The sequence below is a fragment of the Nelumbo nucifera genome, chromosome 6, assembly GCF_055504915.1.
Source record: "Nelumbo nucifera cultivar China Antique chromosome 6, China Antique-T2T, whole genome shotgun sequence".
NCBI lineage: Eukaryota > Viridiplantae > Streptophyta > Magnoliopsida > Proteales > Nelumbonaceae > Nelumbo > Nelumbo nucifera.
The window spans coordinates 30770339-30914517 of NC_142654.1; the positions used below are offsets into that span (position 1 = coordinate 30770339).

Sequence of the window (144179 nt, forward strand, 5' to 3'; positions counted from 1 at the left end):
AAGGTTGGAGCTTAAGGTAAACGAAGTCACCCACCTGAAATTCTAATGGGCGGTGGTGAGTGTCATAACAGGCCTTCATTCGCTGTTGGGCTTTTGTCAAGTTGGCCTTAAGCAATCTAAGAATCTCGTCTCTCGCAAGTAGACGGGTCTCTGCCACCTTGGACTACCCATATTCATAAGGTAATATGGGAGGAGGTTTTCTGCCATATAGAGCTTTGAAGGGTGTCATTCCAACAGCCGACTGATAAGTCAAATTGTACCAGTATTCTGCCCACGAAAGCCAGTGAGCCCACTGTCGAGGCTTTTCCCCTATGGAACATCTAAGGTAGGCTTCCAAGCAATGATTAAGAACTTCAGTATGCCCATCAGTCTGCGGGTGATAACTCGTGGAGGGGTGCAGTTGGGTTCCTTGCAACCGAAAATATTCCTTCCAGAATGAACTCAGGAAAGCAGGGTCCCGATCTGAGACAATGGATCTTGGGGTTCCATGCAGCTTGGCGACGTCCCGGATGAAGACGTCAGCCACCATTGCTGCAGTGTAAGGGTGAGGTAATGCAGAGAAATGGTTGTACTTGGTGAGACGGTCAACCACTACCATGATAACCTCCTTTCCTGTAGAACGAGGAAGACCCGCGATGAAGTCCATGGAAAGGTCTTCCCACACTTGATCTGGAATCTTGAGGGGTTGTAGAAGGCCAGCAGGAGACTGTGACGAGTATTTCTGTTGTTGGCAGGTTTGGCATTCGGATACATAGTGCAATACATCCTTACTCATTCCTACCCAATGATAGTGGCTACTGAGCCTCTTTAGGGTCCGTAGCACCCCTGAGTGCCCTCCCAAGGCGGAGTCATGAAACAACCTTAGCAGTTCAGCTTTGTGGCCAAATTCTGGGCAACAACAAACTGACCCCTAAAGAAAAGATCAGGCCCCACAACTTGGTAACCAGCAACTTGTGAAGGGTCTCACCTCCACACATCTCTAATGACCTGTAACTGTGGATCAGACCTGGCTTCTTGCCGTATAGCTTCGAACAAAGGGAAGTTGGGATGAGAGCAGGTCAGATAGGCTAACTCTTCTACTCGCAACAAGGCATCAGCTACTCTATTTGCGGGCCCCGGCTTATATTCTATGAGGTAGTCAAAGCCCATCAGTTTACTAAGCCATTTTTGCTGCTCCGGGGTGTGCACCCTTTGCTCTGCTATGTACTTCAAACTTCGTTGGTCTGTCCTAATAACAAATTGGCGTCCCAATAGGTATGCACGCCACTTTTGCACTGCCATTACCACAACCATCATTTCTTTGACATAAGTGGACGAAATTTGGTGAGCTGTTGAGAGAGCCTTGCTGAAATAAGCAATGGGCTGCCCCTTCTGCATCAAGACGGCCCCTACTCCTACACCCGACGCATCACATTCTATTTCAAAGGGCTGAGAAAAGTCTAGAAGAGTGAGGACTGAAGGGCTAGAAACTGTTGTCTTCAAGTCTTCAAAAGCCCGTTGGGCTTTATCAGTCCAACTGAAGGAATCCTTCTTTAATAGACACGTTAGAGGGGTGGCCATAAGCCCATACCCCTTAATGAAGCGCTTATAATATCCGGTAAGCCCAAGAAAGCCCCGCAAAGCCTTTACAGTAGTGGGCTTGGGCCACTTGACCTGCTGCAACCACATGGCCTAAGTATTGAATTTGTCCTTGTCCAAAGGAACACTTTGTCATTTTGGCATGTAACTGGTGCCCCCTTAGAGTTGTGAGGGTGAGTTTCAGATGTTCCATATGTGTGTCCCAATCCCTGCTGTACACCAGAATATCATCGAAAAACACCAGAATAAATCGCCTTAGGAATGGCCTGAAGATGTCATTCATGAGGGCCTGAAAGGTGGAGGGAGCGTTGGTGAGTCCAAAAGGCATAACCAAAAACTCATAATGGCCATCGTGGGTCCTAAAGGTCGTCTTGTGGATGTCAGCCTAGTGGACCCGAATCTTATGATACCCGGACCGCAGGTCTAATTTGGAGAACGCTCATGCCTCTCCTAACTCATCCAGTAGTTCATCAATGAGGGGTATAGAAAACTTGTCCTTCACGATAATTTGATTCAAGGCCCAGTAATCTATGCAAAAGCACCAACTACCATCCTTCTTCTTCACTAAGAGTACAGAGATGAAAAAGGGTTGATGCTGGTCTGTATATGCCCTTTTTCCAATAGTTCTCTCATTGCCTTCTCAATTTCCAGCTTCTGAAAGTAAGGGTATCTATATGGCCTCACATTGGCCGGTTTAGAACCGGGTAAGAGAGGTATTTGATGATCATGAGCCCGGGGTAGAGGTAATTGGTTTGGCTCCTTGAATACATCGCCAAACTGATCGAGTATCGATCGTAAGGCCTCGTGTTGGGCTTCTGTGGGGTGAACACAGCCCTGGTTGTCCAAAATTGGGATTGTGGGTTGAATGCCTAAGTGCATAAATATGGGTTGGCTAGCATCCTTGGAGGCTAAAGTGTCACCTTGTGGACTAGGGGGCCACACCCCATGTAAATGACAAGTCTGGCCATCCTGGTGAAAATCCATTGTCATTTTGGCCCAATCACATAGAGCAGGGCCCAGGCCACGCAACCAATGAATCCCCAAAATAATATCAGCCCCCGAGAAATCCAATGGGTGGAGATCCACTACAAAATTATGGCCCTATATAAGGATTTTTTCCTTCTTACATACACCATTACACGACATCTGACTACCATTAGCCACATGGATTGAAAAGAGAGGAGTGGGTTGTATGGTCATACCTAGCTGCTTAGCCAAACTGCAAGTGATGAAATTCAGGGTAGAGCCACTGTCAATCAAAATCATCACGGTCCGGCCCACCAATCTTCCTTCTACGCGCATGGACTAAAGAGAGTTAAGGCCCATGAGGGCGTGTAAGGAGATCTCGGCCCCGTCAGGTTCCGGTCCGTCTGGAATCAATTCACAGTCATTTAAGTGCTCTAGGTCTGTCTCTTCTGGCTCTTCCTCTGTCTGTAGGAGAAACACCTGCTGGACCCGGCATTTATGGCCCGGTCCAAACTTATCATCACAATTATAACAAAGGCCTTTCTCATGTCTGGCTTGCATCTCAGCCCATGAGAAACGTTTGAAGGGCATAGTGGGCCGGGGCAATATGGGCTTCTGATGATCCCCAGCCGGTTTCATGGGCTGTTGATCGACCCGTGGAGGAGTCCTCAAATTCGGGTAGGTCGGTTTGCTAGCTCTATGAAGGTTGTTGATTCTTTCTTCTTGTAGGTGAGCCAATCCCACCGCAACCATGATAGTCGTCGGACGAAGAGCCCTCACCTCCAGACGGATATCCTCTCTGAGACCTCCCACAAAACATCCTACTAAGGCTTTCTCCGGCTAGCCGTGTACCCTGGTCGTCATCCGCTCGGGCTCGAGCTGGTACTCTGCTACCGTTCCAATCTGCTTCAACCGAGTGATAAGCTCGTCGTAGTCCACAAACACCGTCGGCCCAAAGCGGATGCACAAAGCTTCGGTGAACTCCACCCAAGTTACCTGGGGATGATTCTAGCGATACCACTGGAGCCATAGAATCGCGTCTCCTTCTAGATGAATGGAGGCGATGGAGACATGTTGGTGTGTGGGAGTTTCGTAGTATTCAAAATATCTTTCTGCTTGAAAGATCCAAGGAATGGGATCTCCACCGAAATAGTTGGGAAAGTTGATCTTAGTGACTTTTCCGGTGGGGTAATACCCTGTTCTTTGGGTGACTGGTCTCGCCGAACTATTGCTGAGAGGCAAAGCTGGAGACGACCACTTTGAGTTCCTTGAGTTCGTTCAACACCTGGTGGAATCCAACCTCAAGCTGGTCAACCTTATCATCCACGGTAGTGGAACATGTCTATGGCATCGTGAAGCCTGGGATTTGGATAACCTGGCTCTGATACCAATCTGATGAGTTACCGCTCACCTCGGAAGCCCCTTCGCGGATGGCTTAACCTCCTAAAACAGAAGATGGGGGGAAAGAGAGGGGAAAGGTAGGAAGAAAATGACTCAGAGAGAGATGAAAGGGTTATTCATTCACGCCACTTATTACATGATCAGGGCCTTATATAGCTGGCCTACATGTATGCATCATGGAGAGAATATTTTCTGGTGGCAGTGTAACTAACTCTGGGAGGCTCTGCCGCATGTCATGCTAGCCTCTCTGTCTTCTAGTGAAATGCTGTCCGGTGGTGGCCTGCTCCACTCCTATAGTTGGGTTCGAAGGGAGTGTTTAGGTCCCAACAGTTTATTAAACTTAACTTTGATGGGAGCAGTGTGGTTAATCCAGGCCCCCCAGGCATTGGAGGTGTTTTCAGAAATGAAGAAGGCAAAGTTCTTGCAATTTATTCAGGTCCAATTGGTTTAGGTGATTCATTAAGGGCTGGGATTTTGGAAGTTCTGGAAGGTGTACAAAGGACAAGGGATATGAGTATTAGAAAGTTGATTATTGAAGGTGATTCCATATTGGCAGTGGGCTGGTTGCAAAAGGAGGAAAACAGTTTCTAATTTTCTGAAGATAGAGGAATGTAAGAAGGAAGTTCAAGAAATTAACACTAGGCATTGAAGTAAGGCTGCATTGAGCTAATAGGACTGCTAATTCCTTTTGCTGATGTTCTAGCAAAACAGGGCGGTAGAGAAAACCTTTTTTGGGTTCAGTTGTAAGTTGTAATATGTAAAGAGAGTTTATCTCCCTTTTTTTGATTGCTTATACTCCTTATTGATTCTTAATGAAATTTCAAAGTTATTGATCAAAAAAAAAAGTCACCCTTCCATAACTTTTTCCTATTTTCTAATATCCTACCCAGCTGTCCAATACCACAAACCAAAACAGACCAGAAACGAATAGAGGCAAGGAATGGGGATATGTTACTATGTCTAAACCTTGTTAGTTGTTGTAGCATAGGTAATGGTTGAATATTTATGTTCCATAGTAATATGTTTTTCCATTTATCTTGGGTTGCTTTTGGGTAAAGGTAATTCCTCTAAACATGATTATGGATGAAGTATTAATAGCAACTAAAAGCAATCGATGTTCCACATTATTCTTTCAGTAAATAAAAGGTACATCAAAAATTCACTGGGGAAGGCTGAAAAATAGTAGCTTGAATCAATACCCTACCTCCAAATCACATTTTGGAATTCACCTGGTCTAGCTTCAGGAAGCATTGCAGCATCATATGCAACCACATTCCCATAGAATATCTTCTCCAAATCCTTCATCCATCTGGTCAACAATAAGTTAACCTGCATTTCAAAGAAACAAGGAAAAATGCAACAAAAAGTTACAGGTCAAGCAATCCCAAAAAAGACTATACACTTGTACCATTACCATTAACCAAAAAAGATGCTTGTTCTGAGCCATATATGCAAAGTTAGTATAAGTGATTTACATCACAAATGTTCCACGAAATTACCAGTAGAAACTGTAAGAGGAACAAATGGAGCTCCAGTGATCAATGAGAATAAGTCAACAGTTTGCATTAAATATAAATACGGGCAATACATATAATTAGATGAGGTAGATAGCACATAAGAGATGTGATGCCAAAATCGAATTAGTAAATCTTTTTAATGTTGGCATAACTATTTTGACTGTACATAAGAGAAAGATTGAATTCTATTCAGGCATTTGGTCTAGTCAATGTTAGTACATGAGATCTACGTGTCTGGCATTCAAATGAAAGGTTCTACTATTCATGTGTACCATCTTAACTTTACATAAATATGCCATTCCAATGGGCACCAGCTACCTTAGTTGCTTCTCATAGTAGGAATGATGACCAAGTCATGCATGTACGTTTTTTTTATGAATAAGTCATGCATGTACTTTCAAGATGCTAATTTAAATTTAACAGTCCTTAGTGTACAGAGTAAGAGGTTAGGGACTGTGTTCTAGATTGTTTTGTACAGTACTATTGTCCATCAGAATCAGATGAACTATATCATAATTTTAATTCTCTATACACTATACCCAGAAGGATATTGATATAAACTTACAGAACTCTAATATAAAGTATCGATTTTCTCTTGGACCAGTTGACTAGACAGGCTGCCCTTTCCAATCATGACTTGGTTTCTCTATTTCTTGAAGTTATGCACATGAATGATACATGTGACATGGAATCAGATGGAAGAATGGCATGATTTAATAATTACTTACTACTACTAGTAAGAGGATAATGTTCACTAAAATGATAAGGCTCAGCTATATTAAGGCTGACATTTGGTTAGCTTCAAGGGAAAAAATCATCCTGAGGCAACAAAGCTTGCTTAAACATTTCCAATAAATAGGCCACTCTTTTTTTTTAATAAGTTTAGGTCACTCTTTGTTTCATCATTGTCACTGTCACCATCTAGGCCTTATCCCAGATATATGCAAGAATCATGTTTCAACTTTCAACATTCCATTCTGTTTTGTGCCACATCAATTGTTAAATTATTAGTGCTTAAATCATTTCTTAAGTCACTCCTAGTTTCTTAGAAATTATTGGCATGCATTCAACTCTGTGCCAGCTTCCAAAAATGTGAGACAATTGTTAGAAAGCAGTTTTTCACCTGCTCCTTCTGACACTTGCATGAATAAGAACAGAAAACATCACTAAAAAGTTAAAAGAAACATTGCCTGAATTCCATGAGTTTAAAGTTAACAAGATAAGCATAACTAACCCCAGCCTTGGATACTCTCAATTCTAAATCATGATTGTAGATCTCATACAAGTATTGGCCAAATTCAACACCTTCCTTTCCCTCTTCTTTCAAGCGGCGCAAGCAAAGCCACATATGAAGTACAAGCAAAGAAAATGTTGTTTTAAAAGTTTTCTCCAAGTTAAACACTGCAAGTGGAAGAGAATGGTAGACATTAAATCAATGAAGAGAAAAAGATATCCAAACATAAGGATCAGAAGAATGCTAAATGCATCATGAGATGGCATACAAATTCGCTAAGAAAGGTATTTTGTAGCAAAGCCAAATATGGTACACAAGAAAAAGAAAATATTGCTTTTTTATGAAAGATGGATATGTATCTGATAAAGGGAGAAGATCCCTCAGAAAGCTGTACAAATTATTGCTTTAATGGTTTTCTCCAAGTTTAAATACTACAAGTGGAAGAGCACACATTAAATTATTGATGAGAAAAAGATATCAAAATCTAATATCAGCTTAACCAAATATAATGATTAGAATAGGCTAAGTCCAACATGAGATTGTACACAGATTCATTAAAAAAGGTTATGGTGTAATGTTGCAATACAAGGGTCTAGAAAAAATAATCTTATCCTGCAATTTTTTACCAGTAATCTTATCCCGCAATTCATGAACTTTTAGCACCAACAAATCAAAGCGTATTTACTAATGGGCAAGAAAAGAAACCAAAGAAATATAACCCTATTACCCTCCAAGTAGAAAAGCTATGGACCATAGTCCCAGTAATGATTATGTCATATAATGGTACAAGACTACAGTGTAAAGAATCCTTATCCTGCACTTGATTGCCCCCATTCATGAAGTTGTAATTTCTCTTTCCATTTTAGGTGTTTTCAACCAATAATAACCAGTGAATATCTCGAGGAGAAAAAATACATACATGATAAGAAGTTACATGTTTCCAAAAAAAACAGAGCTAAAAACTTTTAATTGCATCAGGTTAATCTCAATAAATTCTTAAGAAACAGAAGTCCTTTCAAAAGAACCACATATTAGCAATGTAGACACTCAGAGAAGTACAATGGCATCACAAAAGTTCTCTGTTTGGTCCTTCAAAATGCCCTAATGTATGGCAACACCAAGAACTCTTCAAAGGAGCTTGCCTCTAAAACCAAATCAACCCCAACAGAAAAAGAAAAATATTGGTATTTCTTATTGTATTAGCAGTAATTATCTCAAACAGGACAAAAAAAATTTTAGGGACATCAGGTATGATGTGTAAAATTCCCAATACTGCCCTTCAGACATAAACAAGAAACAAGCAACTATCTAGATGGATGATAATTGACAAAGAAAAAGAGTGCTGAAATGTTGTGAGAAATTTTCCATTACCAACTGTTAAAGGATTCCTGTCCTTAAGGCTGTGTTTGGTTTGAAAGAAAAGATAGGGAAACCTATACAAGGTTTGTACAGGTTTCCCTACCTTTTCTTTCAAACCAAACATAGCCTAAAACTTAAGGGTAAGCACTGAGCATGACTGCATTGGTAATTTTGGTAATTCACATGACTAGTGACTGAACCCAACCAAGGGTATCCAAAGAGAATGACAACCTGGCACGACTCTAATTATGGAGGGCAATCATCAGATCTACTAACTAGCTAGTATGGACTTTCAACTTGGGGTCTCAAGGCTTCTTGCTTAACAAGTACCCTTTCTCTATTCTGTTTTATTGCACTACCATCACATATAAAGAACCATGAAGAAGAATATAAGAGTGGTAAGCATAACCTGAAACCAATAATAAACAAACTACTTCCTGAAAAGGAAATGAACTTCATTTTCTTTTTCTTTGTAAGACAATCTTATCCAATTAAATGGAAATTACTAAACATGACCTGCCTATCAGTAGGTACATAAAATACCTGGGTTCTACAAATATGGCCAAAAACAATGAACGTCTTCATAATAATCAGATTCTTTTTTACAAATAGTTGCTACCAAAAAAATACAATACTTGAACTGTCAATGTAGATTCTACATAGTCCCCATCCTTCAAAGAGCAGAAGTGCAATAGGAATACCAATTAACAAAAGGATCAGGCAAAGATGGTCAGAAAAATTACTGGGAAAAGATTAAGTAATATGGTTCTCTTTCTGTGTATGTATAATGAAAAATAACCCACCATCATAAATAGCAGGTTTATCAACTTGTGAAATAATGCGCCGGTACACCACATTTGCCCCACGAATGGATTTGCTTTGCTTACTATAAAACAGTAATAGCTTGAGCATGATGTGTTTAAATCCTTCATACTTTAGTTCTTCAACATACAGAGGTGAATCAGGGGCCAAGGCCAAAGAACATGCCTTGCTCCAAAACATTTTATTTATGTTGACCTGTCAAATCAGGCAATTGCATAAAATGAATAATAGACACAATTAACTGAACATAAAGTGCCAGTATGCCACTGCTTGAAACTGAAGCAAGTTGAAGATGTGAACAAATTCAGATTGCGTTTATACTGTCATAACAAGTTGAAAGAATTGAACAATATCTATGCAAAGAAAAAAAAAATCTAAGCTTGTCCCAGGAGCACAGAGACAAAGGATTACATGAATCTGTTAAGTACATTATATGCAAGATGTATGCACTTGCCCAGAGCATGTACCCATATCAATAGGAAGAGAAAAAAATCAGAAATATATTGAATTATTTATCATGAATAAAGGACAAATACTATTAGCAACATCAAACACCAGAATACTTTCATTAACAGTGTCCATATGCTTTAGCACCACAAAACAGCTTAATGAAATGGGGTAAAGTTCTTCTTATACTTTTTATTTTTCTTTAGCTCTTCACTAGAATAACATGATAGTGTTTCCAGATTCATATCATGGTTTATTCAGGCTTGAACCACAATACACAATTTGTAGGTTGGCCACTCGCATTAAATTTGATCAATCAAATTCATTGGACTGGTTTTGTCAAATTCATTGATTAAATTCTAAATATAATTAAATTAATTTCATTTAATACCTCAGATTAATTAGTTTTTGATCTTCTTGAGAGATAATGATTGCTGCAGTGTCCCTAAATTATAAGTTTTTTCCTTTATATTGAAAGTTACCTCATGTCATGCCCCTTAAAAAGATATGCTTGTTTAAAGGTGGAACAGTGGAAACTAACATGTTTCCTCTTTATATATGGATTCACTGGATTGCCTAAATTTTGCACCGTTCTGCTCAGAAATCGTGGATAGGTTCATAAGAACTAATTACTCATTGGGGAATGCAAAGATATCTGTGAACAATATTCATTAGGGTAAGCAAATACTATCCTAGTCCGTATGGATTTTCACCTCCATATAACAGGTAGAAATTTCATATCCATTCTTCGTGAGCAGAATATACACTTTTTTGGCAACACAAAGTGTAAATAAGCAACATTGTCCACTAAGATCTTTTCTGAACTTCGTTTTCTAAAGTTGTCTCACAAAAAAGAAGAAAGACTGTGAATTTTGAACATAGGTGTATATGATAAAGGAAAAGTGGACAAAAAGGAATTAGCACTTATACCGGTTGTTTGCTTGACGAATCTTTTACTGTAGAATCAGTCGAAGTTACAGTAGTAGCTGCAGCAACCCTGGAATGGTTTCTGTAAGCAACATATATATCTTTTGGGGTTCCAGTACTCTTGTGTAGTCCAGCCCTGGAGAGATGGATAATTGTTCTGCTCCATCTTGGCAGCATTGTTGGGTTTCTCTACCTTAATTCAATGCCTCTCTTACCTGCCAAATAATAAAACACAGAAAAATACGGAATTTTTGCAATTTGCTTCAAACCCTATAAGGAAGATTAATAAATACAAAAAGAATAAGCAGAAGAAGAAAGCATGAATGTAAGAAGAAATGAGAAAAAGAACATTAGCACCAAATTCTCCGGGGAATGAAACAAAGAGATGTTTCATTTCAATTGGGTGTTGGATTTTCTATCTGTGGATAAAGAAAACAAACAAGTAATCACCTGAGTTCAAGCAAGAGGGACTAGTCTGATCGATTTCTTCCAGTTCTTCACAGGTTCTCTCAACAAGCACCAAACTCCAATACCCCAATCCCCCAAACCGCGGTGAAGGCGGGATTCCATTCGATCTAGGGCTGCAAATGGATCGGATCGAGTCCAGATTGATCCGTTTTTATTCGGGTTCGAGTTGAATGTGAACCGACAGTTTTGAACCTGATACGAACGGACATCGAATAGCAGAACCACAAAATAAAACTTGCAGCAACAGCTTTTAGCAGAACCACAAAGTTTATATTAAAAAAACGAAATTTAAACAAACTTTTACTAATAATAAATAGATATTACAAAATTTAAGTATACATAATGGAAAATTCCTGATTAGTATTCTCTAATTTTTGGGCCTAGTGCCAGTACCTGCGATTAATCAATCTAGTACCTGCGATTAAATGGTATTTGAAAAGACATAAATGTCTTTTGTATGTTATTTAATTCTCTTTATCAAGTCATTCAAAAGTTGATAAAAAAGTAACTGTCTCAAATCCTTATCTCTTCTATTTAAGAAAGTCGGGGTCACCGGTCAATGGATATTGGGAACCAAAAAAGAGTAAATGGGCAATCTAGTGACCCCAACTTTCTTGAATAAAAGAGGCAAGGATTTGGGTGTGTTCCTGTATTTTTATCAACATTTGGATGGTTGATAAAAAAAATTATATGATACTTGAAGGGCATTTGTGTCTCTTCAAATGCCATTTAACGGATGGTTAATGAACTTGTTAACGACATGTGTTAAATTGGCACATTTTGAAAGTTCAGATACTTTCCCTATATATAATTCGGAATCATATCCAAATATATTGGATGGTGGTGTGAGTTTTTCTTTATTTAAACTTTTATATTTTCTTTTCCTTTTAATAATTTATTAATATTTTTAAAAAATATGTCAGATCGGATTAGTTTTGGATATCTAACATTCTTATCATACTCAAATTGAATCAATATTTTTGAGATCCAATCGGATCTTAATATCGGATTGGACCTACAATATATTGGAATGGATTCAAATATACTTTAATTCAAATCTGATTCGGTTTGTTTGCATCCCTAGTGGATGGGGGGTAAATAAAGACCCCGATGTGTGACATTTACCTAAGATGTAACTCGAGTTGGCCCAAGATAGCGCATTTTATACTGCTTCGAAATCAGACCTAAGCCAAGCCCACTCAAATCTTGACAAAAGTCTAACCTAAGCCTACAACTACAAGTAGTACTGTTGCACCCCCTACATTTAGCCCCATGAAATACTAGTAAGTGTTCATATGCTTGACAATTCTAGATAATGATAATTATAGTAATAATGTATCCAAAATTTTCTATACATTATATATATATATATATATATATATATTTTATTATTAATCAAATGTAGATTGAAATTTTCAAATCCGATTACATAACGCCTCATCCAAATTATGTGATAATCACTTAATCAGATTAAGTTGTGAAGTTTCAAGTATCTTTGACAAGCCTACTTGCTTAGCTAGACTCTTTTTTTTTGTAATGTTTTATATTTTTTGTATATCCTTTCTTGTTCATTTATTAAAAAAATGTAATATTTAAATAGAGGCAATTAAATGATGCAAAAAGTAATAGTTCAGATTACAATTTAAACTTCACAATTAAATAGGGACTACATTCAAAAATGAGTATTTTAGTTAAAAGAAAGTTTCACAATCTTATTCATATTTTTAATAGTAGTGTAAATATAGAATTATAGATGTGTTTAATTTTTTCAATAATTCTTCATTATTTATATGTGTAAAAATAATTCTAATATGTTGCACATAATTTTTGTTTAATATGATAAATAAATGGTATTATACATGTGTCTAAATGCTTTTTTACAAAATTTATGTATTTTTCATTTTTTATGTTTCTATTTTATTAATTTTTATTATTTATTTATGACATTAAATGTTAATACATTTGACCCAATAGTTGAACTATTGATCTTTACCAAACAGTAAAATAATTTATTTTTTTTGTCAATTTAAATTATGTATTTCATTTTCATTATCAATAAAAAATATTTTTTGTTTATTACACTTATTTTTTTTATTTGATTAATAAAAATCATAAATGTGTAATTTTTTTTACATTTTTATAATTTTCTATATTTATTTTTATTTTAAATTTTTTACTACCTAACAATGATTTCATATGTTGATCAATTTGATTCGGATGGTTGAATTGCATAACCACCGCTTGGATAAAGAATGATTTTGTTCTTTAGTCAATTTTAAAATATATGGGTTTATGTTGTTAAAAATATTGATATAGATCTAATTAGTAGCAATTAATAGTGAAAAATAACTTAAATATAGGATTTAATAAGAGAACATGGGAATTAATACTATAAGACATAATGAGAGGGGATTAAATGAGGTGGATATTAATAATTGAAATTACACTTTCAACCCTTTTAATTAAATATTGACTAAATACACAAATATGGGCATTTTAGTAGTCATTAAAGCCGGTATTAAAGTTGTAATAAAATGACTTTTATACCCTCTCTCAAACAAAGAAATAAAGGGTAATTTTTGTCCATACAAACTTTCACTATAAATCCACACTTTTATATATAGTATAGATTAGTGTGCCCATTGGGAGGGCTTTCATAATGCAACTTTTAGTCTTAGTTGAGCCTCACACATAAATCATGGAAGTTGTATTTGGTGAAAATCCAAAAAAAAAAACACACACACACACACACACACTTATACTACAAAGTTAGTCCAAGTGGTTTGTCTAGAACACATGGTGTTCACCACCATGGCTCAACTAATGCAACCCGCCTCCAACACAAAACCGTACCAAATAGATTCTTTTTCATGGCAATCTTGTATTTCAAAATGTTGGTGTTTTTAATAAAATCTTACTTTATTAACTTTGAGATTATTGAATGAAAATCTCAAACTTTGGGCAGTCCTATTAGAAAGCCAAATATTTTTAGAACAATCACATTTTTTCCCTTTCATATCAAACAAAAGACTTCAATTTTTGTGGAAATATTGTTCTAGTTCTTAAAGAATTCCATAGTGAAGTTGCTTATTTGATTAATTCTTCCAGCTCAATGTTCATTTGGCAAGTTCCTTGGGTAAATTCTAGTGATATTTTTCAGGGGCATTAATTTTTTGGATTTTGAAAGGAAAGAAAGTTGGTTAATGGGATTTTGGTTCCCATCAACCAAGAAACCCATGTTCTTTTTTTTTTCAATTTTATGTGGGGACTAGGGAAAGTTTATCTCCCTAAGTACCATTTACCTGGATAAGTACACCAATCTCCGAGGTGAGTAAATAACTTTCCCACCTGGGGGAAAGTTGCCAACACCTGGATGGGACAAAAATGCCCCTTTTAATAATGGATTTTTATGGCTAAAATGGTCATTATCTTGATTACCTAGGAAATAAAATAACATTGTAAATACAGTTACCTGAGTACGTGTTTCCTATGAAGCATTCGCCTAGGTAAGTGCATTTACCTGGATAAGTAACTTACCAAAAAGCGAACAGGGTCTTCTTATGATTCAGAGCCCTTTATCCCATAATCTTTTGTCTTTTAAAAACGTGGATTTTATTTCAAGTTCAACCATAATGCAATCACTAATATTCGTTATAGGTTAAATTCGTATATGAACCTATCTTGTTAGAGTTGCTTATTTGTTAGGCCATTTTAGAGTTAAGTCCCCCTCTGAATTGTTTTATTGGTTTCTTAAATGTATTATGCCCATCCACCCTTATAAATGCCATCCCCCCTGTAAATTGAGAATATTTCCCCCCTTAACATTGACCTGAATTCTATGATTACATTAGGAATTCTGAGGGGTACTGAACTCAAATTACCTTTATTTGTTATTGTTTCATGAAGTGTATTTTCACATTTAAAAAGACCAATAAGTGCGCACGTGCTTTGAACGTGGCAATTATAGATAATGATAATGATAATAATAATAATAACATATCCAAAAATTTCTATAAACTTTATGTTTTTTTTTGTGTATTATTAATCAAATGCATATTGCAGAATTCAAATTTGATTACATAAACACCCCATCCAAATATATGATAATCAGGTCGAATTGTGAAGTTTTAAATATTATTAACATGCCTACCTACTTGCCTAGACTCTTATTTTTGTAGTGTTTTATCTTTTTGGTGTATCCTTTTCTTTTGTTCATTTATCAAAAAAATGAAAGATTTAAATAAAGAGAATGAGGCAAAAATTAGTAGTTCAATTTACAGTTTAAACTTTACAATTAAATAGGGATTAAATTACAAAATGAGTATTTTAGTCACTGCATTAAAAATCGTACTAGACCGAACAGTCGAACCATTTTGGCCTAGGAACCAATCGTCATTGGTTTCGTTTGGCCCTAAACCACTATTTTACAAAAAATCTGTTGAAATGGTCAAAGAACCACTAACCCGTTTAGTTTAACCCTTAAAGTGTTTGACCCAATAATGGTTCTTGGGTTGCTTCCAAACTAATTCCAATTTTTTTATTTATTTTAAAATAGAATTTAGAAAATAAAAATGAAAAAAAAACTTTCATAAGATGAGAGATTAAACATCGATCTTTTATTAAAAATTGAGATACACCTGATTGTGCACAATATGTAAGCTCCTAGCTGGAAGATGACCTGGACCTTAGTTGTGTAGCGAACTAGACTAAGTTGCAAGACAGAGGATTAGAGAACCCGGGGTGGCTAACCCGGTGAGGTCACTTCGATGCTTAAGTCAGTATTGGGTTGTGCGAGCTAAAAGTTTATATGCTAGTAAGCTAGTGAGCAAATAATATAGTGAACAAATAATCGTGCATACCTGACTCTTGGGGGTTGATTCCCTTATATAGCTGGGATGCCGTATGTCTCTCGAAACGTTCCCGAAATCTTTGGCCCGTGATGTTGGGATCTGTTATGCTTAGTTAGGGGAGTAACACAGCGATTAATGAGGTTTATCATTTCCCTCCGATTCGGGCGGGAGGAGGAGATAAGGCCTATAGTTACGTAATGTGATCCCGGGTAGTTTGGAGTCTGCTGAGAAGCTTTTAGAATCGATTACGTGGCACCTCAGCATATATGGGTACTGAAGTGATTTTAGCTCCAAGGCGACCAAGCACCCGAGCTCCCTGATCTGCTGACATGGCACCTCGCGTTGAGTTGTCGTCCTACTGGCAGGCTACGTCCACATGTCCTTTACTTATTAGGTCAGGCCGAATCACCCCTCATCAACACCAAGTCACTAATGAAGCAAACAACCTAGGATTTGAAAAAGATTTAGAGAGATAAGAGAGCATATAGTATTGTAGTGGTGGTGATAATGAACATGGAGATAGCTGCCAATGGCTTCTTCTTCTTCTTCTCAAGGCAAAATAATTATGCAACAACAATCGATAAACATGATGACAACCACCTCCAGTGATGCTTCCTTCTATTTTTTTCTGTTCCTTCACTTTTTTTTTTAACTTTTCAACATTAACCAGCCACTTCTCAAAGTCTTATACTCCTCTTTCATAATAATGTATATATATGGTGGACTTTAACCTAATCTTATTCTAACAGTCAAAATAAAAAGTTACATTGTATTTTACATTTTACCAATTTGACCCGCTCAAATTAGACAGTTGAACTCCTGACCCGGAAATCAGAAGACGAAGTGGTTCCGTTTTTATATTGGTTTTTAAAACCTTGATTTTAGTAAAAAGAAAGTTCTACAATCTTATTCATATTTTCAATAGTAATGTAAAAATATAATTATAAATGTGTTTAATTTTTTTATAACTTCTTTGTGTTTTTGTGTGTAAAAATATTCTTGATATGTCACATTTATGTTTTGTTTAATATGATAAATACATGATATTTACATGTGCCTGAATGCTTTTTTTGCAAAATTTATGTATTTTCTATTTTTTTATTTTATCAATTTTTATTATTTATCTATGACATTAAATGTTAACACATTTGATTCAAAAGTTGAACTTTTTATAATTAATCTTTATATTTCATTTTTGGTTAGTTCTAAATTATATATTTCATTTTCATTATGAATAAAAATAATTATTGTTTATTACACTTTTTTTAATTTGATTAATAAAAATAACATAAATGTGTCTAATATTTTCTACTTTTTTTGTAAATTTTTATATTTATTTATATTTTAAAAATTTTATTATGTAACTATGACTTCATAAGTTTATCAATTTGATTTGAATGGTTGATTTGATTAGCTACTGTTTGGATAAATATTGGTTTTGTTTTTTAGTCAGTTTTAAAATATATGAGTTTATATTGTTAAAAATGTTGACATAGATCTAATTAGTAGCATTTATTAGTGAAAAATAACTTAAAATATAGGATTTAATAAGAGAAAATGAGATTTAATACCTTAAGTATAAGACTTAATGAGAGGAGATTAAATGAGCTGGAAAATAATAATTGAAATTACATTTTCAACCTTTACAATTAGAAATGGATTAAATACACAAATATGACCATTATTGTAGCCATTAAAGCTGACATAAAAACTATAATAAAATAACTTTTATAGTCTTTATCAAGAAATAGAGGGTAATTTTAGTCCAAAAACAGTTAAACACTGCATTCACACTTTTATATATAATATAGATAGAGATAGATATACCTACTATCACATTCAACCAATCACGTCTTTTGTTGCATGATGAGTAAATGTACCATAGATTTTATCTTTTTCTCTTGATAATAATTGGAACTTAACTACTTTGACCGGAATTTTTCTCCCATACTAACATTTTTTATATTAGTGATTCTCCCATTTTTTTGTGGATTCTTGGATATGATTAATTAAACGATAGGAATTGGAGGCTTATTAGTTATTACCCATAAGGTTTATTCTGTTGAAAGGGACATTAGGACTTCTCATCTTTCTCCTCGAATGATGATTAGTTAGCCTCAAAATTTGATGGAAGCTTAAGAGTTCTCCTCCTCATAAATTGGGTGTTTCATGGTTTTGTTCCTGTGAAAGGGAACCTTGGCTCTTTGGCTAATGATAGTATGGTGTGGTTCTCCTTAGACTTTACATTTGACCAATATTTCAAGGTAGTCGGGCTCAATTTGTGGTTAATCTTAATTCACTTATTATGGATAAACCCATTCAGGTCCAGAGGTTTTCCTGAACGGTTGTGGCTTTGTATTATATTTGGTATGGAAGGAATGAAAAAATTTTTAATAATTATTGGGTGTTCATTGATTGATTAGGTTTATTAAGAAAAGTATAAAACTACTCATACTTTTAGTTTATTGAATTTGAATTCTACAAAAACGTTCTCAGTCTGATATGAAACCCATGCCCCATCAAATTTTTTCTTCTATCTGTGCCTAATGACGTTGACTTTGTTTTTTTCTGTGATAATGGTATTACTCGTCATGCTCTCAGCTATTATTATGTCTAACTCGTAATTTATCTTTTATTGGGTTACCAAGAAGCAAGCTTTATCTTCAGTTGGCAGCATCGTAGAGGAAGCAGAACTCATGGCCATTTATAGAGCTCTTTTGAAAGTCAAGCAGGCTGGACGGAGGCATTTACTCATTTGCTTAGATTCTCAATCAATCCTTCAAGCTTTACAATCATCTTGTTCCAATCTTCCTTGGCAATTCTTGCATCTGTCGTCCTCTATTAAGTTTATATAAGAACCCGTTTGGGAGGGCTTTTGCATTTATAGAGCCATTCGAAAAAAAAAAAAAAAAACTATTTGATATAATTTCTAAGTATTTATCAAACATGGTTCGGCTCCATGGCTGGTTTCTTGACTCATGTAACGCCAGAAGCCGCTGCACGAAAACCCTCCCAAACGGGCACTTTGTTTTGTAAATAAGTCTTTTAATGTCTCGGGCCATGAAATGGCCTAGTATATATGCTAAAAAATATAGGCTTTGCAGATTTTTTATTAGATTCCTCCTGTAACAAACTATGTATTTCAAAATTCTAAAATGCTGTGTCCTTATTTAAATTTAAAGGATAATTTTATTTTTATCCATTTAATATGGCTTTTTTTTTATGTAAGAAGTAGATATTTTAAATGATAAAGATCTAGCTAGAGATTTGTATCATTGAAAGATTATTCGGTTAAGCTTAACTAAAAATCCAATTGATATGCAATGGTTACAAATAATCTAGGCAATGATATTGGTATAAGCAAAATGTATTGTGGGTCGCGTACTGCCAACTTTCATCTTTTTGGGAGATATGGAAAGAGCGTTGTGCTATGGCATTCTGAAAGTGTTGTTATTCAAATAGTATTCCAACATTAAACATTTAAGAATGGTGACTATAATCACTACAAGGCTAGACGCCTCCTGTGTTCCATCAAGGCCATGTTCCATTTTCGGTAAGTTATTTATCGGTTAAATAAGGTAATGACTATTTTAGTCATAAAAATTCATTATTAAAAGGGGTAATTTTGTCCCATTCAAGTATTAGCAACTTTTATCCTAGTTGGAAATGTTATTTATCCACCTAGGAGATGGGTATCACTTATCTGGATAATAAATTTTCCCTAGTCCTCACATTAATCTGAAAAATGAACATGGGATTCTTAGTCAATGGGAACCAAAATCCCATTGACCAACTTTTCCCCCTCTTAAAATCCAAAAAAAGAACGCCCCCCCCCCCAAAAAATAAAATAAAATAAAAAAAGGTAATGCTTCAAGTTATCGGTTTGAAAGAAGTGCATTTGCACCACTAAATACTATGAGTGGTGAAGTGGATTGAACCAGGATAAGTGTTGGTTTTAAGATCAACATAGATGGACTACTAGAGGAAAGCACAAATATTGGAGGTGGTGGTGGGATGACAATTTTCGTGGGGATTTGTCCCAAATGGGGATGGGGATGAGGAAATTTTCATCTTCATTGGCAGGAATGGTGTGGGGATGGGGAGAGAACTTCTCGTTCCATGGGGATCCTCACTTATATAGATAGATAGATAGATAGATAGACAGATAGATATGTATGTATATGTATATGCATGTGTGTATGTAATGCATGTATCTATACATATAAGTATATATGTAAATTAATATTTTTAAGATATGGTTGAATATATTTTGATCTTTTTTAATATGATTGTAAAATTTAACTATTTTATTTTTAAATAAAATAAAATGATGGCATCATAAAAATGTCACGGGGAATAGGGATGGGGATAACCTTGTCCCTGTTGAGGGGATGGAGATGGGAATGAGGATATAGATTTTTGTGGGGACGAGGGTGGAGAGTGGCTTCCTATCCCCACCCCACCCCATTTCCATTCCTAGGCAACATTTGGGATGCAAATGATGATCCAATCTTGGCCTTTTCTCGTTTCTATGGAAATGTTTATAAAACATTTGCCAAAGGTCAAGCTCTTCTTGATGGTTAAAGGCTCTATGATGAGCTCATATTGGTTGGAGTTTGGCTAGAGTTGGATTCGAGGGTTCTAGTTAGCAGGTAACCTTAATTAGCCACACTTACAAAAAATGCAATTAGGTGGTTGATGCTTTAGGTGGTGTTCGATAAATCTGAAATTTGAAAAATTAAAAAGATATTAATGGCATTTGAAATCTAAAAAGAGACATAGATGATTTTCGAATTTTTAAAGGCTTTGAACAGATAGAAGGTTGTTTGTGTTGGATCAAACCTTCAACATATAAATTTCCTTAATTTTACTATTTTACCATTAAAATATACTATTTGGTAATTTTGAGTTCAATTTGTACTATCTCAAAAAATATAATTTATTAAATTCATAATAGTATTGAAAAATATGAAAAATTATGATAAACTATAAAAAATAAAGTTATTAAAGTAATAATAAAATTGAAAATATATATTAATTTATAAATTAAAAATAAATCATTAAAAGTTAAAATAATAACAAAAATAGTAACAAAGTCCATGAAGCAAGGAAAAATATTTAATAATGATAAAATTATTAAATTAAGCCCATTAAACTATTTAATAATAAAAAATTCAAATAATTGATAATTAATATAAATAAAAATTATAAAAAATAATTTATTAAAATAAGAATAAAATTATAAATAAGTGTAAATTTATAAATTAAAAATAAATTATTAAAAATTAAAATAGTAATAAATTATTAAGAATAAAATTCGAATGTTGCTGCTGAGAGTTGTAGCGGTGGTGGTGGGAAGACAGGGGATAGAGAGAGAGGGAGAGGGAACCCAAATGCCGCTGCTGAGAGTTACAGCAACGGTGATAGGAAGACAAGGGGGAGAGAGAGGGGGGATAGAAATCGAATGTCGCTACAACTCTTTGCAGTGGTAATGGTGAGAAGACAGGGAGAGAAAGAGAGAGAGTGAAATTGAACGCCACTGCAACTCTTTGCAGTGGCAGTGGTGAGAAGACAGGGAGAGAGAAAGAGAGAGAGAGGAGGGCGGGAAATCGAATGTGCACTGTTGAGAATTGTAGCGGCGGTGGCGAGAATATAGGGGAGGAGAGAGAGGGAGAAGGAGAGAGGGAGAGGGAGAAGGAGAGAGGGAGAGGTTGTGGGGAATCGAATGCCACTGTAACTCTTTGCAATGGCGGTGACGAGAATGTAGGGGAGAGAGAGGGTGAGGGAAATTTAACGCCACTGCAACTCTTTGTAGTGGCGGTGGCGAGAAGATAGGAGAGAGAGAGAGAGAGAGAGAGAGAGGAGAGAGAAGGAGAGGGAGAGGGAGAGGGAAACGCCATTGCTAAGAGTTGCAACAACAGTGACTGGAAGACAAGGGGAGCGAGACGAAAAGGGTGAGGGAAATTGAAGATGGGCATTTTTTGTCTTTTAACACGATCTGAAAAATGTTTGAGTGCATTCAGTCATTGGCCTACCTCTTACAAATTCAAATCTAAAAATGCATTTCAGATCTAAATTACATACTCAACCCAAACATAAGTGGTGTCTGAAAAGCAACACTTCTAGACTTCAAAGGTTTGGAAAGTGTGATCAAACGCCAACTTAGCAAACCATGGTTGTGACTCAATTTTTGTACTAGTCGAGCTCCACATTACTTGAATCAATCATCAAATATTTGCAAAAAGACAAGATTGGGATCTTGTGGTTACGTCTAAATTGGATGTAATGCTTGTTTTTGGGTTTGGGAAGAGTGACTTAGGAAGTGCTTGAGTAGTCTTTTAAGATTAGTGCATTGACCTCAACTTATCAACCATCCAAACAAGGTACTATTATTTATTTAAGGCATTCAAAATGTATAATAACAAGGAAATATAGGCTATCAAAATGGTCTCCTTGTATGCAAAGAAAAGGTATCATCAAAGTAAATAATTAATCTTGGTCAATTAATTCCAACCGTCCAAATGTGTTGAACCACTCTGAGCTGTCCAATGTGTTGAAACACAAAAATCTATGCTACCAAAGGTCCTTTAAGACCAAAATCCTTGGTCATCCAAGCAATGTACCAATATTTTAATTAATCACAATGGTTCAAATGAAATATCAAAATGAGGGATAAAATGGAAGCCAAATAAAATAATGTTAGAAACAATCCTAACATATGAGACATCAAAATGGCCTTCTAAGATTAATCAAATTATCTCCTTCATTGAAATTACATACTGAGATTTAAATTCATTTGGTCCATGCAAATGAGGTATGAAATCAAAAAGGCTGAGTCTTTAGAGTGTTTTCACAAGTCTAATGGATTAATTTCAACCATCCAGGTGACACAATTCAACCAATTTAGGCCATCTAAATGATATACTAAATCGGCTCAAAAAACCGAGGCTATCGAAGTGTTCTCTCCTTAGACATACGGATTAGTTTTACCCATCCAAGCAATGTACTAAATTAAACTAAAGGCCCAGGGCATCAAAGTTGTATATCTAAACCATCTAAGCCAAAGTGTCATAGTTTCATGTGGTAGAGTGTATGAAGCTTTTCCATTAACCAACATTATACATCACTCTGGATGCTTGCTTTAAAGTATAAAGGGATCCCTGTAATGTACCCTTTTTTCCCACTTTTTCCTTCTCCTCTCCATTCAATAGTTTGAAACTTTGAATTACTCAAAGCAAACAGGGTTTGTCGTGATTGGCTCACTATTTTCTAATTCTACCAAGATTTAAGGTGGGAAAATTGCAAATAGGATTTTTTTTTTGCTTCATTGGGATCCCCGTTCCCTTAAATGTTAAATCCCCTAATAACTAGGAAATTTATTGGAATAAGCAATTATTTGCATTTGGCATCTAATTTTTTCAAGTGCTTACTTTAGAAGCACTTATTTTATATTGGGCGTTTGTCATTTGGTAGTCTTTTTCTCCAATAAGCACTTAAATAAGTATTGTGACTATTATGTCCTTCATTTTCTTTCAAAATTTCAAAATATACCCTTATGAAAGTATTTTTATTAAATTAATTTTATAAAAGCACTTTTATAAAAATACTTTTACGGAAGTGTTTTTATGAAAGCAATTTCATGAAAGCACTTTTACAAAAGTACTTTCATAAAAATCAACTAGGGATAATTTTACATGTGATATTTTAAAATTCAACTAAGGATCATTTTGGAAGAAAAAAATTGAAACTAAGCCCTTATTTTTAAAAGGAAAAAAATTCTTAAACTACCCATAAGGTTTAGGAAATTGACAAACTCTACTACTACTACTACTGTTTTGGTGTTGTCTTAAAGTACCCCTACTATTTTTGACAATTGACTAAATCATTCCCTACTGTTAACTTTCCATCACACTCAATCACATATAACATCACTTGACCATTTTTTCAAAAATTCCAAAAACACCCTTTAAAATCTTTCTCTATTTTTCACATACACTTTCTCTCCTCACCTCCATTCACATGGACAGTCAACACTCCAACTCTCAAGAAATTAGTATAAATAGAAAACGTGGCCAGGAAGGTTATTACCGCCTCTTGCGCCTTATGGTCTCTGCACAGATAGAAGAGGCGAGAGGATTACCATTGCATGCTCCATCATTGTGTTCGATACTTTAAGAATTCTCTGTACAATCGTCACCCTTGATCGCAATTGAATCTGCCTCGGAAGTCATTAGACGGATTATCTCAGGCAATAACTCTTCCTTCTCGGCGATTAAAAGCTTGGATTCATCAGTAATGTTGATTGCCTCCAAAACCCTAGCGGATCCAATCCTCGAATCCAAGCTTCCCTTCTTTAAAGCAAGAAGGATCGATGATAGGAAATATTTATTCCTTTTCAATGTTAATCTCACAAGTTGTTTTTTTATCAGCGTAATCCATCAAGGTGAGATCCAAAATCCTAACTACATGTTCGAAGGTTTCAATCCCTACTACCTCTTCTCCACTATTGGCATTGCTTCCAAGAACAACGACGATGATTCAAACAAAACCATCCATCTTCACGAGAAAAGGCTCGGTTCTCATTGGACTACTAGGCAAAACCAACAAGCTTGGAGAAATAATCGAGACAGTTCTCGGTGTTGTCCTCGATGTTCTTGATCAAGATTCTAGTTTGCTCTTGAGTCAAAAGAGGGGAGGCCAATGGGGAGGAAGAGGATGTGGTATAGGGAAGGTTGTCGGACTAGATCTGGATGAGACAGTGGAGGGTGTGGTTTGGAACGAAGTCCTTGCTCTAGAGGACTTGCATGGTGGTGAGACAGGTGTTGTTGCCGATGTCGAGCCATTTCTGGATACTAAAGCCGTCGTAGGTAATGGGGAGATAGGTGTTGTTACCGGATTTCATGACGTCAAGGGAGATGGGGCATTTGAAGAAGCTCGGAATGGTGATGAACAGATCGTTCGTCACCATATTTTCCTTCTACTTCAATGTATCAAAATTTTCTTCTCTTTTGAGATCGATTTTGAAAGCTTAGAGAGAGAGAGAGGAGCGAGAGACATAGAAGTGGGGGATGGGGGAGTGTGGCTTTTGAAGTTGGAGGAGAGAACGGGTCAAAGTGTGAAGAAACGACATCATTCAAAGGTCCTACTTCAACGAAAACATGGTCGGGAAGGTTGTGCTCATCATCGATGCTCACCAGGCATTGGCAAGGTTCCTATACAAGCATTCACCAATCATTGAGCCCCTAGTAATTTGTACTTAGTCATTCCACTTTTCATTGGTCTTCGAAGTGTGAGTTAGAGTGAAGATCTACCGGGAGGATGCAAATCACTATCTAAAAGAGAATAATGGGTAAAATAGTCTTTTTCATTTTCCCTGTGGTAATGGAAAGGACGATTTAGTCAATTTAAAAAATAATAGGGGTACTTTAAAACAATACTTAAACAATAGGGATAGAGTTAGTCAATTTCTTAAACCTTAGAGATAATTTAAGAAATTTGTCCATTTTAAAATAAGCACTTATTTTGGGCTTATTTCCAAAACACCAATAAGTGTTTAATGATGTGGTCCGACCCTAAGTATTTATTTCAAATAAGCACTCACAAACAAGCCTTAGTTTGAAGAAGAACATAAATAATATAAAAAAGGGTAAAATTGAAATTTTGAAAAATGTCAGTTGACATATAAAATGGCCTATATGTTTAAGTGATGGAATATTTCTCTGTACTGTGGGACCATCTTACAAGATATATCCAAGCAGTTTTATGAATCGTATGATATGTTTAAAATATCTTGATCAACACATGAGGTACATTCATTTAAGGGCAAATTTCTTAAAAGTACCCCTAAGTTTTAGGAAATTGGCTAACTCCACCCCAACTGTTTATGTATTGTCTTAAAGTAACCCTAAGTTTTAAACATTTGACTAAATCCTCCCCTTCTGTTAATATCTGTTAATTTTCATCATAAGTCATTTATATATGACACCACGTGACACTGAACTTTTTGAAAATCCAGTAATACCCTTTTATGGTCGATTTTGCACTCTATTGTTCTTTTTTTAAACTATAATTCAACAAGCTTCAAAAGAAATTTCAGCTTAGCATCATTGAGATTTATCATCTCCCTTTTATTTGAACTCAACTGCTTAATTTTCCCTGATTGTTTTACCAAATAGAAAAAAAAAACAAACTTCACTTGGAGCAGAAGTGTATCTTCTTCACTGGGAAAGGTTGAACATGCACGCTTGAGCTTAGAACCTCAAAAAAAGAGCTTGTCAAGAACTTGCCTGAATTGTATAGGTTCTATGGTCACCACAATAATGCCTTCAAAACCAGCATAAAACTAAAAAGAAATTGAAAAAGTGATCGTCAGGGGTATGCGGCAGTAGGTTTGGTGCTTGCATTTCTCTTAATGACAAGTGATGAAGGGTGATTTGGCCCGACCCTATAAACGGGTGACACGTGTACGTGACTCGACATGAATAACAACTTGACATGAGTGGATCAACACGTGGACATGACTTGACGTAGATGACAACTCAGCAAGTATCAGCTCGCCTCAGAATGAGCTTGGGTACAATAATGTCCCGAGCTGAAGGTACTTCGAGTTGAGTCCATCCCAGTTCGCTGACTAAAACAACCAAGTTCACGACAGTCTAGACCCAAGCAAGTGAGCCACCTCGGAGACGACTCACCTCGGGCATAATCACCTCGGCATGCCACCAGCAACTCGACACAAGTAACTCGCCACAAGGTAGCTCGCTACAGGGTTCGTTATCAAGTAGCCCTGAGTCCCGCGAGAAGCTTCCTATCTGACAATCGTACCTGTCAACCCTGAAAGCTGCACCCACATCCCTTGTCTAGCGGCGCAGCATCTGCCAACTCTGAGGACTACACTCATTGTCTCTCACCTGGCTGGGCGGGACCTTACCCTACAACGGTCGCATTGGCCCATCTACTCCCCATTCCTGACGACGATAGCCAATCACTCAGAGACATTGCCTGACAACAGATCGCCGCGACAGAGATTTGGAATCAGTCCCCTCAAACCTGCCAGAGCGTTAGTATATAAAGACTTCAACCCCCCCAGGGGCCAGGGTATTGCATATTCACCACTCTCTAGCTTTCTCATCTTCTTGCAAAACTCATTATTTTCAGATCGCAACTGAGTACTAACTTAAGCATTAGAGTGTTCCCGCCGGGTGAGCAACCCCGAGTTCCTTCATCTCTCTTCACACAGGTATCTCTTGCCCGTCGCCAGTTAGGAGCTCAGTCGCTTCTAGCTAGGAGTGGCCGGATTGCGCATTATCAACAAGTTTATTCAAATGTTTCATTTTGAAAATTTAAAGAAGAGTGATGAATAAAATAGTCTTTTTCATCTTTACATTAACAAATATTAATAGTAAGGAGATTTTAGTCAATTGTCAGGAAATTAAAGTGTACTTTTCATTCAAACCAAATATAGCGTAAGACAATACATAAATAGTAGGATAGAGTAAGTGAATTTCCTAAAACTTAGGGTTCAAGAAATCATTAACCTAAAATTTTGTTCATCTTTACATTCACATTACAAGAGGTAAAAAAATACAGAATTTGTTGTAAATGAAATAAAAAATAAATAATGAAAACTCTACATTTCACCAATATGTAGCCGTGAACAATATCACACCTTTTTTTTTTCTTTTTGTGTTTCATCAATTTCTCTCCACGGAGTCCGAATATGCTCTTTTAACGCCAACCTCACAGCACATCTCAGTCACATATAGGGAACATCTTGTATTGTTATCGATGGAGTTGTGAGATCGGTGTGTTTTTTTAACACTTAAGAGTAGGGAGATGCGTTATATCACTGATCACGAAGATATACTTGTATAGTGAGCCCACAAAAATGTTCTTGATGTGCGATGTGAGATCTAGGGGTGTTCACAGTTTGGTTAACTGAACCATGGCATTTTTTTGTAAGCCGAACTGGTGGTATCGATTAACCGGTCTGCCAGTTTTGGTTTTTGACCGATTCGATTCTTCGGTTTTTTGATTTTTTATATTTATAATATATATTATATATTTATAAATAGATCATTATAAATATAATATGGGTATATATTTATATATATAATGAATATATATATTTATATATAATACATAGAAAATATGTGACATATATTAAAAATATATATAAAATATATATGCCGGTCGATTTTTTTGTAGTTTAACCAAAAACCAAACCGATCATTCGATTTTTCAAAAATCCCAAACCAAAACCGAATCGATCGATTCGGTTAACCGCATTTTATAATTCGATTTTCTTGATTCAGTTCTATTTTTCGATTTTTCGGTTTTTTATGGACACCCCTAATGAGATCCACGTATCATATATATATATGAGTTTTACCTATTCGTGAGTTCTTTTATTTTTTTTAGTTCTTCCAGGGTTGGGTTGTCTGATCTCTAGTCTTCTTACAAAACAAAAATCTCTAGTATTCGCCCCTGTAGCCGTCAACTTTGACTTTATTAATTGCTTAGATATTTAAAGAATTCAGAAGTTACTCCCTGAACATTGTCTTATGATAAAAGATCCCTGAATTTTTGAATTTCAGCACTTTACCCCAGTTGTTAACATTTCGTCAAATTTCATAAGTATTTGCCTATTTGGTAGCGTGGCTGTTTATGATTGGCGTTTTTCAAATGGGGTAAAATATAAAAACCTCCCTAAGGTTTTTAACAATCATAAAAATCTTTTCTGAAGTTTCATTTTAACAAAAACTTTCCCTACAAATTTGAAAAATTCTGCAATTACCTCCTTTCCATCATTATCTCATTTAGAAAATATTGGCTTAATGTATTAGTTTTTTTGAAAATACCTATTTTATTAATTCAGATGGAGACTTACTAAGATATTCAAAAAAAAAAACTTCTAATTTTTAATTAATAAAATTTATGATCGAGTGAAGTCTAAAGGGGTATATCTGGTATTTTGGTTATATTAAAAGATTTTCTAAAAAGTAGTAAGGGCAAATTTTTTATTGGTAATGAATTGAGACAATGATGGAAAGGAGATAATTATAGGATTTTTCAAATTTATAGGAGACGTTTTTATTAAAATGAAACTTTAGGAAAGGTTTTTATGATTGTCAGAAATCTTACCAGAGATTTTTATATTTTACCCTTTCACAAAACAAAGGCCATGCCTAATAAACCATGATTAAGTAAAAAATTTTCACTTATTTTTGTTCGTGACCATTGTTGCCATTTACGCATTGCTGGCAACAATCTTTGTAGGGTTAACATTTTGTGTGAATGATTACAAATATAAACAACTTGGCAACGACGACAAGGAGGCAACGTCAGTCATCTTCGAATACGTTGAAGAAAGTAGGGTTTTTGTGTATTTGGAATCATGAATTCATGATGCATGATGGCTTTGGTGTGAAATCAGATTTGGTCTCACAAGCCTTGCAACCCTTTATTCGGAATATCTCCCTACGAAAAAAAATATATAAGTATGGAAACATTCCTAATGCATGGTTGTAAAAGGCCATGCGAAGGGTGCCAGCACTAAAGCCAATCTCCTTTGGTGTATCGTGATTTATCTTAACAAATCTTTCATTTGCCACATCTGTTCCAACTAAGCAGGCCATGGTCGCCAATGAGAAAGTGTTCTACAAAACACCACTTTGAAACCTCCCCCTAATGAAAGGGTGCAATTTGTGTGGGTTTTGGGTTGGGTTTTTATCAAAAGTTGAACAGGCCCAGTTCCAAAACTCGAGTGAGATGTAGTGTAAAGCCTTAAAACCAGTTATCCAACTTTCACCCCTAACTTAATGGCTCTTATATATATTTTGCAAGGTGTAGGTGTTTTTGAGCATTATTTGAAATATATATATATATATATATATATATATATATATATATATATATGAAGCAAATGCAAAAAAATGTCTAAGGAACCTGATGAGGGTAGATTTGGCCCTCCAGTGAAATTGTGACATGTGGCACCTCGTGACAACTAGGCGACACCCAGGCAACAACTTACCAAGTCAGTGTCCCGCCGGGGCACCGACCTGGCTGGCCTGACGCGCTAGCTGGCGCGACCTGCGCGGCCTGGCCGACCTGGATCAGCCCAATACATGATTCGACCTGGATCAGCCCGGCACATGATCCGACCTGGCCGACCTGGATCAGCCCGGCACATGATCCGACCTGGCCGACCTGGATCAGCCCGGCACATGATCCGACCTGGCCGACCTGGATCAGCCCGGCACATGATCCGACCTGGCCGACCTGGATCAGCCCGACACATGATCCGACTTGGATGAACCCGGCACATGATCCGACCTGGATCAGCCCGGTACATGATCCGACCTGGCAACCCATAAGACGCCCATCAATGAACCATAACAGCATACCCCGCGAGCTCAGTAGCTCACCAAGGAGCTCAATAGCTCACCAAAGAGCTAGGCAGCTCTTCAAGGAGCTCGCCACCAATGAACTAGGCAGCTCGACAAAGCTCACCACAAGTAGCTCGGCATAGCCCAAGGAGCTCGACATAGCTCCCCCGAGCAGCTCGCCACTTGTAGGGTAGCTCGGTACAGAATAGTAGTTTGGCGTATCGCAGGAAGATCTCCTACCTGACAACCTGGTCCAGACACCGACCCGCCGACCTGACAACCTGGCCCAGACATCGACCTGCCGACTGACACAGGCACCGACCTGGCCGTCTGACACAAGCGCCAGCCTGACAACCTCGAGGAGTTCACCACCGTACCCCGATTCTGATGGGATATGACGAGTCTTACCGTTTGAAGGCTTTTCACCCACCTAACCCGCGAGGACATCACTATATAAGGACTCTGACCCCCAAAGCCAAGGGGAGGGAAAAAAGGATGGTAACCCCTGCTCTCTAGCTCTCTCATTTCTCTCCAAGCTCTTTGTAATCAGAATGCTAACTTAGGCATCGGAGAGTCCCCGCTGGGAAAATACCCCCGGGTCCTCTGATTTAGTTTTCGCAGGTCCCTCAGCTTCCGCCGCCTACAAAGGAGAGGAAATCACCTCATGCAGAGGGTAGTCGGGTTGCGCTGCACCAGGGAGCTCCACCATCCTCTGAGTTACAGGCCGCCTAGGAGCAGGTCAAATGACGAGTCCACCAGGCAGTTCGCCACGAGGGAGCTCACCACCAAGCAGTTTGCCACCAGGGAGCTCGCCACCAGGCAGTTCTCCACCAGGGAGTTCGCCACCAAGCAGTTCGTCACCAAGTAGCTCTCCACCAGGGAGCTCGCCACCAGGTAGCTCCCCACCAGGGAGTTCGCCACCAAGTAGCTCATCACCAAGGCACGTCACCACCAGGTCAAATAACGAGGTACTTAGCCAAAAAAATTTATACATCACAAAAAAATGGTACGTGACCAAAAAACGGTTACATCAGAACCAAACAAGCTCTTAAACACTCAAACTATACTTAGTTTATATGGTATATTACAAAGGCCCCTCCCCTCTACTCTTATGGGTCATAAATACCCCATATACTTTTATTTGTGATACAGACCCCGTAAACTTTTACATTGCGACAAAGACCCCCTAACCGTTAAATTAGCTGACAAAAGGCACTGAGTTATCCTCTTGTAATTCAAGGCCAAGGGGATGTGAACTGAAATTTTTAGAATGTCGAAAACGAGCAAAGCCATTCCTCTTCTCTTTCTTCTCAATTTTTCTGATTTTCTCCCAAAGCCTAAGCTATACAAACATATTGTTGGATAACCATTTGATGAGAACTCTACAACGTTCTTTATCGAATGTTGTTGCCAGTATTTCATTGGCGAAGAGATGTCCAATACACCATTCTCGGATATAGAAGAATATTTAGTAGTGAATATATATTTATCGTTGTCGTTGGAGAAGAAGAATCTATGTACACATGTTCCATGATAGCTATTTTAATCATATGAGAACCAATATTTTTAAGAATTGTAAGCTATTTTAATCATATAGACAAATAATAAAAAAAGTAGTTTTGGGATTTAAAAGTCTTTAAATGACTAAATGATAATCATTTTCCAAGTTAACTTGTGGAATGCTAATGAAGGGGGTCTTTTTGCAATGTAAAGGTTCAACGGATCTTTGTCATAGATGAAAATATAGGGGGTATTTCTCACTTACCCCATAACACATGACGTCTTTGTAATTTACCCGATTTTATAATACCATTTTATCTTTTATCTTTTTTTAACTTAATTTTCTTAAAATCCTAACCAACATGTTTTATGCCCCTCCCTGTAAAAAACCAAACCCTAATATTAATAAATCAATAGTAAAATAATAAAAAGACAATAAAAATTATTATTTAATTAATAGTAAAATATAAATGCATTAATTATTAAATAATATAATAATATATAGATAACATATTAATATATAATACAATTAAAATAAAAATAAAATAATAATAAGCAATACTAACAAAACAAATACACAACTGAAAATTTTCGGTTGATTTCAATTCTAGTTCCAGATGAACCAAACATATCCTTATTTTTCACCATCTCCCCGCTTATGGGCCGGGTGGCAAAAATGCTGGAATCTAGAAGTTCAGGGTGGCCTTTCTCGCAAAATAAAGTTTGAGGGCCAATAAGTTTACCACCGTAAGTACAGGGCTCAATATGGAATACTGCATTCTAGAATTTTGACCAGACGTCCGACGAGTTGCGCCCCGCACGCCAACTTGAGATCAGATCTGCTCCTCACACCTGGCGCCTCACACGTACATCCAACCATGCATTGAGAGTATTTATTAGTCCTCATTCACGAGAGATGTTCCCGATGCACGGTGGATGTGCGTGTCAGGCGCCCATTTGTGAGGAACAGATCCCGTCACCGCCAACTCACGCTTCTCAGTTCATTTTTCGGACTTCGGCAGAGACTTGCATCCAGATTCCCGGAGCCTTTTGACGAAGTGAACTGGTCCGGGCGAGTGGCGATACCTTCACACGCATGAACGAACAACAGTGGGTAGGGGAAACCGCCATCTTTGCCTTTTCCATCCTATGGTGCTAGGTTTACAGTAAGAGCAGAAGCACCGGCGTCGATCTCGCCCTGTTCAGGTATGAATCTTCTCTCCTGCTACTTGTTCCTATTCTTCTCTGTTCTGTCAAAGGTTGGCTCCACGCTTTACACAACCGGAGGTCGGGTGGATTTTCTCTACTAGCTTCTGTTCAATCAACATGTCGCCCTCAAAACAATTTCACCCAACGTTCGATCGGTATCCCAAGTCGAATAATCTAAGGTGTTACTTATGAGGTCCTCGATTCTTCGCATCCCCGGACAGAGACAACAAATGTTTGATGGGAAAGTCTTGTGAAAGAGACCTACAAAACAAATGGTCTTATGCAAGAGGACTTACGAGCTATTGTGTGTCTTTCCCCAGGCGATTCTCTTACGCTTATTCGCATGCAACAGCTACACGATCATTCGATGTCTTTGTACCCAATAATCTTCTAAGAAATCCTTTGCTTCTAGCCTGTTCACAAATTTGACAATATGGTGTGAGCTATTCATAAGAAATAATTTGAGTCAAAGCATGATCCTTTTATTGCTTGGGTTTTCCATTTTCTGAAAAGCCTGAATCATCTGCCTTCTTATTGATATCAACTGGGAACTTGTTTTAACTACTATTCTTGGAAAGGTCTTTTTCGTTGTTGATTGATAATCGGAATAGAAGCTTCACCTAATTATAACTACATGGCTCATCATAGGTTGAACGTTGAACAATTCCATTAAGAATAACAGTTTCGTTTCATCTTTTTCAACTTCTTCTGCAATCACCAATGGTCTCGTGTATCATCTTCTCCAGCTTCTTCCTCAATTTTAATGCAGATTCTCCCATTAGTGAAGTTTTCACGCTACCTGATATATGTCTAATGGTACAAACAAATTTATATGTGGTTCATGCTCAATGGAAAAGTCCTCTTCAAACCTAAGGAGTATTGTCAATATGCCAGCCTAGACGGAAAATTCCAATCTGAATCCATTAAAATTCTCCATGCACACAACAAATCCCAGTTTACACAAATCAATGTTTCGATCTACAAATATGTAGTGTATATCACAATTTCAACAACTTCTCGAAAACATAGGAGTGTTTTAGTTGCAGAAAAAGTCACAGGCCCATTTGCTCTAGGACCCTTGTGGGTTTTTACTGGAAAATATACACAATTTGTAACATTTCTCATTGACTTTTTTATATTGGCTTAACAGGTTATCCCCAGCTCCTTTGCAGTATAATGATGAATAATATGCTAATGAAGTGTGTGATGCATAACATTCTATGTGTGCATTAAGCTCAGTTTGGAAAGAGTACAAATACGAATATGTACAGTACAAATACATACAAAACAACACAAAAACAAGGCTTTATGGTCTACGTAGTTGTATTTTACTCCTTCCAAATTGAGCCTTAGAGATTATTTTTTTTCTTCAACTGTTTACTGTGTTGTGTAATGAGAATCCACTAAATGTCAGACATTTGAGCCCCCCTCCCACCACACACACCTCCAGTGGCAAAAAAAAAAAAACTAGTAAATTTTCATATCTATTCGTTCCTTTTCTTGTTCTGCACCACTACCACGATGATGACAAGAATAAATTAGGTCTTGCAATTATTAACTAAAAGGTATGCTGTGATTTATGAATTTGGATATGGAATGTTTGATCTCTCTCTCTCGCTCGTTTAGTAGTTAATATGGCACTCATCTTTTTAAGGGTTTTTTTTTTTTTTTCGGGGGGGGGGGGGGAGGGTGTTGCATGCAGTAATGTGGGAAGTTTGAGAGGAAAGAAACAAGTGCCTTTTGACAATAAGACCAAATCCCTTGAAGAATTAATTTCTGATATTACTTACCTTTGTAATCTTTGGGCTGTTAATTGGATCTGTTCAAAGGTCTATCAGTTAATGACCTTAGCAGAAAGTGCTCATACTTTTCTGTTCCTTCCACACTCTCCTCTAGCTATCTTGAGAAAGCCAGTATCTATCTGTGAAGGAGTGGTGACTCTAAACTTTGATGGAAGCGCTTCAGGCAATCCTGGTTTAGCTGGCATTGGAGGCATTATAAAGGATGAAAGGGGCAATATCTGCTGGGTCTTCAGTGGTCTGATTGGCTTTGCCGACTCTACTGAGGCTGCTCTCACAGGAATTAGAATAGTGAAAAACTTGGAATTTCAGAACTGAACTATTGCAGGTGATTCAGCAAATACCATAAAATGGCTAAGAGACAAGTACGGTGGACCATGGAGATTGAGTCATTATTGAGAAAAGGCTAGGGACTCTTTGGATTGTCTAAATGCAAACCTGATTTGGATTCCAAGGGAGCTAAATCCTATTGCAGATGACTTAGCTAAATTTGGTGCTCTTTTGGAGTTTTTGTAGTGATAGGCTTTCTCTGTTGTAAGCTTTTGGGGCTCCCTCTCTGTGTTGTACATCTTCTCATGTACTTCTTTTTCTAATGAAATTTGGTTAGTTTTTCTAAATAATAAGGTTGTAGAATCTGATAAAAATACATCCTATTGATCTCTCACTCTTCCTCTGTGCTCTCGAAGAATATTAATGTGGATGGCATCTGGCATAGATGTTATAGTTTCTAAGATCTGATAATGTTTCCAAAATCCACAACTGAGGTCATATTTTCTTTCGTGTAGATCTATTTTAATGGTGAATTAATAATTTATTTTTCACCTTTCATGATTTCCCCCCTTTTTTTTGTTTTTAAATCTATTATGTTCTTATACTTATTACATCATTCCTGGAATTAATTGTTTTTGGTTTCTTTAATCTGTTTAGTGTTCGATGTTATTTACTTCATGGAACTACTGTTGGTTCCAAATGGCTGAAATAAAAAATAATCCAGTCATTGGTTCTGAACTAAGCTACAGATGATTGTTATGATTGTTAGATCAAAACCTTTCCATAAATTAAAACTTGGTATTATATTTGTAATATTTTTTCCTTCTACGGATATGCAATATGGTGGACGAATTTGAGATTGTTTTGTTTATATTTTGGATTTCTAGGTTGGTTTCTAGGGAAAAAGAGTGATGATGTGGGGGGTTATAAGACGAAAAGTTGCTTATGGTGGATCATGTGCTTCGGTAGAACCTAAACTGTCTTTTATTCTGTTTCATTGGTTATGTATGCATTTACGTATTGATTTGAGTTTAGTGGAAAAGTATTTTGATCACATGGACTCATCTGCATTTGTGTCAGATTTTAGCAGAGCCATTGCATAGGATTCGTCCTGCTGTGTCTGCATCAAGAAGTTACACAATTGCAGGAAAGGAGGTATCCATAGTTGAATTGTTTATTCATTTCCCCATGTTCTTGTTATTATTATTTTTTTTTTCTGGAACTAGTTTTAGCTTACCTCCATGAATAACAAAATGGTTGAACTTTTTATATAGTAATATTCTAAGCAGCGGTTCTTATGATATAATAGCCCCTCAATCTGATTCCATCATATCATGTATAAGTGGGCAATCATAGGTTTTATAAAGCATACCAATTCAGGTTTGAAGAGAACTGGATATTAAAGACTCTTCTTGAAGCTATAAATCATCAAATAAAATAACTAGAAAAATAAATACACAATGTTCATGTGGTTCATTTCAGTATCATAAATCTACTGGGGAGAGAATAGCATAAATCCATTAGCAGAAAATGGGAATAAGATGAAAGCAAGCAGATCTAGGGGCTCGGATTATTGTTGATCATTTTGGTATGGTCTCGCATAGCCTGGCCTCCTTGTTCCATCCTAGAAATTTCTAGGCCCAGGCAGCCATTTTTCTTCCAGGCCTGACCTACTGGCCCAGAGTATTATATATATATTTCCTGTACACACAAACACACATTGTATCTATATTACCTGGGCAGCCTTTTTCTTGCAGGCCTGACCCACTGCCCGGAGTTTTATATATATTTTCTGTAATATATATTTCCTGTATATATATATTCCGTAATTTTAATTGTGAACTTAAATTAAAATTTTAATTTTTTAAAATGTTAATTTATTAATTTATATGGGCAAGCCAGGATGCCCAGCCTGGTCTGGACCCAGGCTCGGACATATATATTTTCAGGCCTGGGCAGCACTAAATGCAATTGTTACCCCATAAAAACCCAACCTGGACTGGACAATGGTCATCCCTAGATGGAATCTATAACCCCTGTACATCCCACAGTGGCACAGTCTATATCTTTCCTGTCTCAATCAGAAAATAACAGTGGCTTAAATTAGCCCATACTCGATGGCTTCTCAGACAACTCATATTACCAGTTGGCTTGTTGGACTAGCCATATACAATTAATAGAATAATAGATAGGCAGCCCTCAACATAACTTGATATTACAAAATAAAACATAAGACAGAATTACATAAATACCAAATATCCTCCAAAATTTCCTTGAAAGAAAGCCCAGAACAATATTGCATATCTGAACTGACAGGCCTGAGCTGTATTAGGGGTTTGTTCTTCTGCAGACCTGCGGTGGACCCTTTTTTTGTGGAGTTTCTATTGTATTTTGTTTGCTGCTATTTTCTTAATAGCAGTGGGGGCTTGGCTTGATTTCCCCTCCTTGTACCTTCCTGTTCTTATCCTTTCACTTTGATAAAAACATAGGGCTCCCCATTTACCAACCAAAGTAAATAAGTAAATTAGTATCATCATTGGGTGATCTGTATATCTGATAGAGCATGAATTTTATCTTGGAAACAAAGAGGCTCGCCTCTTTAACAAAATGTTCATACCTACCCAGAAAACAGTTTTCTTGCAGACAAAGGTTTCTGTCGGTATGTAAACCCTTTAGAGATCATCTAGATAGAAGGTAGACCATTCGGGGACAGGAGCACATGGTTGCTACTTTAAGTGTTGTGATTTGATGTAAATTATGCTTATATTATATTCTTGATTTACCCATAGCTTCCTTGGCACTGTGCCACATAATTTATCTATTTTGATTATTGTTTGTTATTTTGCTTCTCCAAAGCTTCTTTTTCCTTTTATTTACTAGTATTTGCACAGGCATTACTCCTTAAAAGAGGATCTAGACAGCTTCAGAACTTCACTTGCCATTTTCTTCCTGGTAATCCTGTAAATAATTGCTTTTTGTCAGCTCATTGATGTGCTTGTATACACATTCATGGTAACTGATTTTATAAATTTTGTGTTAGTACAGGTGGCTCAGTTAGTTCGAAGCCTGTAAGGTTAGCATTGTATTCTCATCTTTTGAAGATCATGTTTCATAGTATTGATACGAAGATAGTTTATTTTGAATATTGCAAATATTACTTATGTGACTTTTCTCCTTTTGGAGTAAACACTTACCCATGTGAAATGATAATGAAAAGAATGTGTATTTTACAGGAGTTAAATTCTGTTCCTCAGTGTCTCTTTCTCCCCTTTTCTCCCTCAAAATCTTTTATGGTAAATATGCAGGGAGTTTGTTGCATTTATACAAACAGGTAGTCCCATTCGAGTGTGGTGTAGATCATTTTCTTCAGACAATGGTATGACAGCTATCATGTTCAATAGTTTTTTCTTGCATAGATTTATGAATGAATACAAAAATACTTACAAACTAAAAGGCATGTGAAAACACATACCCATACATGCATGCTTGTATGTATGTCTATTTATCCTCCTATGTATATATGCATGCATGTTCTGTCTCTGGCCTAGCATTTCTCTCAAGCAGCATTGTCTTACATGCTTATTTTTGTAAAATGAAGGTGATTTGGTTGATGCGGTTGTCCCATTCATGGGTGAATCTATCACTGATGGAACTCTTGCAAATTTTTTGAAGAGTATGCTCTCTTGACAGATGTTTATGATTCTTAATAAACAACAAGTGCTATTCATTGTTCTTGTATACGATTGAGTTTTCACACACATTCACACAAACATATATACATAATATCTTGCTCTTAAATTCATTGCATTTAATGTATTGAGAGCAGAACCTGGTGATAGTGTACAAGTTGATGAGCCAATTGCTCAAGTGGAAACTGATAAGGTATTTATCATGGTGCAATGTCTACAAAATGTTGTAGTGTTGAAATAATGGTGGTTATGACTTGGATGTTGCAATACTCAAAAGTTGTTGATGATCATGGGAGAAGGATATTCTCATATTTTTAATTGTGTATTTTGTGATCAGGTTACCATTGATGTTGCCAGTCCCGAAGCTGGAGTCATTCAGAAGGTAAAATATCATTAGCAGTTAATGGCATATTGGTTTAAAAGTTATTTATGTTCTCTTCACTTGCTATTGAAAATCAGGCATGGTCCTGAATGTAGTTATATTCTCTTTGTTTGTAGTTTGTTGCCAAGGAAGGTGATACTGTGGAACCAGGAACCAGGATTGCTGTTATTTCAAAATCTGGTGAAGGTGCTACTCATGCTGCTCCATCAGAGGAGAAATCAGATAAGAAGGCTTCTCAGTCATCTCCTCCTCCAGAAGAAGTCAGTGTGGCCAAACAAGAGCCTAAAGCAGAAGCTAAGGACAAGGCTAAGACACCACCACCAAAAGCCTTAGCTAAGGAACCTCAGCTTCCTCCAAAGGAAAGGGAAAGACGTGTAAGCCTCACGACTCTTGGATTTCCTTAACATGATTTAGAAAGAAATCCTGTTGATATTGTTTTAATATTTGACAATTTATCTTGATTCTAGGTTCCTATGACAAGGCTTAGAAAACGGGTTGCAACACGTTTGAAAGACTCACAAAACACATTTGCTATGCTTACCACATTCAATGAGGTTGATATGTAAGTTCATTGATAATGTATAACATTATTTCTCACTTAAAATTTGAAATGGTCATGTCTGCATATTCTTAGTGTGGTTTGCTATTACCTGTTTTATTAACTTGGCTAAAGTTTAGGTTTTATTGCATGAATAAGTTGGCTTATAGAACATAACCAACATTTATGCATGTTTTGACATGGGTTCCTGAATGATGCAGGACCAACCTGATGAAGCTGCGCTCTGATTATAAAGATGCTTTCCTGGAAAAGCATGGTGTGAAGCTAGGACTTATGTCTGGATTTGTGAAAGTATGTAATATGTGTCACACAATGAAATTTGCAGTTACACAAATTTGTATACAATATAATATGTTGTATGTAATTATATAATATTATGTATACTGTAATCTGTATATTTGATTACTTAAAAAAATTGTATGATGCATGTATCTATAGATTTTTTTTTTCTGTTTATAATATTAATTTTTGTTTCAGGCTGCTGTCAGTGGGCTCCAGAATCAGCCAGTTATCAATGCAGTCATTGATGGTGATGATATCATATATAGGGATTATATTGATATCAGTATTGCTGTTGGTACTCCTAAGGTTTGTGAATGACTCATTGATGTAATTTCTCTACTATTGATCCATTCTTCATTATGTTATTTTGTGGACCAGCCAATAATCAATGTTGTTCCATAAAATTTTCAAGTTTGATGACTGAACTGCTAAAAAGAGAAAAGATTTTTTGCCTGAGATGCAATGGAAAAGCTACTTTAAAGTTACATAATTTGAAACCTTGAACTCAACCAAAATGAACAAGAATATTTTAAAACGCGGAGACGTTCCACTACTTAGAGGCGTGAGGCGTAGTTCAGAATGTAAGATGTGTAAGCCTCCTTAAGAGGAGGGGGGATGAGGAGGAAGAAGAGGAAGAAAAATCTCATATTTCTTTATTTTTAATAAAAATCTTTTATATTAAGAATAATGAAGATGCATAGCACTTTCTTTCTCCTTATCTTCCCTTCCCTTTCTTTTCTTTCTTTTTCTCTTTTTTCATCTTTTTCCTTCTTTTTCTTCCCCTTCCCTTTCTTTTCCTTTCATTTTTTTCTCTTTTTTTCTTTCTTTTTCTTTTTTTTTTGTCTTTTTTCATGAGGTGCACGAGGCGTATGTCTCTAGCACACCTCATGAAAAAAAAAACGTATGAGGTGTGTGCCTCTTGCACCTGAGGTGTATGCCTCAGAGGTGTCAGCGCCTCCAGGCACACGCCTCCTACTCCTTTGAAAACACTGAGAACAACTAATTTTCGTTCTGTAGCACAACATATGTGCCTGTTTCTCTTGACAAACTAGACAATTTTATTGCAGTTTGTCAATATGAGCTTGTTTTGCATAACAAAGTTAGAATGGGTGTGAAATATATTGAGTTAATATTTGCATTTTGTGTTTTCAAGGGTCTTGTGGTTCCAGTTATCCGCAATGCAGATAAGATGAACTTTGCCGAGATAGAGAAGGAGATCAATACCTTAGCAAAGAAGGCTAATGATGGCACCATATCAATTGATGAGATGGCAGGGGGCTCATTTACCATATCCAATGGTGGGGTCTATGGAAGTCTTTTAAGCACTCCTATTATTAACCCCCCACAGGTAATCTTTTGTTACCCTTCTTCTGACTTGGTTTATGGGATGGGCAATTTTTTTTTCTCTTTTTCCTTTATTTGTGGCTATAAGCCATTTTCTTGAATTATTTTATGCCTAGCTGTTCAGTTAAATTGAACATGCTCAAATCTCTTTATCAGTTGACTAGGACTGTCAAATGTCAGTGGGCCGGGGCAGACCTGAACCAAACCAACCCAATTAAATAGGGTGTAGATCTGCTTTATTTATATGTATATTGGCATATTACAAAAATAAACCCATTCTAATACCTATTTTTTTCTCATGATATACTTGTAATATTATCATATTATGATGTCCAAACGTGTCAATTTAACAAATAAGTAGGTTTATTGCAAAATTAGGTTAAAAGTTTAACTGTCAATTATGACTAGAGAATGACCCCCGCGGGGCTAGTATTTTGATATTCTTTTATTCATATATTCTGATAAATTTTGTTTGACACCCATTTTTATGTTGTAAATTTAGGTTATTATTTTATTTGATAAATAAATTTGTTATTTAATTTAAGAGATTAAATCAAGTTTTATTTCTAAATAATAATTAGTCCCGATTAGAGACCCTATAGGGTCTTCTTTGGAACTAGTTCTGCACATTTACTTATTGGGTCTACTCCAACTCAGCCCGACCAATTGATGGCAGTAAAGTGAACTAAAATTCCCTTTTGATATGAATGAGAATCTCAAAATTATCTGTATTTTGCAGTCGGCTATCCTAGGTATGCACTCAATAGTGACCCGGCCAATGGTTGTTGGAGGTAACATTGTTCCAAGGCCAATGATGTACATTGCATTGACATACGATCATAGGCTGATTGATGGAAGAGAGGCAGTTTTCTTCTTACGCCGCATCAAGGATGTTGTGGAGGATCCTCGCAGACTGCTTCTTGATATATGAAGATATACACCATTGAATTTTTTTGATTTTGTGATTTGCCAGGACACTTCAGATTCTGGCATATTTTAATTTTTATTGGACCACAATAATTCATGACTCATATAAAGCTTAAAACGTTGCAGTTGCAGGGATCTTTTTGTTGGTAAAACCCTGCAGAAAGTTATACAACTGCGGCCCTTTCATTGTTTACAATTACAGATTAAGAGACTTTGTTAGGTTACATTAACTGTGGTTTAGATTTGTGGAGTTGTGTTCATGTTTATCTCATTTCTGGTTCCTCCGTATGGTTTCTTGGGAATTCTGAATATCTAGCATAGAATATGCATGAGATTTCCCTAGAAGTTATATAATAGATAGGGGATTGCCCTTCAATATGTTGATACTTGACACGCCAAATGTTGTTTTTTACCATGGTTTTCTCTTTTCTTTCCAAATCTTTGTGCGAGAAGGTTACTGATCATGGTTTTCAAAACCAGACCAGACTGGATGGTCAGACCAGAAAAGCTGGGAATCGGTTAGGTTGACTGGTTCTGTTTTTCCCCAAAATCGGATTTTGGCAAAAGAATGTTGATTTGGTCAACAAACAACTGACCTGGGCAGTTGAACCATTCGACCTAGAAACTGGACCCTTAGCCAGTTCAGTTTGTTCTCCGGGTTGGTTTTAAAAACATTGTTAATGACGGTGTTTGAAATCCATCTTTATAAATTACAAATAATTAATGACCACCACATATTCTTGTATAGGACATTGTTTTTGAACCATTGTCTATGTGACAAATTTAGAATAAGCTTTTCATTTAAGCTAGAAGGCTTAGGTGGTGTTTGGAAGTGTGTTCATCTCATGGATGGACCATTTTGGTTCATACCATGGGGTGAATACGTTGTTCAGTTGAGCGTGGATGGGTTCAGTTCACACTATATCGTGGATCGGTCTTGTTCACATCCCAAAATATCAACAATGCTAATTTCTCGTGGAAGAAGTCCGTTTATACTTCATTTTTTTATATTATGCATCACACGCATCCTCCTAAACCCTACAACAAAGCATTCTCTATCGCCGAAGCTCTCCTCTGCTACCGTGCTTCGCTGCAAAGGGATGTCTCTGCCAAAGTTTTCCTCTAGGCTTTGTCCACAACTAGTATGGGAATTAATAGATTATTAGTTTGCATAAATAATTTGATGCTATGCTCATTTTGTAATAATTTGTTATTTCATTTGTTTAAGTATGATTTTTTTTTAATTTTTATCAATAAAATAATAATTTTTATTTTTTAAATTATTTTATTACAATTTTTATTGAATTTTATATTCAATTGCCAAAGTCTTTTTTTTTTCAATTTGTTTATCAAATAAATTGTAAAAATTAGACATTTACGCTCCATTTAGAAGGAGTGCAAATACAAATATGTAGAGCACAGAACCTTGTATTTTCTATTATTTTGTATGTATTTGTACTAGATATATTTGTATTTTTACTCATTCCAAACAGAACCTTATGATCAATTGTGTAGATTACTCCATAAACTATATGGTATGGTGTAAATTGGTTGTATGGTATCTACTAATTTATAGTGACATCTAATTTAACTTTTTAATTTGAGTTAAAATGTTTTTGCGTTTTGCCCCTTTTCTGACAGGAAGCCTTGTTACCCTTGGTTTTTCAGCCTTTTCTTGTAAAATTAGTAATGCCTCTTTTTATCCTATGCTTGAGCTGAAGGTTTCTCAAATTTCGCCCCAGATTGTTTTTTGTGGAGATCGATATAATAGTGGATAACAATTAATGGTTTCGTTCTAAAAAAATGTTCACCAATAAAACATAATTATAAACTGGGTTGATTGTAACAATCAACTAGTATCATAAAACTGGTAACCAATCATGATTATTTATCTATCAAATTCAAGGGGTAGGGTGTGGGGGTGTTTGATTGCCCAAATCTATTATGGTATCATGTCTCTTTTCTTTTCTTCTTCTTGTTTTTATAGAACGGTTAATCGTTTCTCCATTTTAAATTAAAAAATGTAATGACCTGGTGGCATTCTTCTTTTAATCTGTTCAGCCCAGCATTTCACATGTAGGTTTTAAAGAAATCCTTGAATTCATAGTGTATATATATTATTGAAGCGGTACACAACAAGGGGTGCAATTGGATCCCAAGTGAACCGCTGACTCAAGTGATCAAACCATTCATCCAAACAACGGTTTTTAGCCTTTTTTTGTTTTTTAAAATTTTAAATATTTTTATCAGAGTAGGTCATCCATTCGGACCGAATTGGACCATTCAACTAGGGAATTGGACCCAGAACAGTTCCCTATCCGGTCCAATTTTAAAAACCCTGGGATTATTTAGGCATGGACAGGGTTCTCGTGGGCAGGAGATCTGAAGTCTTTTATTTGTATGATTGTAAGCAATGAGCGGTGATTATTTATAGCTTACCCCAGGTTTTGAAAATCAGACCGGAAACTGAATTGTTTTGACCATCGATTCTTGGGTCAAATGGTCCAATAATCTAGGCCCTGTTTGGTGTGTGTTTTTCACACGGTCTTTTGTATGCTTACAAGCCGAGAAGACCGAAAATTGATCTATTCTTGTTTGACACGTGGAAGATCTCGCCACCAAAAGATGGGGCACCAAAAAGACACGGGAAGCCCATTTTGAGCTGATTTCAGGAAGCTCCAAATGAAGCTTTCCGTGCCTTCCACATTTTAATCTCATGCGGAAAGACACGAAACGACGCACGAAAAGATGCGCATATACCAAACGGTCTTCGGGCTGTTCAAATCTTATGTCAAAAGCTCAATATGTCTATTAACTATCAAAGCTACGAGAAGATCTTCTTAAAAAGACTTGCCAAACGGTCTCTGGACTGCCCAAATCTTATATCAAAAGCTCAATATGCCTATTAACTATCAGAGCTACAAGAAGATATTCTTAAAAAAAAAACTTGCCATACGGACCCCTAATCTAAAACCCAACCCAATTAGATAGTTTTAAAATACAAAAATCGGACCCAGAGCCATGATCGATTCTTAGATCAACCAGTCCGATTTTCAAAACCATGACAAAAACAAAAGGCCCGGTTTCAGGATCACAGAGAGGCAAAAAGGGATTAATGAATGCAGGTTGTCACTTGTCACCACCTTGACAACAAAAGTGGATGCAATTTAGGAAAACAGGAATTGGAAACTCAAACAATTCAGCCAAATGAATACGAATGTTTAGATGGAGAGCACCGAAAGCACCATAACCTCCACGGTTGTTTGTGAGATGCAACCGTACTTGATCATCATGACACAGAATTTTTAACATAAAAAGATTATACAATTGTTCAGGAATCAGACATCGAATTTTACCTTTCTACTTTACTTGTTGTAAAATATTCAGCAGAAAGGCAAATGTCAAGCACCAGTGGTCTAGTGGTAGAATAGTACCCTGCCACGGTACAGACCCGGGTTCGATTCCCGGCTGGTGCATTAAATGTTTTGCCATTAATCTGATGTTCATATTTTATGGGCTGTGTTCTATTTCAGTGTTTTGGAAATGGATCAGGTGTGGTGAACCATTCCAACCCATATCTTTTTTTGGTAATAAATTCCAACCCATATTTAATCACTTAAAATTGATTTTTTTTTTTGGATAAATTAAAAGGACCCCTAGTGACAAAGATTCCATACTTTAATTTACAACAAAGACCCTTTCTGTAAGTGTTTTCATCAGTTAAATTCATTTAACTGTTTAATGTTTTTAAAATCCCCAAACTACTCTTTGAGCTTAATGCCATCCATGTTCAGTAACAAACAGGTAAAAGTATTTATAGCTCTTACTACAAGGGGGTACAATTGGGAAACATATTGGTTTCAAATTGTAGTAAATATCTCTCCTGATACAGAGATCTAAGAATGTAGATGGGATGGAAGTGAATTGTGTCCAAAAAAGGATGTGGGTGGTGTATCTTAACATTTTTTTTTCTTGTGTGATAGATATTTATTGGATCTCTTCTTTCTTTGATGTGACAGAGAAAATCTAGATGATAACTTCTCCTTCAAGCCAATAGAATACTCAATGTTTTCTAAGTTGGATCTGGAGGTCCCAAATAACCTGGTATGATGGGAGTTTATGATCAGAAATTGGGACAGTCGAATGAGAAAACTTATCCATGCTGTAGCTGAAATACATTGACCATTTGGAAAACTACCTTGAATTGTCAAAAACTTGTTTACCGATTAGCATTGGCAGCTATATTTCCATTTATAACTCCACTATTTGTAAAAACATATATTTCATAAATGGATCTCAGAATGTAAGATCAGGTCCAAACTTTGAGTAGTGCAATTGATCACTGATAGATAGTAGAAACATCTTTATCCTTCATCAGTTTATTGGGTCTTTCTCCATTTCAGAATTCAAATCATGAACAAAGTTTCATGCTACAGCTTTATCGGCAGTGTAGAACTGATGTTATAAAAGCGAGATCCTATGATTAACACCCTCTTCACCCCCACCACTCACCAAAAAAAAAATGAAAATAAAAAAGAGAGAATTAAAAAACAAGGTAGATGCCATATTGCTTCAATCAATGATGGATGAGTTGTATTTGGCAATCTCCTTCCATGGACAATGGATGGATGAGTCTGCCAATACCCAGTCTGAGCTCCCTTTCACACCCCATGGTCTTAGTCATTTTTATTAGATCTGTTAGCTTGCTACTCTTTGGTTGAGGTTCAGAAAAGTAATTTATAGAACTACTTCCACTGTTTAGATTGCAAGAAACATTGTGGGGAAACAAACAATTTCCTCCATATATCCTTGCTAATTTATACAAGATTCTTTCATCACACTTCTAGAAGATAAAAGCAAAATTTGTCCAATGTAATTCAGAAGTCTGGTCAAGGACAATCTGTTGATAAAAGTTCAAATTCCCATTTCAGTTTCTGGTGCTTCTTCTCTCATTTGTGAACTCTCTGCTAGTTCTGAATAGACCTGTTCATGGGTTGGGTAGCCCAATGGGCCGGCCTGGTCCAGCCCGATCTAAGTCGGGCTTGAACAGGATTTTAAGCCCACAGGCCTGAGCTTGGGCCTAAAACACCAGGCCCGACCTTTTTTGGGCCAGGCTCAGGCTTTCTCAAAAAAAAAAAACCTGATCTGAGACTGAGCCCAATTTGATAATGTATTATATAATATTTTAGGTTTTGAGGTCTTTTAATATAAATAAACTAATTTTTATTGAATAAAAAAAAGAAAAAATATTTTTCCAATTTTTTGACTAGGCTTAAACTTTATATAAGGGTCAGACTTAGGCTCAAGACCTAGGCCCAATGGTCAGGCCGGGCTTGGGAGGTGAAGCCCAACCCAAACTGACCCATGAACAGGCCTAGAAGCAACCCTTCTAACTAATACTCTATGCCACTACAGTTTACTTTCCGTCCTTATGCACATCTTGGGTTGGGTAAATATGTAATTCCAAGCTCATTGACACCGACAGAGATCATTGATAAACTATCTCAGATATTCCTGAGATCACTAATGCTACAGAACAAACTAGACAGATATGGTACAAGTCCCAAGAATCTAAAAGATTGTCACGTGTGTAGGATGATGTAGTTATGATTGAAGAACCATGGATAAGTTTTCTGAATTCCTCTATTCTCATCCGGTGTGTTAGTTGGATTGTAATGAAGACAACCAAATCAGAATACTAGGATGAAAGAGATGGTATTTGACTGTATCTCAGTTACCAACATAGGTTCTAGTCATTATCAGTTTCACAAAAAACTTGTTTTCTTTAAATTGGATAATGATTTTACAAAAATTTATGGTAGATAATGATTTTTATTTTTATTGTGTGGGTTGTTTCTGAGATTCTTTTAATATGGACGGAATTGAACATTTTAGTTGATTTCATTTTCAACTTCCAATTGAGCCAGACAACAATAACCGGAATTCGATTCTATCCTGAGTGAACCAAACAAGCACCAGGAATAGGTGATTCCGATTCCAGTTTTGTCTGCAAACCAAATGGACTCTGAGCATTGAATTTAGACGAGTCGTGATTTAACTGGTTCATATGCCATTTATATGTGAATCCGACTGCCTCCAATAATGGAATCTCATCAATTTATAGGTCTTGGCATCGTTGTCGACTGTGTTAAACTATTCACTGGTGGCCATTCCTACTGCCCAATGGTTTTAAGTTTTAACCTACTCGAACTTGAAGTACAGCGAGATCGTTGTCAAGTCTCTTTATTTTTTTTTTCCCTTTCAATTTTTTTGTTTTTTAAATGGAGAGGAAGAGATCGGCAGTAGGGTTCTCTCTAGGGTTTCCAGTGTTGTTTTTATTAGTGGGGGTTTCTCTGATATCACTGGCACAGTGAGATTCGTGGTGCAGAGGAGGAAGAATTGCGATATCTCCTGATGTACCCACGGTAGTGCCATTGGGAATATGGAAGGAGCATGGCCGGGACGGTTGTTTATCCCGAGGAGAACATCAAGGGTTGCAAGGATTTCGACGATTTCAGTATATCATTCAAAGGCCTACATTTGATCTTCGAGCATGACTAGCCATGAGATATTGGAATTCTATATTTCATTATAATTTAGAATAAGTTTTAACGAGTAATACCTATATTACAATTAATATGTGGAGATGCATAAATATCATATAATTTTATAGATAATGCATCAATCAAGAGTCTAAGACACATAAAATATGCATATATTGTATTTTAATTATTATATCAATTATTTGTTATTTTACTATTTCTTACTTTTTTACATTAACAAAAAAGTCAATCAAATATTAAATTCTCAAATTTAAATTAAAATAGCAATTAATAATTTATAAAAATATATATTTTCAATTTAAAATATATCAAATTTGTTAAAATTTCTAAGATATATATATATATATATCAATTAAAAATTATATTATATGTTGAAATTTTTAATTGCTAATATAATTATTACATTATTAGTATTTTCGTTTTTATATTATTTCTAAAATTAAAAACCGTTTTTGGTATAAATTTTAATTGGTAGAGTTTATAGATTCTATTTAATATTATATTCCCAAATATTTGTAAATATCTAATATGTTGTTATTTAATGTGAGGTAAATTGGCACATTAATTAATAATTTATATATATATATATATATGTATATATATTAATTTTAAATGCTAAAATAATTATTCTATTATTAATATTTTTATTTGCATAAATTTCTTGAGATCAAAATTTTTTTTTTTTATTTTAATGTGAATTTGATAGGTTATTTATTCAGTTATTCTATTAGTTTATAAAATAACAATTTTGAATATTATTCTTTTAATTTTTAGTAGGAATTGTTAAACACAAATATGTGTTATTTATTTGGATTACATGTAGTATGTAATTATATATATAATATTTAATAAAAGTTATTTTATTTCACTAATTAACACAAGAATTAAGTTAGACTAGTGGTTTAGGGGTTGATTTAAAACACAAGCGTGTGGTGTGGTGGGAGACTTGTATTTATTTATGATATCATGGGTTAATTCATTTGCTAAAAGTTCGAATCATCGACCCACCACTTGAACGGGAAAATGGTTTTGTTTTTGGGTTAGTTTTAAATCTTATATTTCATTTCCATTAAATAAAAAATGCTTTTATTTAATATGCTTAATGTTGTTTGATATGATAAATATATAATATTAGAGATGTGCCTAAATTTTTCATAGCTTTTTCATAAATTTTTAATATTTATATTTATATTTATTTTTAAATTTTTATTATTTAACTATGAAAACATTGGTTGAACCATTTGATGCTGATGGTTGAATTATTTACTTGCCACTCAGACAAAATGATGCTTTATTTAATTATTTTTCATGTTGGTTTTGAATATAGGTTTTGCATTATTAAAAATATCAAATGTAGATTTAATTTGTAGAATTTATTTATGAGAAACAAAAATATTTCAAATAAATTATCTAAGGAGAGAGAATGAGAGTTAATACCTTAATGAAAAGAAATTTAATAAAGTGGAAAGTAATATATAGTACTTTAAATTACATTTTTGGCCTACATAGTTAAAAGAGGAATTAAATTCATAAATAAGGGTGTTTTAGTTAAGAAAAGTCCACACAACTCATTTATTTAATGTCCTTTAAATATAAGATTTAATGAAAGGAAATGAGACTTAATACTTTAAATATAGGACTTGATGACGAGGAACATAATGAATTTAATAGTTGTAGTTCAAATTATGTTTTTTGCATTCATAATTATAGGGAGACAGAGTTCAAAGAGTAGGGGTATTTTAGTCAAAAATCCAGAATCTAGACCTCATTCACACTTTTAATAGTAGTATAGATATATTCATTTTTTTAAGGAATTAAATATGCATTTTAGATGCCATTTTGATACTATTGCAACCTTGGAGTTGGTGTTGGTTGTAGGGGTGTTAATCAACAACCGAAAACCTAAACAAAATTGACAAAACCAAATTGAAAATTCCACTTAATTTAACACATCACTTTGGTTTCAATTCAATATTTTTGAAAAACCGAAGGTACCGGTTTGGTTTGGTTAACCAATATGAAAACCGACAGTTAACCACACCAACGAGTATATATATTTATGTATATTATATATGTTTTTCATATGTATTTTATATTATCTATTTATTATATATAAGTATACATATTTATAATATATGCAATATATATGTATTTCTAGTATTTATATATTTATTTATAATATACATTATAAATATAAAAAAAAAAACAAATAGGCTGAAAATCAAACCAAACAACTGCTTAACTAATTGGTTTCGGTTCAAGGTTTTCCAAAAACCCATGGTACCAATTCAACTTGAAATTAAAATCTTACTTTCTAGTTAACGTAATCGGCTTATCCTAATTTGACTCTACAAAATTATACTTGTGACTTTTTGAAGTAAAATCTTTTGAGCAACACAAAATCTAATTAGGCTCCATTTATGAAGAGTGCAAACCCGAGTTTGAAGGAAATATGCACCTAAGTCACTTTTCCCACTGTTTGGAAAAAGGTGTGAAAGAAACCAAAAAATTGAAGGAAATATGCAATATTGTCAATATTTCCCTCAATTTTGAGGCATAATTGTACATTGAAATTTTTGAAGCAAAAATGTGTTTTCATTTTCCCCCGATGGAAATAGAACATGGATTTGCTCTCTTCATCACCTCTTATCTTTGAGGAATTCCACAACTGAGCATTATCAATGGCTACTTTCCATCAATGGCTACCTTTCATCAACTATTGCCCAACTATCTTCTCAACGGGTAACAATGTTGTTATTACACATTGGTCATTGATAACCGTAATCATACTCTTACAAATATGAAAATATGTACAGGCACAAAAAATGCACTTTAAAAGAACTAAAGTTTTAGTCAAACTTACAAGAAGAGTAACGTAAGTGGCTAAACAAAAAAGAAACGTTATTTTGATTTTCTTAGCTAATAAGTAGAATGTAATTCGAATAGCAACTACTATTGAGAATGAACAATCAAGGATTACTGCATAAGCTGTGGCAAAAACTATCATGGTAGGTTTCCAAAGAAGAAACAATGTTGATGCAAGTGTGACAACATACATTGAGAATGAACTTGGCAAATGCAACTAAAATTGACATAAAATATACGAGTGAAAAAAGAAAAACAAAACAAAATAGTCACATACACATGGTGAAACAAAAGGCATGAAATTGCATAAACATAAAAATATATCCATAAATAGTAATATCAAATTGTGTTCATAACTTTATTTAATGATTGATTCTAACCTCATAGATTTTATGTTACGTCTTGAATATTTGCATGCCTACCTAGTCGAAAAAAATATATATTTAATTATTCTTACATATGTATTCAATTTGACGACCCTATGATTTTTGTTTTTATAATTAAAAATTCAATTAATGATTACATTTGTTTTTGTCATATGCAAAATCATATTCAAAGTTGTTGGAATGATGAGAATATGGAAAGAATGAATTAGAAATCCTTATATGGAGGACCCTATATTCTTTGAAGAGACGTTTTACTTGATAATTCTTTTTTTTTTTTTTGTATAAGGTAACTAGAATAATGAAACTGATTTTGCTATGCTTACTTTTCATAATAAGGTAATTAGATACTATACATATTGAGTATGTTGTTAATTTGTAAATGGCTAAAGTTGAAATTGTGTTTGATTACTAAGGTGACCTCATCTTTTGTTTTTATTTGCTTTTTTTTTTTTAGCTGAAGTTGAAAATAAAATGTGTTTGAATAAGTAGGTTTGAACTTAGGTTGTGGCTGAGGTGCCTCATGCTTTTTTTTTTAGTTGAAGTTGAAACTAAAATGTGTTTGATTAAGTAGGTTTTGAACTTCTTGAAGGTTGAGGTTGAAATTGTGTTAACAAATAAAACTCTTATTAAACAAGTCCAATATGTATAGGATTTAAATCCACCATTAAACAAGTCCCAACTATGAAAAGGGAAAGAAAATCCATAAATATGAATTGTATTTCATTCATTTAAGTTTTTGAATTTAGAAGGGAAGCTTATTCATAAAAAATAAATAACTATCCAATTATACATAATCATTTGTAATGGCATTGTTTTGTCTATAGGTAGATCATAGATATATTATAATCAACTTACTTTAAATTACATAATGTTCTCAAAACCATGTTTGGTATAAAAGCATATAGTTAAAAAACTATATTTAGAGACTCATAAAATGGGTTGGAATCTTGGTAAAATTCAACTTTAGTAAAAATTTATAAATAATGGAATGCTATAAAATATATTCCATTTAATTTTTTTATTGGTTAAACAAATTTAACTCAACCCTTATAACCTTCTTTTTTCTCTCTACATTGTTCCCACTTAGTTATTGAATTCAAAATTATTCTTTTACACTTGTTATTTCCTTATTATAATAAGTGATATTATATCATTTTTTGATGACTTTACCTCATTCAACCCATATATATGTGTCATTTTTTTCATATATGAGGCCACCAATTACCCTTGAAAGGCATAGGAAGATAGATGGAGCCATTGCCACCCTTAAAGGTGCAAGTTAACCTAGGCCTAACCTTAGGAATTGGGCCTAAAACTTGAGCTAAGGTTAGGTCTGAACTATTCAGCCCTAGCATGGTATATTGTGCAACAATACCATAATCATCTAAAAACTTGGCAAAAGGTCCTTTATGTTGCCCAAATTCATTAAATATTCCATAGTACTCTCTTCCTTGATGAGATCTTACTACTTTAACCCTTTTGTTTAACTAATTCTTAACTTCAAATTTGCAAATCTTGAAGAATTCTAAAACTTGTGCCTTTTCATGTAACAAATATATATAACTATAACAAGAATGATCATTAATAAAAGTAATGAAATATCTTTCACCAGTTCAAGCTAATGTAAAAATACCCACAAATGTTGGTGTGAATCAATTCCAAAAAATCTAAATTTTTTTATGACTTTTCTTTTTACTTTTTGTGATTTTACCTTTAATGCACTCTATACATGTGCTAAAATATGTAGAATCAAACTCATTCAGTATTCTTTATTTCATCAATCTTTCAATTTTTTTTTTGAGATTTGACCTAATTGTTTATGGCATAACATTAGCGAATTTTCATTAATCATGCAATGTTTTAAACCAACAACATTATATGCATACATTGATAAGAGAGATGAGGAATATGTATTATCAAATTTTAATTTATATAATTGATCATATAAAGTTCCAATACCAACAACATGAAATTGAAAAATTAAACTATAAACAATACTTTCAAAATTAAACTTAAAACCAAAGCCATCAAGTTTAGTAATTGATAAAAGGTTCCTCATCATATTAGCTACGTACATAAATAGCATATTCTAAATCTAAAACAAAATCTATGTTTAATGTCAATTTATAGATATCAACTACTTCCGCTCAAGCTTTTACATCGTTTCCATCACCAAATCCTTTTCTCCATCTATTAATCTCTTGCTATTGAGAATCCCATACATAGTATTTAATATATGAAGGGTTACACCAATATTAGACTCAAAAACTACAAGTACCTTATTATCTATGTTCTTTTTGAATTTCAAATAAACATTCTTCGTATGATCTATTTTCTTGCAATAGAAATAATGTACTCTAAAATTATTTCTTAAACTTTTCCATGTTCATTTCCCCTTGGCCATTGAAATATTTCTTTTTACTTGGCTCTTGAGGTGCTTATATTACACAATCCGTAAAAGCCATGCAGTTATATTTTTGTGTTAGCTAGATGTGTTATCATCTAAAAGAGTGCTAAACAATCATCTATAGTTTCATAAATTATGTAAATGAAATTTGTGGCTTTTTATGGGACAACTAAACAAGCCATCTAGTTATAAAACTTTATCTTAGGGCTTTGGGTCATAAACAATAATTCCAAATTGATAAGAATTTACTATAACATTTCTGTAGTTGTTTTCTTCTCCAAGAATAACAAGAGTTTAGGTGCATTTAAGCACATGAACATAAAGTTTCTTGTTGTGAAAAAATTTTCGGGAACAACAGATTATTGTAGAGCATATCAACATTACAACTATGATAGTTTACTCACTGATCAAAGTTCTTAATGTAAAATCGTTTATGGAACAATAGAACATGTAGCCCATATAGGGTGTTATAAATTCTTTTAATCCACTTGGTTAGTGAGAGTATATTTTTGCTAACATAATGATGACATTGTTATTCTTCATTTTTTGCTCTATTTATTGTATCCCAATTGTCTGCTTTTTCATTATAAGGATTCTAATGAATTATAAATAATAGGAGTTTAGGAGACCATAAAAGTGGAAGAAATCATTCCACATTAAACTTATGGATTATGGAGGATGAAAATGTTAATATAATGTTCATGGAATGACATTACGTTGTTAATAAGATGTAATGACTTGTATGATCTTATGTTAACAATCTTATTTTTCTCAGTCTAATTTAATATTAAGTGTGATCATGAGTAGATACATGCATATATACATATATATATATATATATATTTTATGCATACATACATACATGATGCTACTTGATAATCTTTGCAAGACCAAGTGGTGGGAGATTGTTTAGAATTAAAACGTTTGAAACATTTTTTGTTTAATGACCATGCAGAGAACAATTCTGTAACGACAACCATTTACTCAAAGCCAAATTTGATCTGTCACCTTGAGAGGAAGGTATTCTTTAGGATGGCTATGAAAGGGAATGTCCCTAGCCCCATGCTCTTTATCCTTGTTGGTTTGAAAAGTTCAACCATTAAATAAAGAGAGATAGAGAAAAACAAGGTTGAAGTGACCTCTTGCAATCACTGGTTCAAGTTGTTATGGCTTTTTCAATATGTCTTGTTTCAAGTAAGTTTACTCTATTATTTTTCAAGTATAAAGTTGCAAAATCCTAATAGAATGGATATCATTTTTTTTTTCTGAAATTTGATGAAACTAGAAATTTCTAGTTTTTTTTTTATTAAAACTAGTTAAAACTAGATATTCACTCTTAATTTTTTAATGTTGAAAACATGCTTATCTTTTGTTGTTTTCACGTTGTGTTTCAACAGATATTTTGATTGAACAAATACTAACTCATCCTTTGTGTATTTATATTTTTGTTTTGACTTCAAACCATAATTTGTAAGAGGGTGTATAAAATATTTTGCCATATCTACTACATACCAAATAATAAAGTAATTTTTCAGAAAGACATGATACAATAAGAGTTTTGACCAATCAAAACTCCTTGTGGATTTTGATGAATATCCACCTGATTGGTTACCACTTTTATGATGCCGATTGATTGGTTACAAGTTTTCCAATATCATGTTTTTCTGGCATTATAGTCAAACTCTTTTTAAATCAAACTAAAAATGTTTTTCACTTTGTTTTGGAGAAAAATACATCCATAATGCAGCTTTGCTTTTTGCTAATGTATTGTTTCTTAGAGAAAAATAAATAAAAAACATTTATGTTGGAGGAGACTCTGGAATATTATAATTAATTATGTTAATATAAGGGCTTGTGCTATGCACACATGCAAATAAAGGGTAAAGATATAAGTTAATGATATATCAAATTTACACCAAAACCAAGGCAAAAGTATATATTTATATTGTATTAGTGTACGTGCACATGCTATGCATGTATACAAATAAACATAATTATATAAGTTAACTTGTTATCAATGTGACTTTTTTTGTCCTATACCAAAACTAAAGCAAGTATCTAGTCTATAATAGTATAGATAGATATTTGGACTTTCGACTATAATACCACAATGACATTATCTTGATAACTTAAAAAAATATACATTTATTAATTTATATTTAAAACAATAATTACTTGAAAGACAAAAACACCCCTATCTATTGATTTTTATCATTATATACAAAGAAGGTTTTTGACAACAAATGATATTTCATTCTATTGAAGATAAAAAGTTAGAAATTTCCCAATAGATTTTTCTAACTATGCTTCATAACATTGATGTTGACCGTAACTTGTCCATAACAATGTATAAATGTAATACTATCATCATCATCATCATCATCATCTAAGCCTTGCCTCATTGTCCGAACTATATTGCGATTGACTACATGAATTATATTTGGCTATTCCATTTTAAATTGCAATTAAACTTATGTGGTATGCTTACACCAATGAAATAAAGTAGGTGAAGTTGGAATCATCGTGTTCAAGTGCATCATCATCTATGAATTATTTCAATATATATGAATATGAGAAAACGATTAATGTAAACCACAATCTCATTGATAGATTTTCCATTCTCCAGAATCCCAGAAAAAGAAAAAAAAATGAAGAGGGCTATTTACACCAAGAAAATAAAGTAGGTGAATTTGAAATCATCCAACTATTTATAAAAAAATAAATAATCAAACTCTATGTACATATTGTGATTAAACTTTGGAGGTAACATATAAACCATCACAATGTGCCAAAATTTACTGATTTTTGTTTACCAAAAGTAATTGGGTGAGAACAATTTGATCTATATCAAGAAATCTCAAATCGACCTAATCACAAGGCTCTTTAGAACCTTTATTTGCATCAATTACAAGTAATATAATCACTTGACTGGTCTAGAGTCTAGACCGCGACCCAAAATTATTCTCAGCAATAACACACATGATACACCTCTAGAGTTTCAAAATCACAGGTCATCTACAGGACTAAATCCAAATTCCCTTTGAGAGGGCATGAGAATGAAAGTGTTGATTCTGTTGAATTGAATTGATGGGTTTTGGGCACATGAAACCTAAAATGGACCATCAGCTCCCCAGCCTCTCTCCATATAATTCCATTCCTGCTTGTGTTGCCAGCAATCTCCATAGGGAGAGCATTACAGGGAAGGGGGAGGGGACAGATAAATGCTTTCAGGGTTTGGCTTTGCTTCTCTCCTGACCGCTCTGACCTGAATTCTCTCTTCTCTCCTCCCTTTTCCTTGGCTTCGTCTGTCCTCTCCCTCCTCTTTATTATCAACCCCATAAAACCCCACGTCAGGATTCCTCAAACTACTCCTTGCTTCCCCACAAATGGCAGAAATTGTTTATTGCTTTAGCTCGAAAAGTTAGGGTTTTACGCAGACATCAACGAAGCTTGAGGTACCAGAGAAATCTGCTGTTGCAACTACCCGCCATTTATTTTCTTCCCACTTAAGAACATTAGAAGCTAAAAGACAAGTTTTTTTAATGGATTTCGAATATATATGACTGGTTTCGTTATTCTACGACGTATGGGTCCATACAAATTGTAAATTATTCTATCTCTGCAATTCAATTAGTTTTTTGAGGGTTAGGGTTTTGGATGTGCTGGTGGTTTCTTTTCTTTCTGGGTCAAATTGTTCTGGTAGGCTTGTGAATTCATAGTTTGTTTGGTTGAGAGATGAGTCGAAGAGTTAGGAGGAAAGGGGCGCAATCGAAGGACAAGGGGAAGGCAAATTTGCATAGTTACTCGGAAATCTGTCATGTGAGTTCCAGTTCAGAGAAAGTGGAGGTTGATTGGACTAGCTTGCCTGATGATACCGTTGTTCAGTTGTTTTCTTGTCTGAATTATCGAGACCGAGCAAGCTTGTCTTCGACTTGTCGAACATGGAGGGCTTTGGGTTCTTCTCCTTGTTTATGGAATTCTTTGGATCTTCGTGCTCACAAGTGTGATGCTGCCACTGCGGCTTCCCTTGCTCCTCGTTGTGCTAAGCTTCAGAAACTCCGGTTCCGAGGGGCAGAGTCTGCCAATGCGATAATGCATCTCCAGGCGAGGGGTCTTCGTGAAATCAGCGGTGATTTCTGCCGTGAGATTACTGACGCCACTCTCTCAGTGATGGCAGCAAAGCATGAGGCACTTGAGAGCATCCAACTTGGTCCAGATTTCTGTGATAGGATCAGTAGTGATGCTATAAAAGCAGTTGCTCTCTGTTGTCCCATGTTGAAGAGACTGCGGCTTTCAGGAGTTAGGGATATTGATGCAGACGCCATTAATGCGTTGGCAAGGCATTGTAGGCAGTTGGCGGAGATAGGTTTCGTGGATTGTGTAAGTGTCGATGAGTTAGCATTAGGGAATGTAGTGTCTGTTCGTTTCCTTTCTGTTGCGGGGATAAGAAACATAAAATGGAGCTCAGCTTCCCAAGTTTGGAATAAACTGCCTAATTTGACGGGGTTAGATGTTTCAAGAACCGATGTGAGCCCAAGTGCTCTTTCAAGATTGTTGTCATCATCTCAAAACTTGAAGGTCTTGTGTGCCCTCAACTGTCCACTTATTGAAGAAGAAGGTAATTATACAGCATGTAATCATAAAGGTAAGTTGTTGCTTACCCTTTTTAATGATATTTTCAAAGGAGTAGCTTCATTATTTGCTGATATCACCAACACAGAAAGAACCCTGTTTTCGGATTGGAGGAATTTAAAAAATGGGGATAAAAGCTTGAATGAGATTATGCCATGGCTTGAATGGATTCTCTCACATGCGCTTCTACGTATTGCGGAGACCAACCCTCAGGGGTTGGATAGCTTCTGGCTAAGGCAAGGGGCTGCATTGTTGCTCCGTTTAATTCAGAGCTCACAAGAGGATGTTCAAGAAAGAGCGGCTACGGCACTTGCAAATTTTGTTGTAATTGACGATGAGAATGCTACTGTTGATTGTGGAAGGGCCGAGGCAGTCATGCAGGATGGTGGAATACGTTTGCTTTTAGACCTAGCAAGATCTTGTCGGGAGGGCCTTCAGTCTGAAGCAGCAAAGGTAATATTGCTGCCTGATTTTCAACCAGTTTTAACCTCAATTTTCTGCATGTAATCTTGAGAATATGTTTTAATTGTTTTGTACTGTTGGGAGATACAGGCCATAGCCAACTTGTCTGTGAATGCCAAAGTAGCAAAAGCTGTAGCAGAAGAGGGAGGAATCAATATACTAGCTGATTTGGCAAGATCCAGGAATAGGTTAGTTGCTGAAGAGGCTGCTGGTGGGCTTTGGAATCTGTCTGTGGGAGAAGAGCACAAGGTTGTCTGTGGTGCAGCTTATTTTGTCAATGTCCTTACCTTAAGTTTATATTTGTAATTTATCCGAGTTTCTTTTTAGGGTGCCATTGCTGAGGCAGGTGGTGTAAAAGCTTTAGTGGATCTCATTTTCAAGTGGCCCTCTGGTGGGGATGGTGTTCTTGTATGTCCCTTGCATATGATCATTACTTACCAGAAAAGCTTGATGTTTTACATAGAGATGGTACTTTAGTGTTACGGGGTGTAAGTTGAATTCATGCTTTCTTTCATGATGCCAGGAGCGTGCTGCTGGTGCATTGGCAAATTTAGCAGCTGATGATAAATGTAGCATGGAGGTTGCACTGGCAGGTGGTGTCCATGCTCTGGTGATGCTTGCCAGATCATGCAAGTTTGAGGGAGTACAAGAGCAGGTAGAGCTAATATGATTATGTTTGAGAAGTTGATATTTCTTTATTTGCTATACTTTTGACTATTCATTAGTTCTTATATCCAAATGCTTTCATTTGCTTCCACTTGAGTAGTTGTTATTTATTGGCCTAAGATTTCTGGTATTGTCTTATCGATACTTGTTGCTTGCGTTATTGATACTTGTTTTATGCACACAGCACACCTGATATCTTACAATGTTTGATGATGCTGTTCTTTGTTGACTTTATTTAAAAGTGCTTAGAGATAAGATAGGTTCTCTTTTCATGCTTGAGTAGGATCAGAAAAACTGTCTACTGTTTCCATATAATTTGTTACTCCAATGAAATGCTAGAAGTTCAACAACAGGATCCAGTATCATACTATTGTTATATGTTAGTGTCATACATGTCATACTTATATTTGTTAATGGAAATGAACTGATCTTTTATTTATCATAAAAAAGAACTGGTTTTTCTCTGATGATCGTGCAGGCTGCTCGTGCCTTAGCTAATTTGGCTGCTCATGGAGATAGCAACAGTAATAATGCTGCAGTTGGACAAGAGGCAGGTGCTCTGGAAGCATTGGTACAGCTTACATGCTCTCACCATGAAGGTGTCAGGTAATTTATTTTGTTTATCATATTAAAAACTCCCAGGCATATAATACTGCAAGCTATGCTTCGATATTGTGGCCAGTTATGTTAATCACTCCATCTGTGATACTTGTTCCAGCATGATTGGTATGGCTATCTCCATCTTTCACTGATGCTCCTTTTCTAGTCTTGCTACTCATCCATCTCAGATTTTCTGAAAATTGAACAATGTGGTAAATCATAGAAGAGATTAAATCAAGTTGTAAACTACATTGCAAATCTCTTAAGTTTATTCCTGTTTTTTTTTTTTTTTTTGGAAATTTGTTAAACAAAAGTAAATACATGTACTACAAACTTAAATAGAATACTGATTTTACCCCATTTTGAGATTTTTGTAATCTTTCTTTCTCCTAGCTGTTTGATTGGTACCCAAAAAAAACCATATGAAAATTAACTTGCCCTAGTGAAGTAAAACATTTAGGTTCTAGATTCAGTTTGGTTAGTGCATGCTTTCAAAGGTTCTTGATCAGAGAATGAAAAACAGCAGCCTATGATTGAAAGTTGATCTAATTTATATCCAATTTATTGAATTAGGATTTTGCAAACAAGAGTAGAAGACCCTAACCAGGCTGGTGTGTAGAATCAGATTGGAACTCATCTCATGAGATAAAGCCAATGGTACAAACTTAAGCTTGAATGTCAAGATCTGACCAATATTTTGATATTTGGATCAGAACTTGAATGAAAGTTGATAGAACTGGTTCAATGTGGTTATAGACATGACTTTTCATTTATAAGTCAATTTGGATCAAATCCCACAGTGGAGATAGACTGCAAGTCAATGAATGTTAGTCATTGATAAATTTGACAACAGAGAGGGATGATATTTTGATAGAGAAAGTGAGGAGCATATGATCATGTTGGCGGGTAGGCTGGGAGTTTTTATCTTTCAAAAATAAAAAATGGGGATTGGGGATTTTTGTGATTGTTGCATAAAATGCTCTTTGGAGGAAGGTTGAGTAAGAGGATGATGGGATGTTTTAATTCATTTCTCCATTCTTATTAATGGGTCACCCAAAGGATTCTTCAAGGATACTTGGGGGTTAAGACAAGGGGATCCTTTATTTCTAGCTCTTTTAATTTATTAGTAGAAGTTTTAAGCAGGTTGTTAAAAAGAGCTAATGAGCATGTGTGGGGGAGGGCTGAAGGGTTTTAAATTAGGTTGATATTGACAAGTAGAATCCTAGTTGCTGTTCGTGGATGATACAATTATTTTAGGAAAACTCCATGGACTGGATGACATTTAGAATCTTAAAATATTTCTGGTAACAGTGGAGATAGTTTCAGGCTTAAAGGCCAACCTTTCAAGATGCTACTTAGCTGGATTACATATGGAAGAAAGAGAGGTATTAGACCGTGCAAACTCTTTAGGGTGTGAGGTGATGGAATGACCTCTCAAGTGTTTGGGACTGGCTCTTGTTACTTGGAAGCAGAGAAATATTTTCTTTAGTGGTAGGATTACTTCAATCAAGACCTCTTTTTGTTAATTTGCCCATATATTTTATTTCAGTTTTCAAAGTGCCTGTTAAAGTGGCAAATAAAATCGGAAATGTCATTAGTCTTTCTTTGGGACCTAGGAGTATCCAAGAAAGTGCATCAGCTAAATTGAAAAGGGGTTTGTAGAAGGAAATCTAATGGAGGATTGGGACTTGGTAGGATCAGAGACAAGAACACTGCTTTGTTAGGAAGGTGGATATGGAGGTTATCTATTAAACCTAATTCCCTTTGGCATTCGGTATCAAGAGTAAATGTGGCCTTCATCAAAATGGTTAGGATACTAGATCAGCAAAGCCACATTTCAGTATCCATGGAAAGCTATCCCATTTTTCTGAAATACATCATGTATGACCCCAGTGCAGGCCAGCAACAAAGTTCTGGGAGGACCTTTAGTAGGGGATTGTTTTGTTTTATTCTCAATTACCATGGTTGTACTCCATATCTAGCTCTAAGAACACTCTTAGATCAAAGGCGGTCTAATGTTTCTCAGAAGGTATTTCGGTTTTAAGAGGCACTTTAAGGACTTTTAATGTGAAGAGATAGCTTCTACTTGACTCCGTAAAAGAGGTATTCCTGGTGACTGAGGTGATGGTCAGAGAATCTATCTCGACTTTAGATCACTGTGGACACCTTTCTTGCTCTTTCTTTTTCTATGCCCTTGGTTCATCCCCCCTTCTCTACCCTTGATGCAAATAAGCCACTTTTGTTTGGTAATCAAAGCTTTAGAAAGCTTCCTTGCAGATTATAAATACTGATGAGATACTAAACTATCTTAATTGAAATGTATAAGTTTTATAAGATTCCTTTCTATCTACTTTATGTCATTTGGGAAAACTTGTTCTATAAAATTATTATATTGTAGAACTTCAGTGGTTTAGTATAGACTGAATGTGCTTTTACAGTTTTACTTGGTCTCCATGGACCCGGCAATAGTTTTCTGGTTTTCTCTGATTTGACACCATTGCATTTTCACACAAAACAGGCAGGAAGCTGCAGGTGCTTTGTGGAATTTATCATTTGATGACAGAAATCGTGAAGCAATTGCTGCAGCTGGTGGTGTTGAGGCCTTGGTATATCTCTGTGCCCTTCTTTGATCCACACTATATATTTTATACTATAAAGGCGTTGTAATTTCTTATGCATTCTTTATCTGCTTATTTTATATGTCATCTTCCTGAAACCTAGTAAACATCTTGCTTTAGTTGATCTTAGTGTTTGTCACATTTTTTGGCTTGTAAAACTTGACATTCCCTTGTAAGAAATTTTCACTGAACTTGAAATTCCTCTGAAGAAAATTTGCAGTGGTAACTCAGCTAAAGATACACAATTCCTAGTGCAAGACAATTTTTAGCAACAGAATCAACATAACAACTCATTGGCCAATTGGTCGACCCAAGCGAAAATATTCAACATGGAAGCTGTGCAACTGGTTCTGGAAATATAATGAAAGTCTCTCTTGATATTTATCTCTTCTAATGATTGAATATAATGCACTCCTTGAATCTCCTTCAATGATGATTTTAGGAAGGACAGGGGACTTTGAGATCTTGAACCTTTGAGGGAAAGAACTTTGTCCTTGTTTTGACTGATCACCATAGCTTATCAGACTTGAAAAAGATGGTGATAATATTTTGCCTCCCCACCCTCAAAATGCTGCTAATGTCAGATGGGGTCTGGTTCCCCTGAAAAACAACCATCAGTATTAAATCCAAATTCCAAAATATATTGATAATATGTGCCTCCTCATCCCTCCGAATGCTGCCAATCCCTAACGGGCTTGGGTTGCCCTAACGAAACAACTGTAGTAAAAGTTTAACTAGGCTGAACTTTTAGGAAAGAAGACCAGGTGCTGACCAATGTTTCCTCTTCATGTAGAAGGGGGCACAACTTACTACCTTCTCTCACTTGTTAGGTCAACTGCTGTTAGCACTAAAACAGCCTAAAGGTAGACAAAGTGTTCCTTATAAATATTAGATGCAATGTTTATGCTTCTTTATTGTAGCTTTTCTGGAAATTGTTGATGGAGAACTTGGTCAATACAGAACAGCCTGGCTCAGTCATAGTTCTATAATGACGATATATTTGGGACCTATAGTTATAGGCTATGGGGACTCTACAAGGGCTGAGTTGCTAGTGGGACTGAAGGTTTATGGTTTGTAAGACCACTGAATGTTAGAAACATTATGGTAAAAGGGGATTTTAGAGTGGTTGTTGGTTGGCTAAAGAACAAATTCAAGGTGTATGGCAATACTGAAACATTATGAAGGAGATGAGAGCATTGGCAAGGGAAATGGGAACCAGCTTTTGGGTTCATAGACCGGCAAACTGTTTGTCTGATGTTATGGACAAACAAGGGTAATTAGGGTCCAGCTTCTTTGGAGGAATATCCTTAGAAATTGTTATCTAAAAATCAGCTGTACTGATTTTAGAAGATGTTTGAGAGACTCTGGAATGGGGGGCTTTTTAATCTATTGGAAAGCCTTAAAAATGCCTTTATCATGCCTGCAGGGTTCAACAAAGAATTTGGTACCCTGATTCTAAAGGGTGTTTTTCTTGCTCCTACCTCACCCCCTTACAATGAGAGGGCAGTTTGGGATGGTCCCTTTCCCTAAGGTCAAGGCTTTCTGCTGGGTAGTTTCTCTTAAGAGTTAAGATTATAAATACTTGTGAGTTGCTTCCAAGAAGGAAGCCCTGGTGTTTATCCTCTCATGCATGTGTCCTTTTCCTAAAGATGTGGAAAAATATAAACCACCCTTTTCTGCATTTCTAATTTGCAATCAGGGTATAGAATCACGTTGTCACTCTGTTTGGAGCCTCATGAACAATTATTTGGGAGCTCTTTCCTTCACGGTTGGTACCTTGTAAAACAAAGAAACAACAAATTATGTGGCAGAACTGGACCTAACAGAGCTCACAATGGTGGGGATTGCTAATTGGATTTTGTCATGTGAGCTCTTCCATGGAACTATGGACAAATTAATTTGAGGTTGGCAGATTATAGCAGGATAGACTAAGGCAGCAAAGGATGGTGGAATGGGAGGCACCAAAGGTCAACAGGAAGAGTATTGAATTTCAATTGTTGCAATTTGAGAAATTCAGGGACACCGGGTATAGGAGGGGTGGTCAGAGATGATAGAGAAAACATCATTTTTAGTTACTTGGGACTGACCGGAAGCGAAAGATCTTTGAGAGCAGAATTCATGGATTTTGTCACAAGGATTAAAATTTCTTTCTTAAGTTGGAGGGGCATCTGTGTAAATAGGAGATTGTTAAGTTGTGATAAATTGAATGAAATCTGACCCAGATGTACCTTGGGTGCTAAGATTTCTGTTAAAGGAACAAAGGCATGTGCCTGGTGCACCATGTGCCTCAACCCAGATGTGCACCTGAGTTTAATTTTGTGCTTTTTTCCTAACCCTCTTTTTTGCTTATATTGTTTTTTTATTCTTTAATACGATATTTTTTTTTCAAATGATAAGAAATTACAATTAAAATTAGAAAACAAACATTTTATGTATGGGTTAAGAATTTAAGGTCGTATCATGGACTTGTTTGGGTTTGCCGCAAGAGTTTCATACAAAGCAGCTCAATGCTATTGGAAAAGAAATGAACTAGATTGAAAGTTAATTTTACATGTTTGAAAATGTTTTATATGTCATATTTGATTTGATTTTTCACATTTTCACTTAGAATAGTTTTTTTGATATCTTCTGAAGGGCTACATAATAGGGGTAGTCCATCCCCCTACCCATAACACCCCCCCAAGCCCAGGTGCAGGTGGGATTCGATCCCAAGTCTCCGACTCTGCTATAACCAGCAGGAGACCTTACCAACCAGCTGGTTGGCACCTTGCTGTTAAGTTTATGTATTTTAATTTGAGCCAATAAGCTTTTTAAAACATTTACCTTAAAGTTTAAGTTTGCATTTTTCTTAATTAATACTATTTTAATGTTTTTTAATTTTTTTGCGTTTTGTTTTTTTGCAGTATTTGATTTTTTTTTTTTTTTAAATTGTTAGGGCCTCAGGTGTTGATGGTTGTTCGAACCATAGTAGGGGAGGTTTTAGATCTGATGAAGTGGAGAGGTTTAAGTTTGAGACTTTGATGAAGGATGGAGGTGGTGATATTGATAGTGGGTGCAAGAAGATGGCTTTGAGGTTTGAGGTGACCAAGATGGGTAATTGGTAGAAGAGTTGGAGGTTCAGTTGAGCGATTGAAGTGATTTGGTGAAGGAAATGCTTGCAAAGCAAATAAAGTTTTTACATCTTTTGGTAAAGTGTTGTTTGAGAATGGGGTGAACAATGTTGGTGACGATGTCAACTACATTCTTTCAGAGGTAGGATCTCAGTTAGGTTTGATGGTGGTGGGGGTAAAAATGAAGGGTTTTAGGGTGGCTTGATGAAGGAGGGTTCTGAAGTAGGTGGCGTGAAGGATAAGTTCAAAATAGGGTTGAAGAAGTTGCATCGTTTGAGACTTCATGGAGTAGTAATGATGGGTTTCAAGATCTTATGAGAGGTGAGGGGGTAAGGAAGGTGGAGAATGGGTTGGCTTAGTAGTGGGTGACCAAGGTTGTTTTGGTAGAGGATGTGGGGAATATTTCTTTGGAGATAAATAAAAAAGAAAATTTATTCACACTGAAAATAGCTTACAACTCCAGGTGATGAGAAATCACCCCAAGATAAAATTATTATATTCGGCCTGCCCTTGAGTTCTATTAGTCTGATAGCAGCCAAGAAGAGAGAAGAAGAAAGAAGAAAGAAAGAGAGAGAAAAGAGGAGAAAAGGAGAGAAGAAAAGTCTAGTTCAAATGAGAGAAAAAGTTACTTCTCCCATTCGGCCAGACATGTTTTATATTATTAACATAATGGAAAAGACAAATGTGCCCTTACTTAAGTGAGGGACACTAGTCCTAATATAATAATACAGATCAACAACCTCAACATAAGCATAAAGACAGAAATACCCCTACATACTCGACATTAACACTCTCCCTCAAGTTGGTGAGTATATATCATATAATCCCAACTTGTTACATATGTAGTCCACTCTTCCCCGACAACCCTTTAGTAAATAAGTCTGCCCACTGGTACCTTGTGTTAACATATGCAGTGTCTATCACTCCATTTAGCACCTTCTCTCTCACAAAGTGAAAGTCAACCTCTCTGTGTGCTTGGTTCTTTCATGAAACACCGGATTAGAAGAAATATGAACTGCAACCTAATTGTCACATTAGAGCTTCATTGGAGTGTTAACATTGTATCCTATCTCCTGTAGAAGGTTCCTCAGCCACACTAATTCACAAGTAGTATGTGCCATAGTTCTATATTTTGCCTCTGCACTGCTTCTTGCCACGACTGTCTGCTTCTTACTTTTCCATGTCACCAGATTACCCCCAAGAAAAGTGCAATAGCCTGTGGTAGACCTTCTATCAGACATAAAACCGGCCCAGTCAGCATCAATATATCCTTCTATTTCAAGTTTTCCACCACTTTTGTATATCAAACCACGACAAGGAGCCCCTTTTGAATACCTCACAATTCTTAGAACTGCATCCCAATGAGGAACCAGAGGTTTCTGCATGAACTGACTTACCACACTAACCGCAAATGAAATATCTGGCCGAGTAATGGTTAGGTAGTTCAGTTTACCTACAAGTCGCTGGTATCTGCCAGGGTCTTCAAACACTTCACCCATATTACTGCTCAGCTTAGTATTTGTTTCCATAGGTGTTTCAGCTGGTTTAGTACCTAACAAACCTGTTTCCTCCAGCAAATCAAGCACATATTTCCTCTGACACAAATTAATACCATGCTTAGACCTTGCTACTTCTATCCCCAAGAAATATTTCAATTTACCAAGGTCCTTTGTTTGAAAATGTTCATGTAGAAAAGTCTTCAACCTGTCAATGCCCATTTTATCATTCACGGTAATAATAATATCATCCACACACCACCAATAGGGTTTTTCTTGCCTGAGAGTCATGACTGAAGACTGAATGATCAACTTGGCATTGTTTCATACCAAACTTCTTTACCACCTCACTGAACCTACAAAACCATGCTCGAGGAGACTGTTTAAGCCCATAAATAGCCTTCTTTAGTCTGCATACTTTACCATCCTCCCCCTGAGCAACAAACCCCGGCGGTTGCTCCATATAGACCTCCTCGAGCAATTCACCATGCAAGAAAGCATTCTTGATATCAAGCTGATAGAGGGGCCAATCATACAAAGCAGCAAGAGAGATCACAACACGATCTGAACCTATCTTTGCAACTAGGGAGAAGGTCTCTGTGTAGTCAATACCATAGGTTTGGGAGTACTCTTTTGCAACCAATCTAGCTTTCAGGTGCTCTGCACTACCATCAGGTAAATACTTAACAGTATAAACCCACTTACAACCGACAACTTGCTTCCCAGGAGGAAGAGTGGTGAAGTCCCAAGTATGATTATGAGTTAGAGCTGAGAGTTCTTCTTCCATTGCACGACACCACCCTGGAGAAGGCAGGGCTTCCTGGACATCCTTAGGGACAACAACTGAGGATACCAAAGAGATAAACTAGCGATGGGAAGCGGAAAGGTGAGTGTGTGAAACATAATTAGAAATAGGATGAAGGGTACAAGTGCGTTTACCTTTCCACAAGGCAATGGGAAGATCAAGATCGGATACTGGGTTTGGGGCTGGTGTGGAGACAACTGCCGGATCTGTCGATGCTGATGGAGCTGGAGGAGTAGCAGATGGTACATGTGGGCGATGTTTATACACTTGACGGATGGGTGGCCGTTCAATAGGTGGTGGCACTAGAGGCAAGGACTTGGTCATAGTTGGAACAAGGGGAACATAATTCACAACTGGAAGTGGAAGAGGAGGAAGAAGCATCACTGGGCCCCAAGAAAAATGGAGTAAACTTAAAGAAGGTAACCTCAACACACACAAAGGAACGTCGAGAACTAGGATGATAACACTTATACCCTTTCTGGGTCCGGGAATAGCCAAAGAAGATGCACTTAATGGTCGTGCATCTAACTTGTCCTTCCCGGGGCCTAGATTATGGATGAAGAAGACACACCCAAAAACCCGAGGAGAAAGAGGAAATGGAGACAAGGTGGGAAACAAGGTAGTGAATGGGGAATGACCATCAAGGATAGACGTGGGTATCCGATTAATCAAGAAGCAAGAAGTTAGCACCACATCACTCCAAAAGGGTTTGGGAACATTCATGTGATGCATGAGGGATCGAGCTGTTTCCAAAAGATGACGATTCTTTCTCTCAGCCACCCCATTTTGTTGTGGGGTGTAGGTACACGAGGTCTGATGTATAATGCCATGTTGGTCCAAGTATTCGTGAAATGGTGAAGAGAAATATTCACGGCCATTATCGGAACGAAAAATTTTAATGTGAACACCAAATTGGTTGCGAATCTCAGCATAAAATTTTTGGAAGATGGTAAACAATTCACTCATTTCTTTCATTAAATAGAGCCACATCATCATTGAATAATCATCAACAAAAATGACAAAATATCTATATCCATTGTATGACATCACTTTATAAGGACCCCAAACATCTGAATGAACCAAAGAAAAAGGACTCGACACACGGTTATCAACCCTGGGACTAAAGGGAACACGATGATGTTTCCCCAACTGACACGACTCACAATCTAAAACAGAAAGTTGACTCAACGAAGGAACCAAAGGCTTCAAAACTTTCAACGAAGGATGACCAAATCGATAGTGCCACTGGAGAGGAGAGAGAGATGACTGGAGAGATGTTGATGTTCTTCCACCACCGTCAAGATAATACAATCCACCAACTTCATGCCCTGCACCAATCTTCATCCCCGTCTTGAGATCCTGAAAAACACATGAAGAAGGGTAAAAAGTAATAGAGCAATTGAGTGACTTGGTCAACTTACTAGCAGACATAAGGTTAAACAGAAATTTAGGGACATAGAAAACTGAGGATAAAGACAAGGGGGTCATGTTAACATTTCCAACACCACAAATGGAGGATGTGGCACCATTAGCAAGGGTAACAGATTGTGATGTTGAGCAATGAGAGAGGGAAGAAAACACACCTGGAGTTCCAGTCATGTGATCGGAGGCTCAAGAGTCAATAATCCAGGGATTGTGTGTGAATGCCAAACAAGCCATACCTGAGTGTGCAAAAGTAGCCGTGTTCTGTTGAGATGTGGATTGGACAAACCTCTCATACTCATCACGGGGAACACTCACCATCTCCTTCCCGGGAACATCTGTGGATGTAGGAGGCATCTGATCAGCTGAACGATTGAGTGCACAGAAAACAGAAATCTGGGCAGATCCAAGTTGCTTAGTTGTGCTCTGATACTATATTATGATTCGGCCTGCCCTTGAGTTCTGTTAGTCTGATAACAACCAAGAAGAGAGAAGAAGAAAGAAGAAAGAAAGGGAGAGAGAAAAGAGGAGAAAAGGAGAGAAGAAAAGTCTGGTTCGAATGAGAGAAAAAATTACCTCTCCCATTCGGCCAGACATGTTTTATATTACTAACATAATGGAAAAGACACATGTGCCTTTACTTAAGTGAGGGACACTAGTTCTAATATAATATTACAGATCAGCAACCTCAACATAAGCATAAAGACAGAAAACCCTACATACTCGACGCTAACAAAAATAAAAAAAACACAAAACAACTAAGTTTTGAGGGTGAAAAGAATTAAAGGAGGAAGGTTTACAAGAAATGGAAATTATAGAAATAAAGTGTTGGGGGGGGGTGAAGAGTTCGGAATGGAGGCGTTTAAAGTTTTGGAGAAGGGATGAGAGAAAGATAATCAGGTTCTTGAAGAGGAGGGTTTTAATTTAGGTGGAGGTGGCCCTAGAGAGAATGAGATCAGTTGGAGGCATTGTTGTATGTGGATAGAGAGGGTGGTGGTGCCATGGTGGGGTTGAGTTTAACACCTTTGAGAAAATGCAGTTTGGAGTTGGAGAGGATTAAGTATAGTTGTAAAGATTTGAAGGACTTTTAAGAAGATTCCTAATGTAGTAAGATGCTTCAGAAGACACAAAAACCATTGAGCAATTCAGGTGTCTAATATTTTTGCCAGGTTGAAAGGTGGCTTATATGGCATTGGGCTCAATAAAAAGATGAAAAAAATGTGAGAAAGATTTCAAGAGAAGTTGTGAGGCTCTTGCTCTAGCCTCTGAAGAAGCTGAGTAAGTGTAGTGTCAAGTGGTTTTGATGGAATCCAGAATTGTTCTATTGTGTGTGTGTGGTTGGTGTATTTAGTCTTTCTCTTGGTTTGGTGAGTTTGTGTTTTGGAGGGATTTGATTGGTTTGAACTGTGATGGGTTGGTGTTAGTGAAATTTGAGTGTAGAGCTATTCTTTCTTCTCTAGGGTGATTTCTTGTCACCTTTCTTGTAACCTTCTTTTTCTTTGAATAACATTTTTTTTATTTTTTATTTTAGTCAAGAAAAAAGGCTTGGATCTCACCCCCTCCCAATGTAATCAAGATGAATTTTGATGTATGCAGTCTTGGTACTCTAGGAGAATTGTTGGTGGTGTTTTTAGGAACTATGGACACGTCTTGGCAGTGTCCATACTCCATCGGGCATGACAACACTACAAGGGCCGAACTTTTGGCAGTTCAACATTGATTAATGCTAGCTAAAATCCTAAGTTCCAGAAATTTATTGGTGGAAGGTGATTCTCATGTGGTAATTTGATGGCTTGCAAAGAACAATGGGGCTCTTGACAACACATTATGAAATCCGAGATATTAGAAATATGGTCAGGGAGCTGGGAATTTCAAGTGTAAGATCAGCCATTAGTTTGGCTGATACACATGCAAGATAAGGAGTGGGTAGGAAAGGAAGGGTTCCCTGAACTGGTGCATTCTTTGTAAACCAGATGGTAGATCTTGTTACCACTCACTAGTTACTAAAATCCTATTCCTTTTCTGCAGATATTTGGGATTGACTTTTCTCTGTTAGGGTGTAAGTGGAACTTGCTAATGGAGATTAAATTGTTGTTTGATCCATCTACTGTTGTTTGATCCATCTACTTTTGTTTGGCCGAATAGAGCAGCAGTGATTTGGACATTATGGAAAGAAAGAAATGCTAGAATCTTCCAAGAGAAGGAAAAAGGCAGGCAACAAAACAAGGATTGTGTAATGACCAGGGTTATACATTGGCTATTAACTTTGGATTTATTTTGCCAATTGTCCCTTGATGATATATGGAGAAATTGGTATTCTGTGGCTCCTAGTTCAGTGTGGAAGGATGGGATATACATGATATGGATACCTTCTCTTGAAGGTTTTTTGAAATTAAATTTTGATGGAAGTAGCCAAGGTAACCTAGGCCCTTCTGAAATTGGAGGGTTCATAAGAGATAAGGAAGTGTAGTGGCACTCTACTCAGGGCCGGTGGAAATTGGGGACTATTATAAGGGCTGAACTATATGCTGTTTTACAAGGTGCTCAGATTACAAAAGAGTTGAACCTGGAGAATTTGGTGGTTGATGGGGATTCAAAGGTGGTAGTGAGTTGGCTGAAGGAACTGGGTTCAGTAATATGGTGTTATAGGGATAAAATGAAGAAGTTCAAATGGTTAACATGAAATATGAATCTGTTCACACAATGGGTGGGAGAGAGGCCAATGCATTAGCTGATTGTTTAGCTAAGTAGGGGCTACATAGGGATCAGTTGTACTGGGCTCAGTTGTAATTGTTTGATGTAGTTTTCTTTTAGGGTGAGGCAGCACCTCGTGCCTCTCCCTGGGATGCTTGTAGTGCTGTTTATCTATATTGATTTCAATGAATTTTTACTTATCAAAAAAGAAAAAAAGAAAGGAAAGGAGGGGTGGTGGCTGGTGCTGGCGCAATGATAGGGGAGCTTTGGCTTTCTTGTACATCATTTTTCACATTATAACTAATGAATCCTTGTACATCATAATTAGTAAATTCGACTGTTACTGATAAAAAAATTTACAGTTCCCACCAATAGGGGGTCTGGGGAGGGACAGATGTACGCAGCCTTACCCCTGTACATACAGAGAGGCTGTTTCCAAGATTTGAACCCTGGTCACCTAGGTTGCAATAGAGCAACCTAACCGCTGTGCCAAGGCCCACCCTCGAACCTGGTCAACATGAGTAACATTATTATATTATTTTCTATCAATTGAATATTGACTTTCAATTTGGTTATTTAGGTTTCTCTTGCACAAACATGTTCAAATGCTTCCCAAGGTCTACAAGAAAGGGCTGCAGGTGCTCTGTGGGGATTGTCAGTATCAGAGGCTAATAGGTATGCAGAGGCATTGTTTATGTTTTTTTTTTTTTTTTTTAAATTTTTTATTTATTATAGATTTGTAACTGAAGAGCTGGTTTTCTGTCTGCATTGGGATTAAGTTGTTTTGATTGGGATTAAGTTGTTTTAATTTTTTATTTATTATAGAGTTGTATCCAAAATGGTTAATGTTGACTACCTGATCCTTTTCTGTCATTCCACTCTATTTAAGGCCTAATCTTGAACCCTTTCTGTTGCAATTCCAGTCCTTGACCGAATCAAGCATCATGGTCACTGGCCTCCTAACTATTTGGGGTGCTAGATGCATCATATCCTTTGTCTGTGCATGTGTTAGTCCTTTCTCACCTTTTTTCGCCATGTCTTGCTTTTCTTGACCTTTCCCATTTAGCTTTCCACCTGCACTGGTATGTCCCAAGTTGGTGCTAATCACAGCCTTTGTTGTGCCTGAGCAGATCATATCTTCTAATGCTCCTATTATTTGATCACTTCTTGGAGCCACTGTGCATTTGCTCAGAATCTGTCAGTTACATTGCATATTAGATATGTTTAATAATGCATCATTTCATGTGGTTGAGGTTGGCATATTTTGTTAGGGTGAGTTAGATTCTTATTGGGTTCTTTGATTGAGGGTTCTTAGGGATGTTTTTGGAGCTATTTTACCAGGTTGATGCTCTTAGTCTTCCTTTAATCCTTGTATATCATTAATAGAATCATGAACATTAGGTGCCATGGAGTTCAAAATATGTTATTCCTTCTCAAAGCTGTTAGGGTGTTGCAAGATTAAACATGTCACGTATAATTGCACAAATACATTCAAGGTAATGACGTCGTCTTAATGAAATATGGTAATTTGAATCTTAAATTTCAGCCTTTTGCATCATTTTTGTTTAATTTTTTTGGTGTCAGACTCAATTGTATTGAGATGAAAGTACATACAGATTTGCAATCATTATACAGATGATAACTTTTGAGCAAAACAAAAACCTAGGGGGAATCACAAAATAGTCATCATGGCAAATAAGGAAGCTGTGAAGTGAACCAAATCATACAAGCAATCAAAATGGGGCATTACAAAATGGAAAATCCAGAGCCTAGAGGCCCTAGGCAAAGTCATTTAGCCTATTCTAAATGGAAACTCTTGGTTATTAGAGCTTCCTTGGGGAAAAGTCAAGATGCAAGTAATTGCGACAAGTGAAGTTGGACTCAGGCTGAGAATCACAAGCAAATTTGCAAGAGCATGAGATCTAGTGGATGATCTATGTTATCCGTTTCTGCATTGTTCTGGATTGTTGTTGAACACGGTATGTTCTAACGAAAGACGAGAGAGAACAAAATGTTGATTTTCTGCTAACCGAAGGCAGAAACTGGTAACAGAGTAGCACCATGGAACGGAGATTTGTGGTTGTCAGTTCAAAATCCTTTGAAATTAAACGAAGCCTCAATCAAAAAGATGATTTCGTATTAATGGAAAGGGGCAAGGGAGCTTGGACACAGATAATCCTGTCCCGAGAGGACATTCTATGGACTAGAGCCTACATCCAGGAGGCTCTGGAAATTGAAGGAAGACTTTTAGCAGATCATAAGAGAGTGTTCAAGGGAAGAATCCTATGTTTACAACTTAAATCAAATACCTGGGGCAGATTCATCTGTCTGAGCAGATGGGAAAAATCAGACAAGGTAAGACACATTTGCATCCTAGAAGAACTAGCTTTCGGTGGATGGAACTCTTTCATCCAATTTTTGGACTGGGCTTGTCCGCCTAGAGTGAAACTCCGCCATGTTAATCTCATGCAAGAAGCCTTTCCTTCGCTCGAAGTCAAAAGTAGAATCATAAAATCCGGAGTGTCTGCGTTTCTATCTATTGCACATCAGGGAAAGCCATTTGGAAACTAGAGATTGGCTTTTGTTTGTACGAAAACACTTGCGTTAAATTGGGATGAAGTTGAAGCTGGATTGTCTGCAAATTTGCATTCTGAGTCCCTGTTGAAACTGCGCCCTTTTGAACAAAATAAAGCAGTGGGCTTTGCCCCTTTAGAAGACCTGATTATTTCTTGGACCAAGCTCAAATCAATCTTTGTTTTTGGTGACTGGGTTCAAATTGAATGTTGGTGGCCAAAGATTAACGCAGTCCCTAATCAATTGAGATTCAACGGATGACTCGAGTTAAGAGGGCTACCATTCCACCTCTGGACAAAGGAAAAATTTTCTCTGATAGGAGACACCTGTGGAGGTCTTGAAGAAATAGATCCCTGATCCTTGAATCTTTTTGAGTTAAGTTTTGCCAGAATCAAAGTGAAAAACCGTGGTATTCATGCCCTCCCTCGATCAATCCCAGTTCTGGATAGAAACGTATGGTTCTACATCTCTATGGAGGTGGAGAAGATGAACGAGTCACCTTCTGGTCTCTCTGAGCCAACTCGCTCAAATGACTCATCTCCACGTGGCACTTCCACCTTTGTTGTTAAGAGATCTGGTTGTAATAGAGGCATGCACAGGGAAGGCGGAAAGTCGGTGGTGGTTCCCCGTGCTTCTGCGCAGGAGCACTCTTCCCTCCTCAAGTCAAAAGGCCTTGAGGAGCTCAAAAGACGCACCACCCCCCCACCCACAATACCAAAGGCCCACTTAAGTCTTCCGGTCCAACTAGCACCCCAAGCCCACCAGCAACCCCCACCTTCAGTCAGGCGGATCCCGAAACTCCTCCCAGCTCGGGCCGACACCTTAGTAAAGTTTTCAAGGCTCCAACTCCGTCTGTGAGTTCTGGCCTGCCATCCGTCAGTGAAGAAGAAGATACAGAGGATGACCTCAACTCATACGCTACTGAAGCAGATCCAGATCCTCGTGAGTTTGCTCTTGGACAAGTAAAAGACCTTTTCGCAGACAAAGGGAGTTGGGGTTGTGTGGAGATTCTCGAGCAGACCCAGTTGATCGATCTTGGCTATGGAATGTCTTCAGAATCATACGCCCCTGTTCGCAGACAAGGGAGAGATTCATCAACCTCCATTCTTGATCAAAACCATAAATCACTCTCAGGGAGATCCCCCGCCCCTCATTCGGTTCTGTCTTCTCTTCATTCTCCTCTTTCTTGCCCTGTTTCTGCACCTCACTGTCTTTTCTCCCCTTCCACTTTTTCAGGTTCAAATGAGTTGCCATCCCACCCAATTCAAACAGATGTTCCAATTCAAACAGATGTTCCATTAAGCATTGGCAGGAAGGAGACAGATAATTTGGGAATTGAGAGAGGAGACAAAGAAGATGAATAGGATAGAATCTTTAAAAAAGAGGAGACTAAATCTGGAAAGGCTCAGGAGAAGAACAGAAAAAAGGTCCTAAAAAAGAACTAAAAAGGCTTCAGTGGGGTCTAATGGATTGCATCTCAAAGGGAAATAGGATGAATAAGGGGAACTCAGTTAAAGTGATTCAATGAAGATACTAAGTTGGAATGTCAGGGGTTTGGGAGGTCAGCTCAAAAGAAGCTTAGTGAAAGAAACATTGAAGAGAGAAAATCCAGACATAATTGCCCTTCAGGAATAAAAAAAGAAGTCATTGACAGAAAACTTATGAAAGCCATATGGGGAATAAGGGGTAGAAAATGGACTGCTGTACCAGCTGAGGGTTCCGCTGGAGGTATCATCCTAGCATGGAAGGAAGATGAAATTTCAGGCTTGGAGATTGACAGAGGTGAGTTCTCAATCTCGGTTCTGTTCACTAATACCAAAGATGAGTTCAACTGGATCCTCACTGGTGTCTATGGTCCTAACTCTCCCTCTGATCGAGAGAGGTTTTGGGCTGAGCTGGAGTCCCTGCATTAGGAGGAGGACATACCATGGTGTTTAGTGGGTGATTTCAATGTCACCAGGTTCAGTTTGGAACATTCTAATGGTAGAATCCCAACCAGAAGGATGAGAAATTTCTCTAATTTTATTGACAGACAATCTGTGCGGTCTCCCTCTTACCAATGGACTATTCACCTGGTCAAACATGCAAGAAAATGCCATAAGCTGCAGACTTGACAAATTTCTGCTATCTCAGGATTGGTTGGAGAGATTCCCAAACCTGTATCAAGAACTTTGTCCAAGATGCACCTCAGACCACTGGCCCATATTGCCGAACACCAAAAGAATCATCAAAAGAAAGACCCCATTCAGATTGGAAAACTTCTGGCTACAACACAGACTTCAGTAAGAAGGTTGCAACATGGTGGGAAGACTGCAAAGTAGAGGGTTGGGCTGGGTTCAGACTTATTCAGAAATTAAAAGCTTTGAAGAAAAATCTTAAAGCTTGGGGGAGAGAAGAATTTAAAGCTGTTGAAGAAGAGAAAAAAAGAATTCTTTCAGAATTAGAGAACTTAGATAATAGAGAGCAAAATGGGACCCTTATGCCTTAAACAGAAATAAAAGAGCAGAATTAAGAAAGGAATGGGAACAACTAGTTAGAAGGGAAGAGATCTGTTGGGGACAAAGATCAAGAGTGAGATGGTTGAAAGAAGGAGACAATAATTCCAGATTTTTTCACACCTATGCCTCGGGAAGAAGTAGGAAGAACTTTATTCCTAAGATCAATCTTAATTAGAGAGAAGTGGAGAATCCTGAGGAAATTTCTGAAGCTTTCCTTTCCTTCTTTGAAAACCTCTACTCCAAGGATAGTGATAACCAGATTACATTATATAATTGGGATGGCACTACCCTATCAACTGAAAAGAGGGATTGGTTGGAAAGAAGCTTTGAAGAGGAAGAAGTCAAGAAGACTATTTTCAGCATGGACGGAGACAGGGCTCCAGGGCCGGACGGCTTCCCTATTCTTTTCTTCCAAAAGTGTTGGGAAATTGTAAAGTCAGATCTCATGCAGTTTTTCAGGGATTTCCGTTCATCTGCCATTGTTAATAAGGGCCTTAACTCTACCTTTCTCTGTCTCATCCCTAAGAAAGGGGGAGTTTTGGAAGTAAAAGACTTTAGACCTATAAGTTTGGTTGGGATCATATACAAAATTTTGGCGAAGGTTCTGGCCAACAGACTTAAAGAAGCCCTTGAAGATCTAATTTCCCCAAATCAGTTTGCTTTTGTAAAAGGAAGACAAATTGTGGACAACATTCTTATTGCAAATGAGTGTATGGAAGACAAAAAATCCTCTGGGATCCCGGGGGTCCTTGTGAAACGTGATCTAGAGAAGGTGTACGACAAAGTGGATTGGGACTGCATTCTTGATTGCTTAAGGCTAAGAGGTTTTGGGAGAAAATGGGTCAGGTGGATTAAAGGTTGTATTGGCATTCCTTGGTTTTGAATATTGATAAATGGTGAAGCGAAAGGTTATTTCAAGGCTAGTAGGGGTCCAAGACAAGGTTGCCCTCTTTCCCCATTACTTTTCACTTTGGTAATGGATATATTTAACTCTCTTTGACATCATTTCTTCTCAACTTGGTGACAGGATTTGAAGTGGGTAGGGATAAAATTCACATCTCTCACTTATAGTTTGCCGACGACATAATCCTATTTTTGGATGCCTCCACAACCAACATCACAAACACTAAACGGGTAATCGAATGTTTCGAGATTCTCACTGGTTTGAGAGTTAACTTTTGCAAAAGTAGTATTGTTGCTATTAACTCAGTGGAAGTGGAACTTCTAGAAAATTTCAAATCTTTGTTGGGATGCAAAGAGGAGAATCTCCCCATTACCTACCCTGGGATGCCCCTTGGAGGGAATCCAAAATCCCTCAATTTCTGGAGACTAGTGATGGAGAAATGCGAGAAGAGACTATTGACTTGGAAAAAGTGTTCTCTCTCAAAAGGGGGTAGGCTTACTCTCTTAAAGGCCTCCTTATCAAATCTGCCATTCTACTTTCTTTCTGTTTTCTAGATTCCAAGTAAAGTCAGAAATCAGATTGAGAAGCTTCAAAGGAACTTTCTTTGGGAAGGTGGTGGAGATAAGAGAAACCGTTTAGTCAGCTGGAAACAAGTATGCAGACTAAAGAGGAAGGCGGTTTGGGTATTGGACAGCTTAAAGAGAAAAATTCTTCTCTCCTAGGCAAATGGCCCTGGAGATTTCCGAAAGAACTCAATGCTCTTTGGACAGCTGTCATCTCAAGTAAATATGGACAAAATACTAACGGGTGGGATTGCAATCTCCATTTGAACAGGATAAAGGCCACAAATCCTTGGAAAGGTATATGTTCCATTTATACTTCTTTCTTTCCTTTTATAAGGTATAAAGTGGGAAATGGTTCCAAAATTAAATTCTGGAAAGATCTTTGGTGGGGGGAATCTACCCTGGAAACCTCTTTCCCTAGGCTGTTTAACCTTTCCCTTGACCAAGAAGCCTCTATTTCTTCTTGCCTCCCAAACCAGATCACCGAGAAATCTTTAATCCTCCACCTCAGAAGATCCCTAAGGGACTTGGAGATTTCTGATTTAATAGCCTTAATCCAAACCCTCAAAGATGCCTACATATCCCCCTCTCGTTCTGACACCCGAATATGGACCCTTCACCCAAATGGCGAATTCTCTTCTAAGTCTATGTTCAGGGCTTTGACTGCTGATGATCAGCATTCCTCTTTTCCTTACAAGAAAATCTGGTGTAGCCACATCCCCTCAAGAATTTGCTTCTTTGTTTGGGAAGCCTGTCTCCAGAAAGTTAATACTTGTGACCTCCTACAGAAAAAAACTCTTGGGAAGACGCTCCATATCTCCTCATGTTTGTAATTTATGTCTCAGCAAGGGTGAATCTGCAGATCACATTCTTCTTCACTGCAGTTTCACTCAAAGGATATGGTCCCACTTCTTGAATATGGCAGGTTATAGCTGGGCTTTTCCAAAACACATTATGGACATCTTGAATCAATGGCAAGGAACAAGGCTAAGCAATAGGGGTAAAGTCTTTTGGCAATCAGTGCTACATGCAGTGATGTGGGGTGTTTGGGATGAAAGAAACAACCACATCTTCGACAATAAAAGCAGAACCTTGGAGGAGTTGATCTCAGACGTTACCTCTCTTTGCATCGTTTGGACGGTGAATTCAGCTCTGTTCAAAGGACTTTCAGTCAATGATCTTATCAGAGATATTCACTCCTTTCTGTTTCTCTCTCATCCCCAGCAAACATCCTTGAGGCACCCCGTATCCATCAGTGAAGGAGTGATAACCCTTAATTTTGACAGTTGTGCCTTAGGTAATCCGGGCCTTGCAGGTATTGGTGGTACAGTTAGGGACAAAAGGAGCAATATTTGCTGGACTTTTAGTGGTCCAATCGGCTGGGCTGACTCTACAAAGGCTGAAATATTGGCTGCTCTCACCGGAATCAGGATAATAAAGAATTTGGGAATTCAGAATTTGATCATTGTAGGTGATTCAGCAAATACGATAAAATGGTTAAGAGACAAAGAGGGGGGCCCTTGGAGACTGTATCATTATCTGACTGAAGCTTGGGATTCTTTGGATGGTTTGAATGTTAATTTAGTTTGGATTCCTAGGGAACACAATCATACTCCAGATGGCCTTAATTTGGTGTGTATTTGGAGCATTTGTATAGCGACAAGCTTCCTCCTTTGTAACTTGTTGGGGTTCCCCCCTGCTTTGTATATCTCCCCTTGATCCCCCCCTTTTCTTCTTAATAAATTCTGGTTAAATTTTCTCAAAAAAATTAGAGCTTCCTTGGACTATCATTCTTGGAATGTCCCATGCAGCAACGGTATGTTGTCACATGCACTAATGAAGGGTAAAAACCACAGAAATCTTGAGATAGTACAGATATGGGGTCCACCACATGAGGGCATGGTCAACCTGAATATTGATTAATTCTCTGAGAATCCATGTCTCTCAAAAATTGGTGGTATATACAGATATGGTAATTACATAGTTATTTATCCTGTTCAGAGCTGGCAGGTCTTGGGATTCAGTGAGACTGAGCTTCTGTCTTTATTGCAAGGTCTCTGGTAATCATTAGTGAAAAAAAGTCTACCTGCATATCATCTGTCATGGGTTTAGAGAGACTCATAATTGGGGATAATCCTAGATGTTAATTAATCGGGTGAAAACATGGTCTTGGGTGCATGGTGGCTCTGCTATCAGTTAAGAGAGGTATGGTCTTTGGCAGCCAGATTGAACCTCTTGTTTAAATGGTTACAGAAATCAGCCAATTAAACTGCTGACAGCCTATCCTTGCGAGCTGTAACGACTGAGTTATGTTGGATTTTCTTTCATAATCTAGATTTTATTTATTTTTTCTTTTATGTTAGTCCTAGGGGCTTGTATGTGTTTATTTACACTTATTCTAAATGATTTTTTTTGGAAGATATTCTTAGTTGTTCAACTTATTATTTTCTATGATATTTGGCATGGTTGATCGTACTGTTTTACTCGTTAGGGAAGGGTTCATTTCCTATGTTCTGATGTTGTTCTTAGTGCATTTTTCCTTCTAATTAGCATTGCTATTGGACGAGAAGGAGGTGTTGCACCTCTTATAGCGCTGGCACGCTCAGATGCTGAAGTAAGTATTGAGCATTGATTGATAACCTACTTTCTATTTTACTTTTCTGTAAGGTTCCATTATTTGCAAGTAAGAGCAAAATGATTTGCACAGAACTGGAGTACAAGTCATTTTCCAGGAAATATACATTCTCTTTCAAGAAGTGTATTCACTTCCTACTTATTTACATGCAGCCAAACACATAGGATGTATTTTCCTAGTATGGTGGCTATCTTCTGGAAAATGACTATACTTCAACTTTATATTAATTATTTTCTGCTCATTTGTGTGTGAATAAACATAGTTTTAGAATCTCTTGATTTTCTGTATGGTAATGCCAATTGCAATGTGGATGTCAAGGATTTTTTCTTTTGTTTCATTTTTTCTGGAGTATGTGCATCATTGTTCTTTGAAATCCAAAGTCTATGTTCTGGCATGTGGCCATGTTTAATGATTTGCTCACATCAAGAGAAGCTGTGTTTCCTCTTTTTTGGCTTGAGATGAATGCTAATTATTTTATCACATGATTGGCAATGCAAAGGTAAATTTGTGGATTGGTCTAGTCTATATTGATTTTTTGGTTGTGCTAGAAGAGTTGGTTAAATGTGTCAAGTTGTTTCTTAGCTCAATATGTAAATGGAGAGTTGGTTATATATGTTAAATTATTGTTTATCAATTTAATTTGTAAAATGCATAGTTGATTCTGGCAACAACTATTCTAGCAACCAATAACAGCTTTACAGTGACAGGGTGATCGGCAATCGCTGATGTAAGTAGGCAAGAAAACCTAATATGATGTAGGTCAGTCCAATTTAAAGTTCTTGATCTAACTTTCGGATTATAGCAGCTAGGATTTGATTAATGAATCACAAACAAGTGAATATCAAAATAGGAGTAAGAGCAAACTAAGGATTTGAGCAAGGAAACTCTAACTGGAATTAGGGTGTAAGATTCAAGATAAGGGAGTTGAGGGATTTCACATCTACTCAAACAAGAATGATAGCCAGACCTTGAATAAGTTAGAGGGCATGCCACCACAACTGTGCTATGCCTTAAATTGGAGCTGAAAGGTGCCAAAGTTTACTTATAAAAAAAAAGGTGCCAAAATTTCAATACGATGCTAAAATGACGTGACTTGTCTTCCATTATAATGTCGACCCATATCTTTCATTCTTTTGTAGGCTAATAATAAACTGGATGGCCTCCTCCTAGGAGGCTTTATTGATTCTTGTGACTGCTGAAAACAGATTAGAAAGCACCTAGATTACTATTACAACTACGACTACCTGAGACTCTGATTACACTGAAAATTGATAAGAAAAAAATTAGAAGTACTCAAACAATTTTAGATTTCCATAAATGAAATCGAGTAAACTTGCACTGTTACTCGTTATCATCCTCTGTTAAATTATTAGTGCTTAAATCATTTCTTACTACTTGTACCCATGTCCTTTTTGGTCTACCCCTAGCACTTCTAGCCCCTTCAACTTGTAGTAAATCACTTCCAACTGGTGCTGTTGATGGTCTTCTATGCATGCGACTAAACCATCTTAGTCTACTGTCTCCCATTTTATCACCTATTGGGGCTACTCCTATGTTCCTACAGATGACTTTGTTTGTGATCCTATCCTTTCTAGTTTTTCTCCTCATCCATCTTAGCATTCATATTTCTGCCACATTTATTTTCTGGACATGTTGTTTCTTGACTGCCCAACACTCTGCTCCATACAACATAGCTGGCCTTACAACTGTTTTTTATAAATTTCCTACTTGAACTGTTACTCTGAAATGCTAAAGAACAAAAAAGGAATATACTCTGTGAGTGCTGAGCATATTTTTTTATCCATCATAAGAGGTGCTTAAATATGTGGAAATACTTTTTTTTCCTGTCTCTTCAGGAACTAACCCTTATGAGATCTTTTGATTGTGGCCATCTTTCTTTGGTGGCACCAAGGCCAAAATGTTTTGGAATGCATTCCTTTTGCTGTTTGTTAGGGGATTTAGAGAAAACGAAATAGATGGATTTTCATGGCAAGGAACCCTAGGTGGCTATCCTGATGTTGATTTTCTCTATCCTGAGTAGATTCTGGTTCTAGATTTTGAAGGTGTGGGCAAAAACCTATTTGGGAGTTTTTTTTTTTTTGTGGAATTCTATGGATCTTATGGTTAATGATCTATGGACACTTGTCTCTGTTATAGTACTTATTTGAGATTTTTTTCCCTTTTTGATGTTCTCTGGACTTTGTAATCTCTTCTTGTATATGTATCCGAAGTTCCAAACAAAAAACACAAAGAAAAGAAAAGAAAAAAAGGTTCAGCATAGTATTCAGGATATAAATTCTGCTATAGCTACAAGCCCATGTGCTATTCTGATTTTGGTTATAACTCTTGGATGACATCCAAAAAAATGTAACATTATTTAAATGCGGTGTTTTTTACGTGGCAAGAAAAATCACTTAACAGAGTGAAGAAAATGACTATTGTAGTGGTTATGCATTGGGTTTTAATAATCCAGGAGATTGTAACAGAACAAGTTCCTCGTAGTTGAACCTCCAACTGACTTAACATTGATTAGTGTCCCTTAGATAATCCAGGTCTGTCAGTTATCTGGGTCTAATGGGTACATTGGGCAGTATTGTCAATGTGGTGAGGTGATGACTTGTTGTTTTGGCTTCCCTAGTTGATGCAATAACTAGTCTAGGCCTAGGTGCTGACTGTTTTAACACAAAAAAGATAAAGTGCCATCCAGGGTCTTGGGAGGGTAGACTTGTTATGGACCTAGCCTTTGGCATTGTTTTTTGGGCTCTAAGTGGCTGCTCTCATACACAAATCTGTGTTCAGCCCCAGATTTTACTGTTGCACCAAGCAGTGGCCTGAAGGTGCTGACAACTCCAAAATAAAGATATATTCTAAATTTAATGCAATCTTGTATACAAGTTAATATATATTGCAAACATGCAATAAATGAATGAGGGGGGTCAAGGTTGTATTACAATTATATATATTGCAAACATGCAATACAGGTTAATATATATTGCAATCTTGTATACAATTAATGGAAGGCTGGATAGCCAAGCTAGGTAACTTTTTGTAAAGCAGGGTGGGTGGTCAAGGTTAGAGGGAACAGGTTTTTAGGGTCCCTTAGTATAGCATCTTGCTGTATTTTTATTCATATTAATACATTTATACTTTACCTTCTCTCTCTCTCTCTCAAAAAAAAAAGATAGGTAACCATAGTCTTTATTTATTTATTTATTTTTAAAAGATTGCCACCTTGACTATTTGATGTGACCCCTTTGTGTCAATATTGTAAAGGGGGGTTTCAATATTTTAGCTCTAAGGTTCAAAATATTCCCTCCTTCATGAAAGATATTATCAACTTATCTACTTGGCACCTTTGGACATGCTTGTTTCGCGTTCTCTCAGTATGTTATTTGGTTGTTTCATATAATAACTTTAATCTTGTTATCTACTTGTGCTTATGGTTTCAACATCACTTTGTGAATGTCTTAGAGATTGGAAGTGAATAAAATAATTCATGGATTTGTGTTTATATGTTTCTTGTGTTCAGACACCTAAATAATTGTCATTGCTTTACTTTTGTTATCTAAAAGGTCTTCATGTTGCCAGACAGGAGGCCTTTTGGATATTATGTAAATTAAATTTTGGGTGTTCATTCTTTTACAGGATGTCCATGAGACTGCCGCAGGGGCATTGTGGAATCTTGCTTTCAATCCAGGTAATGCTCTACGTATAGTTGAGGAAGGGGGAGTTCCAGCCCTTGTTAACCTTTGTTCATCATCAGCATCAAAAATGGCACGCTTCATGGCAGCACTGGCATTGGCTTATATGTTTGATGGAAGGTACATGATCATCTTGGTTATCATGCAAAAAATATTGAAATATCTTGCATCTGAATGCTTGGACAGAAGAATTTTTGGAGACATAAGAAAAGAAAGAAGTTATTTAAGAACCAGGTTTTGACAGTACCTCGTGTATATCATGGTTCATTTCTAAGACCACAAATCAACATGGTTTAATGGATCAGGCCTGCCATATCTCTTGACTTCTGTTTGGCTATAAGACCAGATATGGCAAAGAGACAACATAGATAACATGTTGGCACAAGAGTCTTACACAAGCATGCACCTGTTTATATGTTATTGGTTTTCTTTTTCTTTTTTCCTCGTTTTTTTTTTGGGGGGGGGGGTGTTATTACAATGTCAGGTGCTACTCTTCTGCATGTGTGCCATATTGTCAACATTCATCTTTGCGCATGTCTACATATGTCTTTGTTCTGGAGGCTGTCCCAACTCAAAATGCTAGGTTTCCCATGGATATATTCTTTACAAATATGAGAACTATTTGACATGACAACAATCAACACCATACAGTAGAAAGATTTCATACCTGTCATCCTGTCTAGGTATGGATAGAGCAAATTTTCGTCACAAATAGGTGCCTAAGAGAAACAAATTGAGTAAAATTAGAAACCATTGTTAGGCTGATTGTTAGGGGTGATCAATATGCCAAGAGGTTACAGCATCTATGGCTTATGCCTGTTGGATACGAGGTTCAGTTAATGTCATGTTTCATTATGCTGGAATATTTCGTATAGTGACTAATTTTTATTGGTGAATTTTGCATTTGTAAAGTTTGTATTTATTTTATAAATTGGTATAATGGTCTTGATATTATATAAACCATGTTGATATTGTGTACAGAATGGATGAAGTTGCCTTGATAGGGTCATCATCTGAAGGTAGTTCAAAGAGTGTAAGTTTAGATGGTGCCAGAAGGATGGCCTTGAAGAATATTGAAACTTTTGTGCGTACATTTTCGGATCAACAAACCTTCTATGCTGCGGCTGCTTCATCAGCACCTGCATCCTTGGCGCAAGTAGCTGAGGCAGCACGTATCCAAGAAGCAGGACATCTAAGATGCAGGTTTTTACTTTGTTGTATGTTTTTTCTCAGAATTTCAAGTCTTTGCCATGTTTGTGTTTCTTTCCTGCGTGTGACTTACCAACTATTGTAACTTTGACCTTGCTAAATTGTCATTTGCCAATTGCTATAATGTTGACTAATCATCAACTGGCTCATATTTTAGTCTCCGTCTCTTAAAGAGCCAATAGAAAAATTGAAGGTCATATTAGTCAATTCTATGTCAAGTTTTTCTTTCTTGCCTTTGATATTTCACCCTTATCTCTGCATTTTATGTCAGTCTTATGCAATTCTGTCCTTCCCCCCTTCCCTGCAGTGGTGCTGAGATTGGAAGGTTTGTTGCTATGCTTCGGAATTCTTCCTCTATCCTTAAAGCATGTGCTTCTTTTGCTCTTCTCCAGGTAAGCAAAGAATGACCTTCCAGGCAAGCTTGCATTAGATTAACTTCTCTGGAGTTATTTCATCACTACCTTTAGAAGTTGAAATAATACAATTTTGATGAGATGATCAAACTTTTCTGGCTTGAAAAATTAGTTTGTGAATGTACCAAAAAAATAATTTGTGCATGTTACCCTTTAATTGCAGTTTACCATCCCAGGTGGCCGACATGCAATGCACCATGCGTGCCTATTGCAGAAGGCCGGTGCAGCTCGGGTCCTTCGTGCTGCTGCTGCATCAGCAACAGCTCCCATTGAAGCGAAAATCTTTGCAAAGATTGTACTTCGAAATCTTGAACACCACCATGTGGAGGCTTCCATTTGAAGCATAACTGTACAGCAGAGAATGTTTCAATCTACACTCAGCAACGGAGGTCAATCTCTGCCTTGAATTCTCTTAGCATTCTTCTCCTAGCTATCCTATACAGTGCTATAGAATATTTTTACTCGTGTAACTACAATTCTCAAGCATTACCAAAGAAAAACTAGAATCGTCAAGAGCTGAAGCATGGCTTGCTCTCAGTTGGATTTCTCTCTAGACGGCAGTTGTGCTTGCTAGTGTAGGGGCTCTTTTGAATTAGGAAAGAGAGAAAGTTATTAGGTCTTTTCCTCTCTCTTTCTCTTTCTCTTTTCCTTTTTATTTATTTTTTAATTTTTTGTTTCATCAGTATTTATGGTGTGTTATGAATGTGGTTTTTTTTTTTTCTTTGTTTTTCTTTTTTATTGTACTGGGTACTGGGGGCACTAAAGGACCGGTATCTATCATTTTTGCATTTCTGTATTCTTTGCGAGAATTCGTCCTATTATAATTAAGTACAAGTAACTTGAGACCTAATATGTTTCATGTTCATTTTTCGCTTGACTGCTATTTCTGGCCTTATGGTGCAATGCCTCCACTAAAGACCAATAACGAATCCTGATATCTTGGGATTCATTGTTGGATCATGGATGACTGATTTCAAGTATGGTTAGGGGGGTGTAATGTCCAGGGAACCGATTGGGCGAGGGGACTAAGAGGAGTAGAGCAGAATAGGAGCAGAGGTCTGTGCAATAATGGGCGAAGGCTCACTCTTGATGGTGGCTCAAGGAGCAAATAATAATGTACAACAAAGTATGTTGATAAATCTAGTGAAATGGGGGCAGAATAAGACCCAGATTGGTGCTGAATTGGAATAGGGTGGCATCCACTATGAACAGGATGGTGAGGCCTTAATCTGAGGTTAGAGTGTATTGGCAAGTGATAAATTCAGGGGGTCAGCATAATGCAAATGTGTCTCCTATTCCCATATGAGCAAATGCCAAGGTCCAACCACGTGATCAACCATTTGGTTTGAAGGACAATATGGAAACCACTACAAAATTCTAGACATCCAGAAAGAAACTGTATTTGATTATGGCAAATTCATTTTTGTAAACCAAAGCCAGATGGGTAAGTGATGGAAATAACATGGGCCAAAATGGGAGAATTTTAAGATAACAAGGAATTGTGCTCTCTCTTTTATGATGTGGACCGATTCAGTATCGAGGTGATAACCCAAAATCTTTCTTCATAAGACCCGTATAGCCTGTGAAGATTTCTAACCTTAAATGTTATCCAATGTTTCCAAAATTCGATTTAGTTTTGGTTTGGTTGGAATCAACTAAAATCATTAGGGGAGATCATGAAAATCCGAACAAAAAATACACTTATTTGAATAGATTGGTATACATCATGTATATATATATGTATATTATATATTTTTCATATATATATATATATGCATTACATATTATATATATAAAAAATCCAAAAAACTAACGGACTGACAAATGGTTAACCAAATTGATCAACCGGTTAACCGATTGAGTTTGGTTCGATTTCGGTTTTGGATTTTCTAAAAACTGGTACTACCAGTTTGCTTAAAGAAAAGGAGAACACCCCTAAAAAGTGCTTCTATTTTAATTTTTATGAATTGATGTATTAGCTTTTTAGTATATGGGTTTTAAATATGTCAAAACATAAACAAATTCAGGTGAGTCAAGGATTAAAGTGTTGGTATTGAGTGTCATATCAGATTACTTGCATACGAATACAGATACACCTTGGAAACGCATGGATACAAATAAAAAAAAATATGGAGGCGCTTGGATACGCTAGGAAATGTATATAAATTCCACAAATATATTAATAACATTATATTTAAGGTCAAAATAACCATAATTGATGTATAGATATAAAGCAAAAGTATATTTTAATGGTATATGTGAGGAGATACATTACAATTACTATAGCGGGATACCTAGAAATCATATAATTTTGTTAATAATGTATCAATCAAGAGTTAGAACATTTAATATTTATTTTTGCAAATTAATACATGCACAAAAGCTATTATTATATTATTTTCTATTGAATTTGAAGGCACAAAACATATGCAACTATTATATGTGAAATATTATATCAATTATTTCCTATTTTACTATTTTTAGTTTTTAACATTTACAAAAAGTCAAGTAAAATTAAATTTCAAATTTTTTGTAAACAATATTTTTATTTTTATAGACAATAAACATGTTATTATAAAATTAATTAAAATTTCAATTAATAATTTATTAAAATATATCAAATATATTAAAATTTATACGATACATATCATATGAAAATTTATAGTTTTTAATTACTAAACTAATTATTCTATTATTAGTATTTCTATTTATATAAATTTTATGAAATAAAAAATCTTTTTAATGTAAATTAAAATATTAATTAATAATTTATAAAATTTTAAGATAAATATCATGTTCAAATTTACAAATTTTAAGTAGTAAAATAATTATTCTATTACTAATATTTTTATTTATATAAATTTATTGACATTAAAACAACTTTTTGATATAAATGTGGATACGAGAAATCATTTATTCTATTATTTTATTAAATAATAATTTTGAATAATATTTTTCATCTTTAGTTGATGTTGATGTTAAACATAAGTATAATTTATTTTGTTGGGATAACATTTAGATGCTTGAATGGATAAAGGTTATTTTATTTCATTAATTATCACAAGATCAAATGTGGCCCAGTGGCTGAAGATTGTATATAAAGTTTGCATAATGAGTGATTTGGGTTTGAATCATTCCGATACGTTGAACCGCGGAAATTGTAACCTGTATATCCTGTATATCTTGACCGATACCCCGATACCGATACAATACGCCTCATCGTTTCAATATTTAAAAAATCTCTTCTTCTTTTGTTATTATTTTAGTCTCTTTTAGGGAGTTGTAGTGTTTAAGGGCCATATTCTTCAGTGATACAGATCCATCCTGATCCTATATCGGCAATTGGGCATGGATGGACTTAGATTCCGATCTAACGGTAAAGATACACATGTTCCTTGGACCAATTTCCAAAATCCTGTGCAACACGTTGCAACGTCACGTCCATTCTCCCAACCTGCATCATTTATTTATTATCACACCAGGCCAACTAACTGCAGGGGCACGAACGGATAAAGTCTTACCTTTTATTATTATTATTATTATTATTATTATTATTATTATTATTTTAATGGAATGAAAATAAATAGATACGAGACTTTCTCTCCTGGCCAGTGGCCACCGGGACAGATTCGAGACTTGAGGGCCAGACAGAGAAAATACAGGATCAGGTTGAGGTTGATACCACTACTACTACTACCGACCTTCTACCTTCTTCTTTTGCTACATCTCCTTCACATTCACAATTCACAAATTCATACACGCTTTTGCCTTTCCATACTCCTTTTGGTTCTTTGATTTCGGGTCCCAAGCACTCTGGCACCTTTCTCTTTCTTTGAGTTTTTCTTTTTTTTTTGTTTATTTATTTTTTTTTTGGGGGTGGGGGGTTGGACGTGGAAACTGGAAACGAATCGATCTCTGGTCTGCTTAATTTCTCTTCCCGTTATATTCTTGTTCGAATTCTTCTTCTTCTGTCTGCTTTCGTTGTTTTTGTTCCCCCTCGAGTCAGAGTTCAGATATGGGGAAGAGTACGGATTTGGACATGGAAGAGAATGGTGTTTGTTCGAAGCCGGTTACTGGCGGTCGAGATGTTTGGAGTTCCAAGGATGCTGCTTCTTCAGCTGATCATCTTGTTATCATGGTCAATGGAATTCTTGGAAGGTGAAGCCTTTTTTGGTCATATATTCAACTGATTGTGTCTTTTTTGTGAAGTTTTTTTTATTAATTTTTTTTTTTTTTGGGAGGGGAATTTGGATATTGTGAACTGTTTTCTTGGCGTGTTAGGTTTTGGGATTTGTATTGGTATTAATTTCGAAAGGAGGGTAAACGTTTTTTTTTTTTTTTATCTTTAGCCTGCACTTGGACTCCTTTACTGTACACGTTTTTGACTGAAAGCAATAGAGTTTCCCCTTTTTGCATTACGACCAAGAGAGTGAGTTCCGGCCACTTTTGTTTTGACTTCACCTATGGTTCTATGTTCGTGCGGTTTCGTCATTTGTTCTGCTCTAGATTTAGATACCGAGTCGTCTTCGGTTGTACATTTTCTACTTCTGTCAAGTGTTTATTTTTGGGGAAATTTTGCTTTTTTCCATGCAGTTCGACCGACTGGAAGTTTGCAGCTGAGCAGTTTGTTAAAATGCTCCCTGACAAAGTCATTGTTCATTGTAAGTTTGTATGTTTTAATTTCATTCATTTTTTGTTTGAAGTTCCATGTTTTCAGTACTGAGGATTGATCTACTTCTGTGATTGGATTTCTTTGAATGCCATTCATCAAGATTACAGATTATGCTACCGTTGAAAGGAAAAAAAAATCACTCTTTTTATCGCTCTCAGTTTGTTTTTCTTGCATTTTATCATCTTCGGTCCATTGTAGACTATTTTGATTTATATGTAGCACCAATATGTTCTTCTGATTCAAGAATAGCATGGGAGAAATCAATCAATGAACAGCCATCATAGGTCTCTGAAAGGATAAGAGGGCTTCAGAATTATTACAGGAAGGAAACATGTTTTCATCAAGAGGCTAAGCCCTTATGATGGTATTGAACTCTCTATGGAATTAAACAACCTCAGATAATATAATTAAGGATATTGAACTTCAGGTGAAAATATCCTTTTTCATCTGGGGACTCTAATCAAAACCTACTTGATTAATTAACATAGGAAGCTGAAGGAAGTCTTCATTCTTATAATGGACTCTAGTAGGGCCTATAAATACTTAATTCTGGATCTTCACTGGAACTGTTACTGCATTAGACTTGTACTGTTGCTTATCTATATTGATTTCAATGAAGCTCTTTTCTGAAACATAAATAAATGGACTCACAAGCTGGTAGGGGTTGCATCACCCTTTGGTGAACTAAAATAAAAAATTTTGCCTACCTCATTGGGGGATATCTACCTCTCCTAGAAGGCCTGATTCCCACTTCCCTATCAACTGAGGGATGGAATGTCTATCTTGTATGAATGCTAGGACAGGATTAGAGGATCTGCAACAGGGTTCTTTGGATACCCTAAAAGGAGACACCTTTGAAATCCTTGGCGTCCATCATCCATGATCTGGCAGGAAAGAGAATGATCCCCCCACCCCTGCCTCACCCCCAAAGGAAAGAGCCACAGGGTTATTTTTCTTATTTTTGGGTCTTTAATTATTAATCTCTTCTAAAGTCCTAAACACAACATGATGGATAGCCCTTTTTCAAAAAGAAATAATATCATGGACAATCCCTTGACTGCCCACATGCCTACTAGATTCACTTTTCTATTTTTTACACTGATCTATAGACCAAAATGAATCATTTGATCATTTTATATTTGAATAATAAGTTGCAGTCTAATCGGTTGAGCGATTATTAGTTTTCCCTACCTGGATCATTCTGTTGTGTTATGTTTTACCTTGCATTTGAGAATTTTTTGTATGGCAATGTCATCTCTCTTGGTGTTTCATTGGACAAACATTTGCTTCATCTTACTCTAAGACTTTCACATGTTATGTAGGTAGCGAAAGAAATGTATCTAAGCTGACATTAGATGGCATAGATATCATGGGTGAGAGATTAGCTGAGGAGGTTTGTTTTACTTCAAGATTATAGGTTACATTATGGTTATTGTCAGTTGTGGTTGACATTTTATTTATATGAAGTGTCTGTTTGCAATATTTGGTGATTTTGTTCATGCTGTTTTAATTTTAGTATCTGATACTACATGTAAACTCAGGTCATCGAAGTAACTAAACAAAACCCAGGTTTGCAGAAGATTTCTTTTGTTGCACATTCTCTTGGAGGGTTGGTAGCAAGATATGCTATTGGAAAATTGTATAGACCTTCTAAAAGAGAAAATACAGAAGTTGGATCTACTGATGCATGTGATGAAAATTCAAGAGGCACGATGTGTGGTCTGGAAGCAATGAATTTTATTACTGTTGCAACACCTCATCTTGGTTCAAGGGGTAACAAACAGGTGCTCTTTGTTGCTTAATGTTTATGCATGGGAGTAGAGTTATGAATTTGTTATAAACCTTTCTAATGCATGATGGATATTGTCGAAGCCTAGAAGGTGGAAAACACAAGATGGCTTACAAGGCGCCAAGGCGAGGCTAGGAGACAGGGGGGCGACAAGACCCCTCCTTTGAACTAGTGTTATGCATTTTTATTCTTCTTAATATAAAAGGTTTTTATTAAAATAAAGAAAAAATGAGATCCCCCCTTCCTCTTCATCCTCCTCCTAACCCCCGGGCTTACGCCTCCTTGTGTTCAGGAGGCTTACGCCTCTTGCGTTCTGAACTATGCCTTATGTCATGCCTCCGCGTTTTAAAACATTGATTTGGACTTTGGGGTTTTTTTATTGAAACTTCATTGATTATTAGCTGTTTGACGAAACTATCTTATTTTTGAGCTTTGGTAATTTTCTCTTTCTGCAGGTTCCATTTCTATTTGGAGTGACTGTCTTTGAAAAAGCTGCATGCCATGTTATTCATTGGATATTTGGCAAAACAGGCATACATCTATTTCTTACTGATTCTGAGGAAGGGAAGCCTCCATTGCTACGGCGCATGGTGGAGGATTGTGGTGATCTCTATTTCATGTAATTCTTACTTCTTTGCCTTTTGTAAATCGCTTTAGTGGATGGTAAGTTACTATAGGTTCTTTTTTCTCTATGAAAGTTGCATACATTATCATGGTGGCAGTTCTGATTAATGTAGGTCTGCCCTTCGGACATTCAAACGGCGTGTAGCATATTCAAATGTGGGCTATGATCGTATCCTGTTTGATCAGCACTATGACTCTTGGTTATGTAACCTTTGGGAAGATTCTGCTATTATTTTTTATTGATAGGAACTGCTATCATTGCCCTGTTTTCCATAACTAAATGGTATTAAGATATTGTGGGTTGGAGAACATCATCAATCAGACGTAACAGTGAACTTCCAAAGGTATCATTTTCAGCTTAAATTAATGCATCTACTGATTTAAGTCTAGTCTCAATGCCATAACTAACATTACTTCTTGGTTACTAGTGGGAGGATTCTCTAAGTGATAAATATCCACATATTGTATATGAAGAGTACTCCAAAGCAAATTATAGTGAGGGACCCATTTCAAAGGAGGAAGGTTCTGATATTCTAGAAGGTTAGTACCTTTGGTAATTAGTGAACAAAATCCAGAATCTGCAACCCTAACAATTTTTGTTGCTGTATAAGAATTTTCAATCAGTTTTTGGGGGATAGGCTATCTGTACACTCTCATTGGGATGCATGACACATTCTCTATGTAATTCGTTCTTTTGATAAATGTTACAGTTACTAATAAAAATAAGGAATATATGTTTGCTGTTGTTCCCTTTATGAGATGTCTGTTTTTCAAATTTCAGTTTTATTGTTGTCATGATTTTGTTTCCCTGCTTCATATGTATTTTTTAGCGATTTATTTTGTTGGAAAGATTTACCTAGGTTAGCATAGACGTCTATTCTTTTTCAGCTATTCAGCATCGCTATGGTTTTTAGTTTTCTTATATATTGTGGCTGTCACAGTAGATGTCAAGGCATAAGCACCTCAACAGTGACAGTCGTATGTATGACAAAATGTGAGGGATAAAGGAAATTCTTAATGCAAAAATTGAACCATGTTGTTCTAGCCGGTCAGCTTGTAGGCAAAGCTAGGGATTTTGATGTTGAAACTAATGAGGGTAAGTAAGCAGTCTTTGCAATCAGAACCATGAAGGCCTTGGCTTTTCCCAGGGAAATGGTTGGGGTGTATATTTATAACAAAAACAGATCAAGTGGTAATATTCTATTTAAATTCATTAACTTATTCAGTTGGTCTGTCTATCCATTGAGCTTGTATGGCACAACCAGGAGATGGAACTAATCATATGTTGAATGTGAGAGTGCTACCTCCATTTCATTTTAATACAACCTCATCATCTATTTTGGTCCTTCTCATGCTTCGAATTCAAGGCTGTTTTTGGTCTGATATAGATATAAAATCAGAGAGAAACCGAAAGTTGAATGAAAGTTCTTAAGGCTGTGTTTGGTTCCAGTGCAAATTTATTTGCACTAGTACAGCATGGGAGTGCAAATGAAAATAATGCAAATTCTAATTTAATTTTGTTTTGGATTTTACTTTGTTCCACTCCATGTCTTAATTTATTTCATTTGTACTGCAGTCAAACAAAGTAAACTAAAATTTGAAACAAAAATAGGTCAGAATTTACACTCAAATCATTTGCACTGCCATAGTTTTGCAGCAGTGCAAATTTATTTGCATTGCAACCAAACACAACCTAAGGAATTTTGCGAAACTTAAGAACTTTCCCTTGACTTTCTGTTTTTCTCTTTATGTTCTATCAAACCAAAAATAGCAGCAGTTCTTTTTCTTTCTTTTTTTTGTAGAACATAGCATGAGTTTTACCCCCAATGTATTTATTTTCTGAAATTTTATAGTTTTCTAGTGGTTGGTTTGAGGTTGTAGTACATCCAGATTGGGCTGCTGTTCATTGCAAATTTGCAATCACCTGGAAAGATTATAGGATGGGGGAGATAAGCTAAAACAAACCCTATCCACCTTTATATCTTTCTCTCTCTCTCTGGATCAGTATGAACTGCAATTCAATTTTTACTTTTTTTTTCTGATGTAACTATTAAATGGTTTTAGCAAGGCCTATGTAGTTCTATCAATCAATCAATAAGGCTTTGAAACCAACTCTAACAGTCGTACAAGATCTATGCATATGCTCCCCTGATATCTTTTTTATTTTCTGATAAACTGTTAATGTCAACGAAGTTGGTTTCAAGTTCATTCATTTTTATTGCGCTATGCAGAGGAGCTGGTGACTGGTCTCTCGCGTGTCTCATGGGAAAAGGTAGATGTTAGCTTTCACAGTAGCAGACAGAGGTTTGCTGCACATAGTGTCATTCAGGTCTCTTTCTTATTCTCTCTCTTACTCAAAATTGCTGCACTGTCGTTTGAGGTGCATATATGAAGTCTGAAGTCTTTGGTTTAGTTGGTCTGGATGATTTGTTTTACAGTAGAATATTAATTCATCTTACCGCGAGTCATGTGATGGAGCAAATAGTTTATTCCGATAAAATGTTTTTGCAGGTGAAAGATCACTTCATGCATTCGGAGGGTGTAGATGTCATACTACACATAATTGATCACTTCCTCACTTAGATATGCAGGAATTGCCAAGAAATTACTCTGTCTTAAAATGGAAGAAAATCATGTCTTCAGTTTGGATGGTTTGCCAGGTAAACCATGATGGGCTCTTGGCTCCAGGGCCCAAGTTTGAAGATGGTTGTTGTATATAGGCCCTTTCTCCAATTGAAGACCATTGCAATCATCGACTTAATGGCGCTCTAAGTGGGGGAAGCAAAAGAAAATAGATGAGAAAGATTTTACTCATTCATTATGTAACACATGTATTATCAAAGTATACATATTTATCGATAAATGTGAATTGCATTTAACCTTTTACATTCATAATTGCCTTTTTACCCATAGCTGGCCAAAGGGTCCTCGAAACAGTAATTCCATTTGGAGCCTGGATCTGGATCTGCTAACCACAAAACGTGTACACATCTATAACCGCACAATGGGAACTTCTCTTTTACCATGGAGATGTTCCTAAGGTGCGGTTGTGGTTTTACGTGCATATAGATATGTGACCATCATTTCTTTTGGTCAGCAGATTCGTGCTTGTTCTATTTGTAGGGCTGTCAACGGGTTGGGTTTAGATAGAATTGAAGCCGATCTAAGGACTCGAAACTGAATTGGACCTGATAAGCTCTGTAATTTTAGACCTAGAATCGAATTAATCGGTTTTCAGACAATAGGGTCTGATTCGATGGATCCAATTATAATGAATTAAGATTATTATATATAATATTAATTTATTTGATATATTAAATCGGTTAGGTCCGAATTGATTTGAGACTGTGTGGAACCGGTTCCAAATCGCTAAGAATTAGAACAATATATCAGAAACCAGAACCAAACCAATTGGTTTGGATCCGTTGGGTCAACCCGACCCATTGACAGTCATATAGCTGTGCTGAAATTATTGTGGTTGTGATATTTTGGACCATTGTGATTTTCTAATGTATTTGAGCTAGCTTGAGTGGGTGAGAGTTATTGTTTTGTTTTTTTATATTCTTTTTTTTTTTTTTGGGTTGGGGGTAAGTCCGTCATCCGCTGTATCAAGGCGGCCTCCCCTCTATCTAAAGTTTGGGGGTTAATAAGGAAAAAACACAAACCTTTAGGTGGTATTCAACCAATCCAGAGGGAGTGCTGTAAGTTTTTCTCCATTTCCCGGATGTTAAATGATGCTTGAACTTAGTTGTCACGCTTTAGCTTCTCCAATCCATCAGTAAGGAATCTTGCCCATCTGTTGTAGAAACACTTGGAATTTTCCCCTTCATCTGGTCAAGGGTGTGAGTAGAATCATGCATGCAGTTCTTAGAAAGTCTAATGATTTATTAGGCAGGATTTAAAAGCAGATATGAGGCGTTGGACTAATAGACTTCAAAAATGTATTTATTAGGCAGGATTTATAGCACTGCATAAGAATACCAGAAAAAGAAAGACAAAATGGCATACCTTACTGATGGATTAGAATTTCACTTTGTGTAGGACGACCCAGTTGTGAAGCTCATCTCTAGATTCCGATGGTGCAGATTCTTCCCCCCCCCCCCCCCCCCCCCCTTTTTTTTGTTTGTTTGTTGGGGGTAGCAGTAAGGTTGCAAAGGGATGTAAGATCAACTTGGATAGAGCTAGATACAAAGTTGATCCATTTGAAACAAATGTTATCCATTGAATTCAGATTGGACTCAGTTGAATTTAGATATTGAGTAATAACAATGATCTAGTATATTTATTATTTATTATTAATAAAAGGTGAGAATAACTTTGACATCGTATATCATGAATGAAGTTTCATTTAAATGGCTTAAGAACAACTTTATGAGACTTGAACCTATACTTTTCAATGATGTCAGTCCAATGCCAGCCTTTAAAAAGTCACTTGTATGATGGGATTTGAAAGGGCTTTCTAATCACTGTACATGTATAGAGAAGCCCCCTGAATTCAAAACACGCATTCTCTATACAATTCACGTGTAAGATATGGCCCCGAACTATATGCAAGTGGATTATGTGCGTAGAAATGGCCAATTTTTAGTGTCTCCAACTAATTCCCTGATGTAAGTCCAGATTGACAAGGGCCATCTGTGAGACGACGATCCCCCGATTCCTGTATCTGTTGTTGAATTTTGGCCTCTCAAGTATGGCACGATATACTTCTTCATATTAGCATTAGAGATTTGTAGATGTTGTCCTGGCACACTAATATATTTAACCCTACCAGCATCATCCAAGGTTTTCAGGCCAATCCAATCTTCAATGTAGAGTTTTGTCTGCAAACATCGACATATGGCGTCAAATTACATAATGTTACTGAAATGATGGAAGAAAAAAGGATGATTGAGTAATTTAATGACTTCATGTTACATAATGCCATTGGAATGAAAAATGACCAAAAAAAAAAAAAAAAGAAAAAAGAACAATGGTCTCAAGTTGTTGCTTCTACTCATGCAACAATGAAATATTTGACAAACCTTCATGGTTACCTGATGCAATACTTGTATTTCAGATGTTTTTGAATTGGATCTGACGAACCAGGCATCTAGTATGGCACAAGGTCCAGGGACCTCATTTATCAAACTAAATACTCTTTTCTGTTGGGTAGAAAACATTTTTGTACCCGTAAGAGATGAGAATCTTGACAACATAATGGGCCACTACCAAGTGATGGTCCCAGCTACCCGGGTCTAGGGAGGGGTGGACTGGATATGGACTTAAAAGATTGCCTTTTTTTGGTACAAAGTAGCTATTCTTAGACTCAAACACATGCTCTCACACTTGTCAACCTTAGATTTTACCAGTGTGACAAGCAATGACCTCTAGAATGACAATATCTTTAACTCCTAGTGACAGACAAGTTCCTGAAGGATCTCTAAATTTATTACACTTTTGGGCCAGGTCTAGTTTGAGACTAGGAACTCCACCTTCTCCAAATGACAGGGGGATAACCAGATATATCATTTAAAAGCCAAGTGTTTCTTAATGAGGAACAGCATAATGGTCCTGGACAGTCTACAGTGTGTACAACTTATGTGCTTCGACAATTGAATGGGTGGAATATCTATGATTTTTTTATGCAAAATGAGGAACCACAAAAAATGTCAGGGATATATCAGCTGTCCCCTTAGTCTAGCTTTCCTGGCTAGGACATGCGCTAAAGCTGTATTAAATCTGCTTACATAAACTAAAGTTATGCAGCTTATGCTATCAAAAAAAGTCAAAAGGATCTTGATGTGTTCTGTGAGGTGCTGTTCATTCCATGTGGATGCTCCTAACTGCCTGATGGGTTGACTAATGATTCCATAAATAGTCCCTGCAAAATGCTCCATGTGAAACTTCACTGATTGGATAGGAACCAACCACCCATCAGCACAATTTTAGTTGGAGGAAGTCAGTGGGATGATCCAGAGAAAAGAAAATGCATTTTCAAATAACCTCCACTTCTAATGCATTGAAAGAACACAAGATAACTTATGCTTTCACCAAGCAAATTGAAATATCCCTTCTATGTGCATGAACTGAATCTTAACTAAAATTAATTATGTGGCTACTGGAAAAGCAAATTCCCCCCTCTCCTGTTACAGATGCTCTCCAAATTTAAACTTAGATCCAGGATGCAAGTTACCTGCTGTGGAGGTAAAATTGGAATAAACCCTCCATCTGGATAATATCCAAACCAGGACGTCTCACGAGGTATCAAAATTGTATCATGCTCAAACTGATAATAAAACACAGATGAGAAGAAAAAGATCAGCAAGCTAAGATATCCAATTTAATAACTGCAGCATATGAAGATCAATTGAAAAAATACACTATTTCAAATGGGCTATGGCAACTGCATAAATAATATAAAGTTTTGAACTTACCATAATAAGTACCAAATTTTCTAAGCTACAGAACCGCTCCTTGTAAGTGGAGTTCCTCGCAGTAGGAAGTTCATTGTTTAGCTTAGGGAGAAACTTGCATCCTTCTAAGTAGGCAGGAATTTCCTATAAAAGAAGTAATTTTTGCCAGTCATAGCACTTAAAAAATATAATGGTAATTAACATGTTATACTTAAAAGTCACTTGAGGGCAACAATGAGATTATATTATGTAGTCAGAGTGAGAATCTTTTGCATTGGCTGAGAAGTTTATGCATGATGCCATGACAAATAAATAGTTTATGCCATGATTTTGGAAAATAATCCATTGAAATATCCAGAATGAGACATTTTGCAGATGTATTATGTTTATATAATGAAGATGGAACATAATACAAAGATACATGAAAACAAAGTATAACAGTTTATAGGGTGTGGACTGCTTCTGCTTTGGGAATGTTTTATGTGTGCTTCCTTCTATGATTCACTTATTTCTAACCTGTCTGTTACCCATGATTTTCCTGCAGGTGCAATCTGGAGAGGCCCTATTTCTCTGGAGAAAAAAGCGTTCTGTTGGGAATGGTACATGAGAAAATTAACACATGTAATTGTCATTCAAAGAAAAAGGGCAACCTGGTGCTTATGTCCTAACATGTGTTTTCTTTTCAGGAATAGTTTTTTTCTGCTATTTGGCTTTATTTCTTCTTCTTTTGGCTATAGGGTGAGCCTTCAATCAGTTCTGGAGAGTATTTTTATGCCCTCTCTTGTCTCCAGATCGAAAGAGTAATTTTATGGAGATGTACAAGGGCGGCTATCCTATGGATGGCTTGGGAGGATATAAATAGGAGGATCTTTCTTGACAAATCTCAATCCTTGGAAGCACTGGTTGAAACTACTTTGGTAAGTAGTAAATTGGGCTATTTGATGGCTGCAGCATTAGGAATCCAGGATCCTCAAGAATTGAAGGGGTATTTAGACAGGTAAATGGATGACGGATCAGTAATGGTTTTGTTCTTGGGACCTATTGGTTTTGGTGACACAACGAGGGCAGTATTAGCAGTTTTGCATGACCTGAAACTAGGGAAAGAACTAAGCTACAGTGTAATTATGGAAGGAGACTCGGAATGCACAAGCAACATGGAAGTACAGATATGTCTTAAGGGGAATCAAATCACTAACAGAGGAATTGATTGTTACTGTCCAGTGGGTTCCTAGATCTGCTAACAGTATGGCTGATGGCTTACCAAGTCAAGGGGTAAATCGAACTGAATTGAGACTTGATGTAAGAGATTTGGGGTGGATTTTATGTAATATTCTACTTTTGTCCTTCGTAAATTTGTATATTCTGTTTTTATATTAATAAAATTTGATTGTTTCCAATAAAAAAAGTATAACAGTTTATAGTGCGGGCTGATGAATTAATTATTTACATCCATAACCAATGGGGGCGAAGTTGACATCTAATCCTGCCGACTTACGACTATAAACCCTATCACAAAAATCTATTAACTAGAGACCAAAATGTTAAAACAAATTGCCATGTATAACAATTTATGCATTGAGTGCCACAAATTATAAAACCTGCCACAAAAAAAAAAAAGAGATCAAAATGTCAAAACGAATGCCATGCGGTAGACCAACTTGACTACATATCTTAGTTTATTAAAGTGTTGTACTCAACTCAACTCAACTCAACTCAACTAAGCCTTGTCCAAACCATACTAAAGTGTTCTACTCACCGTTGGAATTTTAAGATAACCACTGGGAGCCAAATGAGCCTGTGAATCCATCAAACTAAAGTTAGGCAGGTCCATTAATTTTAAGGCTCGTCACAGTAAACCAAATGAGAAAAAAAACTTAGACAGCGATATAATATGTAACAATAGTGCGAGTCATATCAAGGTGATAGAGATATAGACCTGGACATAGTCAGAATAAATCTCTAATCTGATTAGGCTGTCCACGAGAACACATATGACACCAGTCTGCAAATTAGGAAATCCCTTTAACAGACAAGCTAGAATTGGAAGTTAATTCTACTTGCATTTTATTTAATTTGTCAAGGCTATCAATTGCAAATTAAATAAATTGTCAGGAAATCCCTATCATTGAAATGATTTTAGAAAGATACACCATGAATATATGGCTTGTTGGCAATACACATGGGAAATTTAAGGTACTTCTCAATAGAATACAAGTATGTATTATAACATAGCATTAAAAATACCATGATAGATAACTTGGTAACATGTAGGGGTGGAAACTAACAAATGTGGGTGCACTTAGTATCTCATATCAAAACCATATTAAAATATGAACAAAGAAAATAAGCTACCTTTTCCTGTTGCATTTCTTTTTTTTTTTTGGGTAATTCAGGAAGAGGTTGGGCTGCCAAGAAAAAATCTAGACAGAAATGATGGTTAAGATTTTTCTTTCATGAAAGATAATGAGAATAATTTATTAAATAGGAAATGTAAAACTGATAATAAGATAGGACAATAATAAAGCCCTTAGAAATGCTATGACTGACCTAAAAAGGCTACACACACCCATACCTAATATATTTATTGAGTGAAGAAGAAAAGGAGAGGTACAGAATGCAACCTCCCTTTAAAATAATGGATTTTCAAAGCTTAAGCAATTACAATGTAGCCGAAAATAACTATTCCTGATTAACCCCTTGTGTAGAAAAATAGTCTGCCATTACATTTTCCGATCTGCTCACCATTGAAATATAACTGTGGCATCCCTTGTCACCAAGTAACTTTTTTTTAGAAGATCCCTATAACACCAAGTAATAGAATCTGGAGCCATCCCACAACCACCTTAGTATCTCCAACTAGTAGATTCTCCATCCCAAGTTGGTCAACAATCTGGATTCCTTGTATGGCAGCTAGTAATAATGCCCTGTTTGAATCAGTGTTTTAAAATGTGTGGGAGGAGTACGCCTGGAAGCGTGCTTCCAGGTGAGGTGCCCCAAGCACCCTGAGGCGTATGCTAGAGGCACTAACACCTATGAGGTGTACGACAATGTTTTAAAAGGCGTGGGAGGCATACGCTTGGAGGAATGCCTCCAGGCAAGGCACTCCTAAAATGCCTTGAGGTGTATTCTAGAGGCGCTGACACCTTTGAGGCGTACGCCTCAGGTGCAAGAGGTGTACGCCTCATGCACTTTTTCCATGAGGCATGCTAGAGGCGCACGGCTCATGCACTTTTTCCATGAGGCATGCTAGAGGCGCATGCCTCGTGCACATCTTATATAAAAAGACAAAAAAAGAAAAAAGAAAAAAAGGAAAGGAAGGGAAAGGAAAAGAAAGGGAAGGGAAAGAAAAAGAAAGAGAAGAAAAAAAAAAAGAAAAGGAAGGGGAAGGGAAGAAATGATAATGGGAAAGAAAGTGGTTTGCCCCCTGCCCCTTTGGCTATGCTTTGAAAAGACCCCCCTTTCAACTAATGTTATGCATCTTTATTCTTCTTAATATAAAAGATTTTTATTAAAAATAAAGAAAAAATGAGATCCCTCCTTCCTCTTCATCCTCCTAACCCCCCTCCTCTTAAGGAGGCTTACGCCTCTTGCGTTCTGAACTATGCCTCATGCCTCTAGGTAGTGGAACGCCTTGTTTCACGCCTCCATGTTTTAAAACATTGGTGTACGCCTCAGGTGCAAGAGGCCTCCGCCTCATATGCTTTTTTCATGAGGCATGCTAGAGGTGTATGCCTCATGCAAACTTCATATAAAAAAACAAAAGAAAGGAAAAAAGAAAAAAAAAAGAAAAAAAGGAATGGAAAAGAAATAAAAAGAAAGAAAAAGAAAGGGAAGGGATCCTCCTTTTTTTGAATACAAGTTATCTTTCTCTTTAAAAAATATAAAAGATTTTTATTAAAAATAAAGAAAAATGAGATCCTCCTTCCTCCTCATCCCCCTCCTCTTAAGGAGGCTTATGCCTCCTTGTGTTTGGGAGGCTTACACCTCTTACATTCTGAACTACGGTCTCACGCCTCTAGGTAGTGGAATGCCTCACGTCACGCCTCTGCCTTTTAAAACATTGATTTGAATCTCCTATTCCCACTGGACCTCAAAAGAAAGAAATGATGTTTCTGCCCTCTATGGGTAATCCAGGACCTATAGAGTTCAAATTTCACCATTTGTGGAAATGTGATTCCCATCTCAACTGAATTTTGGAAGGCCTATGAGCAGTAACTGGATTGGATGGTCCTGAAAGATTTATTTCTCTGGAATGTTAACTAGTAATATTATTAGTAGAAGATGTTAGCTAACGGTACCAACTGCTAATTAATATTTACATATTCAGGTATCAAAACCAAGCTGTCATTGAGAAATCCTTATTTGAGTCTAGCATGTGAGTCCATGAATGTACCTCTTATGATAGCATATATAAAGTGGGAGCAAAGTGGTCAGATATGGAATTTTTTGAACTTTATATGTAATCATGTATTTTTGTAGGGGTATTTTGGTCGTTTTACATGTAGTTGATTATGTACTGTGTGTGTTTGGCCCTGGGGGGTCCAGCCTAAGAGTTTGATTTTTCTGGTCATAGTTTAGCTATGCTTAACACTTCTTAGGCCCTGTTTGGTTCATGGGAATAGGGGTCTGGAATTGGAATCGGAATGGGCTATTCCAATTCCAACTGTTTGGTTGGATGGAATCGGAATCCCATTCCCATTCCTGCTGGAATGGAATTCCCCCATTTAAGGGAATGACCATTCCCTGCCCCTCCCTTGGGAATAAAATCCCATTCCTGCTGATTTCAATTTCCATTCCCATTCCTGTCTGAACCAAACAGACTATGGGAATGGACCATTCCGGTTCCGATTCCGGAGGATTTCGGTTCCAATTCCGGTTTTGATTCTGACTGCGAACCAAATGGACCCTTAGTTTATGAGTTATATTTTATGATAGTGATGATTTACACACACATACTAAGAGTGGTGAGTGATTCTCACACTCAAGAGTGATTCTAGGCATCCCATTGAGTGGCTCCGGGCTTTCTCCTTTCTCTTTCTATCTTCTCTCTAATTTCTACAAGCATTTATTAGATGTCAATGGTTTGGGTTAAACAGTAAACCCAACTTGACCCAATGGTCCCAACCCTATAGGGTCAAGTTAGGGTTTTGATCTTCAATCCAAGTCAGATTCTGGTTTTGCTGTCCTGGCCTTACAGGTCATGACTTCTAACCCCATAACCTTGAAGTTTTGGATTTATTTTCATGTGTGTTCTTTCACCATGGAGGAAGTGACACCTTGGAATCCATAAGCCAAATTCCAACTTAAATTAAGTGTTCTTGGGTTTTCAAAACGTGTTATAAAAAATACAATTGACAGATTGTGTGTCAGGTCATATTCGGAAAATGCATACTATTAAATCGGGTTGGGTGGGATGATTGGAGGGTTTGGTTAGGATGGAGGCAAACCTGTATCAAACCCAACCTGTTGATATCCCTATTCATCCTAAAACTTCATTTAGAAACCTAGTTTTCAAAATTTTCTTTTTTTTTTCAAAAAATATTTTATGTCCTTTTGTGAAAGGATAAATCTGAACCCTACCAAACTTGGTCTCCCCCTTCAAAATTTACCTACAAAATTTAATTTGAAAATTCCAATCCTAGATCATGGAACAAACCTGCAATTTAGTAGTGAAGCTCAGAGGCCCTTCCTAGCATGACCAATCCCTACTTCTAGTCCTAAAATTGCCCATAAAACTTATTAACTAATACCTTCCTTACCTCACCCTTGGGTCATATCCATCCATCCCTACATCATTTGGTATCAGAACAAGCAGTCTAACATCAATATGGCTATCTGTCTATCTCAATTAGCTAGCTTTTCCTTTGGATCCAAAATCATACAAATCCAAATGGTACTTAATAGTGAAACTGTCATCTCATTCTGGGAACAATTAAATGCTACTTTACCTGTTTACTATCAGACATTTTAATCTCAAGGCATTAGCCTATTGATAATTGTTACTTCATAGGTAACTTTCTATTCCTCCACCAAATGCCATAAAAAAATACAGATTGAATTAAGATTCTTAAAATTTTCTTCTACACTTATTCCAACTAAAAATTCTTATCTTTTTTCATGTCCACAATAATTTATTAGAGTGCATTGCATGTATGATGAAAACAACTGAAAACTCCTTAAGAGCACTTACACCACAAAGTGGAACAGAAGCAGTGCCAGCATGAGGACCTCCCAGTGAGATGAAATTTTTAATCTGTTTCAAAGACAGAAACCAAATCATTGTATTTATTTTAAACCACAAATGTGAAACATAAATGAGAAAACTTATTGAGGATGACTAATAATAGAATTGCCTTAAAAGAAATGCTACAGATACACATGAGGCAAGATATGTTGTATGAATATGTGTGGGTAAGATGGAAAATCAAAATATTATGTGGAAAATTCTTGGAATATACATGAAAATGATATTGATATGCAAAGAAGGTGCCAGATAGCTAGGGGTGCCCACGATTTGGTTAACCAAACCATGGGCAATTTTCTGAAACTGAACCGGTCCTACCGGTTTTTGTATTTCTCTGAACCAAAACCGAACCAGTACCACCGGTTGACCGGTTCAGTTCTTTGGTTTTTTGGTTTTTTATATTTATAATATAAATTATAAATAAATATGTAACATATTATAAATATAATATATGTATATACAATGCATATATATATTTATATAGAATTTATTGATAATATATGACATAAAGTGTGAGGAGAGTTCAACACTAGAACTGGAATTGAACCCTGCCTTGATTTGAACTGACCATTTAACTTTTCTATGTAAAACTTATTGTGTAAGAAATAAACCTCATCCAATCATCTAATATAAACAACTTCAATGCTGGCCAACAATATTCCTAGATAAAGAATTTTTTTTTTTTTTTGTATATCCGTATCTTGTTCATCAACTGACCATCTCTCTGCAGTTTTTCTGATTGCCCAAGGTACTTGCAACCCATTATAACAAAGAAAACCCCAATTTAACATCTCCAGATTGATACTTAAATGGTGGTGACTGAGCAAGCAGATGGAAATTTTCTTAGCTTTTTTTTTATAATAAATTAAGAAAAGAAAAAGTAGAACGAAATCAAGGGTGATGAGCTAGCACCCCACAAAACACAAGAATATTCAGAAATTAAAGAAGTACATTACATGGCCTTGCATATATCCCAACAGCTATTACCAAAACCTGATTTGTTAATCTCAGAAAATTCTGGCAAAAGCAGTACCAAATCCACAATTATGCATAATTTTCAAGGTGCCAAGGCAAGGCTAGGAGACAAGGGGGGACTTTGTTACCTGGTGCCTACCTAGGAATTTTTTTTTTATAATAAAACCCCTAAATCCTAGGGTAATTTTCTTGGTTCCATGGAAATCAGCAATCATATTTTACTAGTAGTTTCTTTTTTTTTTTGAGAAAGACAAAGTATATTGTATTAGCTGAAAAAATATACATGTATGGTCCTCTGTACAAGTAGTTTCTATACAAAAACTTTCCTTTAAGGACCCCCAAAAAAACCTATATTCAAAAAAGAGGAAGAGAAGTCATAGAACTGAAACATGTAAGAATAGGCAACCAAGCTCTCAACATGTCAACTGCACAATTGATAACCACCTCCTCCGGATTAGATTTCTGCTAAAAAAATTCTACTATATTTTACTAGTAGTTATAATAATCTTCATTAGAAGAAAAGAATAATTAAAATAAAATTCTGAAAATATAGGGGCTGAACCCCTGTTATTGTCCTAGGAAGAGAAGAACAGAAACGGTGGAAGAAGAATGTGTTGATTGGATAAAAACTGAAGTTCTTCCTTGCTTATAGGTTCAGGTTTTGAAGTCTTCAACGATTCAAGACAGCATATACCAATATCTGCACTGATTGAACCATAACAAAATAAGATAATAATAAAAGAAACTAGTATATAAACCCCCCAAAAATGAATAATTTAGTTAAATAATGTCTAGCTCCTGCCTTTTGGACTATCTGGATGGAGAGGATCTGCAGAGTTTTTTTTTTTTTTTTTTATGGCAAATCCTCTCAAATGGATTAAATGATTTGAAACATGAAAGCAATTTTCTTTTCTTCGGCTCATGCTCCTAACCTCTCAACTGAAGCTCTTTTTTTTGTAATTATCACAATATCTGAAATACTGTGTATTCTCTCTGTTTGTACAGCTACTTATTGTACCTAGTGTACTGGGGGATTACCCTTGAATCATTAATACAAATATACTTTACATTTTCCAAAAGAAAGTATATTTTTATTATAATATTAGAAATAAAAAATAAAAATACTATATAGAGCCTCGTACAAGAAAAACTGGGCACTCAGGCGAGGTGAATCTCCATGAGCATGTTGTTGCCTAGGCAATTGCCTTGACAACTATGCAATCATGTTTTATTAGCTCTTCAACTTAGGGCTGCAGATGAATCAGTTATCAATCTGATATTCTGATTCAAATTTGAATCCGATCTGCTTATGCTGCATTCAGATATCTGTTAGCAATTAAATGAATTGAATCAGATTGGTATTTGTGGTCGATTAACTTGTTGGATCAAATTTGGATATTACCTTATTTGATCCACTAAAATCTGATTCTATTTGATAACATGCATAATATATAATATATATTGTTTTATAGATAATTATTAATAATAAATGTAATTCATATTTAATATTTAATATTATTTTTGTAAAACCCTTGATATACAAAACCATTAAACAAGCATGCATTATATTATTTTTGTAGTCTTTTCTCTTTGACTTGTAGCTGGTGAAGCCTCTCTCTAAATTCTCAATGAAAATTTCACCACTTTTCAAAAAAAAAAAAAAAACATTAAAATGGCTGACCAGGACCTTGAATGGATCAATAGCATTCTCTCCTTTATTGTTTTTTGTGCTTTCCCCTGCATATAGCCCTAAACCTACCTAAAACAAATGCTAATCACCATTGCTGCCACCAGCTACCTCACTGAAGTGAACATCTTATTGTCATCACCGGGCTTTCCACTCACTGCTGTTGGTCACTGGTCCCTTAAGGTTCAATTGAAAATCAGTTCAGGGGAAGTCTATTCCTTAGTCATAGAAGAGGTCTCAGTCACCAGAAAAGTGATGGTAATCTGGATGAGAAGTCTCTAGTGAGGTCAATTGAAAATCAGAGACAAAGAAGCTTTTGTGCAGACTGCAGTGAGGTCAGAGAAAACGCTTCCTCTTGAGCTTAAGACATGAAGCTGTTCAGTTTGGTTAAGGGTTCGAAGCTGCTATGGAGATCTAGTCCTTCAAGAACAAGATGAGAAATGTGATTCTGGAACATGAAACACCATACCAGATGCAGGGGTTAGTAGTTTGGTTCCAGCTACTAGGCCTTCTCTCTGAATTTGTCTCTTCCAGTCTGTCACAGTTTAATCTTTTCAAGTCATTTTCAGTTCTTAGGTACACCTCTTGAATCTCTTCATATGAATCGGATAGAATTTGAATTGAATATCTGATTATATAAATGAATTGAATGCGAGTAGGGGTTGCCATATATCCGTTGGATTCGGATTGATTTGGATAGCTTGGTTTTCTTATCGAATCAAATTTGAATATACCCCTATCCAAATTCGATTTTATTCATTTACATCCCTACTTCAACTATAGATCACAATTTAAGAAATTCTTGATCCTTGGGTTACAGGTTTGCAGGGTCAACCTGATCAAGTAATTGTGGCATCCATGCACCATTGCACACCTGAAACCTAACTTAGTAACTTTGGTTAACAGTCATCCATTGATTAAAAGAAAAAAAATGTCCTATTTTAACATAAAACACCTTTTACTGTTCCAATCTATTGGAAATGAATTTTCTTTTCACAGTTGGTAAAAATTCAAGTTACTAAACTCAAACTTTATCTGTTTTAAAAACATCAATGCCATTGTTGAAAGCCATTTCCAATGAAGAAAATCATGATAGCTTGAATCTCATACTTTTAATAATTTATGTAATCCACTTGCTCATGTTTCAACCTTTTTCAATATAGTATTTATACTAGGATGAAACCATTTACAGATTACCAAGCCATCATATTGGTGCACATAACTCAGCATTGGAAAAATTCTGCCATGCATAGACTTTTTTTCAGTCTCAAGATGCAAACAGGAAGAATGCCCCCAAAATTTGTGGAATAATTAATAAACAAGATAAAAGAATATATCAGAATAGTACTTACAGGTGGTCCTCCTTCACAAAACTCAAGAACTCCTCGACCTATTAAGTTACCCTGTGGAAATCAAGAAATTGTTGGGATGTTAGATATCTTTGAAATACCTTAGAATTTGAATCAAGTATTAGAGAGAGGGAGAGAGGGAGAGGATATAGCTGTGGAGTATGCAGAATGACCTAATATTTAGTATATAAATTCTAGATCTTTCACTGTTATATTTAATTAAATTGTCAAGGTTTTCTTTCCAATGGGGTGTGTATGTGTGTAGATCGATAGCAGATTGAAGAGACTATTTACGAAAAAGCAAAGATAATAGATACAAAAATGCAAATTTAGTTGAAGGCTGGAATTCGGAAAATTACAGAAAGATGTACTGAAGCTAAAAATAGGCTGAAAGCACAATAAGAAAAGAGGAAACTACAACTTAATGCACAATGGTATATGGTACATTAAGTTAAAAAGAAAATGACAACATTACAAAGGTCATGCAGAAAAAATAGAAGCTCTGTAGTACCTGGGAGAGTCCAACAATGTTGTAGCCCTGACTGAGTTCTTTCATTTCCTTCACCTATAAATCAATTTAGTGAAATTGTTAGGAGAATATGATAAACCTCAAATTCTAGAACTAGAAAAGTAAACACATTACCCAAATGGCTTTACGACCTTATCACAGACAATCTTTATCTGCATACACGTAAGATATTTAAGTTACAACTCACAATTAGATGATACTAAAAATTACATATGATAAACTGGGAAACTTGTTATAAGCATGGATGTCTAACTTGTTCCTGAAGGGGCATGATCCAAGAATCCCATGCTCCATCTCCAACTTCTCTACAGGGAGGAAAGAGAAGTCAGACTGCCACTCTTGCATATTCAAAATGCTCATCCACACAAAGAAATGGACAAATAAGAGAAAGATCATCACAAAGCAGGGTTTTGTCTTTTATGATCATTCGGTAGCATATTACAGCAGAACATAACCAAATTAGATTTCCCAATAAAAGAAGAGATAATTTACTGAACCTTTTCCCTTCAACCTTTTTTCTTGATCAGTACAGAGTCAGTTGTAAGTGCTTGATGGTTGTACTCTTATCTTTTTCAGTAATGAAAGTTACCATTTCCAATAAAAAAAAAAGATTTTAACAACATTGTACAGAACCAGTCTTCAATCTTTCTTAATTATTATGAAAGGATGCTTGGGAGTTTGGTCTCTTAGACAACCTGTAAGAGAGATTATTATCTTAGCAAGGGAGATTGGGATGCATTTTAAATGGGTAAGGTCAGCAAATGGAATGGCTGACACTTTAGCTAAGCAAGGAGTTACTAGGGAGGCTTTGTTTGTAAGTTTTTTTTTTTTTTTTTTTTTCCATCCATTTTGTGGGTGGTAAGTCTGTAATCCATTTTTCTTCCATCCTTTTTTGTCCCAATTGCGATGTTCAATACAAGTTCTCTCCTTTGGGGGATCAAACCTCAATAGAATTGACTACTCCCTGCCCCTTGTCTTGCCAAAGCATCAGCTACACCATTAAGCTATGACAACATTTGTGTAACCTTTTTACTTTAATCCTTTCATTCCTGTACTGATTTTGGGTGTCTAGAAAAGAGCATCTGTTCTTCCCTAGCCCCAACAAATTGCAGATTCCAGATCTTTATGTGCCTTGGGCACTGCACATTATTTCATGGCAGAGGAACTTGAATACCTAGTCACATAATTTACATCTATAAGAGCTTATCCATTTTAAATTTCTCTAGTTTTATCACAATATGGATTAGCTGTGTGAACTATGTAGATGATGTCTTTATTTAAAATTTGATCTATAACATACTAATGGCATAACTTAACTCATCCATCTTCATAGAGATTAATCTTTACTGATGAGTCCAGATACTAATATGTAAATGGAGAAAAAGGAAAAATTAAATACACTGTGCTTTCCCTTTGAGTGCACTGATAACTAACTTCCACGTTTATCGAAGCATAGCAACAGGCATCAGTGTTTTCATACAAGGTTATGTGACTACTTTGCTCATTTGACCAGAATGCATCAGTTTCACCTACGGCTGTCAATGAACTCCGAAAGTCCAAAACATGAACTGACATCCAGTCCAATTAATTTGGATTTGAATACTAAAATCTGCATCTGTTTAACAATCAGATAGGCTGTGGATTTGACACCTGATCTGATTAAAATTCATTATGTATATTGAAGAAGGTCTTCTTAAGTATTTATTCATTAAACAAAACAAAACCAAACCATACAAACACCTCATGTACACCAAGGGACTGTACAAGGGAATATACACCTTACATAACGGGATTTACGAAATAGTTCCTTTTATCCGAAAATATATCATATGATATCCTGTTTACCCTGCTATGCACACCCACCCAAGAAATTTTCTTGTGTTTAGTTTAGCTAGTGAACCCTCTTCTATCTCAAATTTGTTGTAAAAAAACCTTGAATCCCTTTCACTCCAAATAATCCAAAAACCTTCCAAAAAGAGCAATCATCAACAAAATTTTCCTTCTTTACTGAGATCCTGCATTTTCCAGCCCCTAATAAATTCTTCCACTGTTCCAGGGTTACAACCTACTCCCCCAAAGATATTTTTAACCCAGCTCCAAGCTATATTTGATATCTTGCAATGGATGAACAATTGGTTTGCACTCTTGGAAGCTTCATTGGACAAAGGGAGCAAACATCATTCAGCCCCACTCTCCTCCTAATCAGATTTTCCTTGGTTAGGCAGGAGTATAGAGCAGAAGATCAAAGCAGGAAGGAGACCGCCAACCCCCCGCCCCAAGCAATCTGGTTATGGAATGATTTGGCAGAAAATACACTAGATTTGTCCCACCTCCAGATTCTCCTATCACTCCCAGACAGATCCATGTCAGTTCTTCTCAGACTTTGAAGTCAACCATCAAGGGCAGCTGCCAGTCATTAAAATATATATAAATTTATTATATGTATAAAAGGTGATTACTTTTTTAAAGCAATGTTTTAAAATGCGGAGGCATGACGTGAGGCATTCCACTACCTAGAGGTGTGAGGCGTAGTTCAGAATGTAAGAGGCGTAAGCCTCCCAAACACAAGGAGGTGTAAGCCTACTTAAAAGGGGGATCTCATTTTTCTTTATTTATAATAAAAATCTTTTATATTAAGAAGAATGAAGATGCATATCACTAGTTAAAAGGGGGGGGGGGGGGTTCGGGGGCTTACTCCCCAGCCCACTTTCTTTCCCCTTATCTTTTCTTTCTTTTTCTCTTTTTTTTTTTTCTTATCTTTCTTTCTTTTTCTTCCCCTTCCCTTCCCTTCCTTTCCTTTCCTTTTTTTTCTTTGTTTTTTTCTATCTTTTTACATGAGGTGTGCATGAGGCATACGCCTCTAGCACGCCTCATGAAAAAAGCATATGAGGCGTATGCCTCCAATGTGTCAGCGCCTCTGGCATATGCCTCGGCATTTTGGGGGTGCCTCACCTAGAGGATGCCTCCCATGCCTTTGGAAACACTGTTTTAAAGACTTCTTAATTCTATACTTTAAAGACACTAAATGGGATTTGGATTTAACGCGAATGTGATCAAAGCCCAGTATTTGGATTTCAGATTAGATTTGGATTTGAAGTTTCAATAATCAGATCGGATTCAGATTTGACTGGATCTGGTCTGGATCTGACCTGATTATAGCCCTAATTTTACCAAAAGCCTTGCCATATCTTCACCAGCTAACTTTGTCTCCCTAAATGCATTGTAAATTTGTTTGGGTTTAGAGGAAAATGCTTTATTCATGATGTTCATTTCTTTTTCTTTTCCCCAGATAATCAACATTCAAGTGAAAAAAACAAAATCAGTTATTGATTTTTTAGTATTTTTTGTCATATATCTATAATCATATTAGAGGCTAAGAAAAATGATACGATGAATTAACTGTAAACTGTTTGGACCTCTAAGAATATGACATAAAAAAGTTAATAACAAAATATTACCATTATAATCCAGTTTTGGAGTAATATTCACTTGACTGAGGTATTTGAAAGTATTCACATGATGGACATACTACACAAGCATCAAATTAAGTTCATAAAATTGTTTTGTAAAATGCCTTTTTCAAAGCATTGTTACTTTATCTATGTAAAGTTAACAGTTACTCCCTTTCTAAGACAAAGTAGTAGGAGCATAGCTGTAAGCCCTGATAAAAATCATTTACTTAAAAAAGTTCAGATCAGAAATACTTAAAAGGAATTATTAGTGAGCAATCATTCTCATAAACAGGGTAGAATACAAAACAACCATACATAAGTAAACATAAAATATAAGAGGCCATACATGCAAAATCCTTTAGAACCGGACCAGTTACTCAGATGCTTAGTGAATTTGGAGACTCCTCGATAAGAGCAGTTACCTGCAACACCTGCCATTAAGTTGTCTGTTAGAATAGAAGTGCAGCACTAACAAAGGTCCTACACAAAATTGTCATTTGAATTCATATTGTGTACAGAGTCCTTAAAATGTAGGAAGTTTGAAATATGGTTGGCAATAACCATGAGGATAGTGAAGAATGCAAACTGATAGTAGAGCAATCTAATAGTAAATTAAGAAGTAACAGAAGAAACTCCAAGATATGACTTAAGTGAAGAATCTTACAAAGCATATCTGTTGAAATGACATTTAACATGTTAATTTCTTTTTTCACCAATGCTTTACGCCTTTGTAATGTCAATTTACTTTAATCAATGAATACTTCGAGGAAACTCTTGTTTTTCTCTAACTCTTTTATTCCGTTTTAGACTTTGAAAAGAAAACAGAATTCCTATTTTTTGTTCCTAAACCAATAAGTTTATTGTATATAAGGCCTTCCTACTACACAGGCAGTTGAAAATTAACGTAGTCCAAAAGACAGGAAAGATGGTCGAAGAAAAAGCAAAGAAAAGCTGAAACTAAAGCTTGGGGAAAATCTCCTTATCACATTGCCATTTCTAACAATAAATCAACTAAGGTACCGGTAATATAGCACTAAAATTAAATTAAAGTTATAAAAGGGAAGAATTGGGGTGATAACAAGTAACCATTTTAGTGCTATAAAAGTACACATCTGTGCAATTTAATTACACTCTGAACTCAGCATGCGGGTCACCGATTTCCTTGACCATCAATCTAGAATTGTTCAAGCAAGCAACGTGGTGTACATACGAAAACGAGTTAGTGACTGACGACAGATCACGGCTAAGAACATACCACGGCTTGATTGCAGAGAAAAGTAGTCTATATCGCCGTAGATATTTATCAAATAGAATTTGCAATTTCTTCTTTATGCAACTGAATGTTGGAGCTTAAACTATATCAACTAAGAACAAGGTTCCGAATAGGTGTAATAATCACTTCCAATGGCCCAAGAAAGATGCGTAATTGGGCTTACAAGTTCATAGACTTGATAAAATAAACAAAGTTGAAATCAAGCAACTGAAATGGGAATGAGAGAGAGAGAGGGAGAGAGATTCTCACCGTGTAATACGATAAAGGGTATAGAATATGAAATCGGGATGAAGAGGAGGGTGAAGATGAAGCCGGAGATGATATGCAGTTGCAGAGAAGCCATTGATGTGGGATGAGTTGGGGTTTGGTTTGTTGGATCCACGATCTTGGAGGCATTTAGCCTTTTGATGGCTTTCTCCAGTAAACTCTACTGCTCGAACTTCGAAGGAGTTTCGTGGGATTTTCCTGAGACGCATACAGACAGGGTTTGGAAGCTAAGAACTACACTAATGCCTTATGATCCTATTAGACGTGCTCGTGCAATTTGTGAATTGTCTGTTAGAGTGACCGACTGACGGTTGGTTGGACCCGCCATTTTTCTCTGATAAATAACCTCGATCTATATCAATATTACGAAAGTACCCTTTATAATAGAAATCCGGAAAAATCGGGAAAATCTATGATGCGGGGAAGATATGGATCGGAATTGACCGATCAAAAGTTATGAGATATCCACGTCCACCACATTATTGGCTATCACGTTTACGTTTATAATTCCACTTGATTGGTCAGAAGTTTCTGGGATATCCACCACATAATAGCCAATTGATTACTGCTGAAAAGTCGAATTTGAATTGAGGTCAATGCCGTGGATCTTCGGCACGTACATGAACGAATGTAGATCCAACGGCATGGATTTTAGATCTAACGTAGCTTCAGGACAAATTGGCATTGCTCTTGTCCGAAATGCAACATGAAGGGACGAAATAACGGGTGGGGATCTTCCGCTAACAAAATAAGTTCCAACACCTACCAGCTTGATCTGATACCACACATCTCACCATAAAAGTGAGAGATGTGTGGTGTCAGATGATATTGATAGGGTATTAGTATGTGATCCGGACTCGTGGGTCTGTTTAAAGTCTAAACCATTGGATTCGAATCTTTCATCTCAGGGGTTAGAACAGACAGAGGCCCTATGAGCCAAAGTCGTAGGTCCTGTGTCTAGGGATCAGATCCACTGATCAGTTATTAAATTCTGATCCGGTGGTTAATGCAAGGACGAGGGCCTCTCTATCTATGGGATATGTAAGAAACAATCGGTAAGTCCGGATCTCCTCACAAAACATAATCTGTCTCCGCACATCGCAGGCATGGGAATTATAGTATCACGGTGAGATGTGTGGATGCAGATTAATTTGTGAACAGATCCCACCTCAAATCTATAAGGCTTACGGGCCCCACCCACCGTATGCATTCTCAGGCTTGGAAAAGGATTGTGTACAATATATATCTAAAAGGATTGGAGATGGGATTTCGTCCTCACAAAATTGGTTCCAACACTGTACTTGCAACACTTACATAGTCGGTTGGTTAGAGACCAGATCTGCTTTTTACAAGCACATCCTACTATGCATTGGGAACATCTTCTGTATTTATTAGTTATTATTCACGAGAGATGTACTTAATGCACGGTAGATGTGTCTGTGAGGCACTCATTTGTAAGGGGCAGATCCCGCTCTGGTTCACTTGTGTTCAACATACATGGATCTGCTTCTCACAGAATTCTAGCCACATTTATGTGCATATGACGGAATGGGATCTGCTCCTCACACTTGGGTGCCTCACATGCACATCCACCGTGCATTGAGAACATCTCTTGTGAAAAATAACTTACAAGTACACAATGCATGGTAAGACATGCGTGTGAGGCGCCCTATGTGAGGAGCAGATTTGGTCTCGCATATGACACCAATGGGATATCTCTGTACTTATATGTTTTCATTGAAGTATGTTTGTTGACAAAAGAGATGGAAAATAGAATATTCCCAAAATAATTCTTCCTTTCTGGTATTTGTTTGCAGGAGCATAGTGTTTTGAGATGAGAAAATTATGAGATGCGGGATCCCAAAAATGAGCAAATGGGATCACATTAAAACAATGTGACCCTAATGAGAAAAGGAAAATAATGACCCTCTTTGAGAAAATTTTTGGGCTTGTCAGAGCTGAGTCTTATTGTTTCATTCGTCTCATTGAAAGGTAACGCAAGATCCATAAGGCTGCCTTTTGATTGAGGTGTAAATGTGAATTGATGTAAAACTCAACTGTCCGTTTGCATTTACACCAGTTTGTTGTTGATGTAAAAGTGGACTGATGTAAAACTTTGCACTTGATCCATTTTTGCAATTATTTATTGTCGATGTAAAAGTTAAATTGAACATCAATGTAATTATATTTTTTGGCTGATTTTTACAACGATAATCAATGTAAATGATACATTGATATTACATTCATTCTCACTTAAAAATTCTCAATGGTCTAACAATTTTAAACTGATAGATTTTTCTATTGTATTCAAATGCAATTTAGATGAATAATTCACTTCAGATATTATTTTTTATTGTCAATTTCTTTTTTTCGATCCATTATTCCTTCTTCCCTATCTTCACAAATGAAATACTTTGGCATTGTGGAAACTTGACATGATTTTACCCCTCAACGGCTGGAATCAAACCCCATTCTTCCGAATGAAATATTTTGGCATTCCATGAAATCTTTCATTCTCGAAACTTGGCATGTTTCTCCCCATTGTCACAAAACTGGTTTTTCATCTTCGATACTCTCTCTTGGCATCGATGCCACCATTTTTCTTATCTCATATTTCTCCACCACCCTCGGTACCCAATGGGAAACGCCACTAACGACGACCCTGTCAAACTTTGACGAAAGGCCAACCCAAGCCCCCCAACTAGCACCTCTAAGGCTCTAAGTATGGGGATGAGCTAGTCCTAGTAACTCCATGAAAAAGCGTTGGGATGAATATATGGTAAGAAATAGCCTAGTAAATGGAAAATTAGTAAAAAATCAACTATGAATTATGAAATTATTGTTATTTTAAACCAATGTTTTAAAAAGCAATCCGGAATCGGAACTGTTCTGGCCACTGGTTTCTAGGTTGACAATTCAACCGTCCGGTCCAAATGGACAATCACATTCTAACAAAATAAATTAAAAAATAAAAAATAATTAAAATTTAAAAATGTTCAAAAACCGTTAAATGGATCAAACGAGTTGATGCTTCAACCACCCGGATCAATGGTTCATTGACCGATTCAACAGTTTTTGACCAGAGAATGGGTTTGGGGTAAAACAGAACCAATTGCCTAAACGGTTTCCGAGCCGAACGATTTGACCATCATTGGCGCGTTCGTCAATGATTAACCAGGCCGGTGGCCTCTACATCATCATTGGCGCCTTCGTCCTTAGAGTCTAGATCATCTGCTAACTGACGCACTATGTCATCAGTGATCCGCGAAGTAGAGATGGCGCCTGTATCAAGACCGGGGTAGATGTGTCTAATTAACCACCGACTGAGCTTGAAACCCTTGCGGTAGGCCTCGGTCATCATGTCGTCGAACCTCGAAGACTTAACATAGTCAATGACAGCCTGAACCTTGGTCTCCTTGAGGGCATCCTCGAAGATTTCGGTCTTCTCTTTAATGTCGCCTCGGAGGTACTCCACCTTGTGCTCCAACTTCTCTTTTGCTTCCTTGAGGCCCTGCACCTCGAGCTTCAGGGCATCCCAGTCTGCCTTGAGACTGTCCGCCTCGAGCCTCAAGGCCTCTTGGCTAACCTTGAACCCATTCACCTTGGCCCTCAATCTGTCCTTGTCTCGGGCCAGCTCACCCTTCTCCGCTAGTAGCACCTCGATGAAGCTCTTCTAAGCTGAGGCATCACTCTGCAAGCAGTGGATCTGACCGCGAGTTGCCCTCAGTTCAGTATGGGCTGCGCGAGATGACTTCTCAGCTTTCAAAGCCCGTCTCAAATGCCGATCAGATTGAAAGGTCAAGGCACGCACGACTGAGTTCACCTACAAAAAGGAGACCAGTCAAAAAAAAAAAAAAAGAAAAAGAGAGAGAAGAGAAGAGAAGAGAAAGAAAGAAAGAGAATCTTTCACAGGGAACTCACCACCATGGTATGAGAAGCAGCTCGGGCACTGAGCTGACCAGGAGTGAGTTCGGCCCATTCTGCGACCTCCTCTGGGTACGCAACCTCCTTACTCTTCTGAAGGCTGTAATGGGGGTTCAGAATGCTTTGACCCTCCTGACTCCCCGAACTGGAGATTGACATCTCTGCCGCATGGGTGGACTCCTCGGAAGCTTCAGCGGCGACACCCACAAGACAAACCCCGGCTGTAGCCTCTGCAGGGTGAGCCTCAGCGGCAGCTTCAGTGACGTCCCTGGCAACAGTCTCGACAGGCTCGATAGTGGGCTCCGCCGCCATCTCGGGCCCTTGAGGCACCATGTCTCCCTCCAAGTCGATGACAAGTTGAGCACCGGGGAGCTCGGGCTCCAGAGCCGGGGCCTGTGGAGACTGAACCTCGGCAGAGGCCTGCGGGGACTCGACGCGCGCCTTCTTGGCTACGCGCTTCTTCCTCTATGGCGGAAGAGCCTCTGACCGTCTATCTTTTCCGCCTCCATGGGACCTGCAACGAAGCTTGGCGTTAGTAACCCTGAAGCAAGTATGCGAACAAAAAAGCCGAAGTAAAGACAAGACCTACCCGGGCTCAAGTCGGCCTGGATGAGCTTCTCCTCAGCTGTGAAGTCCTTGTAATTCAACCCGAGCTAAGCCCACGACTGAAGTGACTTCTTAGTCTTCCCATCAAGGATGACACCGGGGTCTTGAACGGCCACCCTCCAGTTAGTGGGGAAGGGCCACCCCGTGCTGCTCCGAACTATGAAGTAGTCCCGCTTCCAGGCCGGGACTTTACTCGTGAGCTTATGCATTAATTTAAAACCCAGGCGGGGAGACAGGTAATAAGCCCGCCTGTGCCTGGGGAGAGCGCCCGAAGCGCTCTTCTTTATTGCCAAGATGGTACTGAGGATATCTAGGTCAATGGGGAAGGAGCGGTTGAAGCAGAAGGAAATGGTCCCAACCACATTCCGTATGGAATTCGGGTGAATTTGGTCCAAGGTAATGTTAAAGTGCACCAGCACCTCAACAATTAGAAGGTGAAGAGGAAGATGGAGTCCGGCGAGCAGTTGCTCCCTGAAGACCACGATCTCATCGGGACCGTGCTCCCATGGAAAGCTGTCGGTAGGAAGACTGTAAGAGTACTCCCCAGGAAGGTAGAACCTCTGAATGAGGTCCTGGAGTCTTTTCGGAGCCATGGTGGAAAGGCCGAACTAATATGGCACTCGACCTTGGTGGGAGGTGGATGCCAAATGACCCGAAGTCACCCGTATGTCGGACGGCTGGGCGGCAGAAGAGCCACCCTGAGCCGAGGTACCCACCTCGGGCTCATCGATAAGGCTATCTACACTAGAAGACATGATAACACGGAAAGGAAAGAATGTTCAGAAAAGAAAAGGAAGCTCGAGGACTCATCGCAGGAAATGCGAACCGAACTAAGGGAATAACCGAGCTAGAAAACCCGAACTAGGAACCTTAGATGCGAGCTCAACACTAACACTGAAGACTTTGTGGTGAAGAAATAACCAAGGGTCCCCCACTATTTATAGCCACTGCATCCGGGCGTTAACGGTCAAGATTGAGATGATCCAACGGCTCTCAAAGAAACTGGCTACGGTCTCTTCGAGGTGAAATCAGTTTAGCGAGTTTTTTGACGTCCGCGAAGTCCAAATTGCGTGAGGTCCGCGCGTAAACCGAACGCGACCTGGGTTTCTCTTGATTGAGCCGGGCACTAGACCGGTCTAGCTGGACGAAGCGTACGACGGAGTGGCATGAGTACCGAAGCCAAATCCACCTGGCGCGTCATGAACTCCCCGCACTAGGTCAACACCGCCAGCACAGGGAGTGGGGGGCAATTGATGGAGGGTGATTTGGCCCGACCTTGTAGCATGGGTACATGTGGGCATGACCTTGCTCAAGCGATGACTCAGCGTGACAGCACAGCAAGTGCAACCGCAACTCGGTGGGAAGGGCTCACCGAGTTTAGTTTGGAAACTCGGCGGGTTAGGCTACTCGCCGAGAGCCGCCTGGTTTGCGCCTCCTTCCCAAGGCTGAGGCACTCCGAGCTACCTCCGAGCTCGGGGCCCTCTGACCTTTCCTAATGCCCGAGCTCCTCCCAGTGAATTTTAGGCCACTCCCAAATAGGAACACCACGATCCGCCTCTAGATACTCCCGAGGTAGAGACACCTCGGGCCAAACAGCTCGGTGTAGAAGGCCACAGGCAGCTCGCCACTTGTAGGGTAGCTCGCAGAAGAGCAGTTTGGCACATCACAGAAAGGCCTCTTGCTCGACCACCGTACCCGACAAACTTGGAGACTGCAACCACGTCTCTCGTCAAACAGTGTCGTGCCCGCCACCTTTAGAAGGTGTCTTACACCTGACAGGTACGTACCCTGCAAGGACGGTCCCGCACGTGTCACCTCAACCCAGGCTGTAACGGCTACGGCAGGACGACAGTGGTGGTTATACCTACCCTATCAGAGGCAGGTGGGCCTGATTCGACAGAGTTCTGTTATAAGTAGCCCAATCCCAAAGGACAGAGGTAACTTCCTGATACTCGCGCTATCTGCACTCTTAGCTTTCTTCCTCTCTTTGCACCTTTCACAGAACTCTAACTTAAGCGTCGGAGTGTTCCCGTCGGGCAAGTCCCCGGGAATCTCTCATCTTCTCCATCTCAGGTACCCTTCAGGAGCCATGCAAGTGCCAGATAGGAGTAACCGGATTGCGTACCATCAAAATTGACTTAGTTAGGTTGGGGAGTTGGTAAGCTAAAACCGATTGACCTTTTGTGAAATCTAACCCACTTAAGTTGTACTGGTTTGGGTAACTTTTTGGTTTGGTCAGTCCGTTCAAAAGATTTAAACTTAAAAATTAAATTAAATTTTAAAAATTATAGTGTAATTATTAAAAAATAAATTTAAAAATTAGATTTATGATATAAAACATTTTAGACTAAGAAATATGGGAAATTTTCCACTTTTCTATATTAAAAATTATATTTAAAATATAAAATATTAATATATATCCATGGTTAGGTCGTTCGATTTTGGTCGGTTTATAAATGGCAAAAGTGAAACTGATCCAACTTGGTCAAATTAGGAAATTTTTGAACCAAAGCCGACCTAAAATACTAGAAAATCGAGCAACTCAAGTCGAGTTGATCGGTTTCATCAGTTTAATGAATAAACCTAAATAAAATTAATTATTGTTATTTTTGTATTATAAAAAATTTATTAAAAGTAGTATATAAAATATGAATAATTATTAATTATTTAAAAAGTTGAAAATGTAAAACAATTGTATACTCTTATGTATTTCTATTGGGGTCATTTACTAGAACACAACTTTAGGTATGGCAATTTTCCCCATCCCCGATGGGGACCCGACTTCCATCGGGTCGGGAATGGGGATTGTTTTGGCAAGGAGGGAGTGGGAATTTATAGGAATCCCTAGTCGGGGTCGGGCCCCATAGGGAGCCCATCCCTGTTGGGGATCGGGGGTGGGGGTTAATTTCAGAGTCGAGGTTGGGGACGGGGAATATGATCCTTGCCCCATTGCCATTCCTACACACCTTATATATAGTTTTACATATTTACTTAAACCTACCTTATAGTTTTCATTTTACTAAAATATCCCATATATTTTATAACTTATTTACGTAATCAACCTTTCATTAAGGAGTGTTTGTTTTGCCATTATACCCATGACTTTTTATTTCAAAAATACCCTTAACACTTTTTTGTATAGAAAACAAAATTGACCAAATATAGCCAATAGAGTGGTTGCTTGTGTCTTATTAAGGGAAAAAATGATATTTTTATTTTTATTTTTATTTTCTTTTGATTAAATTTATTTAAATGAACATTAGGGTCAATACTGTCATTTTCCACTATCATATAATTGAAGATTGATTAAATCCAATGCAAATTTTAAGTGGTGTTTTTGTAAAATGCTAAGTATAGGGTAGATTTTAGTAAATCCATGAAACTATAAAAGATATTTTAATAAATGACCCTATCTATTATTTAACTTTTGCTTAGGCTATGTTTGGTTTGAAGGAAAAGGTAGGGAAAGGAAAGAAAAAGAAGGAAAGCATATACAAACCTTGTATTGGTTTTCCTATCTTTATCTTCCTTTCCCTACCTTTTCCTTCAAACCAAACACAACCTTAATAAATCTCGTGCATCACACGGGTCCCCACTAGTACATTAATTAAACACCACATTAAAGTCCGATATGTAATTTCCCCTCATGATCCCTAGTTTGGATTTCCTACTAACTTATATCTATTCTCCTCCCTATTAACCCAATGAATTAACACCTTACCAGATGTTAATTCTTTGGTACCCATGATCGTACGCGGTTTTTAAAAATTACTTAAATTTAATCTAAGTTTAATATATAAACAATTATCCACAGATAATAGTTTAATTAATAACTAATTACTTAAACTTTTCTTGAAAGACAATAACTAATTAAACTTTAGGGGTTGATAAAATTTTAAATAACAGAAAATTTCATTTACGAGTGGATAAAGTGATTAATGCAACCGTAAAACTTAACCAAATTGAAAATTAGGTAACTATAACATTTTAATAACGTAAACTACTAAACTCTATACGGGAAGTTTAAGTAATTTGTCCATTATTTAAAAGTTTTTTAAAGCCTAACCAATATTTAAAGTTAATTAAATTTAATATAAATTAAGTATAAAAATAATTTCCTGCAAATAATATTTTATTAGTAATAAATTAAACCTAGATAATAAAGTAACTCAGTAAATAATTAATTTATTTTCTTTATCCACTAAAATGCTAAATATGTTATTTTATAAATTAAGTGAGTTGATTGAAATAGTAAAATAATTAATTTTCTTAACTAAACTACTTTAATTTTCTTTGCAAGTCTTTAAATTAGGGGTGTAAATGGATTGAATTTGAATCGGATCAGGTAATATCTGAATTCGAATCTGATTAAAAATTCAATATCCAAATTTGATTTGATATCTGACGGATATTGAAAATTAATATCTGAATGCGAGATCGAATTCAAATTCAACTAATTAATTATTTTAGGTAATTAATAAATATATAAAATAAATATTTTATTTATATAATGCATATAAATATATAAATTATTTATATAATTTAATTCTTATAAATATAAATTATATAAAACATTTAAATATTTTATATATTATATATAAGAATTAAATAATCGGTCGAATTCAGATATTTATCGAATCGAATAAGGTCATATCCGAATTCGACCGATTAGATATTCGAATTATCCAAATTTGATTTAATTATGTCGAATCTCGAATCTCGAATTTGAAATTGAATTTTGAATATTGTTGACATCCCTACTTTAAATGCAGTTTTTTTTTTAATTTAAATAAAAAAAAAATATTTTTTTCATTTAAGTAAGAAAGAATTAAATTACCAATTTCACAACATAAAATATCAAACTTCGATATCATCTGAGAAGTGTAGTAGGACATGAATCAGATAGATTTTTTTCTCTTTCTTATGTTTTTACGATTTAAATGGGTTTAGATCCTTAGGATAGCTGGCAGCTGCCACATGGCAAGTTATGGGGTCCTACATCAAAACAACTTTTCTCATGGCCCCATTGCTGAAGTTCTGGGTGTATTCGTTTGGTTTGTTTTAGAACTTATGTTAATATCATGTTTGCTCTGAATTCTTTCTAAATTTTTATAATAGAATTCATAGAATGCTTACAATCAACACAACAGCGTCCTTTGGTTTTTGGAGATTGTGCACCGATGTTCAGGGTGTTTGGTTCCGTGGGTGTTTATTCAGTAAACGCTGCTATATAGGCATTACTTCAGCAATTCCCCTCTCTTTCTCTTCTGAACACATCGAGAATGACAAATGTAGACTTTGATTTTTGTGCATGCCTACCGTTTATAAAAGTTATTTTTTAAAGTTTCTACAAACGGTTAGACATTTTTTCATTGTTACGCTGATGTGGAGCCTAATGATGCCTATTTGTCATAAATGATTGCAATTATTACTTTTCTTGATTTTGCAAACGAAAAAAATACAAATATTAAGTAAAAAAACGTAAACAAAACCAAACACATACGTTATCTTCAAGATGTAGATAAATGTCTGTATAGGTGGAAGAGAGAGGTCTTCCATTTAACAACAAGAAGTTTTGCATTAAAAAATATATAAATAGGGACGTCAATGGAATTTAAATTCACTTTGATGTTAATTCTAAAAGATCATATGCTAGAATGTAAGTTTACTAATGGTAGGAAGTGGTTCCTCCATTTGACAGCACACTCAGTTATGCATCCTATTCAATGTTAGTTGGTTTTGATTTATGGTGGGAGAGTGGGAATAACAGACCTACTAAAAATGGCAAAACTAATGCTCCCCTTGTTTGGTTTTGATCTACAACTGCAGCTTCACGTTCTTCTATTTGCAACCACAGCTTGTAAAGTTGTAAGATTAGAAGCTCTGGTGTTATGTGTGCTATTTTCTCACAATAATAATAAATAGAAAATAACAAAAACAAAGGAACTGAGAAAAGTAAAAGGAGAAAACATGAGGGCTGTTTTGGAGGGGAGATGTTTTCGGAAAACTTTTTTAGGTAATTGAGAAGTGGCAGGAATGGCAACGGGGGGTGGGGTAGGGCCGCGTTTTGCCTGTCCTGTACCTGATTCCGAATTGAAATTCCCCGCCCCAAACCCCAGCGGGGCTAAAAGTCTTAACCCCATCCCCGTCCCATGAGAACAGGAATCCCCGGCTTTGCCCTGCCCTGATCATTCTTACTTGTAAACTTATAAATTTACTTTTTTATTTTTTTTAAATCTATTTAGAACTATTTTATATTATGTAATATAATATGGTATAATATAATATATAATGATATGATATACATTAGCATATATTAACAATTTTATATGTACTATGTTATATAATATAGTAGGGGCAGGGTGGACAAATACCATCCCCACCCCGTCTCCAACCACTAGAGTTTTGGGTTTTCCTCGAGTCCACCCCAAACCCCGACCAGGGCGGGGCAGGGAAGAGACCCATGGGGACGGGTCAAATTGCCATCTCTAAATAGAATGCGGAAGCATTACATATGGCTTTGATTTTAGGAAATTGTTTAGGTAAAATCCCATCTTATTGGCTCTAAATTTATCAAGAGACGTGTATTCTTTCATCTTTAAAAAACAAATAAAAAATCTGCAAAATTATAAATGTGTTGGGAAGGGAGAGAAATGGAGAAAAAGGGTTGATGATGTGGCTTAATGGAAGACTTGGGTAGAAGAAGGGGAAGAAAGAGATCTAGAAAGTGTGATAAAGCTAGGAAGGAGTAAGGGAGAAAGGAGAAAGGTTTAGGTTCTGTTTGGTTTGAAGAAAAAGGTAGGGAAAGAAAGGGAATTGTAGGGAAACTCATTAAAGGTTTGTAATTTCTACCTTTCCTTTCCCTACTTTTTCCTTCAAACCAAACACAGTGTCCAGGAGAAGCTGCTGACATGGACATTGTTGCAAAAGCACAAAGAGGTAGGCCTAGCCGTGCTACAATCCAAAAGCACAAGGGGTCTTTGTTGCAAAAAAAAGGTTTGGGGGCTAAGTATCACTACACCCTAAGTACAAGGTGCCTATTTATAATTTACCAAGAAAAGTATGTTCTATGACACTCTCCCCACTAAGGTTAGTTTAGAGAAGTATTGGGTGCTGGAAGAAAAAGATTGTCGTCTAGATCTGTACGTGGTAATCACGAAGAAAGAATCGAACATATCCTACTCTACTACCCTGTGATCAGGCCAATATGGTTTGGATTCAACCTATGATTGTGGCTGAATTCGACATCAAATAAATCCATTGCACAGTGGCTGAACGAGTGGTGGGTTTTTGATCAAGCTCATGAAGAGGGACAAGTTTTATTAATTGATGCTGTTACGATGTGGTTTATTATATGGTGGTATCCAAACAAAAATGAGTTTGAACAACAACCATTCAGCTCTATAATCAGCTCTATAATCGCTTATTGCAGAAGCTACAAATCTCGCCTTACTAATGATAGACGAGAAAGCATAATTCTCGAGGTGACCCCATATTCACAAAAACTGTGTTCTCATTTCAAACATTATATGTGTCAACCAGTGACACATACTTCAGATCAAAAACAACTCTACCAAAACTGAAATCTCAACTAGAGATTAACACTGATGAAAATTCTCTTTGTTCATCTAAACAATAGGATTGATTAAACACAAACGAATAAACAAAAGAAAAAGGATTTTTTTTTTATTTCTCTTTCCTTCCATTGCCTCCATTACTGTTATTGACCAGTGGATGCGTGTATAGAGAGGGTGGTTTTGGTGTAGGTTCTGAAAGTTCTATTTTTTCGGTTGTTCATCTTTTTTAACACAAAAGAAATTTTCAGGGTCCGTTTGGTTTGTGTTCAGAATCGGAATGGGAATCCCTTGGAATCGGAATCGAAATGGTCTATTCCCCCACTTGTTTGGTTCAAACAGGAATCGAAATCGGATTCCAATTGATGCTGTTTGGTTCATCAAGAGGCAGGAATCGGAATCAGCCATGCTTTCCAATTTTGCCCCTAATAAAAATAAAAAAGCAAAAAGTGTATTAAAATATAAAAAAATGCAGAAATTGCAGAAATTTTGCAGGAAGATGCAGAAATTACAATAATTTTGCAGCAAATTCAGAAAAATGCATGAAAATACTCAAAATTTGCAGAAATTGAAAAAAAAATGTAGAAATTTTGCAGGAAAAATGTAGAAATTACAACAATTTTGCAGCAAATTCAGAAAATGCATGAAAATACTAAAAATTTTGTAGGGAATTGCAGAAAAATGCATGAAAATACCTGAAAATTTGCAGAAATTACAATAATTTTGCAAATTGAGATGATTAATCTGCAGGGATGTTAAATGATTGTATTCCTTGGAATTTAAGATTTTCTTGAAGTTTCGGTAAATCTGCAAATTACAGGAATTTAAGATTTTACAAATTACAAAATCACATAGGACACAAAAAATGTATTTCTTGAAGTTCCTGTAAATCTACAGGGATGTTAAATGAGAAATGAACAAACTCAAAAGTACAACTGAGAAATATAAATGTGTAATGTGTAAGTAAAAATATGGGGCAAAGCTACTTGTTGTGAATCACCAAGAGAACTTTACAAAGAAAGAAATAATAAAGTGCAAACTCCCCTACCAAAAAAGCAGCAAGGGAAATGAGCCAACGCATATTCCAATTTCCTTTTATCCCAACTTAGTGAAACTTTAAGAGGTACAAACATCTTTATCTCCACTCAAGTGTGGAAAGTAGCAAATAAGGGTTAACAAATGTATATCGAGTTGTAAAGATATGACAAAAATACGGTAGAGGAATGGATGGACAAGTTGTTGCATACACAATTTACACAAAAAATCAGAATATCCAACATGACATAACACTCATATACAGGTATCCAGATTTCATAGGTGACAAAATGTTTAACCATTAAAATTAAACCATGCAAGAGACACTTTTCAACTTAACCTGCAAAACAATTGTTTTCAACAAATACCAAGTAAAGCATAGAGAAAGCTGCTGACTAGGGCTTCTAAGAAAACCTTATGCCAGAAAAGCAATTTCTGAAGTTGAGAAATGGAAATAGTATATTTTTATTCAACCACTAATATGTGAAGGACAATCACTCAATCAGGATCTTGACCACAAAAGGAATTAAAAAAGGCTAATATCAATGTTGGCAACCCAAGATTTTACTATTATACCAAGTAATGGCCCCTTGGCACAAAAAGAATCTCAGGTGGAATATCCACCCTGGATCCCTGGTTTCCAGAAATATAACATACTACATATTGAAAGATCCTCTTGGCTGGAGTGTGGCCAATGACATTTTTTTTAATAAATAACCAAATCAAAAACTCCATGATAGCTAAGAAGTATCCATTCATCAATGGGAAATCCATAAATGACCATACTCTGTACTCTAGTATATCACACTTTCCATCTGGATAACCTTACCAAGGCACACACACACAATGAACAAGGATCAACCACAGTATAATCAAGGAGCTGAGCTAAAAATAATTCTAACAAAGAGGTTTAAGTTCAAAGTCTCGATTCTGATATTGATTTAAGATCTTGAAAGAAACCATAAAGGAAGACTTATTGGGGTTGGCACCAAAGGACACAAAGAGTCAACAGTAAAGGAAACAGAATTAGAAGCAACAGACATTAAAACCAAGAACTTCAAAGTTTTCTTTTTATTTATTTCCACTTATTCTCATCAGATATACAGTGATATAGATAGAGAAAAGTAATAGACATACCCTTCGTGAACTGCCAAAAATCATTTGCTATGTGGCATTCTAAAACTTGTTGCCTAAGAAACACCAAATTAATAAATCTAAAATTCCAAAACCATTCAAACCCTTGCGTGGGGATGCTGAACTGTACAGATAACCTTCTATATCTCCAAGACTTTCTCTAAGAGATATTCAAGAAATAGCATCTGCAGCCTGTGAGTTGATATGCTAAGGCTGCTTGCTTGATCTTCATAAGTTTGACCTTGGGTTTCCACACATCTAAGCTTCTAGAATATACTATATAGTACTAGCCAGTGATAGATAAAACAAACTGTTGCTAAATGGAGCAGTTTTATCATATGCAGTAATATCAAAGCCCATGAATTCTGCAGTGGATTATCATCCTCTTCATCAGAATGAGCATTTTCTTTGTCAAGAAAGATAATTAACCCCAGAAAGCTTATTCTTTTGAAATTCCTTTGATCTGATCCTGAACAAGTTAACAGTGTTGAAATAAACAGAAAAAGTAGGAGACTTAGAGACTGGACAGAAAATGAACTGGATGCTTTTTCTGTTCTTTTGAGTATTTAGAACGAAGATTTTTAATTTATTTCGGAGGGGCCAAAGAGTCCGTGGTGTCTGACAGCTTTTCAATGTGAAAATTATTGTCCAAGGCAAGAGAAAGAGACAAGGTCCATAAGGAAAAAGTAGAGAGAAGTCCCCCACCACCGCCTCCTCCTCCACCTTGGACGTGGACGGAAGTCCTTGCCCTGAATCCCTGATTAACACTTCACAGTTTGTCACCTTCTCCTCCCTTCCTAATTCTAATTACTAGTACCATTATTGTTATTACTGTTAGACCATGCTCAGCAGTAGTAAGTCTCTGGAGACAACATAAAAAACAAGACAAAGCGAGCTAATAAGGTTCCTTACATATTGGTTTTACAGAGTCACCAGTGATTCAGTACAATATAAATACCACAAAAACAACCACACAAGAGTAGTTGGTCACATGTAAGACACCTCTTAAAGCCAAAGTTTACAGTTCTCCTTCCGGTGCTGATTTGACACTTCCCATTTGGTTCTTATTTTTATTATGGAAAATCCTAAAACATATGTATCAGCCAATCTCCTAGAACTATAATCAAACCAAACAAATGTATGGAAAATCCTAAAACATATGTATCATCCGATCTCCCAGAGCTATAATCAAACCAAACAAAACATATGCCTCACCAGAGTAGGAAGCATATTAAAACGAACAAGAATAGGGCAGCTCTGTAAAATGAATCACAGCAGGGCAGATCCGAAGAGGAGATGGGGCGGATCTGTAAAATAAACCACCATATTTCACAAGCTATAAAAAAGATGAGGAGGAGCAAGAAGAGCGGTAGCTGATTTGGAGGAAGAAGACGGAGGAGGAGAAAGATGGTTGGCAGTGGACTTACTTCACCGGAAATTTGGTTGACGGCGGCAACGGCAAGGGATTCTTCATTTTCACAGCAACTCAATCGCAGGTTGGATCAGAGGGGTTTTTTGTCCAAAAAGAAAGAAAAAGGAACTAATATCGGAATGGGAATCACATTTCGGGGGAGGGGATCGGGAATGGGGGGTGATGATGCGCAATCCGGCCGGTCTTAGCTGCCAACGACCTTGCCTCTGAATCGAGTAGCGGGGGACCTGAAACGGGTTAGATGAAGAAGCTCCGGGGAGAACCCGGTGTAGAGGCTCCGAAGCTTAAGTTAGAATCCTTCAAAGGCAAGATAAATCAAATAGCGCAAAGTTTGCATACCTCCTCTTTGGGGGTGGAGCGCCTTTTATAACCACCTCGCGCACTCACTCCTAGACTCTTGTCAGGTCGGGAATGAGTATTTCCGTGCTTCTGCCAGTCCGGGCATCATCGCCTCTGCTGGGGCAGAACCGTCACTGCTCCTTTTGTTGGAGTCGTCTCTGTAACTGGTGGCAGTGGTGACAGGTGATGGTGGCAGGTGGCCGTTGGAAATGCGGCCGTCAAGCGTCAGATCCCTAGTCAGTTAGGTGCGCCGCCCCTGGATACGGACTCCTTCGGTGTCAGGTACGGCGTGGTTCGTCCAGTTTGATGCTTTGGAAGCGAAGTGCCTGGAGTGGTGCGTAAGGAAAAGTCTCGAGTTTGGATAAGGGGAGGCCCCGAACTGTCATAAGACGGGCCAGTTCGGGTCTCTGCTTTGTGTGACGGGGTCAAAAGGGAGAGTTCGGGCTCCTCGCAAGGAGTCCGATCACTAAGTAGGGAGCTCAGGCACCTTGCGGAGAATTCGACCACTAAGTAGGGAGCTCGGGCACCTTGCGGAGAGTTTGACCACTAAGTAGGGAGTTCGGGCACTAAGCAGGGAGCTCGGGCCTCTTGCTAGGGAGTTCGAACTCTAAGTAGGGAGCTCGGGCCTCTTGCTAAGGAGTTCGAACTCTAAGTAGGGAGCTCGGGCCTCTTGCTAGGGAGTTCGAGCCCTAAGTAGGGAGCTCGGGCCTCTTGCTAGGGAGTTCGAGCTCTAAATAGGGAGTTCGGGCCTGCTGGTCCCTTTCCTTTGGTATTTGTACCCTCGGTATGTTGTCTTGAGTGCCGAGCTACTTGCCTTTTTTGCCACGTGCCGTGATTTGCGAAGTCGGGCCAAATCTTCCTTCATCAATTGCCCCCCACTCCTCGTGCTAAGGTCTTGCCCTGGCGCGGGGAGTTCGCAAGGTGTTAGGTAGATTTGTCCTGCACTTTTGAACCTTGGTTCTGCTGGCGCGAGGTGCGTTGTCAAGGTTTCTTGTGTTTCTTCGAGCGTCCATTTATGCGGGAAGAGTGTTGGCCTGTCTAAATGTCGCTAGATGTGGCGGTGCGCACGCTTTGCTTCGAAATTTCAAAAAAAAAGGGGCACGCCACTTGGGGGCGCGAAAGTGGGCATTTTTTCAAATTTTGAAAAAGACGTGCCGCTGCCGTTTTTTCTGAGACGTGCACTAACGTTCCATCAGTTTCAAAAAGATGCGCGCCGTCGTTGTCAGTTTCAGAAAGACGTGCGCCAATCACGTCTCGGTTTTGGGCGACGTGGGGTCAGGGCAGTCGTAGGCCGTTGGATTGGCTTTGATCTGAGCCGTTGCCTTTTGGTCACTGTGAGCATAAATAGCGGGGGGGGGGGGGGGGACCCCGGTTTGTTGTCGCTTTTGTATTTCTCTCGAGCTCGCGTCTGAGTTTCAGTTCGCATCTAGTTCGCGTCCAAGTTTTTTCAATTTGCGCTTAAGGTCTTCCATTCGTCCGAGCTCCTGTGGTCTACAGCTTTCGTCCGGGTGAGTACTTTCCTGGGTCTCGTCACTCCCAATGTCTAGCTCGGATGGCTCTGATAGTCATTTCAGTGGGTCTGATGCAGGTTCTACAAACCAAGTTGCATCCCCCAATAGCCTTAGCGAGCCAGAGGTAGAGCTCGAGGAAGAGTTCGAGCCTATAGGCCGTGGCGCTTCGGGTAGTTTGGCGTCCACCTCTCGCCGGGGTCGGATGTTAGACAAAGTTCGGCCCTTCGACCATGACGTCCGAGGGGCTCCAATCCCTCATTACTTACTATAACTTGTCCGAGGAGTATGCTTATTTCATACCTTCGGGTAGCTTTCCTTGGGAACACGGTCCTGATGAGATCGTAATATTCCGGGAGCAGCTCGCTGCGGGGTTGCGATTGCCTTTCCACCCCCTCTTCGTCGAAGTCTTGAACCACTTCGGCGTGATAGTCGGCCAGCTTTACCCGAACTCCATTCGGAACTTGGTGGGGACAATCTCCCTTTTCTGTGACGAGAGCTTTCCGTTGGACTTGGAGATTTTTTCTTCAATCTTGATGCTCAAGAAGCAAGCGGGTCCTCTCCCCGGGCGCAGGCAAGCTTACTACCTGTCTCCTCGCCCGGGTTTTAAGCTTTTACACGAGCTCCCCAACAAGGTCCCAGCATGGAAGTGGGACTATTTCGGGGTGCAAAGTGTGCTGGGGTGGCCTTTTCAGACCGGGTGGGGAATGGCCGCTCCCGACTCCGAGTTACACTTGACAAGGAGACGACAAAGGGCCTCCGGCAATGGGCGCGGCTTGGGCTGAAGTGTGAACAGTATCTGACGGAGGCCAAGCTCATTGCGGCCGGCCTGAGCTCGGGTAGGTCATTCACTTAGAGACTCTTATCTTGCTGTCTTTCTTGCTTTTTACTGATGGCGAACTTCTTTTCGCAGGTATGATGGATTCGTGAGGGACCCGAGGTGGGCACTTGTTTCAAGGTATGAAGAGGAGAAAGCGGGTTGCCAAGCGAACTCGCGCCGAGGTGCCTCAGGATGCGGAGCCTGAGGTGCCGGGCAACCAGCCAGAAGATCCGCCCAGGGAACCCGAGATGGTCCCTCCGATCCAGGAGCCAACGGGGGGCCCTTATGCTGAGACTACATACAGAGGGGCTCCTACATACTCAGGTGCTCCTGCTTACTCCGAGTCTGCTCATACGCGAGCTTATCCCTCGGGCTCGGGGGCCCCGGGGGATTTCAGGAGCGTGTTGACGTCGTCCCATGCTCTTCAAAAGAGTAAAGAGGCCATCTTCCTCGAGGAGGTCGCGGCATGGACTGATCTCCCTTTGCATCAAGTGGCTTGCCGTGCGGTTACCCACGCTATGGTGGTAAGCGTTCTCCTTTTTTAGGTCTTTGGCTTTTGTTTTGTTGGTTCTTTTGATCATTCGGTCTCTTTTGGCAAGTAAATTCTTTCATTCACGCCTTAGCAGCTCAGGTGAAGAGGAGCTCGAGGCAGGCGCGAACTGTCGAAGAGGCTCGTCGTGCGGCCGAGGAAGCCGCTCGTGCTGCTGAAGAGACTGCTCGTGCTGCCGAAGAGACTGCTCATTTTCCCGGATCAGGCAGGCGAGGTCTCAGAGACATGTTGAGGCCATGGGAGTGGTGGTGAAGCACATGGCGGACTTGAGGCTGGATCTGCAGCATTAGGTTGAGTATCTTCAGGAGGACATCGGGGAGAGGACGCAGATCTTTTCCCAAGGTATCAAAGATGCCAAGAAGAAGGCCGCCGAAGAGTACATCGTTTTGTCGGGTTTTGATGATCTAACGGTGGATTCATATAGGCGGGGTTTTAAACTAAGCCGGTGGATGATCCGGAATACGTACCCTGAGCTCGATGTTAGCGCCATATCCACTTCACGCATAACTCAGGAGATGGCTAATGCTGCTGATGCCGAGCTAGATTTCGAGGGCGAGGTGGGGCCTTCGGGTTTTGTCGAAGTGCCTTCTGACGATGATGAAATAGCTCCTGGCTTGTAAACACTTTTTTTTTTTTGTACTGCTCTACCTTTTGGGATGGAAGGATTTGTTTAAGTACTGAGCATATTTGCCGAACTGAGCATTCTCTCCCAAACTGAGCATATTTGCCGAACTGACCATTCGTTCGATTTGTTTTCTGCCTGAGTTAACCGCACTTGCGCGGACTGTTTTCTTTGCTTGCTTGTGCCGAGATTCCTTCGTTAGCTCGGCATCCTAGCCCGTAGGCTTTGGTGGTGATTTTACCCATTTCGCTTGGTGGTCTATAGATAGTATCGCCTTAGGTTGACAATGTTCCATGCTCGGGGTACTTGTTTTCCCTCTAGGGTTTCGAGCTCGTATGCCCCCCCGAGTGCTTTCTTTACTCTGTAGGGTCATTCCCAATTTGGTCCAAGTTTCCCTACGCCGGGTTCGGGCACCATGACCTTACGGAGAACCAGGTCGCCGACGCGGAAGTTCCTCTTCTTTACTCTGGCGTTATAGTACCGAGCTACCTTTTGCTGGTAGGCCGCAGTTCGGATGTGTGCAAGGTCTCTCACCTCGTCCAGTAGGTCGAGGTTGGTGCGTAACTTGCTTTCGTTTGTCTGTTCGTCGTATGCTTCTAGTCGCAACGTAGGTACTTCAATTTCCACCGGGATTATCGCCTCGGTGCCGTAGATGAGGTTAAAGGGGGTCTCTTCTGTGGCGGTTTTTTCCGTGGTTCAGTGAGCCCATAGAACACTTGGTAGCTCGTCTGCCCACAACCCTTTAGCTTGGTCTAGTCGTGCTTTCAGTCCGCGGAGGATGTCTCTGTTCATTACTTCTGTTTGGCCATTTGCCTGCGGGTGTGCGACCGACGTGAAGTTCTGACTAATTCTCATACTTTGGCACCATTCTTGGAACTTGATATCCTCGAACTGTTTGCCGTTGTCGGAGATCAGTACCCGAGGTAGCCCGAAGCGACATACTATGTTCTTCCAAAAGAAGTTCTGTATGTTTCGGGCTGTAACTATTGCCAGAGGTTCAACTTCTATCCACTTTATGAAGTAATCTACTGCCACCACTAGGAATTTTCTCCCACCTGTCGCTGGTGGGAATGGTCCTAGAAGGTCGATGCCCCATTGGGCGAAGGGCCATGGACTAGTGAGGTATTTGAGGTCGGCAGCGGGTTGATGGTGGATATTGGCATGCTTCTGGCACTTGTCGCATCTTCTGACGAGCTCGATGGCCTCTGTCTTCATTGTTGGCCAGTAGTATCCTTGTCGAAGTGCTTTTTGGGCGAGGGCTCTGCCCCCCCAGGTGTCCTCTGCACAAGCCTTCATGGGTGTCGCGGAGTACAAGCTCGGCTTCGGCTGGGCGCAAGCATCGCAGGTAGGGGAGCGTGTAGGATCGTCGGTACAACCGTTTGTCTATCATGACGTATTTGGCTGCCTGGCGCTGCACCCTCTTGGCTGCGTTGTGGTCCGCGGGGAGGGTTCCGTCTAGCAGGAAGCCTGCGAGTGGATTGATCCAGCTCGGCTCTACTTCAGTGATGGGAGCGACCTCTTCTGCCCCACCGAGAATGCTGGGCCGAGGTAAGTCCTCTACGTACATGGTTCTCATGGCGTTGTGGCTCGTGCTGGCTAGTCGGGACAGGGCATCGGCCTCAGTGTTCTCTGACCTAGGGATTTGCTTGATGAAGTGTGACTAGAAGTTGAGCAGAGCCTCCTTTACCTTTGCCAAGTATGCAATCATTGTGAGCTCGCGCGCTTCGTATTCGCTTGTAACTTGGTTGACCACGAGCTGGGAATCACTGCAGATAACTACATGCTTTGCTCCAACCTTGTGCGCTAGGTTCAGCCCGGCTATCAGTGCCTCGTACTTAGCCTCGTTGTTGGATGCTGCGAACTCAAAGCGTAGTGCGTATTCCAACTTTGTTCCACTCGGGCCGCGTAGCACTATTCCAGCCCCGCTGCCTTGCTGGTTCAAGGAGCCATCTACGTGAAGGATCCAGGGCTCCTCATCCCAGTTCGCGCTTGGTCTAACCAGGAGAGATGCTACACTGGCTGCTACTTCACGGGGTTCGGACTCGATTGGCTTGGGAGCTCCGAGCTCGCCCAAGCTGGGGATCTCGGGCTCGACCGGCTCAGGGGCTTCGAGGCTAAACGTGCATTCTACGATAAAATCTGCCAAGGCTTGGACCTTAATGGCAGTTCTTGGCTTGTACTGGAGATCGTACTTGCTGAGTTCGATGGCCCATTTCGTCAGTCGATCGGAAACCTCGGGTTTGAGTAAAACTTGTCTCAGAGGTTTGTCGGTGCAAAACAGTGTGAGCCTGGAATTACGGGCGGAGTTTCCGAGCTGCTATCACCAGTGCATATGCTAGCTTTTCTATCTGCGGGTACCTTGTCTCTGCTCCCTGCAAAATTTTACTAACATAATATATGGGTCGCTGGACCCGGTCTGTTTCCTTTATTAGTACCGAACTGACCACCTCGTCGCTTGCCGAGAGGTACAGTTCTAAGACCTCGCCCTCCTCGGGCCGAGCTAAGGTTGGCACACTAGCGAGGTAACCTTTTAGCTCGTCAAACGCGAGCTGGCAGTCTTGGGTCCACTCGAACCCTTTGCCTTTGATTGCTTTGAAGAAAGGTAGGCAACGGTCTGCTGACTTGGACATGAAGCGGCTTAGAGCGGTTATGCAGCCATTTAGCCTCTGAACTTCTTTTACTTTCTGAGGTGGTCTCATATCTAGGATGGCTTTTATCTTGTCCAGGTTGGCCTCAATACCGCGTCAATTGACAATGTAGCCTAGGAATTTGCCCGAGGTGACGCCAAAGACACATTTGTTGGGGTTCAATTTCATGCTAAACTGACGTAGGATTTGGAAGACAGAATCTAAGTCTTGTATTAATTCTTGTGAAAACTGTGTCTTGATGATCATGTCGTCTACATAGCACTCTATCTTCGTGCCAATCAGGGGTCGAAACAGCCTATTTACAAGTCTTTGGAAGGTCACCCCTGCATTTTTTAATCCGAAGGGCATGACCTTGTAACAGTACAAACCGAACTCAGTTATGAAGCTGGTTTTTTCCTCATTGGACCAGTCCATCCGGATTTGGTTGTAGCCTGAGTAAGCGTCCAGGAAGCTTAACAACTCATGTCCCAAGGTCGCGTCCACTAGGCGGTCAATTCTAGGAAGGGGGAAGCATTCTTTCGGGCAAGCTCGGTTCAGGTCAGTGTAGTCGACGCACATGCGCCACTTGCCGTTCGCCTTTTTTACCTGCACAGGGTTGGCCACCCAGCTCGGGTAATGGACCTCCCTTATGAAGTCTGCTGCGAGGAGCTTCTCGACCTCCTTGTTGACCGCCCTCCAGCGTTCTAGGGCTAAGTTGCATTTCTTCTGTCTAACGGGTCTGACTATAGGGTCAGTGTTAAGTTTGTGAGTTATAAGGCCAGGGCCAATACTGGGAATATCGGCCGCGGACCATGCAAAAATATCTAAATTTTGAAGTAAAAAACTCACTAGTTCGGTCCGTAAGGGTTCTTCGACGGAAGCACCGATCTGGAGTGTGCGAGTTGGGTCCGTAGGCGAAGTCGGGATTGCGACTGTTTCCTCTGTGGGCGAAGCTCGTTCCTCGCCTTGCTCCGCAGGCCGCTCCAGATCGAGGTCGCCGGCTGCGTTGGTTTTTCCCTTCAGGGCGGCAACATAACACTTGCGGGACTTGAGCTGGTCGCCCCGCGCTACCCCCACACCGAAGTCCGTAGGGAACTTCATGGCCAAATAGTAGCTGGAGACCACCGCCCGTAGGATGTGCGTGATCGGCCGCCCTATTATGGCATTGTATGGGGAGGGGGTCGCGACCACCAGGAAGTCATGGTTGAGTCTGACCGCACAAGGCCATGTGCCGACTTCCACAGGTACTGTTATTTTTCCGAGGGGCCTGACTTCCTCTCTGCTGAAACCCACTAGAGGAGTGTTCGCGGGCTTCTGTTCGCTCCTCCGTAGCTGTAGCTGGTCAAACGTTGATTTAAAGAGGATGTCCGCCGAGCTGCCCGAATCTACGAGTACGCGTCTGACCTCGAAGTCGCTGATCCTTAGTTTAATGACAAGCGCGTCATCGTGGGGGTAGCGGACTCATCGCGCGTCGTCCTCTGTGAAGAAGATTGGTTCTTCGGTCTTTGGTCTCTTGGGAGGGTTCCGCTCCTCCTGGGCCGCTTCGCGAACTGAAGTCCGGGCTGCTGCCAAGGTACACCCTGCTACCACCGAACCTCCCACAATTACATGGATGGTTCCCCGAACTGGCCTCTCCACAGGAGGCTGTCGCTGCAATGGTTCGGCAGGCCTGCTGCTAGATTCGGGGGCATCCTTTTCGTGCTCCCCTGGCCGATCTGCCTTATTGTTATTATTGTTGTGCTGTACAAAGTTTCTCAAGTATCCATGACGGATGAGCCCCTCTATCTCGTCCCGGAGATTATTGCACTACTCGGTACTGTGACCATGGTCCCTATGGAAACTACAATACAAATTCTTATTTCTTTCGTTTGGATTTCCCTTTAGGCGAGGTGGCCACTTCACGTATGGGGCATCCTTGATCGTCATTAAGATCTCGGTCCACCTTGTGGTCAGTGGCGTGTAATCCGTCTGAACTGCTAGGAGAGCTCGGAATGGCTGGTTCGACTTCGGCTCTCGGGACGGGTTTTTCCGGTCGACTGGGTTGGAGGGCTCGCCTTCCCTCTTTCTCTTCTCGTTTCTGCCCTCGGTCTGTTGGTTGATTTCTTCCTCTGTCCTCATGAACTTGTCTACGAGCTTGAGGAATTCGGCCACGGTTGCGGGCTGGTTAGCTACCATGTGCCACTTGAATTCTTTGTGCGTTACCCCTCTTTTTGCCGCCGCGAGCTGCACCGCGGGGTCTAACCGCGGTACCTGCAAGCATGCTTCATTGAATCGCTTGATGTAGCCCCGTATGGATTCTCCTTCCCTTTAGACTACTCTGAAGATGCTTTCCTCTGCTCTGGGGCACCGTTTGCTGGTGACAAAATGTGCGGTGAAGACCTACACGAACTGAGCCCAACACTTTATCGACTCGGGGGCCAGGTTCCTATACCAAGTGCAGGCTACCCCCCTGAGGGTTGTGGTGAAGGCCACGCACATGCATGATTCGCTGGCTTTGGCGAGGTGCATTTGGGACTGGAAGGCATCAACGTGGTCGTTGGGGTCGAAGGACCCGTCATACTTGTCCAGAGGTGGGAGCTTGAAATCTCTAGGCAAGGGGACCGCCAAGAGTTTTGATGCGAGGGGGGAAGGAACTAAGAGAATCGGGGCAACTCCTATCTCATCCGAGCTCGTCTCTTCTTTGCCTCTGAGCTCTGACAGGACACGGGTGGCGGTTCGGCGACTTCGCCGGTGCCTTCGCTGTTGAGTGGGCCTTGTACTGGCGCTGCTGGCCTCCGTGTTGCCGAGCTCGATGGGCCCGGAATGCTGGTAGTCTGCTGCTGCCAGTGCGCCGAATCGGTTTTTTGTGAGGGGGAACTCAGGCTTGGAGCGCCGAGGTGTCGACCTCGCGGGTGAGGTTCCTGACCCGCCTGCGAGCTGCGAGGCGGGGATGACTTTTTTCTCTCTTCGGCCTGGGGACGAGGCCTGGCTGTTAGGGGGGTTCTAGGGCCTGGAGGCCTTTCCTTGGTGGGGGCGCCCATCCTGTGGGGAGGCCTTGACCGGCCTCGGAGCAGGGTGACGAGGTGGAAGTAGTGATTGGTTCAGTGGTAGTTGGGGGAACTGCTGTTGATAGTGATACTGGGAGATGTTGTGCAGCACTTGGTGCTGGTGAAGCTGGTGTTGCTGGAACTGTTGCATTTGGACTTGCATTGCCCGGATGCACTGCATCAGGTCATCCAACCGGTTTTGGCTGGCTGCCAGGGGGACGGCAGTCGGTTCAGTAAAGGTTGTCTCAATAGGGGGAGGAAAGGGGATGCTTGTGGCAGGAAGGTTTACGGGCACCACTGCTTGTGGCGCATTCAAACTAGGGATTCCATCCACCGAAAGGGGGATGGTGAACTGTCCAACGCACACCACGGGAACTTGAAGCTGTTCCCCGGTGGTGTTTGTCTCTGTGCCGCGTCCGGCGTTGCTGGAAGAGGCCATGAGTGTTGGGTTTTTGGAAGAAGAAAAAGGGGGTATGAGAGTTTGGAGGGAGGCTTTTTGAAGCGATTCCCACAGATGGCGCCAATTGATGATGCGCAATTTGGCCGGTCTTAGCTGTCAACGACCTTGCCTCTGAATCGAGTAGCGGGGGACCTGAAACAGGAGAGATGAAGAAGCTCCGGGGAGAACCCGGTGTAGAGGCTCCGAAGCTTAAGTTAGAATCCTTCAAAGGCAAGATAAACCAGATAGCGCAAAGTAGTATACGTTTGGTTTGAAGGAAAAAGTAGGGAAAGGAAAAGAAAGGCTAAGAAACCTTTACAAACCTTGTATAGGTTTTGATACCTTTCCCTTCCTTTTCCTAGCTTTTCCTTCAAACCAAACATAGTAGTATACGTTTATATACAAAATTAATTTGATTTTTGGTGATGCACAATCCGGACGCTCCCTCATGTCTTGTGATCTGGCTCGAACAAGGGTCCAACCTAGTAGTGATGAGCTGTATGGCCGAGTTGGTATCTGTGTGACCGAGCTGTTGCGAGCTGTAAAGAGAAAGGAGGTGAGGGTGCCCAGGTTGTTTTTACCCGGGGAGGGCACTCCGATGCTTAAGTCAGTGAGTGTGTAGGAGTAATCTTTGAGAACATAAGGGAGCTTTGAGGGTATCAGTGTGCATACCTTTCTGGGTGGATCTGGACGTCTTATATAGGCCCTTGGACTCTAGGGGCTCAGGGTAACAGTCTTGAGTTCTTTGTGGAGTTGTTTCCTTATTTTCAGGCACATTAAGGTGTCAGTTGAGAGATTTTCGCAGGAGTTACGATTCGTTCGCTTAGAATCTAGTGCGCGCCATGGTGAGTTATTTTAATGGTTGTGCTATCGGTGCCTTTGGTAGCGAGCTGCTGGGGACGGTTAGCGATCTCTTCCTCGCAGGTCGCCTTAGGTCCTCTCATCTTGGCCGGCTCCTAGGACAGCTCGCCGTAATCCTATGGGGCTGCCAACTCGGCCTTGCAGGGGTGGTTAGCAAGCTCTCCTTAGCAGGTCGCCTCAAGTCCCTACAGCTTGTCCGACTCTTAGGACAGCTCACCGTAATCTTACTGAGCTAGTTCGGTCTTGCAGAGGTAGAGGTCAGCATGGGTGAGATGCTCCGAGCTAATTTTACTGAGCTAGCTCGTTGATTGGGCATTGAGGTGTAATTTGGATGCCATGTGTCTCCGAAGGTGGGCTGCCATGTCTCCAGTAGGTTTCTGGAGGTAGGTCTCCAGGTCTCCAGTAGGTCTCTAAAGGTAGGTCTTCAGGTCTCCATCATTTTGGTTAAGGCAAGTCATCGCCTACGTGGTGTCGGGTGTCATTCAGCTGTTTTTTGAGATGCCACATGTCATGATGTCAGTGGAGGGCCAAATCTACCCTCATCAATTGCCCCCCACTCCCGAGCTGAGGTCAACAGCAAAGGGAGTAGCTTGTTGTAGGTCCTTTGGCCCAGAGTGACTAGTTTGTTGAGCTCACAAGTATTGGCCCAAGTCATCTGGTTAGTGGTTGCAAGTTGCAGGTCGACGGAAGGACCTTTGATAGAGAAGGGTGAAGGACCTTCTGTAGAGCAGCTTGCCCACTATTACGTAGTGAGATAAATTTCATTCTATCCGCCGAGTTGCATTTCTTTCTTTCGGCATTGTGTCGTGTTTTAGATAGTTGAAGATTGGGTCTATCCAGCTCGATTTTGTAGTACATGAAATATCTTCTGTAGAGCTACTTGCCTACTATCGCGTAGCGAGCTACTTGTCGTTCTATGAGCCGAGCTGCATTTTGTTCTTTTGGCATTGTGCCGTGTTTTAGGTAGTTGAAGATTGGGTCTATCCAGCTCGATTCTGTAGTACATGAAATATCTTCCGTAGAGCTACTCACCTATTATCATGTAGCAAGCTGCTTGTCGTTCTATGAGCCGAGCTGCATTTCGTTCATTTTGTTGAGTCAATCGTGCTCGCAAGTCTGGAAAGGGCATCAGCCTTTGTATTTTCTGATCTCGGAATTTGTGGGAGATACCAAGAGTAAAAAATGGAGAGGTGTTCTCTTACCTTGGCTAAGTAGGCTGCCATGGAGGGTTCTCGCGCTTCGTATTCCCCATTCACTTGATTTACGACGAGCTGTGAGTCACTACA

General features: G+C 38.0%; 5 protein-coding genes, 2 long non-coding RNA genes, 1 other non-coding gene and 1 pseudogene across 14 annotated transcripts in view; 5 read left to right on the forward strand and 4 right to left on the reverse strand.

Annotated features, from left to right (window-relative positions):
- The window catches only part of LOC104598432 (ubiquinol-cytochrome C chaperone family protein), a 21002-nt gene extending 10162 nt beyond the window's left edge, over positions 1 to 10840 (reverse strand). For both annotated transcript variants that reach the window (XR_016077304.1, XM_010260492.3), the window contains exons 1-5: positions 10702 to 10840; positions 10255 to 10466; positions 8859 to 9072; positions 6697 to 6863; positions 5150 to 5274 (exon numbers count right to left, since the gene is read on the reverse strand). Coding sequence is in view for 1 of the 2 variants with exons in the window: in XM_010260492.3 (XP_010258794.1) it covers positions 5150 to 5274; positions 6697 to 6863; positions 8859 to 9072; positions 10255 to 10428 (680 nt within the window). In the remaining variant the exon portion in view is untranslated. The remainder of the gene's footprint in view (positions 1 to 5149; positions 5275 to 6696; positions 6864 to 8858; positions 9073 to 10254; positions 10467 to 10701) is intronic.
- A 6858-nt stretch (positions 10841 to 17698) lies between these two features.
- Positions 17699 to 18778, forward strand: LOC148790721 (uncharacterized). The gene is made up of 2 exons (XR_016077980.1): positions 17699 to 17833; positions 18218 to 18778. It is a non-coding gene; the product is annotated as an uncharacterized LOC148790721 (long non-coding RNA).
- A 4962-nt stretch (positions 18779 to 23740) lies between these two features.
- On the reverse strand, positions 23741 to 24537 carry LOC148790722 (U-box domain-containing protein 28 pseudogene; annotated as a pseudogene).
- Positions 24538 to 32380: 7843 nt separating this feature from the next.
- LOC104598431 (dihydrolipoyllysine-residue succinyltransferase component of 2-oxoglutarate dehydrogenase complex 2, mitochondrial-like) lies at positions 32381 to 42188 on the forward strand. The gene is made up of 15 exons (XM_010260490.3): positions 32381 to 32662; positions 35622 to 35699; positions 35815 to 35889; positions 37626 to 37686; positions 37780 to 37807; positions 38040 to 38110; positions 38333 to 38407; positions 38561 to 38616; positions 38761 to 38805; positions 38922 to 39179; positions 39273 to 39367; positions 39565 to 39655; positions 39842 to 39952; positions 40800 to 40994; positions 41730 to 42188. The coding sequence occupies exons 2-15, from the start codon at positions 35646 to 35648 to the stop codon at positions 41919 to 41921; spliced, it is 1407 nt and encodes a 468-aa protein (XP_010258792.1). The 5' UTR covers positions 32381 to 32662; positions 35622 to 35645; the 3' UTR covers positions 41922 to 42188.
- A 3134-nt stretch (positions 42189 to 45322) lies between these two features.
- On the forward strand, positions 45323 to 45393 carry TRNAG-GCC (transfer RNA glycine (anticodon GCC)). The gene has a single exon. It is a non-coding gene; the product is annotated as a tRNA-Gly (tRNA).
- Positions 45394 to 57144: 11751 nt separating this feature from the next.
- Positions 57145 to 87990, forward strand: LOC104598430 (protein ARABIDILLO 1-like). Of its 5 annotated transcripts, XM_019197994.2 has the most exons (13): positions 57177 to 58756; positions 58859 to 59223; positions 59323 to 59481; positions 59560 to 59640; positions 59756 to 59887; positions 60377 to 60504; positions 63017 to 63104; positions 73224 to 73318; positions 81712 to 81796; positions 85463 to 85638; positions 86500 to 86735; positions 87035 to 87119; positions 87304 to 87990. In XM_019197994.2, the coding sequence occupies exons 1-13, from the start codon at positions 57874 to 57876 to the stop codon at positions 87485 to 87487; spliced, it is 2697 nt and encodes an 898-aa protein (XP_019053539.1). In that variant the 5' UTR covers positions 57177 to 57873; the 3' UTR covers positions 87488 to 87990. The 5 variants fall into 5 exon arrangements, with proteins under 5 accessions (XP_010258787.1, XP_010258789.1, XP_010258788.1 ...); XM_010260485.3 differs by having other exon boundaries at positions 57145 to 59223; XM_010260487.3 differs by having other exon boundaries at positions 57145 to 59223; positions 86500 to 86721.
- Positions 87991 to 90725: 2735 nt separating this feature from the next.
- LOC104598429 (lipid droplet phospholipase 1) lies at positions 90726 to 97117 on the forward strand. 2 transcript variants are annotated; one of them, XM_010260484.3, is made up of 10 exons: positions 90726 to 91298; positions 91734 to 91801; positions 93135 to 93205; positions 93354 to 93596; positions 94057 to 94220; positions 94339 to 94394; positions 94517 to 94569; positions 94654 to 94765; positions 96457 to 96554; positions 96737 to 97117. In XM_010260484.3, the coding sequence occupies exons 1-10, from the start codon at positions 91156 to 91158 to the stop codon at positions 96806 to 96808; spliced, it is 1080 nt and encodes a 359-aa protein (XP_010258786.1). In that variant the 5' UTR covers positions 90726 to 91155; the 3' UTR covers positions 96809 to 97117. The 2 variants fall into 2 exon arrangements, with proteins under 2 accessions (XP_010258786.1, XP_088746075.1); XM_088889949.1 differs by lacking the exon at positions 93135 to 93205 and having other exon boundaries at positions 90754 to 91298.
- Positions 97118 to 98429: 1312 nt separating this feature from the next.
- LOC104598428 (uncharacterized) lies at positions 98430 to 116647 on the reverse strand. Its single transcript, XM_010260483.3, has 12 exons — positions 116379 to 116647; positions 115203 to 115287; positions 111658 to 111709; positions 111536 to 111556; positions 111387 to 111440; positions 110879 to 110929; positions 106811 to 106873; positions 102557 to 102622; positions 102377 to 102415; positions 100642 to 100764; positions 100401 to 100493; positions 98430 to 99048 (listed from the first exon to the last, which is right to left on the reverse strand). The coding sequence occupies exons 1-12, from the start codon at positions 116470 to 116472 to the stop codon at positions 98785 to 98787; spliced, it is 1005 nt and encodes a 334-aa protein (XP_010258785.1). The 5' UTR covers positions 116473 to 116647; the 3' UTR covers positions 98430 to 98784.
- A 14915-nt stretch (positions 116648 to 131562) lies between these two features.
- LOC104598427 (uncharacterized) lies at positions 131563 to 132425 on the reverse strand. Its single transcript, XR_735377.3, has 2 exons — positions 132097 to 132425; positions 131563 to 131976 (listed from the first exon to the last, which is right to left on the reverse strand). It is a non-coding gene; the product is annotated as an uncharacterized LOC104598427 (long non-coding RNA).
- Positions 132426 to 144179: the final 11754 nt, after the last annotated feature.

What these genes read in the sequence shown, in the direction of transcription:
- LOC104598431 (XM_010260490.3), top strand. Translation starts at nt 35,646, where the DNA reads ATGATGTGGGGGGTTATAAGACGAAAAGTTGCTTATGGTGGATCATGT. An exon ending in ATGGTGGATCATGTGCTTCG is followed by an intron (nt 35,700 to 35,814) that starts GTAGAACCTAAA and finishes CATTTGTGTCAG; the next exon opens with ATTTTAGCAGAGCCATTGCA. An exon ending in TTATGTCTGGATTTGTGAAA is followed by an intron (nt 39,656 to 39,841) that starts GTATGTAATATG and finishes TTTTTGTTTCAG; the next exon opens with GCTGCTGTCAGTGGGCTCCA.
- LOC104598430 (XM_010260485.3), top strand. Translation starts at nt 57,874, where the DNA reads ATGAGTCGAAGAGTTAGGAGGAAAGGGGCGCAATCGAAGGACAAGGGG. An exon ending in GCTTATATGTTTGATGGAAG is followed by an intron (nt 85,639 to 86,499) that starts GTACATGATCAT and finishes TATTGTGTACAG; the next exon opens with AATGGATGAAGTTGCCTTGA. An exon ending in CTTCTTTTGCTCTTCTCCAG is followed by an intron (nt 87,120 to 87,303) that starts GTAAGCAAAGAA and finishes CTTTAATTGCAG; the next exon opens with TTTACCATCCCAGGTGGCCG.
- LOC104598429 (XM_010260484.3), top strand. Translation starts at nt 91,156, where the DNA reads ATGGGGAAGAGTACGGATTTGGACATGGAAGAGAATGGTGTTTGTTCG. An exon ending in TTCAAATGTGGGCTATGATC is followed by an intron (nt 94,395 to 94,516) that starts GTATCCTGTTTG and finishes AATGGTATTAAG; the next exon opens with ATATTGTGGGTTGGAGAACA. An exon ending in GTAACAGTGAACTTCCAAAG is followed by an intron (nt 94,570 to 94,653) that starts GTATCATTTTCA and finishes CTTGGTTACTAG; the next exon opens with TGGGAGGATTCTCTAAGTGA.
- LOC104598428 (XM_010260483.3), bottom strand. Translation starts at nt 116,472, where the DNA reads ATGGCTTCTCTGCAACTGCATATCATCTCCGGCTTCATCTTCACCCTC. An exon ending in ACCCTTTATCGTATTACACG is followed by an intron (nt 115,288 to 116,378) that starts GTGAGAATCTCT and finishes ACTTAATGGCAG; the next exon opens with GTGTTGCAGGTAACTGCTCT. An exon ending in AAAATTTGGTACTTATTATG is followed by an intron (nt 100,494 to 100,641) that starts GTAAGTTCAAAA and finishes TTTTATTATCAG; the next exon opens with TTTGAGCATGATACAATTTT.